General features: G+C 42.0%; 1 protein-coding gene across 5 annotated transcripts; it reads right to left on the bottom strand.

Moving 5' to 3' along the window:
- Window positions 1-48,569: 48,569 nt before the first annotated feature.
- GCH1 (GTP cyclohydrolase 1) lies at window positions 48,570-101,801 on the bottom strand. Of its 5 annotated transcripts, XR_010942862.1 has the most exons (7): window positions 101,166-101,801; window positions 75,433-75,542; window positions 63,749-63,804; window positions 59,340-62,697; window positions 52,627-52,658; window positions 51,503-51,587; window positions 50,704-50,727 (listed from the first exon to the last, which is right to left on the bottom strand). XR_010942862.1 is itself a non-coding variant. In XM_067735121.1 (6 exons), exons 1-6 carry the CDS (start codon window positions 101,503-101,505, stop codon window positions 50,337-50,339), a joined length of 753 nt encoding a protein of 250 aa, XP_067591222.1. In that variant the 5' UTR covers window positions 101,506-101,794; the 3' UTR covers window positions 48,570-50,336. The 5 variants fall into 5 exon arrangements, 3 of the variants coding, with proteins under 3 accessions (XP_067591222.1, XP_067591206.1, XP_067591214.1); XM_067735121.1 differs by lacking the exons at window positions 50,704-50,727; window positions 59,340-62,697 and adding an exon at window positions 48,570-50,466 and having other exon boundaries at window positions 101,166-101,794; XM_067735105.1 differs by lacking the exon at window positions 59,340-62,697 and having other exon boundaries at window positions 50,438-50,727; window positions 101,166-101,769.
- Between the last annotated feature and the right edge of the window lie 16,522 nt (window positions 101,802-118,323).

Raw genomic sequence — 118,323 nt, 5'->3', positions numbered from 1 at the left:
CACCCAGGTGGGTAAGATCCTGGGGTCCTTACCCTGGGGGAATCGGGTCTGGCCAATTCCCAACTGTTGGGGAATTTTATTGTTTTATTGAAGTATAGTTGATGTACAATATTATGTAAGTTACGGGTGTACAACATAGTAGTTCACAAGTTTTAAAGATTCTACTCCATTTATAGGTCTTATAAAATATTGGCTAAATTCCCTGTGTTGTATAATAATACCCTTTCCTCTCCCCACTGGTAACCACTAGTTTGTTTTTTATATCTGTGAGTTTGTTTCTTGTTTGTTATAGTCACTAGTTGGTTGTAGTTTTTAGATTCCACATATAAGTGATATCACACAGCGTCTTTCTCTGACTTATTTCACTTGGTGTAATACCCTCCAAATTCATCCATGTTGTTGCAAACGGCAAAATTTCACTCCTTTTATGGCTGAGTAGTATTCCATTGTGTGTGTGTGTGTATATATATATATATATATATATATATATATATATATATATATATATGCCACATCTTCTTTATCCATTTATCTGTCAGTGGACACTTAGGTTGCTTCCCTGTCTTGACAATTATAAATAATGCTACTATGAACATCAGGATGTGTGTATCTTTTTGAATTATTGTTTTTGTTTTGTTTTTTGGACCTATACCTAAGAGTGGAATTGCTAGAACATATGGCAACTCTATTTTTAGGGTTTTTTTTATAAATTTATTTATTTATTTTTGGCTGCATTGGGTCTTCATTGCTGCAAGCGGGCTTTCTCTAGTTGAGGTGAGCGGGGGTACTCTTCATTGTGACACGCAGGCTTCTCACTGTGGTGGCTTCTCTTGTTGCAGGAACATGGGCTCTACGCGCACGGGCTTCAGTAGTTGTGGCAGGTGGGCTCAGTAGTTGTGGCTGGTGGACTCTAGAGCACAGGCTCAGTAGTTGTGGTGCATGGGCTTAGTTGCTCCACGGTATGTGGTATCTTCCCGAACCAGGGCTCGAACCCATGTCCCCTGCATTGGCAGGCGTATTCTTAACCACTGTGCCACCAAGGAAGTCCCTGTTTTTAGTTTTTTGAGAACCTTCCATACTGTTTTCCACAGTGGCTGCACCAATTTACATTCCCACCAACAGTGTACGAGGGTTCCCTTTTCTCCACATCCTTGCCAACATTTGTTTGTTTTTTGTTCTTTTTATAAATTTATCTATTTTTGGCTGCGTTGGGTCTTCGTTGCTGCATGCGGGCTTTCTCTAGATGTGGCGAGCAGGGGCTACCCTTCGTTGTGGTGTGTGGGCTTCTAATTGTGGTGGTTTCTCTTGTTGCAGAGCACAGGCTCTAGGCATGCGGGCTTCAGTAGTTACGGAATGAGGGCTCAGTAGTTGTGGCTTGTGGGCTCTAGAGCGCAGGCTTAGTAGTTGTGGTGCATGGGCTTAGTTGCTCCACGGTATGTGGTATCTTCCCGAACCAGGGCTCGAACCCATGTCCCCTGCATTGGCAGGCGTATTCTTAACCACTGTGCCACCAAGGAAGTCCCTGTTTTTAGTTTTTTGAGAACCTTCCATACTGTTTTCCACAGTGGCTGCACCAATTTACATTCCCACCAACAGTGTACGAGGGTTCCCTTTTCTCCACATCCTTGCCAACATTTGTTTGTTTTTTGTTCTTTTTATAAATTTATCTATTTTTGGCTGCGTTGGGTCTTCGTTGCTGCATGCGGGCTTTCTCTAGATGTGGCGAGCAGGGGCTACCCTTCGTTGTGGTGTGTGGGCTTCTAATTGTGGTGGTTTCTCTTGTTGCAGAGCACAGGCTCTAGGCATGCGGGCTTCAGTAGTTACGGAATGAGGGCTCAGTAGTTGTGGCTTGTGGGCTCTAGAGCGCAGGCTTAGTAGTTGTGGTGCATGGGCTTAGTTGCTCCGTGGCATTTGGGATCTTCCCAGACCAGGGATTGAACCCATGTCCCCTGCATTGGCAGGTGGATTCTTAACCACTGAGCCACCAGGGAAGTCCCAACGTTTGTTATTTGTGTTCTTTTTGATGATAGCCATTCTGACAGGTGTGAGGTGATATCTCATTGTGATTTTAATTTGCATTTCTCTGATGATTAATGATGTTGAGCATCTTTTCATTTGCCTGTTGGCCATCTGCTTGTCTTCTTTGGAAAAATGTCTACTTAGATCTTTTGTCCATTTTTAATTGGGTTGTTTGTTTTTTGTTGTTGAGTTGTATGAGCTGTTTATGTATTTTGGATGTTAACCCTTTACTGGCCATATCATTTGCAAATATTTTCTCCCATTCAGTAGATTGTCTTTTCGTTTTGTCAATGGTTTCCTTTGCTGTGCAAAAGCTTTTAAGTTTAGTTAGGTCCCATTTGTTTATTTTCACTTTTGTATCGTTCACTTTAGGAGACAGATCCAAAAAAATATAGCTATGATTTATGTCAAAGAGTGTTCTGCCTATGTTTTCATCTAGGAGTTTTATGGTTTCCAGTCTTACATTTAGGTCTTTAATCCATTTGGAGTTTATTTTTGTATATGGTGTTAAGAATGTTCTAATTTCGTTCTTTTACATGTAGCTGGATACTTATTGAAGAGACTATCTTTTCTCCATTGTATATTCTTGCCTCTTTTGTCATAGATTAATTGACCATAAGTGTGTGGGTTTATTTCTGGGCTCTCTATTCTGTTCCAGTGATCTATGTGTCTGTTTTTGTGCCAGTACCACAGTTTTGCTTACTGTATCTTTGTAATATAGTCTGAAGTCAGGGATCATGATTCCTCCACCTCTGTTCTTTCCCAAGATCGTTTTGGCTACTTGGGTTCTTTTGTGTTTTCATACAAATTTTTAAATTATTTGTTCTAGTTCTGTGAAAAATGCCCTTGGTACTTTTCACAGAAATATTATGGTAAATGACCATATTACCCAAGGCAATATCTATAGATTGCCTTGGGTAATATGGTCATTTTAACAATATTAATTCTTCCAATCCAAGAACACAGAATATCTTTCCATCTGATGGTGTTGTCTTCAATTTCTTTCACCAGTGTCTTACAGTTTTCTGGGTACAGGTCTTTTACCTCCTTAGGTAGGTTTATTCCTAGGTGATGGTAAATGGGATTGTTTCCTTAATTTCTCTTTCTAATAGTACCTGTTAGTGTATAGAAAGGCATCAGATTTCTATATATTAATTGGTATCCTGCAACTTTACTGAATTCATTGATGAGCTCTAGTAGTTTTCAAGTGGTGTCTTTAGGATTTTCTATGTATAGTATTATGTCATCTTCAAACAGTGACAGTTTTACTTCTTCCTTTCATTTGGTTTCCTTTTATTTGTTTTTACTCTCAGATTGTTGTGGCTAGGAGCTCCAAAACTATGTTGAATAAAAGTGGTGAGAGTGGGCATCCTTGTCTTGATCTTGATCTTAGAGAGTATACTTTCAGTTTTTCACCATTGAGTACGATGTTTGCTGTGGTTTTGGCATATACGGCCTTAATTTTGTTGAGGTTTGTTCCCTCTATGCCCACTTTCTGAAGAGTTTTTATCATGAATAAATGTTGAATTTTATGAAAAGCTTTTTCTGCATCTATTGAGATGATCATATGATTTTTTTCTTCAGTTTTGTTAATGTGATGTATAACACTGATTGATTTGCAGATATTGAAGAATCCTTGCATCCTTGGATAAATCCCACTTGATCATGTGTATGATCCTTTCAATGTATTGTTGGATTTGATTTGCTAGTATTTTGTTGAGGACTTTTGCATGAATGTTCATCAGTGATATTGGCCTATAATTTTCTTTTTTTGTGATATCTTTGTCTGGGTTTGGTATCAGGGTGATGGTGGCCTCATAGAATACATTCAGAAGTGTTCCTCCCTCTGCAAATTTTTGGAATAGTTTCAAAAGGATAAGTGTTAACTATTCTCTAAATGTTTGGTAAAATTAACCTGTGAAGCAATCTTGTTCTGGACTTCTGTTTGTTGGGAGTTTTTAAATTACTGATTCAATTTCAGTACTTGTAATTGTTCTGTTCATAGTTTCTATTTCTTCCTGGTTCAGTCTTGGGAGATTGTACCTTTCTAGGAATTTGTCCATTTCTTCTAGGTTGTCCATTTTATTGGTGTATAGTTGTTCATAGTAGTGTCTTATGATCCTTTGTATTTCTGTGGCATGGGTTGTAATTTCTCTTTTTTCATTTCTGATTTTATTGATGTGGGCCCTCTTTTTTTCTTGATGAGTCTAGCTAAAGGTTTATCAATTCTGTTTATATTTTCAAAGAACCAGCTCTTAGTTTCATTGATCTTTTCTATTGTTTTTTCAGTCTCTATTTCATTTATTTCTGCTCTGATCCTTATGATTTCTTTCCTTTAATTAACTTTGGGTTTTATTTGTTCCTCTTTCTCTAGTTGCTTTAGGTGTAATGTTAGGTTGTTTATTTGAGATTTTTCTTGTTTCCTGAGGTAGGATTGTAGTGCTACAAACTTCCCTCTTAGAACTGCTTTTGCTGTGTCCCATGGATTTTGGATAGTTGTGTTTTCATTTTCATTTGTCTCCAGGTAATTTTAATTTCCCTTTGATTTCTTCAGTGACCCATTGGTTGTTAAGTAGCATATTGTTAATCCTCCACATATTTGTGCTTTTGCAGTATTTTTCTTTTAGTTGATTTCTAGTCTTATAGCGTTGTGGTTGGAAAAGATGCTTGATATGATTTCAATTTTCATAAATTTACTGAGGCTTGTTTTGTGGCCTAGCACGTGATCTATCCTGGAGAATGTTCCATGTGCACTTGAAAAGAATGTGTATTCTGCTGCTTTCAGATGGAATGTTTTCTATATATCTATTAAGTCCATCTGGTCTAATGTATCATTTAAGGCCAGTGTTTCCTTTTTTTTTTTTGTTAAAAATTTGTTCAGTTTTTTTTTAACATCTTTATTGGAGTATAATTGCTTTACAATGGTGTGTTAGTTTCTCCTTTATAACAAAGTGAATCAGTTATACATATACATATATCCCCATATCTCTTCCCCCTTGCATCTCCCTCCCCTCCACCCTCCATATCCCACCCCTCTAGGTAGTCACAAAACACTGAGCTGATCTCCCTGTGCTATGTGGCTGCTTCCCACTAGCTATGTATTTTACATTTGGTAGTGTATATATGTCCATTCCACTCTCTCACTTTGTCCCAACTTACCCTTCCCCCTCCCCGTATCCTCAAGTCCATTCTCTAGTAGGTCTGCATCTTTATTCCTGTCTTGCCCCTAGGTTCTTCATGACCATTTTGTTGTTTAGATTCCATATATATGTGTTAGCATACTGTATTTGTTTTTCTCTTTCTGACTTACTTCAAGGCCAGTGTTTCCTTATTGATTTTCTGTCCAGATGATCTTTCCATTGATGTAGGTGGGGTCCCCTACTATTATTGTGTTACTGTTGATTTCTCCCCTTATGTCTGTTAATATTTCCTTTATATATTTAGGTACTCCTATGTTGGGTGCATATATACAATTGTTATGTCTTCTTCTTGGATTTTTCCCTTGATCATTAGGTAGTATCCTTCTTTGTCTCCTGTAACAGTCTTTATTTTAAAGTCTATTTTATTTGATAAAGGTATTGCTACCCCAGCTTTCTTTTGATTTTCTTTCCATCCCCTCACTTTCAGTCTGCGTATGTCTTTAGATCTGAAGTGAGTCTCTTGTAGACAGCATATATATGGGTCTTGTTTTTGTATCCATTCAGCCACTCCATGTCTTTTGATTGGAGCATTTAGTCCATTTACATTTAAAGTAATTATTGATATATATGTTCTTATTGCCATTTTGTTAATTGTTTGGGGGTTGTTTTTGTTGGTCTATTTTTGTTTCTTTCTTCTTCCTTTGTTCTCTTCTCTTGTGATTTTATGACTATCTTTAGTGTTATGTTTGGATTCCTTTTTATCTGTGTGCGTGTGTGTGTGTGTGTGTGTGTGTGTGTGTGTGTATCTAGTACAGGTTTTTGGTGTGTGGTTACCATGAGGTTTTAAGTTGCTGATCTCTTAATCTCAAATGCATTTTAACAACCCCACATTTGTACTGTCCTTCCCTCATGATTACTGTTTTTGATATTATATTTTACATCTAATTGTTTTGGGTATCCCTTAACTGCTTATTGTGGATCTAGATGATTTTACTACTTTTGTCTTTTAACCTTTCTACTAGCTTTGTGTGTGGATGATTTCCTAACTTTACTGTATGTTTGCCTTTACCAATGGTCTTTTTCCTTCCATAATTTTTGTGTTTCTAGTTGTGGCCTTTTCTTTTTCACTTAGGGAAGTTCCTTAAACATTTCTTGTAAAGCTGATTTGGTGGTGCTGAAGTTTTAGCTTTTGCTTATCTGTAAAGCTTTTGATCTCTCCATCAAATCTGAATGAGAGCCTTCCCGGGTAGAGTATTCTTGACTGTAGGTGCTTCCCTTTCATCACTTTAAATATATCATGCCACTCCCTTCTAGTCTGCAGAGTTTTGACTGAAAAGTCAGCTGATAGCCTTATGCGAATGCCCTTGTGTGTTATTTGTTGCTTTTCCCTTGTTGCTTTTAATATTCTCTCTTTATCTTTAATATTTGTCATTTTAATTACTGTGTGTCTTGGTGTGTTCTTCTTTGATTAATACTGTGTGGGAATCTCTGGGCTTCCTGGACTTGGATGTCTGTTTCCTTTCCCAAGTTAGGGAAGTTTTCAGCTATTATGTCTTCAAGTATGTTTTCAACCCCTTTCTTTCTCCCTTCTCCTTCTGGAACCCCTATAATGCAAATATTTGTGCACTTGATGTTGTCCCAGAGGTCTCTTAAACTGTTCTCATTTCTTTTCATTCTTTTTTTTTCTGTTCAGCATCAGTGATTTCCACTACTCTGTCTTCCAGCTCACTGATCCATTCCTCTGTATCATTTAGTCTACTGTTGAGTCCTTCTAGTGTATTTTTTCATTTCAGTTATTGTATTCTTCATCTCTGTTTGATTGTTCTTTATATTTTCTAATTCTTTGTTGAAAACTTCTAACTTTTCACTCTGTGCATCCGTTCTTCTCCTGAGTTCTTTAATCATCTTTACAATCACTACCCTAAATTCCTTCTTGGGTAGATTGCCTATCTCCACTTCCCTTAGTTCTTCTTCTGGGATTTTATCTTCTTCCTTCATCTGGAACATGTACCTCTGTCACCTCATTTTGCCTAATTTGCTGTTGTATTTTTATGTATCTTGTAGGTTGGTTATGTTTCCCAACCTTGCAGAAGTGGCCTTTTGTAGGAGGTGTCCTATGTTTCCCAGCAGCACACTCCCCTCGTCACCTGAGTTGTATGCCCTAAGCGTTCCCCCTACAAGGGCTGTGTGTGACCTTCTGTTGTGGCGTGCTGACTATATGGGTGGTCTGGTAGACTTGGCTGGCCCCCATTCCGGTTGGTGGCCAGGTTCTGCCTCCTGTGGAGGCTGCCAGCTGCTGGTGGACAGGACCATGTCATGAGGTGGCTGACTACAGAACTCCAGGAGGTGGCTCCAGGGCTAGTGCTGGCTCAGTGATGGATGGAGTCAGGGTCCAAAAGACTCTGTTGTTGTTGCCTGCCCGCTGGTGGGTAGAGCCAGGTCCTGGGGTTAGTGCTGGCCTAAAGGTGGGCAGAGCCAAGTCCTGGTGTCTGGTTTCAGGGCCCAGGGGTCCCCGAGCTGTTGTCAGATTTCTGGGGGTGGGGTGGGGTTGTTCTTGACACAGTTGGGTACAGTGTCTGGGGTGTCTCAAAGCTTGTGTTGACCTTCTAGTGGGCAGGGTCAAGGCCTAGCTGCTCTCAGGGCAGGTTCTGGCCTGCTGGTGTGTAGACTGGGTTCACAAGTTGTGGGATAGTGATTTTCTTGAGTCTGGTGTCTGCCCCCTGATGGTTGAAGCTGGTAGAGGGGCTAAAGCAGGCTTCCTGGAGGGCTGGATCAGGGCCCAGGAGATTCTGGGGCTGGTGCCTACCCACTGTGGGTGGAGCTGGGTCCTGGGTCCTCTGGTGGACCAGGCCATGTCCAGAGGTGGCTGTGGGTCTGGGGGTCCTAAGGCAGCCTGTCTGCTGATGAGTGGGGCTGTGTGCCCACCAGTTAGTTGCCTGAGGTGTCCCTGCACCAGCACCTACAGGCTGTAGGGCCAAGGCAAGGCTGGGTCCTGGGGTTAATAAGCTAGAGGGAGGATTCTACAATGGTACTTGCCAGCATCAGTGTCCATATGGTAGAAGCTCCCAAAAAGGCTGCCACCAGTGTCTGTGTCCCCAAGGTGAGCTGCAGTTGCCTCCTGCCTCTCCAGGAGACTCTCCAGGATTAGCAGGTAGGTCTGACTCAGGCTCCTATCAAATTTCTTCTGCCCTGGGTCCCAGACCATGTGAGATTTTGTGTGCACCCTTTTAAGAGAGAAGTCTCTATTTTGCCCAGCCCTCTGGGACTCCTGAAAGTAAGCCCTGCTGGCCTTCAAAGCCTAATGCTCTGGGGGCTCATCTTCTCAGTGCAGGACCTCCAGGCTGGGGAACCTGATGCGGGACTCAGACCTCTCACTCCTGTGGGAGAACCTCTGCAATGTAATTATTCTCCAGGTTGTGGATCACCCACAGGGATATGGGAATTGACTATATCGTGAGTCCACCCCTCCGACCTGTCTCATGGTTCCTTCTCTATGTCTTTAGTTGTAGAACATCTTTTCTGGTAGGGTCTGGTCTTTCTCATCAATGGTTGTTCTGCAAATGGTTATGATTTTGGTGTGCCCATGAGAGGAGGTAAGCTCAGGGTCTTTCTACTTTGCCATCTTGACTGATCTCCTGTTGAGGATTTATTTTTCCAAAAATATTTAATGAGGTAGCTGAGATCAAATATCAAATTCACAGCATGCACAAAGGTGGTTAATAAGTTCTCAGGCATTTTAAAATATATTTTTAAATGCAAACTATGACGGTGCCTAATAAATACTCATTCTTCCCAGTTCCTCAAGAGGAATTGCAAAGAGTCCTCTGCAGAATGAGAGCAGCAAGAGTAGGTGAAGCCAGGTGGAGAAAGGAGGGCGCTCTGGGGCATCCAGCTTTGGTGAAATGGAGTGCTCCCTAGGGAACTAAAATACAGTCGGTGCAAGAGAACAAACACGAAGTAGAACGCAGGTACATGATGGGCTGAGAACGGGCCTTGACTCCACGCTGTCAGGGACACTTTCATTAAGATTGAGGCAACACTGGGAACTTCCCTTGTGGTCTAGTGGTTAGGGCTCCGTGCTTCCACTGCAGGGGGCACAGGTTCTACCCCTGGTCAGGGAACTAAGATTCTGTATGCTGCACGGTGCAGCCAAAAAAAAAAAAAAGAGAGAGAGAGATTGAGACAATGGTCAGTGCAGCTCCCAATTCCCAGGGTGCCTGGAACTGCCCTCAGGAGGTAGTCAAGCCTCCTGCGATCTCCGCCTCGAACACTTTGGCCACTGCTCAGCTGCTCAGCCCCAAGTTCTCCTCACTGTCTCCTCACAGGCACAGGAAAGTATAATCCTCCCCTCTGCCCAGGTGGGTGAGGTCCTAGGCTCCCTGATTGGCCAGTGTCCTTACCCCCCTGGGCACATTATCAAGACAAACTCTGGTCACTCTATCTAAGTTCACGGTCTCTCTTCGAGCTCTCAAAGTCTGGAGGAGCTTGAAGTGGCCTCATGGGACCAGGTGGTATCCTGACTGGCCAGTTGACCTCCTGTCCCACCCGTGGCACACGGTGGAATCACCAGACCTCAGAGTCAGACCCAGCCTCAACTGCATTAAACTCTCCTCCTCTGTCAGCTCCCCCTGGGCTCTGAGCAGGCCAAGTTCTTTTATCACACGTCTCCAGCTGGGCTGCAGCCTGTGGATCACTCCAGGTTCAAAGACTCCAAAGCAGAGGAATTTAATGCTATGAAAAGTGCTTTTATGAGCAGCGGTTCTCACCTTCCAGGCGTATTTGAGGCAGCTCTGACTCAGTCTCCCATTCAAAGGTTGGATTCAATGGAGAGCCAGCAGGAAGCCAGCAACCTGACCATTTGAGGGTCTGACCCAAAAAATAAAATAAAAAGGAACAAGTGCTAGAGAGCAGAAGTGCCTGCGGCGGCCTCCTACCCACTGGATATGCCGGGAGTGGAGAGGCTCCAGCTCCACACCTCCCTGCAGCCAGCGGAGCCCCAGGAGGACGAGCTGCTTCCTACTTCCGCTCTGCCGCCGACAGAGGTGTGGGAGGTGCCTGGTGCCCACTGTGGTCTCAGATGTCCCTTCAGAGAAGCTGCCCACAGGACCCTGGCCCTGAGCCGGAAAGGGCCTCCAGCTCCCCCAGATGGGCCCCAAATCCCAACTTGGGCACATTTTCACATATTTTTTCTGAAGGGGGTATTCCTTGACCAGGACTCTGAGAAGATCTTAGGAACGCAGGAACTTTGTGCCCATTTTGGAATCTAGTTTCTCTCACCTTGAAAATGGGATTACTCCCCGTCTGGGTACCTTGAAGAAAGTGCTGCAAGACTGAATAGACTGGCTTCAAATCCGTGGGGCTTCAGAGCCCAATTTCCTGAGTTCAAGTCCCAGCTATGCCTCTTACCAGCTCTGTGTCCTTGGGGAAATTACTCTGCCTCTCTGTGCTTCCGTTTCTTTATCTGTGAAATAGGGGTAATACCCAGTGGGGTTCTAAATACATAGTGAGGTAAATATTTAGTCCTCTGTTCAGAGGAGCAAATGAGTTGATGTGTGCAGAGCACCTAGAACAGTGCCTGTCACATAGGTTGTGCTCTTATTGACTGTTAGTGGCTAACATTATTATCATTATTACAAACCCCAAGTGCGGTCCAGTCCAAGCCTCACCAGCCAATGGCAAGAGTCATAAGCTACAAAGACAGAACTCAGGGCCGTTCCCAGCACTCTTCCCAGCCTAGAAAAACCCACAAACCCAGGCATCCTATGGACTGACCTTCTCTTCATTCTCCTTGGAATCTACAGCCGTGGCTGTAGGCTTAGAGACAGGAGCCGTGAGCTCCCGCAATGATGCCACGCAGGGGCTGCTGAGAGAAAACGTCCTCTAGCCCCCTGTATCTCCTGTGAGCAGGCAGGTGGAGGCAAAGGGCGCTGACACAGCCTATTAAGTGCCCCGGCCAGTAAGGGCTGGGGGACGTCATCCTGCAGAGGGAAGAACATTTGGAGTATGATGAACCTGGGACATGGCATTTCCTTGGGGATTCCTTCCTTCTACTGTCTGGGCAGAGGTTGTTGACAAAGCCACAGGGAGGTAAGAAATGAGGGAGACTCAGAGCCAGGGAGAGGTCGCAGTCCAGGGTGGGATGGTGGGATCTGGGAACGTAAGGCATTCTGACTGCTGGAGGCAGAGAGGCGTGGGGAGGCTTGGTTGTTTCCAGGCAGACTCAACCCTCAGGCAGATGCTAACTGACCTGGAACTCACAACCCAGGGTCCTGCGCACACACACACACACGTCATACACCTTGCAAGCTCATGCATGCACACACACACACACACACACACACACACACGTCATACACCTTGCGAGCCCATGCATGCACACACACACACCCATCCCCAGGGGTGTTACTCCAGTTCCTGCAGCACCTTGGTGACTAGAATCCCCCAGGCCTAAGTGAAACCAATCAGCGTATTCAGTGGACGTAAAAAGGAAGAAAAGCTCACCTTAAATCTTTTCCCTGGCAAACCTCCTGTCACATTCTGGCGGCTGAAGAAGTGGTTCCAGAAACGGGAGGGGAGGCAGCGCGGCAGCTGATGCCCTCTGGTGGACAGTCTTGGCTCAGCTGCCTGTACATGTGCTCGGGAACAGCACAGCGCAAATCAACAGCACAACTCAAGTCAGCACACCTTTCTGTGCCTGATGGGGGCGCTGCAGAGAAGGCGAGGGTGAGAAAGAGGCGATGCTTGCTTCTGAGGTGCCCACAGCCTCCCCCATCATGTCTCTCCTAGCCTGACTTGTTCTCCCCGCCCCCGGGAATCCGGATGGTAACAACTTAAACATAACCAGTAAACAATCATGGAAGCTCCTCTCACTGAATCCCCATTATGTCCACATCCTGCACAAGGCTCTTCTCATCCACCAGTTCTCACTGTGACTTTAATCTTATCTGATTTTACAGATGAGGCTCAGAGCATGTAAGCAACTTGCCCAGAGTCACACAGCCAGCCCATAAATACCAGAGAAATGCCAGAGATTTTATTTACGTGTATTTATTTAAAATGCATACACATGGTGCAGAACTCAAATCTTACAAAGGAGTTCACAGTAAAAACACATCTCCCCCACCACTGTCCCCCGGGTCACCACGCCAGAGACAACCCCCGTTTTTAGTTTCTTGCAACTTGCCCACAAATATTCTATGCGTATCAAAGGAGTCCTTTTTAAAAAGCACAAAAGGTAGCATGCTATACGCTCTTTTCAACCTTGCCTTCTTCACTCAACAATATCACTGAAGGTCCTTCTGTAGCAGTAAATGTATAGAGCTGACTCATTCTTTTCAAGAGTCTATTGTATGGAATAACCACAGGTCATTTAATTGCCCATGGATGGGCATTTTGATGTTGCCATTCTCCTGCTATTACAAATACACCACAATGGGGACTTCCCTTGTGGCGCAGTGGTTGAGAATCCGCCTGCCAATGCAGGGGACACAGGTTCGAGCCCTGGTCCTGGAAGATCCCACATGCCGTGGAGCAACTAAGTGCCCCACAACTACTGAGCCTGCGCTCTAGAGCCCCTGAGTCACAACTACCGAGCACGGGTGCCACAGCTACTGAAGCCCGCGTGCCTAGAGCCAGTGCTCTGCAACAAGAGAAACCATCGCCATGAGAAGCCTGCGCACTGCAATGAAGAGTAGCCCCCACTCACCGCAACTAGAGAAAGCCCGTGCACAACAGCGAAGACCCAACGCAGCCAAAAATAAAATAAATTTATGAGTGCATCCATTCTTTAAAAAAAAAAAAATACACCACAATGAACTTCCTTGCACGTATGCCCCTTTCACACAAGTGGAATTGCTGCGTCAAAGGATATGTGCATTTGTGATTTTGAGAGATGTCATCATCTTCCCTCCAATCTGGCTGTACCACCTGACCCCAGGCTCCACCACTGGCAGGGAATGGAACCCAGGGCCTCCTGACTCCACAGCCAAGGCTGTCTCTCCTATAGCATGCCCCTCCTCAACAAACCCTCAAAGTCACAACTCGGACCTGCTGGACAGGCCCTAAACACCTTTGCCAGAGCTGTGCCAGGAGGCTCTCGTGAACCACCTTGGAAGCACGGGGTTCATGGAGGAGGGGAGCCTTCCCCGCTCTAAAGGTAGAATGTCCCTCCAGCCATAGCTCCTGGACAGACATGGCCCTTTGGGGACGCACCTTGGTCTCCCCAAGCATCTAAAAAGAGGCAGAGAAGTGACCTCTATCCCCGGACTTCAGAGTCACCAGCCCCTCCCTCGGCCGCTCTCCAAGGATCTGCACACACTCTGGCTCCTGCGGAGAGGAAGAGGCTCTGTTACCAGGGCACCTTTGAGACTTTGGCCTCACTGCACCGTCTTCCACACCGACGAGCCCGTCTTGCTGGAGGCCTCTACCACCAAGCAGCATGCGCCTGTGAGGGGAGACAGCAAGAGAAGGCCCTGGCGACGCGCTGCCCCCTCATGCAGCCTCCTTCACCAGCAGAGCTCCCTCTCCTCTCTCCCGGTCCCCCACTGGAATCCAGGGACACCTGGTGAGTCAAGGCCAAAGCAGTCTTACTGCTGAGGGGACCAGGAGGTGTGGGCAAGGACACCTTCACCAGCACAGAAGACAGTCAACTAAGGAGATCCACACCATACGCTTGGAGGGTTCCAGAAGGTGGGGAGGTGAAGCAAGAGTCCCAGCAGGGCCTGTGCAGCCCACCAGCCTTGGGGGCTCCGGGTGTCCGGGAAGCCCAGCTGGCTCCCACTCAGCACCTGGAAGAAGCCATGACTGGAGATCTGGGAGTGGAGGAGAGGCCTGGACGGGCTCCAGGCTCTGGGGCAGGCGGTGAGCACAGCCACGCAGGGGAGCACTCTCCCGGCACGCTTCCCTGGCACAGCAGCCACTGTCATGACTTCAAGTGCACACCACTGCCTGCTGACTGGGGCAATGCTGTCATCCGTGTAACACAGACAAGGAAACCACCCAGCACTTCATACGGCAGAGCCACAAATCAAATCCCGGTTTTCTGACTGGACATTTGAAACCTAGGGTCATGTCAGGGAGCCCGCAGAGTGACATCAGACCAGTAGCCCTCAAGAGGCTATCCCCGATGGAACCCAGCATCAGCTGCCCTTTAGGTTAAAATACAAAATTTGTCTGAAAAATAACTAGAAGTCTTCGACTACAAGAGGACAAGATTCCTGGGCCTAATACTCAGGGACCCTTGTGCGGTGCAAGTCGTCAGCCTGACTTTGTTCTATTTTCTCTTGTGAGTGTGGATTTTTAGAAGTCAGGCTCCTGCCAGCCTCCTCTAAAAATGCCAAGCTTCCTCTACCACGTCAGGCGTGCCTCCTGCCACCAGAGGATGCGATCTCCCAGTTGGCCTGTGGTCCTCACCCTTGACTCTGCATTAGAAACACCCAGAAACCATTGCTCATTTTTTAAGACGTAATAATGATCCTATGGTTATGCCTTTAAAAAAAAAAAGTTATCTCTTAGCCATACATACTGAGCTGTCTACGGATGAAATAATCGGATGTCTGCGGCTTGATTCAAAATAACTTGGAGGGGCATGAGTCGGGGTAGAGATGAAACAAGATTGTCATATTGGTAACTGCTGAAGCTGGGCTGTGGGTAGATGGGGTTCATGATACGATTCTATCTACTTTTGTACATGTTTAAATGTTTCCATAATAGAAAGTAGAAGGAGGAGGAGGGAGTGTGCAGAGAGCTTGGTGAAATGCAGCATCTCAGGCCCCTGCCCGGGGTGGCTGAGTGAAGCTGAGGGCGCCCTGAGAAAGCTCAGGGTTGGAGCCCTGGAGCACCCCTGCAAAGGCCCGTCTGCTGTCAGCCGCCACTCAGGCTGCGCTCGGCGTCAGTGCCAGGAATGTGAACCGCCTCGGGCCCAGCCTTTGCCTGCTTGTCCCACGTCACTGTCAAGATCACAATAAGAAGAGTGGCAGCATCTACGCACGGAGCCAGTTTAATCTTTATTAAAATCTTTTTTGCGCACGATGTTCCCAATTTGTTTCTTTGTTCCCGGTGTCTGGAGTCGCACAGCCTCTGATGTTTGTCTAGGAGATGCAGCTAGTTTAAGGGACACAGCGTGGTGGTGGAAAGACCAATGCCAACCAGCAGGAAACATCCCCACAGCCGGGCTGCTGTGCCTGGTCACCTCCAGGGGGCCTCGGCTCTGCCGCCAGCTTGGAGGGCCCCGAGGAGAGCTCTGGGCACGGCAGGCAGAGATGTGGGCAGCCCAGGCCTGGCCAGTATCACTGCTCCTGTGGTCGACTCAGAACTCAACTGAAAGTTAAATCTGATGAAAGCTGACTCAAACCTGTACCTAGAGTGGGGTCATCACTCTGGGCTCCCCTGGGCCCCGGAGCAAACAGAGGCTTTCAGGCTCCATGCATCTCCCTAACCCTTCAGCCAAATTTCTATCTCCTCATCTGCTTTATTTATTGAGGGTGTAGGTATGACCTTTTTTATTTTTTAAGGTTCTGCTTCTTAAAAATATATATATATCTACTTTTTAAAGTTTGGAAGAACTGACTTTGATATATGAGGAAGACCAGAAAATGTGGCCAAAGCGACTATAAGACCGAACAGGTGGGGACATCGAATGGGACAACCAGGCTGGAAAACAGCTGGCGGTTTCTTACAAAGTTAAGCACACATCTACCCCGTAATCCTTCCATTCTACTCCTATGTATTTGCCCAGCAAGATGAGCCAGCGATGAGGAAGATTTGAGTCTGGACACCTCAAAAAATCCTCAGAAGTCCCTATCATCCAATAGGAACCATGCGCCATTCCCCGTTTCTGACCCGTGCAGAGGCAAGATGACTTGGTCCCAGCCCTTGTGCAACCAGGTGGGAAGTACCTTCTCCCCATCTTCACATGCACAAGCACCAGGCTCAGAGGGTCAGGTCCAGCCAAGGTGGGGGAACTCCCCTGAGTGTTAACATCTTTCAAGGTGAGAGAGAGGACCATCATAGGACAATCCCTGTCGTGAAAGTAACCAGTTTCCAACTTGTCAACTGTAAGCTGTCAAGTAGCTTATAATAATAAGCATTTATAATAAACACGACAACATACATGAAAACTGGCTTTTATTGAGCCCTCAGCAGGTTCCAAGAACTCTACAGATATCATCTGATTTAGTAATTCCAGCAATTCTGTAACGTATTATTCCTATTTTACAAATGAAGAAACTGAATCTCAGAGAGGTTAAGTAACTGGCCCAAGGTCACACAGCTGATAAGTAGCAGAGCCAAGAGTTTGAGGACAGCATCTGCTTTTTCAATTCTTGGGGTCCCTTGTGAGAAGTCACTTCTCTGCTGCCTTCAGTGTAGTTGGAGAGATTAATGAAATTCTCAAGGTCAAGTTTCCCATTTGACCTTTTATTTCGTGAATTCACAGGCTTGATTATTTTTCCATCAGCCCCTTCCAGAAGTAGATAGAACCATAGCCCTTTCCCCTTAGGCTCTTGACCATGTCCCTGGCAAGGCCATGAAGGTGTAAAATAAGTATTGGTTGGAACCCTGCTTGGAGACAGGGACACTGTCTAAGGATCCTAGGCTGCCTCCATCTGTGAAATCTAATATTCACGGTCATCATCCTTGTCATTATAATTGTTAATATGCATTGAGTGCAAACTCCCTGTGCTAACTGCTCTTTTTTTTAAGGTATTAACTCAGTTAATCTTCACACAATTCCTTGAGATGGATACTATAATTATCTCATTTTACAAATGAGAACTAAGGGCTGGAGAGTTTAAATAACCTGCCAGAAACAGCAAAGACAACAGCTCTCAGGTGAAAGGATCTCTATTCTAGTTACATATACATCCTGGGGCAGAAAACAAGGTCTCAATGCCTACAAGGCGGAGGGAAGCTAAGCCTCCAATGGCATCTACTGTGGTCTGACTCTGTGATCCTCACCCTGCCGTACGCAGCCCCCATCAGGACTGGGGGTCCATGCCTGACTCCTCAAACATGCTCTGTCATGGCTTGGAAAACACACATAGCTTCCTCAACACGCCTGTTATAAAACTGCCCATCCCATGAGGCTGAGCAGTTGGTCAAATACCGACTGAAAAACTGAAATTAAATAACCCTGTGGAAAATATTCTATATTAGGAAGATCAAACCAGATCTACTAGAAAGCCCTATGAAAAACACAAAGCAGTTTCATGGTGATTAATAATAAATACTGGCACAGTGCTAAGTTTGACCAAATGCCTTCCAGGAGGCAGTTTTCCTCTCCACGGCAGCCAACTGTGTGTGCCACCCATCCTCCCAAAACCTCTCCTCTGTGCACTCAACACCAAAAGACCCCCAAGTCCCTTCCCAGCAAGGAGGGCTGATGTACATGCCCGTCACGATGTTCTGATATTCTTAGGCTCATCCCCTTTGTGATGTGGGCCCGTTGGTGTGAGGTGGTTCCTGCTGGGTTCCTCAACCCCTGGCCCCTAAAGAACTATGGGGAGTCCAGGATTATCACCTCAGAAGAGTTCAGAGCTTACCTATGCCAAACCTGCTTTTTCCATGGTGAAAAGTCTTCATCCCCATGGCATTATGTCACCTTGCAGGGCCCTTTATGTCAGCCGACTATAGTTAGCTTTGGCCAAGTTACTTGAGTGTCATAACCCAACGTGAAAGATGCAATTTGAATTCCTCTCAGTTTCCAGCGCCTCAGAAACGAGAGGCATTCGTGTTTAGTTCTCCTACAGGTTGCCTCTCCGAGCTTATTTATGACTATATTGGATTCTGATGACAGGAAATTATACATAAAACCTCCATCCTCTCTCCCACATTCCGGGTAATGATGCAGTTTCTCTCACACCTCGGCTGCTCTTCTGGGAGCACTTGCCGGTTTGGGATGATGGAGGGGCCATTCTAGCCCAGGCTTCACGGGCGTGGCTCACACCACCTGCTTCGGCTGGAGGGAAACCAGTGTCCCCTCAGACTTCCCTGCCTCTCAGGCCTTGGCCACAGCCATTGCTTTTCTCCTCATAAACTCAGTTATTGGAACTGAGGGGCCAAAACACCTTGTGATTTTGCCATCCAGATCCATCCCTGGACCTTCTAACTAGAATGAGTTGCACTAAAGTCATTTTTGTATCATGGAACGAGCACAGAGTATCTACTTTTCCTCAAAGCCCAGCCACACCACCCCAGGACTGCTAGTTCTCCCCACACATTACATATTATAGGTCTGAGTCAGAGAGGATCCCATGCCCATCACCTGGGCCTGAGGACCTGCATACATAGAAACACCAGAAGCCTGGCATCCATACACAGCTGGTCCTAAACTACCTACTCAACAGATTATCCACCCATCTCAGACTCGAAATATCAACCCTGGCCCCAAACATTCTATGTACCCCATCATCAAGGAAACAGACACCACAAAACACAATGAAAAATTTTTGACATATGATTTTCTGCATGAATGAGGGGAAGAAAAGGGGGAAGGACTGGAGCTGTAGAAAATCAGTCTATTAGTTAGCTAGGCACCCTGCCTGCATCCCAAAGCCACCCCAAGCCTCTTGCATCCCATATCATGCTCCATCCAGCCCTGCCCTCAGATTAGAAGGCCCACTCAGGGATGACTGAAAACAGACACTTAGGAAGATTGGTTTTAGGCTCTGAAGGCTACTAGCGACTACTTTAACTGCCCTCAGCTCCCTGGCAGCTCGCCCCAATTTCATCTTGCTAAGTGATAACTAATGACACTTAAATTCCATCGTCTGGAAGCAAGGGAGCACAAGATATCTCTGCCAGCCAATTAACCGCAAGGAGAATGTTTAACCTCGTGGTGTTAGACCTGCGCGGTCTCCTAGGAGTTTCGACTCGCCCAGGAAACAACAAGAGTCGGAAGTCGATGCAAAACGCAAGAGGTTTACTGAAGGCCGGTGCACCGGGGTTCCTTGGTCCTCACGCAGGAGGTCGAAGAAGGAACCCTTTTGGGCGCGAATATGTCACTTTTATAGGTTCCCACTTCCCCGTATGTAAATTATAGATTTGGTTGTGTTCTCCTGCTGATTGGTCCCGGCTTAGGCTCGGACCAGAGAGGGAACTTGTCCCCAGCTGCCTGATTGGTCTTTGACAGACACCTTTTTTACATTTTGTTATCTCCCTCCTTCTCCCCAGCTGTCTGATTGGTCTTTGACAGACACCTTTTTTACATTTTGTTATCTCCCCTCCTTCTCGGAAGGGGGCCGGACATCCTGGAAATTCACCCATTGTCTAAGAAGCCCCTATTGTCTGGAGAGTTCTTAATCATTAGCTGGAACAATGTCCCTCGAGTCCCACAGTGGAATCCAAGATTTTTCACCTATAAAATTGACAAGTATATTTTATTTTCTTATTTAAAAATTTTTTTTTAACTTTATAAATTTATTTATTTATTTTTGGCTGTGTTGGGTCTTCGTTGCTGCACACAGGCTTTCTCTAGTTGCGGCGAGCAGGGGCTGCTCTTCATTGCAGTGTGCGGGCTTCTCTTTGAGGTAGCTTCTCTTGTTGCAGAGCACAGGCTCTAGGCGCGCAGGCTCAGTAGTTGTGGCTCGCAGGCTCCAGAGTGCAGGCTTAGTAGTTGTGGCACATGGGCTTAGTTGCTCCGCGGCATGTGGGATCTTCCTGGACCAGGGCTCGAACCTGTGTCTCCTGCATTGCACAGGTAGATTCCTAACCACTGCGCCACCAGGGAAGTCCCGACAAGTATATTTTAAATTGCAATAAAAAGCGTCTATACACAGCTGGTCAGGAATATGCACTTTCAGAATAATTTAGGAACATCAATCAAAGTCTTTTAAAATGTGCTTAACTTTGACATAAAGAGGAAACCTCAAGGATGTTCATTACAGCAGTGATTATAATGGCAAAAATATATATATTGGAATCAACCTAAAGTTCACCTAACAGGGAACTGGTTAAATAAATCAGAACATGTTCATATCATGAACATTAAGCAATCAAAATGATGATGTAGTGTAATCTGATGACATGGCAGAATGTTTATAGTACAATGTTAAATGGGAAAAGCAGGTGCAAAATAGTATGATCCCATTTTTAAAAATTATATATATACCTATGTAAATATGAGTATATGTAGATATATATATTCTGAGATAAATGTTTCAAAATGTTATTAGTGGTTATCTATGGGTTAACATTGGGTTATGGGGGATTTTTACATCTTTATAGTGTTTTTCTATTTTTTCAGCATTTTTCCACCATGAACGTGCAACAGTTTATGATCTGAATTTTGTAAAAGGTTTTCACTGTTAAAGGTGCATGACCATCTCTAGGGTTCTTACCAGTCTTCACTTTGAAGGAAAGGAAGGAAGGGTGGGTACCCTAGACTCGGCCAGGATATTCCAACAGCAGTAGTGATGGAAACACCTCTAAATGCGGTGGGACCGTCTCAAGAATGAAAGGCCACTCCACGCAGGAGCTGCTATCCACAGGCGAGAGTGATGCCTTGAGGGCCCTCAGAAGATCAGGATGCCCTGAAGCTGCTCTTGTCCAGGCCTGGGACCCTGCCAGGGTGGGCAGGGCCTCTGGTCCCATCCCTTTACCAGCCCAGGGAATTCAGCTGCAGTTGACAATCTTGGAAATGGGCAAGTACATAGACAGGCAGATGTATGTGCTTAGCAACTCACCAGAAGGTCAGCAGAGCCGTGGAGACACTCAGCTTAGAGCCAGCTCACACTTTGGAAGTTTTTCCAGCAGCAGGACAAACAGAAGTCATAAAGGAACCACCCAGGGAAACACATCTTTTCAACCCAGCAAGTGTCTGCTCTCCAGAGAAATAAAATGGGCACTGTTTAAATATAGCCAGCATTTTCTTCCATGGAAATAGTGGAAGAGGAGATAGAAAACATGCGGCCCTTTAACTTATTAAGTAGCCAATTAGTAGTGAAAACAGTTAGCAAAAATAGTTATATTAGAACTAACCAAAGAGACCCAAGCACCAAGGCACATTCCTATGAAACAAATCACAGTGCACAGCTACACAAGGTTTGCAAAGCACTACTAAATGGGATGTTAGCAGTTAAGGATTGAATGTCAATATCTAAACTCAATTATTTGTTAAAACAAAAGGCTGAACTGAAATCTGACCCCTGCTTGGTGAAGTGCTTCCTGGTGTGATATGTGAGGGTGGAACAGGGGGATGTCAGGAAAACCTTCAGAGCACTGACCAGCCCAGGTAGCCCCCCAGGGCAGTCTGGTTCAAGCAAGGACAGCTCTTCCCCAGGGAGATGGCTCCGAGCCTGCAGCTGGCCAAAAAAGTGGAAAGAATGCATCCTCATGGAAGGTTTGATTGGGAGACATCCCCAGCCTCAAAGTCTTTGTCCCCTCTGGGCACAGCCAAGTCTCACATCATACAACAAATGCCAGAAGGAATTCCCTTCCCCTTTCTTCTGTTTGGCAAGATGGGGACTGGCTAGGCCAGATTCTCAAGAGCTCAGATCAGGCCGCATCCTCTGTGCTGCAGGAATCTCCCTCCAGGGTGCCTACGAGCCCCACCCTCTTCTGTCTCAGTAACCAGAAGTCCTGTGAGGCCCAGCCTATCTGAAGGAGTCTTGAAGAATAATCCTCAGCATTGTGGAGAAGATGTGATTTAAAATACAAATTAAGGAGGAGGAATTTCACCCTCCTGCCCCATCCCAGGAGTCCAAATCAGAGAAGATGGAGGGAGTCCTCCCAGAGAGGGGAGCTGGGGAGGGCTCCAGATGCCCCAAACCTCTGACCACATGGCCCCAAATCGTTGGACAACTTCCCTGCCCAGTGTAACTAATGGGGTTGCAGAAGAGCTACGTGGGGTGGGTGAAGATACTAAGATGCTAAGTCCCTACCTGCCTGAACTAAGGTGGCCGTGGAGCTACTGCCTGACTCGGGAGCTGTGCCCTCAAGCTCTAAACTTGGTGGATCCAGGAGGAGCAGAACCCTGAAATGGACACAGATGGTTTGACCGGAGAGAAATGAGGAAAGGAAACCACTGGACCAGCTCAGCTGCCCAAGCATCCCATGGGCCAGGATCCCCACTCTGGGCTCAAGGGCTCTGCTGTAGAAAGAGAAAAGCCCCCTAAAGAAAAAACTGCCCTGAGGGAGAAATTGCCAGGAATGCTCCCGTCACCTAGTGCCACACCCACTGAGAAGTATCCCCAGGAAGAAGGAAGCCAACAGCCACTCTGCAAACACCTCCAGAGGGCCAGGTGCCAGACACAGAGGTAGATTTGACCAGGCTCTCATGGCCCAGGGCAGAGGGGCCCTGATGGCAAGATGGCTGTCTCTGATCTCCCCCCACCCCCGCCCTCCGCCTCCATCAGCCATGAGCTAATATCTCCAGCACGCGCGCGCACACACACACACACACACACACACACACACACACCCCTAGCATCTAGGAAGGGAAATTCTATCTCTTGCTTATAACCAAGTTACCCCATTTTCTGACCTTAAAAAAGAACAGCAGGTTTCCTTTGAAGGTTTCAAACCTTATTAGCCACAGTAGGAAATGATGCTTTAATGGGGCTGTGATGGTCTGAGCCTCGGGTGTCTGTGTATGCAGCCATATTACTTAGCAACACCATAGCCGCTTAGGTTTAATTTCCTAGCTTGCCCGATAAGGAGGCTGCAAATGTAATTTGTGATGCCGCAAGCTGGGCAAACTCATGGGGCTATTAGATGAGTCACCGGGTGATTGAGGCCACTGTGCTGAGCTCTGCAGAAGAAGGGAAATGAACCTTGATCTGTGGGGCCAATGGCGCTCGGGCAGTCACGGTTTTCTAAAGTGTCTGGGAGCTGTGCTGCCTCCTCTCTTGCTTTCTGGTTTGGTGCCATCGTTTATTAAGGGAAGCTTCACTCACCTCTCAGCCCCTGTCAGAATCCTCTTCCAGCTTTCTGAAATCCTCATTGCTAGCATTACAAACTCAGAGACCTGTAAGAACAGACAGCTAATAATCACAACAATAGTCATGACAGTAATAAGAGCAAATATTTTTGAACAATTAATAGACACCGTTCTAGTTGTTTTACGTGAATCATCTCCGTTAATTTTCCTAACAACCCCAAGAGGTAGGTAGGTACTACTGTTATTCCCATTTTCCAATGAGAAGACTGGGCACTGAAAGGGTAGCCTCAGTTGTAAGATAATAGGGAGTAGGGGCGTGACTGCCCACTAAACAGGGCGCGCCCTGCCGGAGGGAACAGCTGTCATTCAGGGCCAATCAGCTCTTACCTGGTTGCCAGATCTGCCACTTTTCTAAAAGAGCAGGAAATCCAGATTTTTATATAAAATGCCATGAGTTTTAAACCTCACCAGCTAATTCAGCTGTTTAATAAATACCTTGAGAACCAAACCAAGGACGTCTGCCCTCCAGATTTGGCCCATGGGCCACCAGTTTGCAACTTCTTCCTCATTAGAACAAGTACACTTGTACATCAATAAGTACACTCCAACAGGGATAAGCAACAAGGACTTACTGTATAGCACAGGGAACTCTGCTCAATATTCTGTAACAACCTAGCCGGGAAAAGAATTTGAAAAAGAAGAGATACGTGCATACGTAAAAAATAAATAAGTAAATAGGTACACTCCAGTTTTTCAGCCTTGCTTCCATGTGCCTCTGGCCCCCCAGCCCTTGGATCAGCCTCGTTTAGCTGTGTCCCTTCTAGAGCCTCAGCTCCATTCTTCCAGTAGCTCAGGATAACGGTCTTAGTGTCACCCTTGGAACCTTCTCTTTTCTCACATCTCACAGGCAATCTGTCAACAGGTCCTGTGGGCTCTCCCTTAAAATTTATCCAGAATCTTCCACTTTTCTCACCCCCACCAAAACCACCCTGGTCCAAGTCACCATCATCTCTCTTTTTTTTTTAAAGGGACTTTTATTTATTTATTTTACATTTTTTATTTATTTATTTATTTATTTTTGGCTGTGTTGGGTCTTTGTTGCTGCGCGCGGGCTTTCTCTAGTTGCAGTGAGCGGGGGCTACTCTTCATTGCGGTGTGCGGGCTTCTCATTGCAGTGGCTTCTCTTGTTGCAGAGCACAGGCTCTAGGCGTGCAGGCTTAATAGTTGTGGCACATGGGCTCAGTAGTTGTGGCTCGCAGGCTCTAGAGCTCAGGCTCAGTAGTTGTGGTGCACGGGCTTAGTTGCTCCGCAGCATGTGGGACCTTCCCGGACCAGGGTTCGAACCCGTGTCCCCTGCATTGGCAGGCGGATTCTTAACCACTGTGCCACCAGGGAAGCCCACCATCATCTCTTACTTGGAAATCATGAGCCAATAAGCCACCAACTACGCCCAGCTTCCCCCCTTACTCCATTCTCCCCAGAACAGCTACCCCGCCCCTGTAAAACCTGTCAGACCTGGCCACTTTTCTGATCGCCCCCCTCCAGCGGCTCCATCTCACTCAGTGAAAGTCCTAAACGGCCTTCAGACTGGCCCCACCTCCCACCTCTCTCTCCCTGGACTGCAGATACACTGCTTCCTCCTTGCTGTAGCTCAAATATACCAAATTCAAATGCGCTCCCACCTCAGGCCCTGGCACTCCTACTCCCTAGGAGTCTCTCACCACAGGTATCCTCTTATCTCTCATCCTCTCTTCACTCTGTTCAATTGCCACCTATTTGGAAAGATCTTCCTGGACACTTACCCCAAATAGCAATCTCCCCATCACTCTCCCTCCCCTTGTCCTTCTCACTCAGCCCTAGGACATGCCATATATCCTCTGTTCCTGTTTTCTCTCTTCCCACTAGAAGGCACCCTTCATAAAAGGTGGAAATTTGTTTTCTTCTCTGCTCTACCCCTGGTGTCTGGTATATAGTAGACATTCATTAAAGATTTCTTGAATGAATGAAGAAATGAACACAGTGGGCGCTTATGAGAAACGCTCCCTTCTCAGATCGCTATACATGCCTTGGTCCCATCTTCTCTACACTCTGCGTGCACCTGGGGGACTGTTGTCTCCACCGTGGCTGCTGCTTAACAATCCCAGCTCAGTAGGGTGCCAGATTGATTGACCAGGAGACAGTCCTCGCTCTCGCCCACCTCCCATGTGGAATAGGAGCTGGTGATCTGGGAGCATCTTGCCCTGGATGGAAGGAGCCACGGCTCAGTCACGATGATGATGAATTTTATAATTACTCTGGATGAGACATGGCAGGTTTTGCGTGAGAGTAGAACATTTTAATCCTTAATTACAAGACTAGATAAAAGCTCTTTACTCATTTATCGGCAGAATGTGTGTATGTGCTTGTTGGCCTTCATTTCATTTCATATTTATTGGAAAGCACATATATTCTAGGAAGGTAGATATGATTCAGTCCTTCATATTTCTTTCACATAGACAGAAACAGAGAATTATAGGCTGAATGATTCCAACTCCATCCAAATCCTCCGGAAAGCCTGGACAGAGCTGCAGTTATTCAACACGTGCTCCCTCCATGGACCTCCGTGAACCCAGCACGGCATGGTCAGCCCTCCACAGGATCCCTAGAGGGCAGGGCCCGCCCTGACTAGCCATAGGTGATGTCTTGGATATTCATCCTTCCTTGGCCACTAAATGCTCCAGCTCAACAAGAAGGTAAGCCAGGACATCAGGATGACCGGCCCCAAATCTCAAGTTTACTTGGGAAGGGAGCATAGCCAAGAGGCCCAATAAGACATACCCATGTGTGGCAGGGAAAGGCTTCATCTAGCAGCACCAACTCTAAAGCTGATGGAGGAGGATCTAGGAAGGTGTACAGACGTGTAGCTTAGTCCTAAGCTATGGGTGGGGGATGCACTGGACCATTTGTCATTTTGCTGAGGGACCCAGCATGTTAAAAAAGCGTCTCCATTTGACTACCTTTTCTGTATCCCACAGTGTTGCTCTCTCAACATCTTTTCATCATTGTCTCAGAACTTGCAAGTCAATGTTTTTTCCTTGAATGTTTGTTGAAAAGGTCCCACTTTGGGCATGTATGCCCCACCCATCATCACTACCCTCTCACTCCCAGCTGCTCTTCTAAGGATATGATAAGATCTTATTATGAAAGTGTCCACAGCCTTGCCTCCTCTGCCAGCCTGCAAATGCCAAGAGACTTTGCCTCTGCCTCCCCGTCCCAAACAGGGAGGGTCCTTTCTCCTGGAGGAATGGGTGAGAGGAGGGAGAGGGGAGCAGTACTTGGGAAGAGTTTGAATTACAGTGAGGGATGTTCTTGGGCAGCTGGAAACACTGCGCACGTGGTACATGAAGGCAAGAGGTTTTATCATTGTTTCTGTGATTTATGATTTATTATGTGATTTATGGAATCCTCTGGACAGTTTTATTTTTTTAATTTATTTTATTGAAGTATAATTGACTTACAATGTTGTGTTAATTTCTGCTGTACAGCAAAGTGATTCAGTTATACACATATATATATTCTTTTCTATTATGGTTTATTACAGGATATTGAATATAGTTCCCTGTGCTATACAGTAGGACCTTGCTGTTTATCCATTCTATATATAATTGTTTGCATCTGCTAATCCCAAGTTCCCAATCCATCCCTCCTCCCAGCCCCCAGCCCCCTGGGCAACCACAAGTCTGTTCGCTATGTCTGTGAGTCTGTTTCTGTTTCGTAGATAAGTTCATTTGTGTCATATTTTTGATTCCACATATAAGTGATATCATATAGTATTTGTCTTTCTTCTTCTGACTTACCGCACTTAGTATGATAATCTCTAGGTCCATCCATGTTGTTGCAAATGGCATTATTTCATTCGTTTTTATGGCTGAGTAGTATTCCATTGTATATATGTACCACATCTTCTTTATCCATTCATTCATCGATGGACATTTAGGTTGTTTCCATGTCTTGGCTACTGTGAATAGTGCTGCTACGCATAGGGGTGCATGTATCTTTTTGGATTATAGTTTTGTCTGGGTGTATGCCCGGGAGTGGGATTGCTGGATCATATGGCAACTCTATTTTTAGTTTTTTGAGGTACATCCATAGTATTTTCCATAGTAGCTGCACCAATTTACATTCCCACCAATAGTGTAGGAGGGTTCCCTTTTCTCCCCACCCTCTCCCTCATTTGTTATTTGTAGACTTTTTTTAGGATGGTCATTCTGACTGGTATGAGGTGATATCTCATTATAGTTTTGATTTGCGTTTCTCTAATAATTAGAAATGCTGAGCATCTTTTCATGTGCCTGTTGGCCATCTGTATGTCATTCTAGGTGTTCTGCCCATTTTTCGATTGGGTTGTTTGTTTTTTGTTTTGCTTTGTATTTTTGTTATTGAGTCATATGAGTTGTTTGTATATTTTGGAAATTAAACCCTTGTTGGTCGCATCATTTGCAAATATTTTCTTCCATTCAGTAGGTTGTCTTTTCGTTTTGTTTATGGTTTCCTTTCCTGTGCAAAAGCTTATGTTTGATTAGGTTCCATTTGTTTATTCTTGCTTTTATTTCTATTGCCCGGGGTAACTGACCTAAGAAAACATTGATATAATTTATGTCAGAGAATGTTTTGGCTATGTTCCCTTCTAGGAGTTTTATGATGTCATGTCTTATATTTAAGTCTTTAAGCCATTTTGAATTTATTTTTGTGTATGGTGAGAGGGTGTGTTCTAACTTCATTGATTTACACAGGGCTGTCCAGCTATCCCAAAACCACTTGCTGAAGAGATTGTCTTTTCTCCATTGTATATTCTTGCCTCACTTATTGAAGCTTAATTGACTGTAGGTGTGTGGGTTTATTTCTGGGCTCTCTATTCTGTTCCACTGATCCATATGTCTGTTTTTGTGCCATTACCACGCTGTTGTGATTACTGTAGCTTTGTAGTATTGCTCTTGACAGTTGTAAAGAAGGCTAAGCAATGGACTTGAGCTGTTTTTAAGTTGCCTTGGGATCCTGGACACTGTTTCTTTTACCATATCACTCTTCACTTGGGCCCAGGGTTTGAAAGGATTACAAACAGATTTACTCACTCTGGGATGTTCAAGGAGAAAAGTTTGTCATCAAACCTGCCACTAACAGTTGTGTGACCTGGGACAAGTCAGTCAAGCTCCCCCAGTTTCTTCATCTACAAAATGAGTGATCTGAAAGGAATGAGCTCTGAGGTGTCGGCCCTAAAACTTTATGACTCTTGAAAGTTCTATTCTATGCAGTCAGGGAATGATGGTGATGAGGTAGCATTCACTGAACGTTCATTCTGTGCCAAAATCTTTAAAAGCATCATCTCAAGAAAAAAAGGTCTAAAGTTTTTATTCTGGGTACTATAATTACATGAGAAGATGAGTTTCTAAGAATGATGCCCGGCTGCTGGGACGGAGAATTGGACACCTGAGCAAAGCACAAAAGTGATAATTCTTCCCCAAATTATCATTCTACTGTGATTTCAAGCCCACAGACCCCTCGGCCCACAGAACCTCTGGACAGCATAATACAGGGGTGGGGGGTGGTAAAAGGGGGCTCAAGCGGAGCCACAGCCCACTGTTTACTGCATGTTTCGATGCTATTGGCCCAAGATTACCTGGGGGTTCTGCATTCAAGATTCCCTTCTGTTTTAAGGTGTCTAGTTTGGCCACTGAGCCCTTGCTTCAGAAACAGCCAGTCATTTGTAGCAGGAACTTGCCCTGGGCCCCTTCCTGCCCAGAGGGGCTGGGACAAGAATGAGGCAGCCAGGAAGCTGAAGTATCTACTGTCTGGGATGTGGGGGTAGGCAAATGGAAACAGTTGGGTTAATAGCCACAGGTAGGAGTTGGATCAGACTCTGCAGCTATCCTCGGGTAAGAAGACTGCTTTTTAAATATTTAATTTTGGAACGTTTTGAAAGTTCACAAAAGTATTTAGGACTATATGGTCAACCGTCATTACCCAGCTTCAACGATTATCACTAATTTGCTAATCTTGTCTCATCTATCCCAACCCCCCATCCAGACCCCACCCCCAACAGAGTATTTAAAAGCAAATCCCAGACATGAAATCTTCTCACCCAGAAATGCTTCAGTAGGCACCCGGCTCCACCCTTGCTCCCCACACTCATACACCATCAAATGTCTTTGCATTCTTTCCATCCTCTTTCCCATATCCTGCCCACAAGTCATCCCTAAAACAAGTTCTAGACCCTTCTTCCTTCCTTCTCCTTGAGCCCCTAGCCCATCAATAATCCTGTCTCATACCTGTACCCCTCAACATCTCCCTAGAGACTAATTCTTTTCTCTAACCTATGAACCTGGTCAAGACTCTCCTACCTGAATAAGTAGTTCCCCAACTCCTCATCCACTCTAGATATGGCCCCTTTATCTCCCTCTCCCTTTAGAACCGACCCTCTTCAAAAAGGAATCTACACTTGCAGCCTCTACCTCCTCTGTTCCCATCCGCTCCTCGAGCAGCGTTGGTGCTACCAGGTTAATGATTTCCCCGGTACTAGACCCAAACAGCACTTCTGCAGTGTGGCCCTGCCTACTTACATGGGTGTGCTTATCAATGCAATACAAGTTCATGGTATATAATTTGAAAAAGAGAAGAGGCAAATAGGAAAACTTGTATGAGTACTAAATAAATAATAAAAGAGAATTTTCTATTACTCACTTTGGTATATTTGCTCTGAGGTTTTACATATACATTTTCATATTTTAACAGCTGCCTGGTAGTCTACCATAGGGTCATGCCATGATTTAGTTCCTGTTGTTAGATATTTAAGCAATGTCAGCTTTTCAATATTAGGAGCAACTCCAGAATAAACATCCTCACAGACACATATCTATGCACACATCCATCTTGATTCCCTCACATTCACTCTTTTTGGAAACCCCATCCTTGGCATTGGGCACACCCATCTCTCAGGGTTCCCTGAGTCCCTTTGTGGATGGTCACTGGCGAGTTCTCACGTCTCCAGTCTCCCTACTCTGTATCCTCTCCCTGGCTGACCTCGGCTCCACTGGTCTGCACTTGACTTTCACATCTCTGCCTCCAGCCCAGACCTCACTCCTAAGCTTTATTTACTAAACATCTGCCCTTGGATGTCCCATCTCAACGGTCATGTCTAAGCGAAGGCTCCATAGCCACCTTTCTCCTCACTCCCAGTACCCTCCGAAGCCCATTTCTCTTACTATCATTACTTCAGTGATCAGTGATGCTGTGATTCCCAGACACTCAAGCCCCCCAAACTGGGGGTTGTCCCACACTAATTGTCTTCAGCTGTTTGCAGACACGCTCTTCCATGTTCTACCTCCTAAATCTGTCTGCTATCCCCTTCTCAGCCTCCACTGCCACTGATCTAGTTGAAGTCTCATTATCCTCTCTGAATGAATTAAATAGCTCACCTCACTGTCCTCCAACTCTGATGACAACCCACACTTCTGCCAGCTTTCCACAGCTTCCAGATCAGTTCCTGGGCAGGACATAGGCAGGGACCTCTGTGACTGGACCTCTGCCTACCTCTTCCACCTTCTTTTTTCACTCTCCCCTCTCCATTGTGGGTTCCACATATATTGGAGGTCTTTATGTTCTTCAAATATTTCTTGACATGCATCCTTCACTAGGTTTGAGGACAGGGCAGTCTCACTCATCTTTATATTCCAACACAAAACACAGACCGAAGGGAACAAAGCCATGTAGGGAAGATCTGTGTCCTCCCCATTGATGGCAACTATGGTGACAAGGCAGGGGGCTATGTGCTGTCTCTAGGGAGGTCTTCTCAGGGCAGGCAGGACCTCACTCCCAGGACTCACCTGGGCTGGTCACGTGTGGGTGGAGACAGAGCCTGACATCCATGAAGCCTCCTTTCTGCCCAACCCTTCAGAAGCTGCTGGAGCCAAGGTGGCCCAATCCAGCTCTCCTGGAGCAAAGGGAACTCAGGGCTCTATGTCTATGACCACCTTATTATTCCTATCTCTGGTAATGAAATTTCCAGCAATGATGAACTCACTGAAATATAGCTTCATTCACAGAGATGTTTCTATAATTAGACATTAAAAATAAATGAGAATAATGGAGGAGGAGACAAGAAACAGAGTTTAACTCTTTACAACCAGTGAGGAATTTAAAGATCATTTCCATAGCTATGAATGCTGGGGAACGGATGCTGACCTATTCCATGCCAATTCCTCCTTGAAGTCCAGATGGCCACAGCTCTTTGCTATGCTTGGGGGGAACAACACAATTGTTTTACAGCTAGAGCAGAGGTCAGCAAATTACGGCCTGCTGGCCAAATCCTGCCCACCACCTGCTTTTGTAAGGTCCAGGAGCTAAGAATGATTTTCACATTTTTTAATGATAAAGAAGAAAAACCAAAAGAACACTAAGTTATATGTGAATATTAGATATTCACAGAAAAATGATATGAGATTCAAATTTCAGTGTCCATAGATAAAGTTATACTGAAACACAACCACACTCATTCACTTATGTATTGTCTAGGGTATCTTTCATACTATAATGAGTGGCCGCAACAGAAACCATGTAACCTGCCAAACCTGAAATATTTACTATTAGGCCCTCTGCAGAAAAAGTTTGCCAAGCTGTGTTCTCGAACACAGAAGGCCCATGAATTACAGAGAAATAAAGATGCGAAAATTCAGGCCAACTAAGGTTAGATGAAAGCAATGACTCCTTTATTTCATCCAAGAATTCACATACTTCACTTCTATCATTTTTCCCCCAAAACTTTACTTTAGTTGTAACATTCAAAGGTATTTCAAATAATCATTACAGACACTATAGTCACCCTATTCTCTTGGCTCTATATATGTAGATAAAGATATAGATATAGGGCTTCCCTGGTGGCGCAGTGGTCGAGAGTCCGCCTGCCGATACAGGGGACACGGGTTCGTGCCCCGGTCCGGGAAGATCCCACATGCCGTGGAGCGGCTGGGCCCGTGAGCCATGGCCGCTGAGCCTGCACGTCCGGAGCCTGTGCTCCGCAACGGGAGAGCCTACAACAGTGATAGGCCCACGTACAGCAAAAAAAAAAAAAAAAAAAAAAAAATAGATATATTTTTAACTTTTAATTAAGTACAGGCATATGATTTTTTAAAAAGTCAAATAGCGACAGAAGGCTTATAATTCAAGCAAAAGTCCTCCCCACCGCCCCAGTTAAACAGACAACTCCTTAAAAGTCGCTGTTAAATCTTAATAGCTGAAAAGTTAGCTGTTTCTCCTGTATTTACTTACCTAAAAATTGAGCATAATTGCTCTTTCTTGATTGTTCAGTTTAGATGTTTTCTAAGCTGCGTCATGACAGATGAGGATTTAACTCATATTCCTTCCTCTAAGAGAGTTTTTCTCACAATTTTTAGATACCTCAGTAATCAGTGTTTACATGATGAGTATGTAAATATTTCTCACCACAGAGACAAGTAGTATTCCATGGTTATATTTCTAAGTTATACCTCATTTTGTTTTGTTGCATGTATTTAAAATCTAAGAAGGGGAACGCTGTGTCCCAATACTATCAGAAGTTCTAGACCTCCAACAATGATCTTCCCCAAACTCAGGACACTGCAAATTATGAGAGCAATTACATGTCTTTAAAACAGACTGTGAAACACAGATGTTGCTTAAAAAAATAAACAGTCTGTTCAAAAATTACAGGAACTCAGGCCTGAACTTCCCTTCCAAATTGTAATATCTCATGTGGCATTTATATAAGGTAGATTTTGGCCTTTTGCTTCTGATCCTGAGGGAAAAGAGTAAGAAGGAAATGATGATGAAGACAGTTCTGCATCCCTCACTTCCTCTGCTTACAGAACATTTAATCAAAGAACAAATTCCCCCAAACCTCCCTGCTCGAATCTCTAGTGTAAAATACAGTTGAGAACGCCACAGCTCCCGGCCACATGCTACACTTATAATGAAAAGCTAACTGACTCCTTGAAGGGTTCTCAAAAAGAACCAACCAAGAGTCCTGCCCAACCTCAGAACTTTGTTACATGGGAGCCCAAGGGATAAAAATGGACAGTGGAAAAAAAAAAAAAAGGACAGTGGATCAAACTCTGATCTATCTCTGGGTAGAAGGATGCTAAAAATCACAACCCAAACTTCATGAGATCATTTCACATATTTTGGGTTCAGAGCTGACTTATAAATAAGAGATTTCTTATTACAAACAATGCTGCAACAAATAACCTTGTACACAAATGTCACTTTCACATGTGTACAAATACATGTAGAGGATAAATTCCCGAAAGTAGAATTGTTGAGGCAAGGGATATATGCATTTAATGTTTTAAATTTAAATATGTCTATATGGAGAGAGAGAGAGAGAGAGAGTCTTTCAGAATCAGATCTTCTTTGCTTATATTCCATACATGATTTCTAAATCTAAAATGTGCACGACTACATGGCTAAAATTAAATTGTATCTTCTATGCACTGTATGTGTTCATTTTTCCAGGCTAACTGGGGAATGATTTATCCTAAATTGCCTTTCTGGCCCACATAACTCCCCATGATATATTTGTTTGAGGACAGTCCCTTCTAATTCCACCTATCCCCCCCTACACTGTTCTTTAGATCCCTTCTAGTCCAAGTTCATCCCTATATTGTTGTTTATGATCGCCTCAATTCCAAGTTCAGCTATGCTCTGCCTTTAGGAGAAATGATAGCTTATAATACAAGGTAGATCCCCACTGATTCACTCTAGACCAGTAAGAATTCTGACCCCACAAAAGGAGCCTGCTGCCGTGATGACTTGGATTACCCTGACCAGTAACAAGCAGAAAGAATATGCTCATTTCTCAGAGACAGAGACTGTGAGGGGCCCTCCTCCCAGAGATTACCTCCCACTCGAAGAAAATAAAATTATTTTTCATTAAGGTGTACTTAGAAAGGGTAAATGTTCTTTGATTTAGATCAAATCCCTGTTAGAAATAATTTTAGCAGTCTTCCAGTCTGTCCTTAGCCAGAAAACCTCACTAAGCAAAATACTATTGTCTCAACTCCATGAAAAGAGTTTCTATAAAGTTAGTACCAGGTTTGTTGAAGGTCGAAGTCTGTATGCGTATTGCATTTGGCAGCTTCAGTGATTTGATTTTTGCTGAAAATAATGTTTCAAAGTATTGGATAACCAGAGAAATGAAAGAAACGGCTGTCCCATGTTCTCTAGGAGAGGATTTGTAATACTCTTTGAGACCCAATTTGATAATAAATGCACTAAAAGACTGTTAAAGTCTTTTATGTTAAATAAAGGTAGGACAGTGAAAATATTGTCCCCCTAGTAATATATTACATTTTTAAATGATACCCAATTCTGGTAATACCTTGCCAGGAAGTAATTTGGAATATTTATCAAGAGTCTTTTTAAAATGTGAAGGGAGGGGGTGTGATTACAATAAGGGAATACAAAGGATTTTTTAAAAAATTCTTATTGGGGTATAGTTGATTTACAACGCTGTGTTAGTTTCAGGTGCACAGCAAAGTGAATCTGTTATACATGTACATATATCCAATCTTTTTTAGATTCTTTTCCCATATAAGCCACCACAGAGCATTGAGTAGAGCTCTCCGTGCTATACAGGAGGCCCTCATTAGTTATCTATTTTATATATAGTAGTGTGTATTTGTCAATCCCAATCTTCCAATTTATCCCTCCCCCTTTACCCGCTGGTAACCATAAATTTATTTTCTACATCTGTAACTCTATTTTTGTTTTGTAGATAAGTTCATTTGTAGCCTTTTTTAAGATTCCACATCTAAGCGATATCATGATATTTGCCTTTCTCTGACTTACTTCACTCAGTATGACAATCTCTAGGTCCATCCATGTTGCTGCAGATGGCATTATTTCATTCTTTTTTATGGCTGAGTAATATTCCATTGTATATATGTACCACATATTCTTTATCCATTCCTCTGTTGATGGACATTTAGGTTGCTTCCATGTCCTGGCTATTGTAAATAGTGCTGCAATGAACATTGGGGTGCATGTATCTTTTCGAATTATGGTTTTCTCTGGATATATGCCCAGGAGTAGGATTGCTGGATCGTATGTTAGCTCTATGTTTAGTTTTTTAAGGAACCTCCATATTGTTCTCCATAGTGGCTGTACCAGTTCACATTCCCACCAATAGTGCAAGAGGGTTCCCTTTTCTCCACACCCTCTCCAGCATTTATTGTTTGTAGATTTTTTGATGATGGCCATTCTGACCGGTGTGAGCTGATACCTCATTGTAGTTTTGATTTACATTTCTCTAATAATTAGTGATGTTGAGCATCTTTTCATGTGCGTTTTAACCATCTGTGTGTCTTCTTTGGAGAAATGTCTATTTAGATCTTCCACCCATTTTTTTTTTTTTTTTTTTTTTTTGCGGTATGTGGGCCTCTCACTGTTGTGGCCTCTCCCGTTGCAGAGCACAGGCTCCGGACGTGCAGGCTCAGCGGTCATGGCTCACAGGCCCAGCCACTCCGCAGCATGTGGGATCCTCCCGGATCAGGGCACAAACCCGTGTCCCCTGCATCATCAGGCGGACTCTCAACCACTGCACCACCAGGGAAGCCCCTGGGGTCTTTTTTTTGATACTGAGCTGCACGAACTGTTTGTATATTTTGGAGATTAATCCCTTGTTAGTTGCTTCATTTGCAAATATTTTCTCCCATTCTGAGGGTTGTCTTTTCGTTTTGTTTATGGTTCACTTTGCTGTGCAAAAGCCTTTAAGTTTAGTTAGGTCCCATTTGTTTATTTTTGTTTTTATTTTCATTACTCTAGGAGGTGGATCAAAAAAGATCTTGCTGCGATTTATGTCAGACAGTGTTCCGCCTATGTTTTCTTCTAAGAGTTTTAGAGTATACAGCCTTACCTTTAGGTCTTTAATCCATTTTGAGTTTATTTTTCTGTAAGGTGTTAGGGAGTATCCTAATTTCATTCTTTTACATGTGGCTGTCCAGTTTTCCCAGCACCACTTATTGAAGAGACTGTCTTTTCTCCATTTATATTCTTTCCTCCTTTATCATAGATTAGGTGACCATAGGTGCGTGGCTTTATCTCTGGACTTGCAGCATTGGAACCATTCAATATCGACTATGGTGGTGGATACACCAACCCATAAGTGTGATAAAATTGCACAAAGCTTGGGCTTCCCTGGTGGCCCAGTGGTTAAGAATCTGCCTGCCAGTGCAGGGGATGTGGGTTTGAGCCCTGGTCCGGGAAGATCCCACATGCTGCGGAGCAGCTAAGCCCATGCGCCACAACTACTGAGCCTGCGCTCTAGAGCCCATGAGCCACAACTACTGAGCCTGTGTGCCTAGAGCCCGTGCTCTGCAACAAGAGAAGCCACCGCAATGAGGAGCCCGCGCACCACAACGAAGAGTAGCCCCTGCTCACCGCAACTAGAAAAAGCCCGCGTACAGCAATGAAGACCCAACACAGCCATAAATAAATAAATAAAATAAATAAATTTATTTTAAAATATATAAATAAAAAATAAAATTGTATTAAACTTAATACACACATGTGTCAGTACAAGTATAAGTAGAGAAAACTGAATAAGACTGGTGAATTCTATCAATGTCAACATCTTGGTTGTGAGAGACTGTATGATAGTTTTGCTAAATTTAGTACTGGGGAAAGAAAACCTGGCAAAGTATACAAGGGATCTCTGCATAGTGTTTCTTACAACTGTATGTAAATCTACAATCGTTTTGATAAAATGTTCCATTTAAAAATCTGAACCTGGGCTTCCCTGGTGGCGCAGTGGTTGAGAGTCCGCCTGCCGATGCGGGGGACACGGGTTCGTGCCCTAGTCCGGGAAGATCCCACGTGCCGCGGAGCGGCTGGGCCTGTGAGCCATGGCCGCTGAGCCTGCGCGTCCGGAGCCTGTGCTCCGCAACGGGAGAGGCCACAACAGTGAGAGGCCCGCACACCGTAAAAAAACAAACAAACAAACAAAAAAAAACAAAACAAAAAAATGTGAACCTGCCAAGATAAATGAGGTATAAAGTACCCCTAGGTAAAGAAAGAAATTAATTTGTGTGCTATAAAAATTTTAGCTATAAGACAGAGGATAGCTATACATTGCAGGGGATGAGCAGCGAATAGCTCACCCTAAGCCGTCTATTCTTGTCACTTAGGGGAGGGGAAGAGAGAAAAGGTGGTGACTTCTTTGTCCCAGTAAATCCATATCTAGAGCCTTATTCTTGAGAAAGAGATGTTTACTGTAGCATTATTTGTAGTAATAAAAAAACAGAGACAACCTAAAAGTCCATCATTATGAAATTGATTGCGACATTAGGACATTTCTGCCATGGAATGTCATGTAACCATTTAAACAAATCTACAATATAAGATACCAAGATAAGAGAGGGAAAGGCTATGTGTACTTTACAGTATCCAAGTATTGTACAGTTATATGGGGAGAAGCAGGAGGCAAAGACTGGCAGAGTAGCTATCAAAGTGTTAATAATGAACACTAAAAGGAAATTTGAGACAATCCAGGGGGTCAATGCATTATGGGTATGATAAGTAGTAATCATGGCAGATTTTTGTTGGGTGTAATAATGTGTGTGTGTGTGTGTGTGTGTGTGTGTGTGTTTTAAATCCTTCCTTACACTTTATCCATTAGTGTTACATACTGAAGCACATACAGGTAATGTCTGGATAGATTTGCTTCAATACTCCTGAAGTGTCCATATATTATTTGAACAATTTAAGAAGTAAGTAAAATAAAACAAATGTTAACAGTAGTTCTTTCTGGGCTATGTAATTATGGGTACCTCATCTTTTTCTATATGCCTTACTATATTTTCTATGTTTTGTATGATGAACAACTAAAAATCAGAGGAAGAAAAGTAGGATATGTTTAGAAAAATCAGGCCAGAGAACTAAGTGATTTATACACAGGTAATTGCAGCACTGATCATATTAATCTGGAGACAGTCCCTTTTAAGGGGCAATTTACCTTTAGACTTATCAACTGAGTGGTTGCAGATGCCCTTAACCCTGGGTGGTGGAACCGATCTCTCACAGAGTGATCCACACAGCTGTTCTCCTGCCCAAATCGCCTGGGTATGGGCCCAGTAGCTTTCTGGTGGGTTCCACAGGTCTGAATGGTTGTATCTTAGGCTGGTGGTTCACAACTGGGGGAGCCCACCAGAATAATCAAGGGCAATTTTTAATAAATTTATTTATTTACTTTTGGCTGCATTGGGTCTTCGTTGCTGCGCACAGGCTTTCTCTAGTTGCGGAGAGCGGGGGTTACTCTTCGTTGCGGTGCGTGGGCTTCTCATCGCGGTGGCTTCTCTTGTAGCAGAGCATGAGCTCTAGGTGTGCAGCCTTCAGTAGTTGTGGCACGTGGGCTCAGTAGTTGTGCCTCTCGGGCTCTAGAGCACAGGCTCAGTAGTTGTGGCACACGGGCTTAGTTGCTCCGTGTCATGTGGGGTCTTCCCAGACCAGGGCTCGAACCCATGTCCCCTGCATTGGCAGGTGGATTCTTAACCACTGTGCACCAGGGAAGTCCTGTGATTTATTTTAAAATAACAATTACAAATAGTGAATAAGTCCTCCTAGGGTGCAGGCACATGGATTATCTGAAAGTTCCCCATGTGATTTTGATGGACACACATGGTCAAGCACCCCTGATTTAAATAAGCAAACAGATATGTAATATATATATAATATAGAAATAATTTTGTGTGTATGACTTTGCTTACATGTGCCTTAAATATTTTTGGAAGTATATTTAAGAAGGTGATACAAAAATAGTGGTTTTGGGTGTCCACAGCAGTGGCTGGGAAAAGAGAGAGACTTTTCACTGTCTATCCTTTTGTGAGTTCACATTTTATGCAAACGAATGTATTGCCTATTCCCAAAAAAAGGGTGAAAAGTGAAAGAAAAACAAATTTTAAAAGAGTCTCTGCTTTAGACACTCGGTTCACCAGAAGCATTTTTCTTTTGCTAAGATAGTCAAAGTTCTGTAAAATGAACACATTTTGGGGGCAGAAGTTTCTGCTAAACAATTTTTTGAGAAAGCACCTAACATTGACTTAAAAAGAACACTAGAAATAATCACTGTAGTGGATCTTACATTCTGACAGTTACGGAGACCACTCACCACTTTAGAGGCACGCAGCCTACCATTGGGAAGAACATACAGTCAGCTGGCTGGAGAAGGGAAGGGTTCTCATTGTTCAGTAACAGTAAAGCATTTCATAAAATATCCCTGGTGATAGCAGTTGCCTGGCTCACTCAAGGGTGGAGGTGGGTAAGCTTCTCCTTAACACCCTTTTGTGCTGTTTGAATTTTGTGCTAAGTACACATATTACCAGTTTAAAATCTCTACACAGTATTTTAAAAATATGAACATTTGAGACTGTGTGATCAGATGGAACTACAGGTGGCCAGTTCACAGCCCTATCTTAAAGTTACTCCCAGCAGCACTTTTGAGTTCAAAGGGCAAAGCCAATTGCATACATCTTCAAAAATCTGATTCCACAGATCGAGGCCAATACATTCTGTGGGCAGGAAATTCAGTTTTAGCAAATACCGCACAATAATTAAATGTGGCTGCGCCATGATCATAAAATCTAAAATTTAAAAGCAAATCTGATTCCAATTCAAAAAAGTGGGGCCTCAGAGTTACAGAGGTCAACTGGAAAAGATTAACCAGCTACAATGGTGAGCTAGAGGTGACCTCATGGTTTAGGCCCATTGGTTAACAAGATGACCAACAGATGGAGAGTCAAGACAGGAACCTCCACTCTTTAACCCAGTGGCAGGAACGCAAGTCATTTAATCCTCCCTGAGGCCCAATTTGCTCACAGATAAAATGAAATAAATATTCTTAAGAAAGCTGTTGAGGAAATACTACTTGTGGAAAGTACTATTAAAAGTTTAATACACCCCATAAAAGAAGTAGCACTTTATAACAATTTTTCCAGATTTAATGTAGGGTACAAACACACACGTACACATGTACACACATACACACATAATACACACGTGTACACACATACACACACACACACAACATTAAATCTGGAAGATTTCTCTTCCATCCTCAAAAAAACTAAAATGCAGGAAACGTAAATTATCAGTTCTCAGGATTCAGGGTTTCACCTTGATTTTATTTCTTTTTAAATTAATTAATTTATTTATTTTTGGCTGCGTTGGGTCTTTGTTGCTGCACGCGGGCTTTCTCTAGTTGCAGCAAGTGGGGGCCACTCTTCGTTGCCGTGCGTGGGGTTTCTCATTGAGCCTGGAGCATGGGCTCTAGGTGCAGGGGCCTCAGCAGTTGTGGCACACAGGCTCAGCAGCTTTGGCTCGTGGGCTCCAGAGCACAGGCTCAGCAGTTGTGGTACACGGGCCCAGTTGCTCCGTGGCATGTGGGATCCTCTCAGACCAGGGCTCGAACCCATGTCCCCTGCATTGGCAGGCGGATTCTTAACCACTGTGCCATCAGGGAAGTCCCTTGATTTTAATTTAACACTCTTTTACAGTGTTCTAGTTAAAAAGGCCATGAGAATTCTTTTTTTAAAAAATTTTATTTATGTATTTATTTATTTATTTTTGGCTGCATTGGGTCTTCATTGCTACGCGCAGGCTTTCTCTAGTTGTGGCGAGCAGGGGCTACTCTTCATTGCGGTGCATGGGCTTCTCATTGCGGTGTCTTCTCTTGTTGTGGAGCACGGGCTGTAGGCACGCAGGCTTCAGTAGTTGTGGCACGCAGGCTCAGTAGTTGTGGCTTACGGGCTCTAGAGCACAGGCTCAGTAGTTGTGGTGCATGGGCATGTTGCTCCGCAGCATGTGGGATCTTCCCGGACCAGGGATTGAACCTGTGTCCCCTGCACTGGCAGGTGGATTCTTAACCACTGAGCCACCAGGGAAGTCCCGAGAATTCATTGTTGACCTATCGATACTTTAAGTGCACCAGATACTTTTAATGTTCTAATTATTTTCTAACTACTAAATTTATATGGAAATTCTGTTAAAATAATCAAGCATTGACATAAGAAGTCTCTCTTTCCTACTCCTTCATTAGGAGGTGATTTTGACAACTGTTAAGCAAGAGAAGGTCAGATAAGATTTGGATGAGAACTTCAAGCTCACATGTTCCATGCTCACAGATGAATCAGCTTTCAGAAGGACCCAGAAATGAGAAATTTTTCTCTGAGATTAGCTGTCCTTAGTTAAAGGTACTTTCCAAATGGCCACTATGAAATAATTCTGTGGTCCCTGATCGTTTTAAACTGATTTTTATCTACTAGCTTTTCTGTTTCCTATTCAGTTTATCTCTGGGTTTTAGAAGTGAAATGGCCCTGCAAAAAAGAAAAATCCCCATAAAGAAATTTACCAGTCAAGATCAAATATGACTTTAAAGATTAGTGTCATCACATGGGTGACATTGGAAACCCCTCGAAAAGACAAATTAGAAAGAAAAGTATCTCATTTGTCTATTGATTTGGCACATTTTCAAACATGAAAAGATCCAGGAAAAGGAGAAAGAAGAAGAAACTCATTCTAAAATCAGGAGGAAATCAACAAAGCCTAAGTGTGACAGCCTCAGAGGAAGTTTTCATACACACCCTGGCATTTCATCACAGCTCTCCCTCAACACAGCCTTCTCAACACTGATCGACAGCCAAACCATGGCTCTCTGGGCAGCACGGTCAGTTCCTGAAGTTCAAGGATTTCTCAAAAGGTCAAAGTTGTGGACACATTGCTTAAACCAAACAGGAGAATGTAGAAATAAGAGGAAAAGCAGATGGACGCATTAGGGCTGTGTACTGCATGTGCTAGGAGTCATCCCAACAGGATTTGTAAGCAAGTCATAACTACACTGTTATGCAGAGCATAAAAGAAGCTACTTAAATACAAGACTGGGTGTGTCACTTCTCTCCCCACCCCAGTCAGCCAGAGCCTGGTATTCTTACTCAGAGGGCCATGGACATATAACTGAAGTCAGGCACCCAAACACTCTGACCGTCACCCAAACCTTGGAATTCCCCAGGAATAGGCCCACAAAGTGATGTCCAGTCTTGTGGGATTCACCAATTCCAGTCCTACAATAACACTTCCTCCTTAACCCAAATCTTGACAGCCAAGGAACACACCACAATGAAGCCAAGGAAGTCACGTGGTACACGTTTTAAAACTGAAGTGTATGATCCAGAAAGGACAGACCCTCCCAAAAAAGGAGAGAACTCTGTTCCATACCTCGGAGGGTGACTCTGAGTTACAAAACAAAGGAGAGCTGTGTCTAAGGTAAAGGCTGAGCAGGACCAGCCTGAGGGGGGCTGCCTCGGGAGTAGGAATACAAGGTCATGGAGGAGTATTGTAGAAGAGAACAACCCTTTGTCTTCTGGTCAGCTGAAGTTTCACTTAGTTGGACAGCCATGGACATTCCAGCATTTGACATTCCTTGGGGTAAACATAGGGCTTCTCAAAAGCAAATGACCAAATAAATTGTAAAGGAGAATATGGGACTGAGGGAGCAAGAGGTGAATCTACAGCTTTAAAAAAGGCTTTGAGGAACTTCCCTGGTGGTCCAGTGGTTAAGAATCCACCTTCCAATGCAGAGGACGCGGGTTTGATCCCTGGTAGGGGAACTAAGATCCCACATGCCACGGGGCAACTAAGCCCTCGTGCTGCAACTACTGAGCCCGTGTGCTCTAGAGCCTGTGCGCCACGACTAGAGAGCCCGCGTGCCGCAACTACTGAGCCTGCGCACCCTGGAGCCCACACCACAACTAGGGAGAAGCCTGTGCACCGCAACGAAAAGATCCTGCATGCTGCAACAAAGATCCCACGTGCCACAACTAAGACCCAACATAGCCAAATAAACAAATAAATTAATTAATTAAATATTTTTTAAAGGCTTTGAAAACACATCAACCAATGAACAATCTACAGAGGAAATTAACCTCTCACAGTATACACAACAAAAAGTGGCATTTTTGACATCTATATGAATGGCAACTGCAAATGAATGTCCTTGAATTTGCTATGAATAAATAGCAAATTAATAGCAGTTAACTCATAAAAAAATAAAGAGGAAATTAAGAAAATACTTTCATTTACAATAGCATCAGCAAGAATAAAATAGGTGATAATTGCGGAACATGAATGATTTTTAGGGCAGTGAAACTACTTTGTGTGACACTATAATGGTGGATACATATCATTATACATTTGTCTGAATCCACAGAATGTACAACACCAAGAGTGAAACCTAATGTAAACTATGGACTTTGAGTGATTATGATGTGTCAGTGCAGGTTCATCAGTTGTAACAAATGTATCACTGTGGTGTGGAATGTTGATACCGGGAGGCTGGGCATGTGGGGGCGGGTAAGAGGTATATGGGAAATCTCTGTACCTTCCACTCAATTCTACTGTGAATCTAAAACTGCTTTAGAAAATAAAGTCTGCTAATAAAAAAGAATAGAATACTTAGGAATAAACTTAACTAAGGAGGTGAAAGACTTGTACACTGAAAAACTATAAAACATTGATAAAAGAAATTAAAGACGACATTAATAAATTGAAAGATACCCCATGTTCATGAATCAAAAGACTTAATATGGCTAAAAGGTCCAGCAAGCTACATATTTACTGCAATCCGTATCAAAACCCCAATGGCTTTTTTTTTTTTTGCAGAAATAGAAAAAAAATCCTAAAATTCATATGAAATCTCTGAGACCCCAAATAGCCAAAACAATCTTGAGAAAGAAAAACAAAGCTGGAGGTCTCAATTGGTTTCCAAACATATTATAAAGCTACAGTAATCAGGGCTTCCCTGGTGGCGCAGTGGTTGAGAGTCCGCCTGCCGATGCAGAGGACACGGGTTCGTGCCCCGGTCTGGGAGGATCCCACGTGCCGCGGAGCGGCTTGGCCCGTGAGCCATGGCCGCTGGGCCTGTGCATCCGGAGCCTGTGCTCCGCGGCGGGAGAGGCCACAGCAGTGAGAGGCCGGCGTACCGCAAAAAAAAAAAAAAAAAAGCTACAGTAATCAAAATAATGTAGTACTGGCATAAGCACAGACATATAAACCAATGGAACAGAATCAAACAGTCCAGAACAAATCCTCAAGTGTATGATCAAATGACCTTTGACAAAGGTACAAGTGCTACACAATGGGGGAAAGATAGTCTGTTCAACAAATGTGCTGGGAAAACTGGACAGCTACATACAAAAGAATGAAGTTGGACCCTTACCTTACATCATATGCAAAAGTTAACTAAAAATGGATTAAAAACCTAAACCTAAGAACTGAAACTGTAAAATTCCCAGGAGAAAACAGAGGCGGAAACTTCATGACATTAGAATGGGCAATGATTTCTTGGATATGACACCAAAAGTATAGGCAAAAAGACAAATGGGACTACACCAAACCTAAAAACTTCTGTGCAGCAAAGGAAACAATCAACATAGTAAAAAGGAAACCTACAAAATTGGAGAAAATATTTGCAAACTATTTATCTGATAAGGGATTAATATATAAAGAACTCCTACAACTCAACAACAAAAACATCATATAACCCGATTTATAAAAAGTACTTGAATAGACATTTCTCCAAAGAAGATACACAAGTAGTCATATGCACATGAAAAGATGCTGAACATCACTAATCATCAGGGAAATGCAAATCAAAACCACAATGAAATACTACTTCACACCCATTCCGATGGCCATCACAAAACTGGAAAATATCAAGTTTTAGCAAGAAGGTGGAGAAATTGGAACTCTCGTGCATTGTTGGTGGGAATATAAAATGGTACAGCAGCTATGGAAAACAGTATGGCGTTACCTCAAAAAATTTTAAAGAATTACTATATGATCTAGCAATTCTACTTCTGGGGTATATATCCAAAATAATTGAAAACAGGATATTGAGATATTTGCATAGTTATGTTCATTGCAGTATTATTCACAATAGCCAAGAGGTGGAAACAATCTAAATGTCCATCAGCAAATGAATGGATAAAGAAAATATAGTATATATGTATATAGTGGAATATTATTCAATTTTTAAAAAGAAGGAAATTCTTAAAAAAAAAAAAAAAGGAAATCCTTATACTACAAAATGGATGACTCTTGAGGACATTATGCTAACCGAAATAAACCTGTCACAAAAAAGACAAATACTGCTAATTCTACTTATATGAGGAATCTGAAGCAAACTCTTAGAAAGTAGAATAACAGTTACCAGGGTCTGGAGGAGGGGAAAAGTGAGGGAGTTGTTCAATGGGTAGAGGGTTTCAATTTTGCAACATGAAAAATTCTAGAGATCTATTGTACAATGTGCATATAGTTACTACTGTACCATACACTTAAAAATGGTTAAGATGGTAAATTTTATGTGTTTTTAACACAGTTTAAAAAACCCAGATCAAGCAATTGCCGTGTATAGACCTCATTTGTACTTTGATGCCGGGTCTTAGTTATGCCACACGGGATCTTCATTGCGGCACATGGGACCTTTTAGTTGCGGTGTGCAGGCTTCTTAGTTGCAGCATGCAAACTCTTAGTTGTGGCATGCATGCGGGATCTAGTTCCCAACCAGGAATCAAACCCGGGCCCCCTGCATTGGGAGCACGGGGTCTTACCCACTGAAACACCAGGGAAGTCTCTCCTCTTTTTTTAGTTAATCTGAAATATTTATGCGTGAAAGGATGTCTGTGATTTGTTTTGAAATCCGGATGGAGGAATCATGATGACCATGAGTTGAGACTTACTGAAGCTGGATGATGGGTACGCGAGGCTCATGTACTCATGTACTGTCTACCGTTGTACGTTTTTTCCATAATAAAGACTAAAACACAAAGCAAGTGCCCCTGGAAGGGTTGGGGCTGTCAGGCATTTACACTGTGCCCTTGAGCTCATCTACTGAGACCTTCCTCTTCACCATCAGCAGGACCAGGCCCATCATGGTGAATCTTGGTGTTCTGTGTTGATGGACCGCCTTCTCTAAAACCTTTGGTGTCTGCAACTGCTTTTCCATTAAGTGATAAAACAAGGAACTCACCCAATTTAATCTTAAAAAAAATTTTTTTTATTGTAGTTGATTTACAATATTTTGTTAGTTTCAGGTGTACAGCAAAGTGATCCATATATATATATTTCAGATTCTTTTCCATTATAGTTTATTACAAGATATTGAATATAGTTCCCTGTGCTATACAGTAAATCCTTGTTATTTTATATATAGTAGTGTGTATAGGTTAATCCTAAACTCCTAATTTATCTCTCCCTCCTCCTTTCCCATTTGGTAACCATAAGTTGGTTTTCTATGTCTGTGAGTCTATTTCTGTTTTGTAAATAAGTTCATCTGTATCATTTTTTTTAGATTCCACATATAAGTGATATATATTTGTCTTTCTCTGTCTGACTTACTTCACTTCGTATAATAATCTCTACGTCCATTCATGTTGTTGCAAATGGCATCATCTCATTCTTTTTTATGGCTTAGTAATATTCATATATATATATACCACATCTTCCTTATCCATTCATCTGTCCATGGACATTTAGGTTGTTTCCATGTCTTGGCTATTGTAAATAGTGCTGCTATGAACATAGGAGTGCATGTATCTTTCTGAATTAGAGTTTTCGTATTTTCTGGATATATATGCCCAGAAGTGTGATTGCTGGATTACATGGTAACTCTATTTTTATTTTTTGAGGAACTTCCATATTGTTCTCCATAGTGGTTACACCAATTTACATTGCCACCAACAGTGTAAGAGGGTTCCCTTTTCCCCACACCCTCTCCAGAATTTATCATTTGCAGAGTTTTTGATGATGGCCATTCTGACTGGTGTGAGGTGATACCTCATTGCGGTTTTGATTTGCATTTTTCTAATAATTATCAATATTGAGCATCTTTTCATATGTCTGTTGGCCATCTGTATGTCTTTTGGAAAAATGTCTATTTAGGTCTTCTGCCCAGTTTTTTATTTTTATTTTTTTGATATTGAGCTGTATGAGCTGCTTGTATATTTTAGAAATTAATCCCTTTTCAGTTGCATGGTTTGCAAATATTTTCTCCCATTCCATAGGTTGTCTTTTCATGTTGTTTATAGTTTCCTTTGCCGTGCAAAAGCTTTTAAGTTAATCAGGTCCCATTTGTTCATTTTTGCTTTTACTTCTATTACTCTAGGAGACAGATCCAAAAAAAATATGCTGCGATTTATGTCAAAGAGTGTTCTGCCTATGTTTTCCTCTAGGAGTTTTATAGTATCCAGTCTTACATTTAGGTCTTTAATCCATTTTGAGTTTATTTTTGTGTATGGTGTTACAGAATGGTCTAATTTCATTCTTTTACATGTAGCTGTCCAGTTTTCCCAGCACCACTTATTGAACAGATTGTCTTTTCTCTACTGTATATTCTTGCCTCCTTTGTCATAAATTAATTGAACATAAGTGCATGGGTTTATTTCTGGGCTCTCTATTCTGTTCCACTGATCTATTTCTGTTTTTGTGCCAGTAACATACTGTTTTGATTACTGTAGCTTTGTAGTATAGTCCAAAGTCAGGGAGTGTGATTTCTCCAGCTCTGTTCTTTTTTCAGCCAATTCAATCTTTAGTGAAAAAACTCAGGAGCAGCAACTTGGGCTTATTGAGCAGCTCATTGTTTTATTGACACATGTGAGTTGTGGTTTCAGGAATGTTTCAGGAATTCCCTGGTGGTCCAGTGGCTAGGACTCTGCACTTTCACTGCTGAAAGCATGGGTTCGATCCCTGGTTGAGGAACTAAGATCCCACAAGCTGCATGGTGGGGCAAAAAAAAAAAAAAAAAAAAAGGAATGTTTCTTGCATTCCTAGTTTAGGTGATTAGGTTCACTACCTACAGGCTACAGGGTCCTTCAAAGAGCAGCAGGCCACTCCATTGGCCCCAGCACCCGGACAGGCTGACAATCAGTGACGGCTGGGGCCTCTGCCTAGGTGGAGCAGGGAATGGGAAGTCCACCCAATAGAGGGAATGATGTGATCACCAGGCATGGACAGAAAAGAGGCAGCAAAACCTTTGCTACTACTTGGAAGTTTTGCCCAGGCAGGCTCTTCCCTATAAAAGGGAGGGAAACTCTTCCACTCCCTGCATTGCCCAGCTCCCTGCCCCAGCCAGCTCTTCCCTCCTCAGCTGCTCCCACACAGAAAGCAGTGGAGTTCTCAGTAGCTGCAGTTATGCAAAGTTAGGCTTAGAACAAGGACATGTGGGCCATTCAGATTCCTTACTCTTAACCCAGATCTGTCCTTCCCATAACTGCAATAGGGCGAGAACAGTAATACCCAAACTGAATACCAAAGGGAAACAGAGAGCCTGGGGTAAATTTATGTCTGGGATTTATATTCTAATAGCTTGATGGCTGAGAGAAGCCCTTACGAAGGGTATCTTTGCTAAAACAGAATGCAGTAAAAATAATTGAATTTATTGATTTATCTATAGCAGTGGTTCAAAAAGAAACTACTTTCACAAGAACAGCCATAACACTTTAATAATTTGAATAAAACCAACTTCAGGAACAATATACATACAATTTGAACAATTAAACTGAACAGTGTATTTAAATGCATCGAATTCTTAAAAATCCTCCAAATGAGTTCAAGCCCACGGATATGAAAAAGTAATTTTGAAGTACTACAGACCAGAGTAAAACAGACAAGGTAATTACTTTGCATTTATCAATACTCTAGACCAATACTGTGGATACTGTAGACTTTTATGAGAACACTTCTAAGGAATGTTAGAATAAACAGTCATTAAAAAGGAATACAATTGATCTCAGAAAGATGAATTAACAGCTAACAATTTCTTTGGTCCTCCAAGTCACAGGTGTAAAAACTTTAAAATACCAAATGTGAGCTGAATGTTTAATTCTATCTCTAAATGTTAAGCAGGATAATGTTTATATCAGGTTAGATTTTAAAAGGAACTCAGAATCAACCACCACTCTACTTTAGAAACTCCAAGTGAAAAATATATATATATAGGAACTAGAAGTAGGGAAGATTTAAAATTAAAACAAACAAACAAACAAAAAACCTGCCATCTGGCCCTAGCATAAGCCAAATGGCAGCAGAGTGGCAGAGACAGGGCTACCAGAGTTACAGCAAGCATTGTAGTTAATCCTTGTTGGTAACAGGATAAATTTGAAGAGCACAGTGTCAACCAAATAAGAGACTTCTCCATGGAATAACTGTGTTTGTTTTTGCAGAGAGTTGGGGTTTTTTTCGTTTGTTTGTTTTAATTTGGCCCACACTGCCCCAGTGGAGGAAATTTTAAGATAATCATTAATAAGGCAGCAGCTTCCTGCACTAAAAGACCTATCCCACTTGAACAGTTACACAGAAGACAAGATCCACGTGGACCACAAGGGAAACCAGAACACTGGCTTCCAGTAGCTTCCAATCACTCCAGAGAATGACGGTGCATTTTTACAGACACCAACAATACAGCTTTCATTAGACATGGGACATAGTTCAAAGCAGTCCACAGTGCAATTCTGCATTCTCTCATATTCACGGAAGCTATGGTTCTGCAGACCTGAAAATGATGGACACTTTCAAAAGTTTCTGTAAATACTTAGAAAAATATTTGATAAGTTAAAAAAAAAAAAGTTTTGAGGCATCTACAAGGAACTCACAAAGTAAGCTCCCAAGAAACGTGTAAAGGTAGAACTGTGAGAGCTAGTTATTTGCAAGGTCAGTACTAAGTCTTATAAAATAATGGCTTTTAAAAAAAAGGCAAAGGTATCTACACTCTAAATGGTGTGATATTCTCATCAAGGCACAGAGAGTTAAATGTCTAAATCCCTGTATATTGACATGAGAATACACTCGTAAACAACTCCAGGAACTAATTCCCTGTACTTGAATTTTAAAAAGAATAGAAGGTAGAAATTGCTTTTTTAACTCACAGTGAAATTAAAAAACATAGATATTCCACCACCTTCCCTTGGTGACATATGTTACAACTGGATAGTTAAAAAATAAATATATAAAAAATAAAGTATCACTGGCAGTTAAATAAACATGATTAAAATGGAGCTGTTGGACTTTGAATTTGCAGAGCAATGCTGCACAGTGTACATAAATTATTTTAAGCACTATGCCATTTTTGTTTGGGGAGGATAAAATAAATATATTGGTCATAGTTTTCTCCCATTCCCAACACACCTGTGCTTCTGAATCAAATTACCATACTCTGAACAAAACACATGAATTCTTCTCCCTTCCCAGCACCCTCAGGTTACCTGAAAGGCAGTGGTTTTATGCAAGTAACTTACACTATTGGCAGTTTGCTTGAATGTTGCCACTAAAAGGTGGCAAGAAGAAAGTAGATTAATTACCCCTTTATTAATTATCTTTATTTGACTTGCTTTAAATAATTATTAAATACAATTAGTGACAAGGGATAAGCAACAACTGGCAATGGAATGTACAAACAATTAAGACCAAATGATGCTACTAGCTGCACAATCTGTAAACCATGTGGCACATGCTGAGGTTCAGCTCTTAATGAGAGTCAGAAACTCTTCCCGGGTCTTCGGGTCCTCGCGGAACACCCCCAGCATCGTGCTGGTCACGGTTCTGCTGTTCATTTTCTGTACCCCTCGCATTACCATACACATGTGTCTACAAAACAAGGCAACAAATGTGGCTTCAAGGAGTAGACAGTTGCTGGTTTGGTTTTTAAAATAAAAGCAGCCCGAAAGATTAAATCTGATTCAACTGAGTTCACAGTTACCAAGTATATCAAAATGTCGCTTCTTAGACAAATTTGGTCTAAAACTTTTTTTTTTTTTAAGTTCCTAAGACTTACAGCTCTTATTCTTATCAGTGGTTGAGTCCTTAAGGCATCCAGTCGGAGGGGGAAAAATAGGATTTTCTTCCTGGGTGAAACTAATACAAAGTGTCTACAGAGATACACAACTTCTAGATAAAAAGAAATTCAGGATTCTCACTTGATCCATCTTCAGGACCGAGACAGCACTAAGCTAGCTTAGGTGTTCCGAGAAATACTGAGGCACGGTGGTCTCACCAGGCAGAATCCAGAGAACAGTGACCACAGTGGGTGAAGCTGGACGGCACCCACAGTGCACAGTTCACGCCATGACAAAAGAATGGGTGAAAACTGCCCACAGATGTTCGCAATTCTCCTAATTCATTCTAACTTAAAGAAGTGTCTTCAGTTGCCCTTTGTACCTATTCTTAAGTACAACTCTTTATTTTTCAAATGTGTCGCAAAATATTGGGAAAACTCTGCTCTTAGCAACAAAGAGCTAAAGAAGAAATCAAGAGAAGACTGATTTGCACTGTTGTGCAAATTCACTACACCTAAGTCTATGACTCTCTACACCTCCAGCCCAAAACACCACTGGGACATTATTAAAGGCAAACATGGACTTACGTCGCTTCAACCACTACCCCCACTCCAGCAGGTCGCAAGGCCTCTGTGATTGCTACAGCAATTTGTTTCGTAAGGCGCTCTTGAACTGTGGATGTGACAAGGAGCTCAGTTTAAGAGTCTGACACGAACAGAGACCTGGAAGCTTTTGTTGTCTCTAGAATATTTGAAATCTTAAAAAGCAAGACTTTGGTGAGGTTTAAGAGCCAAGACGCACCACTTTTTACCAGTTTGCTTGCTCTGCTGTCTGGGCCACAGGATGCCCCTGTTCAGTCCCCTCACCTGCAGTACAGGTGCCAAGGGGAACTAAGGAACCCCCAGTGCCCACCAGCACCACTGGAGGGAACAGATCAGAATGACGACTGTCTCTTTAGGTGTGCAGAAAGACTGACCAGATATTGATAACAAGCACCCCGTGGAGGCAAAGTAAAGTAAATGAATAAATAGCTTGAAGCAGGGTTAGCAAAGGAGCTACAGTCCAATTATTGAATTGTACTTAGAGCAATGTTGAAAATCAACGATTTAGCCTAAATAACGTAGTTCCTGGGCTGAATAAACAACATCTTTGAAAACATTAAGTGTTCAGCACTGCCTCTATTTGAAAACCGACAAAATCCCCAAATATCAGAGCAGGAACTGGTTAAATCAAGCCACAGCGTAGCTGTACAATGGAATGCTGAACAGCCAGCAAAATGAATGAGATGGTTACATGTATGTGAAAAAATGTTTAAGACCTGGTAAGTGAAAAAGTAGGGGAAAAAGAAAATACTATAATAAAAGTAGATTGATTTTTTAAATGTTGGTATATGCAATAAAATGTGAAGGAATGTGCAAATACAATGATTTGTTCTGGAGGCTTGAAACACAGCAGACTTTCTGTTTTATATTCCTATAAAGTTTTCTTTTTTTTTTTTGGTCACACCACACGGCTTGGGGGAATCTTATTTCCCTGAACAGGTATTAAACCCTGGCCACCGCAGTGAATGCACCGAGTCCTAACCACTGGACCGCCAGGGAATTCCCTTGATTTTTATAAGCCATATGTATTACACTTGTAATAAGAACAAAAAAGACTTTTTCCTTAATAAAAAATGTTTTTCTGTAAATAAAGTAGTTTCAAAGTTTACCTTGTAATCTTCTACTATAGATTTCTACAATCCTAGAAAAGAAAGAATTGTTTTAGTTAATTATAAATTGTTTGAAGTGAAATTGGCAAGGCTTCCCCATAAGTCTAAAGAATAATTGCTTTATTGAAGTAATTGTAGGGTCTGGGCAGGAGATAAATGCTTATAGGAGGAGGATAGAAAGATACAAAAACTACAAGGAAATGAGAAGAGGGAGGGTCAAAAGGAGACCACCAACCATGACACAGTGGTACTTCCGTAAGTCCCCAAAGACAGAGAGAATTAAGTGTAACATTCACTTAGGAAAAACAATTAGAGGTGAGTAATTTTCAAGCTCCCATGTCATCAATTTTAGGTCACATCTCACATGTTCTAATTAATCATATTGTTTAATAAGAGCTTAAAGCTCAAGTTAAAAATAAAGACTATTTGTTAATTAATAGCAGACAAATATCAACTATGTACCAACTAAACCTATTAGGATAATCAGATGAGAGCTAAACAGACCTCTTCAGACATCTCTTTATAATATAGGTCTACATAAGCACTCAGTAGGATTAACCACCCCCTCCAAATAAAAGCCCCTGATCTTAGCTCATAACACAATCTGTCAAGTGATGAATTTCCCCTTTCAACATCTTTTACTCTGGCTGTAAAATGGCTACAGAATTACACATTTGAGGATTGCAATTCACGTGAAGGGTCTTTTCTTTAAAATTTGGCCTTTTAGTCATGAATTTGGACTCAATTTAAGGATCAGCTTACCTATGAGGTATGTTATGGCTCTTTCCCCCACTGTGCCACTCAGACAGAACTGATGACTTGCTTCTTTATACCTGCGACAGCCAATGAAGTCAGTCACAGGGGGGCTGCCTACCCTAACAGGAATGCCTCTAACATTTCACTGCCAGCCCGGGTGCCTGCCTGTTGCTGGCGACTGTGCCGGACGAGGGTCATTCGTTATTGAGTGCCTACTGTGTATATGATTATGTGGCGAACAGAGCCCCTATGCTCAGAGTTTATCATTTCTTATTCCTAGTTTTTCTTTTTCAAGTAAAGAATAGGTGTCGGATTTCTGTCTTCTCAGCATTAAAGATAATCACATAGTGTATGAAGGCCATTCAAGATGGCTGCTGTCTTGCTCTCTCTACATCTCCTGCTTGATGAGTCCCTGCTTCACTCACATGACTATCCAATCCTCTTCATTATAGGGCTTAATCAGTAACTGCCTCCATGCTTGCCCCCTGCCCCAGCCGCTGGTTTCCCTGGTAACTGATGAACCAACCTGATGTCAATTCCCCCTATAAATGGTAGCCTCCTTCTCCCCCGGGTAGTGAAGGTTGTTGCTGCGCACGGTGAGGTGTTGCTCCAGGACCTGGCTTTGGACTAGTAAGATCCTTTTCTCCACTAAACCGCTGATGTCTCTGTCACTGTTTCGGGGCTCGCTCTTCAGTCTTGAGGCTGGGCTATCAATCATAAGGCTTGCAGGCCTTCGAGGCGCAGCCCAATAATTGCTGAGCCAGCCAGGAGGCCGAGGAAACTCCCGTGAATGCAGAGATGTCGGGAAATACTGGTGAGGAACGGAAAGTTGGGGGGGGGCGGGAATCGCGAGGTGGCTGTCCACTAGCCATGTGGGGCCCTGTGGCAGCTGACTGCCATGAGAGATGCCTTCTTCTTCCATTATACTGATGATAGCCTGTTATTCTCACAATCTCTTTCCAATTTAAAAGTAGCAGCCCCGGGCTTCTGTGGTGGCGCAGTGGTTGAGAGTCCGCCTGCCGATGCAGAGAACACGGGTTCGTGCCCCGGTCTGGGAAGATCCCACATGCCGCGGAGCGGCTGGGCCTGTGAGCCATGGCCGCTGAGCCTGCGCGTCCGGAGCGTGTGCTCCGCAACGGGAGAGGCCACAACAGTGAGACGCCCGCGTACCGCAAAAAAAAAAAAAAAAAAAAAAAAGTACCAGCCCCGCACTCATAGCTCATCTGACTGCACTGGGCTGGCTGGTGAACACAGACAAAACTCAAGGACCTGGAATATCTAGAATATGTAAGCATACCCCAACTCACCATCCCTAAACAATTACAGACACAGGTTTTAGGGATACTAACTCAGGGGCAGGCTTGTGAATTGGACGTGGCCAGTTACCTGGGAGGATTTGGTTGGGGTCTGTGGCAACGGCAAACTAACACGAGTACCCATGGGCTTCTGGTCCCAGCTGTGGAAGGGGGCGGAGCAACCATATAGTGTCATGGAACAACAGCCATACGCAGTCTACCGTGCATTACAGTAGGTGGAAGACGCTACAAAAGGCCTTCCCGAGTCGAGCAATGCACAAAACCATGATTTGGGGTCTAGAACAGCTGCTTGTGACACACAGGACCCTCGTGGACATCGACAGTGACCAAGGAATCCACTTTGCCAGCTACGAAGTTCAGGAATGGGCTGACAGAAATGACACACTGGCATTTTCACCTGCCCTACAACCTCACTGCTGCCGGCTAATCGAAAGGCTGAATGGACTACTTAACAACTGAGATGGGAAACCAGCTCTCAATGCATGGGCCAGGAGGCTAACTCAAGCCCTACAAACTATAACTATAACCAGTGTCTACGTCATGTTCACCCAGAGGTAACTCGTCAACACCATCTGAGTTCAGCTGTTGACCACAGAAGGACAATAACTTGTTTTTGCCCTTATCATAGGATCTAACCCCAAGGGGAACACATTATAAAATGGCCCTGGAACTGACAGTAAGTCCCAGGTGGTTTGGGTTTGCCACCCCATTGGGAAATAGGATTAGAAAGGGACTTAGCGATTTCACCTGTGTCCTACCCAGCCCCACCGAAGACTGCTGAGGTAATCAATCTGGGCCCCTACTGGAGAAAGGCGGCGTTATATTAACCCTGTGGTCGGTTGTTACACCACCTCTCCAATACTAGGCATGGCTGTGGGGACTGAGGGTGGACAGGCGATGTGGTCCTGCGGGCCAGGACAAAACCCGCGTTATCTCAGGATGCTATTACTGCTTATGTTTTGCTTAATGGTCATGACCTCCCCTGTATTGTGCCTGCTAAACATCTTATATATTTTGTCCCTTGCCTGAGGGGAGGGAATCTGTTCCAGGGCTGGGTGGCAACAGTGGGCTCGCCGCAAAATGAGTCTGATTGCTGAGTCTACGGTGAGATGCTGTTGTCCTCCTCCTCTGGGCTTCCATGGTAAATGGACCTGCTAAGCGCCCTGCTTTCTCTTGCTACTCTTTAGCTGCTGCTGTCTGTACTGCATTTGTGGTATCTGGTTGCAGTGCCCCTCGACATACCTGACCCCAGGGACACTGCGCAAGAGGGGTGGACCAAGATTGTAAGGGTCGTGCAGGGTATGTAAGGATAGAGGGTATGGTCAGGCCACTCAAGATGTCTGTCCTCTTGCTTGATCAGTCCCTGCTTCACTCACATGACTATCCAATCCTCCTAGTTATAGGGCTTCATCAGTTACCGCCTTTGTGCTTGCCCCCTGCCCTAGCCGCTAGTTTCCCTGGTAACTCATGAGCCAACCTGACATCAATTTCCCCTATAAGTGGTAGCCTTCTACCCCGAGTAGAGAAGGTTGTTGCTGAGCACGGTGAGATGTCGCTCCAGGACCTTTCTTCGGACTAGGAAGATCCCTCTGTCCACTAAACTGTTGATGTTTCTAGGTTCTTTCTTCAGTTTTGAGGCTGGGCAACTACAAGGCTTGCAGGCCTGTAAGGTGCAGCCCAACACATAGCTTCACTGAATTAAAAAAAAAACAAACTTTATTTTGCCCTCATCTGTCAATTTGCTGAGAGGTAATTATTGGGAAAAGAATTCTAGTTTGACACCGACATTTATCTGCCTTTCAATACTGCCACAGGCAAATCAACGGTCAGTCTAGTTGCTGTTACCTTGTAGGTAACACTTTTCTGTGTGGCTGCCTTTATTATGGTATTTGAGTATGTGCACTCTTGCCTATGCTGTGTCTAGATGGGGGTTTAATTTCATTTTTCCTATTTGGGATCCATTAGGCTTCCTGAATCTGAAGACTGATAGGATGCATATGCTCTAGAAACGTCTCAGCTGTTAACTTCTCTAATAGTACACCTACCCCATTGCCTCTTACCCCCAGGAATTTCAATGAACGGCATATTACACCTTCTTATTCTTCCATGTCTTACACTCTCATTCATACTTTCCACCTGTCTGTGTTGTATTCCATGTAGTTTCTTCAGACCTTTCTTTGGGTTAACTCATTTTCAGCTGTGCCAAATCTGTTTGATATGAGTGTACTGGACTTGGGATTCCATTACCTCATCTCTTTTTCCTACAAGTTATATTTGGTTCCTTTTCCAATCTGCCTAGTTAATTCTGAAAGTTTCTTGCCCCTTTGTCAAACTTTCAGTATTTTTTTTAGGAGTTTATTAACTTATTGATTTTTGCTGTGTTGGGTCTTCGTTTCTGTGCCAGGCTATCTCTAGTTGTGGGAAGTGGGGGCCACTCTTCATCACGGTGCGCAGGCCTCTCACTATCACGGCCTCTCTTGCTGTGGAGCACAGGCTCCAGACGCGCAGGCTCAGTAGTTGTGGCTCACAGGCCTAGTTGCTCCGTGGCATGTGGGATCCTCCCAGACCAGGGCTCGAACCCATGTCCCCTGCACTAGCAGGCAGATTCTCAACCACTGTGCCACCAGGGAAGCCCCCTCAGTACTCTTATTTTTCTAACACACTTGTATATTCTGTATCTGATAACTCTGGAATCTGCCCTATTTGACCAATTGTTTTAAGCTGAATCTGGCTCATGGTGACTTTCTTTTACTTTCAGTGAACACATGCTCTTAGGAACATTTGTGGGAATTCTTTGAAGCCTGGATAAAAGTATCCAAACATGCACTTGTTTCTGCTAGGTGCTAGAAGGCTACCTCCTTAGTGACATCTTACATAATTGCCTTGGGTTTTTTGAGGACCACACAGGTAATCTGAATTCTGACCCCACACCTAAGTGACTATGTGCCTAGGGGTGGTTCTTCCTGCTCTCCCCAGAATATTTAGGGGAAAATAGGGAGGACAAAACCCTGACTTTGGCCCCAGTGCTGGGTAATTCCTGTGGATTCTTACAATAACTGCTTCATATTTCCCCCAATGTGTGAAATGTTAATACACATTATATCTTAGTATGCTACACCAAGATATCATTACAATCTAGTTTACCATACTCTTGGAATCAGTACTCAAATTTTAATGTAACCTATTTTTGTATTCTTGAAGTAAAGCTCCTTGGATGATGAAAACAGTACTTGTAGCCTACTGAAGTAGGTTTTTTGATATTTAGGATTTTTATGACTACTCATAATTGAGGGTAGTCTATAATTAACAGCTTTATCAGGCTTTGTTATCAGGGACAGACAGCTTCATCTAATTAATTGTATAGCTTTTCAGGTTCTTCCATGCTCTTGAATTACTTACACAACATGAAAACTAGTGGTTACTTAGAAGTTTGAAAGAATGCCTAGTAAATTGACTGGGTCCAGCCCCTTCCCCTCCACTGCTCTCCCAACATTAATTTTACTTTTTCTAATGGTTACTAGCTGATCCAGGTTTTCTAATGCTTGCTTCATTCCTGTCCATCTTTTTCTTTAACCTGTTTTTTAAAGTTTTTAAAGCATATTCTTAGTTACATAACCCCTCATTTCTAAATAGAATTATTCTCTCAGACTTATAAGCAACTTATGATAGATTTTCATACTTTAAGCTTGTCACCATTGAGTAAGATGTTAGCTGTGGGCTTGTCATATATAGCCTTTATTACACAGGCAATGAGGTAGGTTGTCTTTCTAATCTGAGTTTTTATCATGAATGGATATTGAATTTTGTCAAATGCTTTTCTACATCTAATGAGATGATTTTATCATTCATTTTGTTAGTATGGTGTATCACATTGATTGGTTTGCAAATGTTGAACCATCCTTGCACCCCTGGAATAAATCCCACTTGATCATAGTGTGTGATCCTCTTAATGAATTACTGATTTCAGTTTGCTAATATATTGTGGATTTTTGCATCTATATTAATCAGGGGTATTGGCTTGTAATTTTCTTCTTGTAGTGGCCTTGTCTGGTTTGGTATCAGGATAATGTCTTGAACTGAGTTTGGAAGGGTTCCTCTTAAATCTTTTGGAAGAGTTTGGGGAGGGTTGGTGTTAGTTCCAAAGAATGGCTTTGCAGTAAATACTGTATACAATTTATGTAGTGTTAGCATCATGATTTTTTATCATGTCTAAGGAATTTAAACAATTTTTGACTTCTAAATAGTTGGGTTTTTAATCTTGAATTTCTAGTTTTCTTGTTACACAACAGCCTTTTCAATTTTTTTAAGTTTAAGCTTACCTTTTGGCCAAAATTCTATTACTCTGCTGTGTATATCTTTTTTTGTCCACTTCATAGACTGAGAGGTAATTAGTGTTCCTACTCCTTTCAGGTTTGTCAGTTTCTCTATGCATTTTAGCCAGTTCATGTTTTGTTTTGAACCCATTTGATGAAGATTCATGACCACTTTTATTATACAACCTTCTCAAAATAAGAGGACTCACTTTATCCCCTTTGATAAATTTTGCCTTGATTTTTATTAACATTTTATTATTTTAAAAGTGGGACATGGTTGGATACTAGATTTAACCCAGTGGACAGCTTATTTAAATAGCCTACTTACTGGTCTTATAACATCTGTGCTCGATCCTCTGTTTTCTCTTGCATTATTATGCTTTCTCTCCTCTTCCTCCTCTGGCAACTGGGAAAGTAATCTGGTGATACTTTTGCAGGAAGAACCCATGGATGGTATAATTTAACCCTTGCAAACCTTCGAAGTGTTTCTGATGCCTTCATATAACTTGACAAGCTAGACTTGACACTGGGCTGCAAATTCTCAAGTGTGGCTAGAGCAAAAAGTGAAAGAAGAGCAAGAATACAGCCAGATCACAGTGGGACTTGTCAGCTAAGGTAAGAAGCCTGAACTTTATTAATGCTGCCCCTTCGCAGCTCCATAGCTTTTGTCAAATCCACACTTGCGAAAGAACATCCTAGCAGCATATGAGAGCAGATTTAGGGATCCTAAGAGATGAGAGGACAGGAGTTAGGAGTTTAACACATGACCCAGGAGGAACATGAAGGCCCAGAGAGTGGCAGCGAGGATAGCAAGAAGGCAGCGTGGTGATGATGTGAGGGAAGTGGAGGTGTTACAGGGGGTCAGTGAGCATACAACAGCAATGGATGGATTCCCCCTTACTCCTTGCCCCAAAATACATTTCCAGATGAAGCAAAGATCTAAATATAAAAATAAAGCCATAAAAATAACCCAAAAATACATGAGTTTATGGTTACATAGGTTTTAAACTTCATGAAAAATACTACTAGAAAACAGACAAATGACAAGCCTGGACAAATTATTTGTAGCTTTAATATTCAGAGAGCTCATACAGATCAGTAATAAAAAGACAACCCAATGGAAAAATTAGCAAAGACTAAGAGCAGGAAGTCCCTGAAAAAAATCAGCCTCACACAATTAAATGCAAATTAAAACAACAGGTACCGTTTTTTACTTACCTGTTTGGGTTTCACACTCTTCAATGTTTGCCAGTGTTGGCAAAAGGGTAGAGAAACACACACCTTTAATCTATTATTAGAGTATAGTTCAGTATGATCTTTTCTGGAGAGCAATTTGGTAATATCAAAAAGTTAGCTAACCTTAACCCAGCAAATCCGACTCCAATCTTACAGACTCAAGAGTAAGGAAATAGATAAGGACGTGTTCACCAAAGTTCTTCTTTTTCCCATTTTTGACAGTAGTCTCAAACTGTAGGCTATACTTATATCAAAGACTGGTTAAATGAATTATATTAAAGAAATACTATGTAGCCATTAAAAGGAACTTTTTTTAGACTAAAAGACGTCCAAGGAATTTCAAGGTACTTTAAGTTTTTAAAAAAAGTAGTATAGAATATAGGATATGATCCCCTTTCGCCTTGTTTAGCTAGTAGTTTTAAGGCTACATGTTTGTGTTTGCACTGAAATCTTCCAGAAGGATAGTGAAAGATCTCTAGTGGGGAATGGAAATAGGAAAGAAAAGTTTTCCCTCCACTCACTCACTTGTATTTAAGTTTAACTGGTATGTTACTTTTATAGCATAGAGAAACAAGAAAATGTTCCCTTTGTAATCTAATGTTCCCTTTGTGATCTAATCTACCCTTGTTCACTATCTCCCAGTCACCTCTGCCTAAATCTCTTGTATCAATCAACCTGCTCCCCATCCACTGGGAGATGCCTTGCTCCTACCCTCTGATTTGCCTTTGTTTAGGCATTAACTACACGTACAGGAATTTCTCTTCTGTTCAGAATTCTGTTCAGCCCTCTACCTCTGGGTCTCCTCAGTCCTGCCTGGCCACAGCCATCTTGGCTTCTCTGAACTCAGACCTCCTAACCAGGCACGTCTGGCACCTGCTGCCAAGTACTGTCCACTCTCCTTGAGGACAGTGGCTCTGTCCTACTTCCCTCTAGCAGCCATGATAACTGGCACATTGCCCTTTCACAGGTGCCCAACAGTTGAACCATGGCTACCTGAGGCACTACAAGTCTATATTCAAGATTTAATTGTGTTCACTCAATTTTCTAATTCAAGAAAATGAATACATGTTCAATGGATTTTCAGCAACAGAAGGAATTTCTATTCAAACTAAATTTACTCTAGAATTCTACTAGAGTTAAACCAGATCAACTCACTTTTGGCATTTTCTTGTTACTTAAAGCTTTACTGTTTGATATTTGACTTCCCTGGCACTGAAAGGTCATTCGTTTAAAGGCAAGCATATAACAAACTTCACATACAAGATTAAAATGAGCAGTGAAGTTTTGCTAAGACATTTAGCCTTATTTATTCCTCTTCATTCCCTAAATATTCCAACTTCTTATAAGGAATAAGCAGTTGGATAATATCTTAGTCTCCTGTTTCATTTAATAGACCCTTTATTCAAAATTTTTACAAAATATCTGAGTTCAGTTCTTTGGTTTACTGCTCCATTTTTTTTCCTTACATTTTAATCCTATTAGTGTAAGGACAAATCCCCATGCTAATAATTAACTCCTTTGTTCATAAAAGCTTAATTATTGGAGAGCTTTTCCTTTCACTAGGAAAGGAAATAACCAAAGGTTATTCCCTTCTACCCCCAAGTCACCACTTTTTCCAACATCTCACTAGATTACTCTCGAATCCATTTCTATAAAGTGTTACCCACGGCCTACATAGTGTGGTCTTCTAGAGAAGACTGCTTACATTAAGACCATGGCCGAGTGTGGTCTGCCAAGTTTTTATAACAGGAAGACTGTCTATGCGACACCTTTCACACGTGGGCAGTCTGATACAGGCAGGAGCAGTGCCAGGATTTCTATATAAGGTGGAGGATTAGCCATCTTGCTGGAAGAGGGGGAACCAGGGGAGTGAGCCTACAGCTGTGTTTGCACAGCAAGCCTGCTGATCTTAGACTATGTATTATAAAACAGTAAGAATAACCAATTATAATAAAGACACTTGTATTCAGCTGATATAACTTTATAGCTTGGGAGTAAGTTATTGGAGAGGAGGTTGCTAATAGAAATTATAATAAGGTTGATGACCCCCATCACCACCAATACTATTTTTCAGCCACTCCTTGGCACTGCCATTGGGTACAGATCACTGAAAGGCACCAACATGTTTGCGTTTGTATTAAGAGCCTGATTGCAGTGAAGCAATTATATTTATGATGTAAGAACATCCTTTCATGCTACCAAGTAGTCCTGTCTGGTAGTGAGATTGCCAAGTAGGAATGAAACTAGGGAAACTAGTCAGAAACTAGGGAAGTTAAATTTCTCTCTTCTACCTACTTTCTCCTTAATCCCTAGAAGAAATGAGTAAGAAAGTAGAAGTGAAAACAACGTAAAACGAACAGCTGTGGAGAGCAGGCATCAGATTGCAGGGGCGGTGTTTACAGAGTCCAACACAGAATTGAAAAAGATCTGGACCACCATTTCAGGATTGTCTAAGTGGAGAAGAAGCAGGAACATATCAGAGCCACAGATGTCAGTTGGTCACAAAGGTATGTTTATTCCAATTTTGATATGGTCACTTTCACCTCAATCAAGTTATCCAAACTTAGCCTGGTTTATTTTTAGAAGGAGGGGGACTCTTGATGTCATTTCATTACCTGCTCCTTCATTTTAACTCTCCTTTAACACATACACCTCCCAATATTTCCCCATCACCCACAACTCGCTAACTCTATACAAGGAAACTACACAAAAGGGTATTTAGGTCTATTCCCCAATATTTTATTGTCCCTATCAGAGATATATGAACACCGACCCTCAATTTGACTTCTAGTTAAACCCAGGAGACCATGCTTGTATATATCACCACTCTTTCCTAAAACTAAAAAATGGTAGCAAAGGCCAGAACCCACAGGATAAAGAATGAAAAAAGACTGTAGCAGAAAGAGAAATAGAGAGTTAGTATTGTCTCAGAATAGAGCTGGGGGGGGGGGGGAATCTGAAAAAGCCAAGGAAGGCATGGTCTTGGGTCTGTAGAAGCAACGGAGCCAGACGTAAACCAACTGGCCCTACAGGATGCAGAGATGTGTGGAGGTACCCAAGTGGAAGGCAGGGTTAAGGCCCCCACTTCAAAGAGCAGTGCAGTTAGACCTCTGTGCCGGTTTCCTCTCCCCCGCAGTTAGCTAAACCACCCTTAAAGAATGGGGGCGGAACTGAATGCACCCTCAGGTCCTCTCCAGTCAGCGAAGGCTCTACTGAGAGAAGTGTGAGGTAAGGCTTCAAGGATGTGCAGGTGGGAGGTGGAGAAGGCAGGCAGGCAATAGGGGAGCGAGAAGGAAAGGGCATTTGTGTTTTCAGGTCCTCTTAGTCTGTCTTAGACCATACTTAGTGTCTATATATTGTCTCTGCAACTATAAAGTAAGTTGGAATGTACCTTCCAAGTTAGATCCACATTGATCAAGAGACAAAGCCTGATAAGATTCTCACCATGTAGGGGCAGGTCCTATAAACCTGTCATCTTATTCACTACACAGTCATACTTACCTAGCAAGTTTGCTGAGGCCAAGAACTTGCTTGTTAGGAAGATAACCGATATGGACCTTCAGAGAAGAGACAGAAATCATGAGCTAAGTGAAAACACAGTACTTCTTTGTGACGAAAGGAAACATAATACAGTATACTTACAGTGCGGTTCAACACAATGAAAACATATTTTTAAAACATCTAGAAGCTTTAAGACATAGAAAATGAAGCACTTACATAAGCAGTTAAAAAATCACATAAATTAAGTAAAAGGAAAATAAGAATGACTATTAATAAAATGACAAATTTGAAGTATAGGTGTGGTATTTCCTGGTGAAGTTAAGCTCTTGATACAATTCTTAAAATCTTTCCTCTGTTGAGGGGAAACTTTCTCAGGAAAATGCTAATTATCCCACAGCAACATTAAAATGTAGCTAAGAAAACCTCCTTTAAATGGCTGAAACTGTAAGTATAAATATTGCCATTCTACACATCATGGTGGCCTTAAAAACCTTGCCCTGTTGCACAGAAAGAGGGTCTCTGTGCTCTTTGTCATCCTGGGCAGCCCCATTTCTAAGCTGCTAGAGAACACCATCCTCCTGACAGGAAGAAAAGGACACGGCTACAAGTTGTGACTCAGAAGAAATCTGGATCCTAAGGCCTAAGTTCTTGTAGGACTTACTATAAGGCAAAGCCATTTCTATGGCTTAAAAAGCACTGATTAATATCTAATATGAAAAAGTTACATATCTTTCAGCCAAGTGTTAAGTATGAGAGAATATTAGTTCTCCAAAAAGATTAATAAATGGTCACTTATAGGCAATCAATTTAAGTAATATAAAATTTTCAACTCATTTGCATCATGGTTTGCCAGCATTTGTTGCATTTGTTCACCTAATATTTACTGTACACTTGAATAATCCAGGAGTAATTAGTGGTTTTTTTTCATCTATTAGGCACTATGCTTTGGGAGTCTGAGAATACCAATTCATTGCCTTCCTGCTCAGCAGAAGGAGAAAGTTAAATAGCATCTGAACATTGGGTATGTCAAAGAAAAATTAGAGTTGAAACTTTCCCATAGAACCAAGGTACAGAAGTACCACTTGACATTTATACACTTATATACAGAGCTATAATTTATTTGTTTATAATATTTTTAGTCTTCCCAAAGATCCTGTCATTTAAATGGTCACTTTTTACTTTTTTTGGCCATGCCGTGTGGCTTGTGTGATCTTTGCTCCTTGACCAGGGATCGAACCTGGGCCCTTTGCAGTGAAAGCGTGGAGTCCTAACCACTGGACCACCAGGGAATTCCTGTAAATGGCCACTTTAGGCAATCATCACTGAACAGTATGTTTAAAAACCGAGTTAGTAAGAACACAGACACAGAAGTAATCAGAGCAGAAGGTAGGAGGATATAGTGGAGAGAGGCTGAGTACAGGCTCAAGTTCCTGGGTCTGACCCCAGCCAAGTCACTAACTCCCTATGTCCTCTTGGACAATTCACAGCTTCCTGGGCCTGGTATTCTCACTTAAAATAAAAGGTAGCCATGAGCTCAAAGGTTCCCTCATTTCTGAAAATACATAGCCCTGCTGTCACGGCCCAGCATCATTAGTTGTGTGACTACCAGACCATATACGCCTCCTCATGTGATGGAATACAGAATCCTCAGCACCCTGATGAACTACTCTTGTCAAATATGTTTAATCTTAAACTTAGGAAGTTTTAGATCTAATCCAGTTTATAGAAAAATGCAGAGATTGAATGGAGCAAATCCAGAAACGGAGACACGCTACAGAGCAACTGGCCTAGTTTCTCAGGTAAAGAACGTCACTGGGGTGGGGATGGAGGTGGGGCTGGCAGAGGAGACTATTGTAGATTAAGAGACTTAAGATGCATAACAACCAAATGCAATGTGAGTGCAAATGTGTAACCCTTATTTGGATTCTGGTTTAAACCAACAAGCCAGCTGAGACACCTGGAAACATGTAAATATCAGTTATTAGATGCTATTTAGGAATTACTGTTACTTTTGTCTATGGCAGTGCTACTGAGGATAAGTAAGAATATTTTAGAGATAGGTATTAATGATTAGTAATGAAGAGTCGTGTTGTCTATAACATACTTCAATATATTGAAGGATTTACTGCCAACTTTTTAGGTTGATAATCAAATCAGTTATGTTTCTTAAAAAAAATCCTTATCTTTTAGAGAAATATGCTGGAAGAAATTATAGAAAAAAACAATGTTATCTAGGATTTGCTTCAAAATAGTCCAGTGGGGACGTATATAGAAAAAGATTGGTCCTTTACTGATAACTGTTGAAACTGGTTGATGGGAACATGGAACGTTATATACTAATATACCTATTCTTAGATATGTTTGAAATTTTCTGTAATAAAAGGTTTTAAAAAGAGATACCACTACATACACATCAGAATACTAAACTTAAAAAGACTGAAAGTGCCAAGTGTTGATGAGGATGTGAAGTGACTAGGTCTCATGAGAGTATATGAAATGTAAACTGGGACAACCAATTTGGAAAACTAAAAGTCTGTATTTAATAAGTTGAACACAGGTATACCCTGTATCCCTGTACATCCACTCCTAGGTATATTCCAATGGAAATGCATGCAAGAGGAGGATCAAGGTGGCGGAGCAGAAGGACGTACAGCTCATCTCCCCCAACAGGCACATCAAAAATCCATCTACACCTGGAACAATTCATGCAGAAAACCAACTGGAAACTGGCAGATTTCTTATAACTTTGGTTATATAAGAAAGTTCTCTGTGTAACCAGGTAGGATGAGAAAAAAATAAAGGCATCAGGACAGGACCAGTGCCCCTGGGAGGGATCTGTGAAGGAGGGAAGGTCCACAGGGGCAGGCCCAAGCCCTGAGGGGCCCCCTTGCCTGCTGGGAGGTTTGCTGGAATAGACAGAAGGGCTAGAGGGGCCTGGACTCTGCTTGTAAGGAGTGAGCGAGCCGGCTGGCCAGCAATCAGGAGAGAGGGCACTGCTGGCTTCCACCTGGCCACACTTCCAGTCCAAAACGCTTGCCAGGGCTGGGAGGGGTGCTGCTAGTATACACAGGGCTTAGGCACTGAATCCCGGATGGACAAGTCCTGAGAGAGGACCCAGCCTAGCTGCAAAGAGATAGTCCAGAGGGCCTGGGGTGTGGTCTGGGCCAAAACTCAAAGTCCACTGTCAGCATTCACATGGTAGGGGCAGTCCAGCCATGGCAGACTTGGTCAGCACACACACTGGGTGGCACCACAGAAACGTCTTGGGTGGACAGCCTCTGGGGAGGAGTAAACAGTGGCTCACTACCTGCCAGGAGCACTCCAGGTCCGCCCACCCCCACACTACAGCTCGGTGCCAGATCTGGGGCAGCTAGGTCCTGGAAGAGGTCCACCACAGAGGCAGCCCAGGTCCCAGGCACCTGGATTCCTGCGGTCATCACACCCTGGCCCCCTGCACCAGCCCACTCCACATCACAGCCTAGAGATAGGCCTGGGACGAACACAACGGAGAAAGGGTCATGGCCTTGGGCTGCTGCTGAGCAGAGGTGTGGACATCTGTGTGGGCGGTGCCTGGGTTCACTGTGACCATGTGGGCTTCACCTGCTTAAGCAGCCACATGCTTTGAGACAGGGCATGCATTCAAGGAACGTGGAGCCTTACTGAACCTGACCCTCTGGGCTTCTGCTCCAACAACTGGGGAGCACACCCCACCCCGTGTGTGACAGCCACGGAGCAAAGACAAGGCCCCACCCGACATCCAGCTCAGGCTCTGGACACACCACCAATCACATCCGCTATCAGGAGGATGATGGCCAGTATACTTTGAGGAAAGGCGCGGTTGGCATGCATACCAAAAACAGCCCTTGCATCAAAAATACTGGACTCACACAGTCTACGCAGGGACACTCCCACATTAAAACACCCCTTCAAGACCACAGCAGATTAACTTTATGAATTTAGGAGAAACAGTTAAGTAAAATGAAAAAGCAGAGGAACTATTCCCAATTAAAAGGACAAGAGAAATCCCCTGAAAGAACTAATAATGAAACAGGCTTTACCAGCCAACTAGACCCCAAGTTTAAAATATAGGTAATAAAAATGCTAAAGGATTATAGATAGAAATGCAGATCACTATAATGGAACTAGAAACTATAGAGGAACCAATCAAAATTAGGTAACTCAATTCCCAAGATAAAAAACAATCTAGAAGCAATAAAACAGAACAAATAAGTGATCTGAGAGATAGAATAATGGCACTCATCCAATCAGAACAGCAGATGGAAAGACAAACAAAAAAGAAAGCACCATATGAGAACTATGGGATAATATAAAGGGTGCCAACCAACTCGTAACGGGTTTCAGATGGAGAAAAGAGAGAAGATCAAAAATGTATCAGAAATTATGGCTTAAAACTTTCCATACCTAAAGAATGAAATACATTCAGGTACAGGAAGGATAGAGGGTTCCAAACAAGATGAACACAAACAGACCCCAGACCAAGATATATCATAATTAAAGTGGCAAAAGTTAATGTAAGGATTCTAAAGGCAACAAGAGAAAAAGTCAGTTACAAGGGAACCCCCATAAGGCTAGCAGCAGATTTCTCTGCAGAAACTTTGCACGCCAGAAGGGAGTGGCATGATCTATTCAAGGTCCTGAAAGGGAAAACCCTGCAACTCTACCCAGCAAGAATATAATTTAGAATAGGAGAGATAAAGAATTTCCCGGACAAGCAAACACTAAAAGAATTCAGCAATACTAAACCTACCCTTAAAGAAATATTGAAAGGTTTTCTCTAAATAGCAGAGAAGCAAGAATCTATAGGGGGACTTCCCTGGTGGCACAGTGGTTAAGAATCCACCTGCCAGTGCAGGGGACACGGATTCGAGCCCTGGTCTGGGAAAATCCCACATGCCGCGGAGCAGCTAAGCCCGTGCGTCACAACTACTGAGTCTGTGCTCTAGAGCCCATGAGCCACAACTACTGAAGCCTGCGCGCCTAGAGCCCGTGCTCTGCAACAAAGAGAAGCCACCGCAATGAGAACCCTGCACACTGCAACGAGGAGTAACCCCCGCTCTCCGCAACTAGAGAAAGCCTGTGTGCAGCAATGAAGACCCAATGCAGCCAAAATTAAATTAATTTTTAAAAATGTTCTCAATTTAAAATAAAAGAATCTATAGGATAGGGAAAAATCACAATAGGAAAAGCAAATATATGGAACTTCCCTGGTGGTCCAGTGGTTAAGAATCCACCTTCCAATGCAAGGGATGTGGGTTCGATCCCTGGTCAGGGAACTAAGATCCCACATGCCACAGGGCAACTGAGCCCATGCTCCACAACTAATGAGCCTGTGTGCTGTAGCTACAGAGCCTATGCGCTCTGGAGACTGTGTGCCACAACTACAGAGAAGCCCAAGAGCCGCAATGAAGAGCCTGCATGCCGCAATGAAAGATCCCACATGCTACAACTAACACCTGATGCAGCCAAAAATAAAATATAAAAAAAAAAGAAAAGCAAATATATAAAAGGACTGCAGATCACTTAAATAAGCCAGTACATAGATTAAAAAACAATAGCTGAATCACTGTGGTGTACACCTGAAACTAAGATGACATTGTAAATAAGGTTTACACTATTTACACTGCAAAAAAAAAAAATCAAAACAATTTGAAATGCAATTATAACTACAATTAACAGCAAAAGAATAAACATTAAGATGTAAAATGGTATATCAAAGCCATAAAATATGGGAAAGGAGAGTATAAAAATGTAGATCTTTTAGAACATGTTCAAACTTAGATGATATGACTATCAGTTTAAAGCAAGTAGATATAGTTATGGGTCAACATACTTGAAAACCAGGATAACCACAAATCAAAAACACATGACAGATTCACAACAACCAAAAAGAAAGGAACTCAAGCATAATATAAAAAAGAACCATCAAACCACAAAAGGAAAAACATAAAGAGAGGAACAAAGAAGAACTACAAAATCAACTGGAAAACAAGGTTTCAAATGGCAATAAGTACATACCGATCAATAATTACTTTAAATGTCAATGGACTAAATGCTCCCATCAAAAGACATAGAGTGGCAGACTGAATAAAAAGAAACTAAAATGCACTGCCTACAAGAGATTTACTTCAGGGCAAGATACACACACAGATTGAAAGTGAAGGGATGAAAAGAGATATTTCATCCAAATAGAAATGACAAGAAAACAGAGGTAGCAATATTCATATTGGACAAAATAGACTTTAAAACAGAGTCCATAAAGAAAGACAAGGACATTATATAATAAAGGAATCAATACAAGAGGAGGATATTATACTCATTAACATATATGCACCCATTTTGGAATACCTAAATATATAAAAATACTAACAAAGGGAGAAAGTGACAGGAAAACAATAATAGTAGGAGACTTTTAACACCTCACTGACATCAATGTATAGATCCTCCAGACAGAAAATCAATAAGGCAACAGAGGTCCTAAAATGACACTAGACCAGTTGGCCTTAACTGATATCTATTAGAAAAAAAATTCTTTTCAAGCACACATGGAACATTCCCTAGAATAGACCATATACTAGGTCATAAAACAAACCTCAACAAATTTAAGAGGACAGAAATTATTTCAAGCATCTTTTTTGACCACAATGATATGACATGAGAAATCAACCACAAAGAAAAACAGGAAAAAACAACAACAAAAAAAAACACATGGAGACTAAATAATATGCTACTAAAAACCCAATAGGTCAATGATGAAATCAAAGAAGAAATCAGAAAATACCTTGTGACAAACAACAATAAAAACACAACCTTACAAAAATCTATGGAATGCAGCAAAAGCAGTTCTAAGAGAGAAGTTCATAGCAATACAGGATTTCCTCAAATAAGAAAAATCTCAAACAACCTAACCTATCACCTAAAGAATTAGAAAAAGAAGAACAAACAAAACCCAAAGTAAGCAGAAGGAAGGAAATCATAAAGATCAGGAAAAAAATAAATAAAATAGAGATTTTTAAAAAATAGAAAAGATCAATAAAACCAAGAGCTGGTTTTTTGAAAAGATAAAATAGACAAACTTCTAGCCAGGCTCACCAAGAAGAAAAGAGATAGGACCCAAATATACAAGAAGTGAAAGAGGAGAAATAACAACCAATACTGCAGAAATACCAAAAATAAAAAATAAAAAAAACGTAAGACAATACTATAAACAGTTGTATACCAACAAATTGGACAACTGGAAGAAAAGAACAAGTTTCTAGAAACCAATGGCCTGCCAAAACTGAGTCAAGAAGAAAGATAATTTGAACAGACCAATTACTAGAAGTGAAACAGAATCTGTAATAAAAAAATTTAAAAACAAAACCTCCTGGGCTTCCCTGGTGGCGCAGTGGTTGCGAGTCCGCCTGCCGATGCAGGGGACGCGGGTTCGTGCCCCAGTCCAGGAAGATCCCACATGCCGGGGAGCAGCTGGGCCCGTGAGCCATGGCCGCTGAGCCTGCGCGTCTGGAGCCTGTGCTCCGCAACAGGAGAGATCTCAACAGTGAGAGGCCCGCATACTGCAAAAAAAACCAAAACAAAACAAGACAAAAACAAAACCTCCCTGCAAACAAAAGTCCAGGACTTGATGGCTTCACTGGGGAAATTCTACCAAACATACAAAGAACTTACACCTATCCTTCCCAAACTATTCCAAAAGACTGAAGAGGAGGAAACACTCTCAAATTCATTCTAGGAAGCCACCATCACCCTAATACCAAAACCAAAGACACTACAAATAAAAGAAAATTACAGGCTAATATCTTTGATGAATATAGATGCAAAAATCCTCAACAAAATGTTGGCAAACTGAATCCAATAATACATAAAAAGGATCACACACCATGATCAAGTTGGATTCATTCCAGAGTTGCAAGGATGGTTCAACATACAAATCAATGTGATACACCAGGTTAAGAAAAGGAAAGACAAAAACCACATGATTATCTCAATAGATGCACAAAAATTATTTGATAAAATTCAACATCCACTCATGACAAAAACTCTCACCAAAGTGGATATAGAGGGAACATATCTCAACATAATAAAAGCCATTTACGACAAACCCACAGCCAATATAATACTCAACAGTGTAAAGCTTAAAGCCTTCCTATTAAATTCAGGAACAAGACAATGATGCCCACTCTCACCACTCCTATTCAACATAGTATCGGAAGTCCGAGCCACAGCAATCAGATAAGAAAAAGAGAAGGTACCCAAATTGGAAGTAAAGAGGTAAACTGTCACTATTTTCAGATGACACAGTTCTCTATATAGAGAACCCTAATGACTCCACACAAAAACTATCAGAATAAAAGAAATCAGCAAGGTAGCAGGATACAAGACTAATATACAGAAATCTGTTGCATTTATTTACACTAACAATGAAATATCAGAAAGAGAAAGTTTAAAAATTCTGTTTAAAATCAAATCCAATTAAAAAAAAAAACAACCTAGGAATAAATTTAACCAAGGAGGTGAAAGACCTATACGCTAAAAACTATAAAACATTAATAAACTAAGTAAATTGAAGATGAGTCAAAGAAATGGAAAGATATCTCATCCTCTTGGATTAGAAGAATTTATATTGTTAAAATGGCCATACTACTCCACAAGCAATCTACAGATTTAATGCAATCCCTATCAAAACACCCATGACATTTTCCACAGAACTGGAACAAGTAATACTAAAATTTATATGGAGCCACAGAAGACCTAGAATTGCCAAAGCAATCCTGAGGGAAAAGAGCAAAGCTGGAGGCATAACTCTCCCAGACTTCAGACAATACTACAAAGCTACAGTAATCAAAACAGCATAGTATTGGCACAAAAACAGACACAAAGGTCAATGCAACAGGATAGAAAGCCCAGAAATAAACCCATGTACTTATGGTCAATTAATCTATGACAAAGGAGGCAAGAATATACAATGGAGAAAAGACAATCTCTTCAAAAAGTGGTGTTGGGAAAGCTGGACAGCTACATGTATATCAATGAAATTAGAACACTCCCTCACACTGTACACAAAAATAAACTCAAAATAGTTTAAACACCTAAATATAAGACACAACACCATAAAACTCCTAGAAGAGAACATAGGCAAAACATTCCCTGACATAAGTCATAGCAATATTTTCTTAGATCAGTCTCCCAATGCAAAAGAAATAAAAGCAAAAATAAACAAATGGGACCTAATCAAACTTACAAGCTTTTGCACAGCAAAGAATACCATCGACAAAACAAAAAGACAACCTACCTAATGGGAGAAAATGTTTGCAAACGATGTGACCGACAAGGGGTTAATATCCAAAATATACAAGCAAGTCATACAACTCAATACTGAAAAAAGAAACCCAATCAAAAAATGGGCAGAAGGTCTAAACAGATGTTTCTCCAAAGAAGACACACAGATGGCTAACGGGCACATGAACAATGTTCAACATATTAATTATTAGAGAAATGCAAATCAAAACCACAATAGGTATCACTTCACATTGATCAGAATGACCATCATCAAAAAGTCTACAAATAATAAACGCTGGAGAGGGTGTGGGGAAAAGGGAACCCTCTTACATTGTTGGTGGGAATGTAAATTGGTGCAACCACTATGGAGGTTCCTTCAAAAATTAGAGTTACCATATGATCCAGCAGTCCCACTCCTGGGCATATATCCAGAAAAGATTAAAACTCTAACTCAAAAAAATACATGCACCACAATGTTCAGAGCAGCACTATTTACAATAGCCAAGACACAGAAACAACCCAAGTGTCTATCAACAGACAATTGGTTTAAGAAGATATGGTGTATGTATACAATGGACTACGACTAAACCATAAAAAAGAATAAAGTATTGCCATTTGCAGCAACGTGGGGTGACCTAGAGAATACAATACTAAGTGAATTAAGTCAGACAGAGAGAGACAAATATCATATGATATCACTTATATGTGGAACCTTAAAAATAATACACATGAATGTATAGACAAAACAGAAACAGGCTAATAGACATAGAAAACAAACTTATGGTTACCAAAGGGGAAAGGGATAAATTAGGATACAAACTACTATACATAAAATACATAGGTAATAAGGATTTAATGTATAGCACAGGGAACTATATTCTATATCTTATAATAATCTAGAATGGAAAATAACCTGAAAAAAAATACACACACACACATACAGCTGAATCACTTTACTGTACACCTGAGGCTAATACAATATTGTAAATCAACTAAAATTCAAAAATAAATTAGTGAGTTCCCTGGTGGCCTAGTGATTAGGATTCTGGGCTTTCACTGCCGTGGCCCAGGTTCAATCCCTGGTCAGGGAACTGAGATCCCACATGCTGTGTGGCTCGGTAAATAAATAAATAATAAATAAATAAATTCTTTCAGAAAATTAAAAAATAAATAAAAATTTAAAAAAGAAGTATATGCATCTGTGCACCAAAAGAATGCTGATAGCAGTACTGTTTGCAATAGCCAAAAACAAAAAAACCACCACCAACAACAACCAAAAAACCCAAACAGAGAGAGAGAGAGGAAACAATACAAATGTCCTCCAAGAACAGAATAAATTGTGGTATGTTTGTACAATGGAATTATATATAGCAATGAAAATATAATGACGGGCAATAACATAACATCAATGACTCTTTCAATATGGAACAAAAGAAGCTAAACACAAAAGAGTACGTTCTGTAGACCCCACCTATTTATATATAGTAATTGAAAAACCAGCAAAACTAATCAATCTATAATGTTACAAATCCATATACTAGTTACCTGTGGGGACAAGATGGGTTAGGGATTAACAAGGGGCACAAGGTGAGCTTCTAGGACACTGATAATGTTCTAGTTCTTGATCTGTGAGGTAGTAGGAAGTACCCTAATGATTTGTGCATTTTTCTACGTTTCACTTCTATAAAAAATGAAAAAATACTTTAACAAAAAAATATGAAGCAAATGTTAACACATTAAATTTAGGTGATGGGTGTTTAGATATTCATACCACTATTTCCTATAAGTCTTCCATTTGAAAATTATTAATAAAAAGTCAAAATAAAATAAAATTATATGGGGGGAGGGAAGAGAAAAGGACAACTCTTGGTAACCCACATGTTCTCAAAAGTATGTTTAACTACAGCAAACTAGATAACATTATCTAGCTCACAGATTCATTTTTCCTAAAATAGAAAGGGTTGGAAACAAATTAAACCCACTAATACTATAACCTCTGCCACAAGACATTCTGCAATCATTACTGCTCATGTCATATTATACAAAAGTATATCTTGGATCAAGTCAAAATAAAGGGCAAAGGTTTTCAGAGCCTGCAGCAGCTACCTAAAAAAAAAAAGATGGTCTTTAATCTCATTATTTTAACCTATTAACATGGTATTTACTGTGAAATGCTTGCCCAGAGGGCCTTCTGCTACTTTGTTTTTATTTTGTTAATTTCCAGCTATTAGATTAGTAGGGTTGATAAAGAGTAACTGTTTATGTGTAATTCTAAATATCTGGGATATTAGGAATTAGCAGGTGACAATTTAAAATATAATTATCCTAACTTTAAAACTGTCATTGTGCTTTTAAACACTGTTAGGAGACAACATAGAAAAACTTACCCTTCCAACAAATGGAACTAGATGATGTTCACACATGGAAAACATGTCTATGTCCTTCACAATCACCATCTCATCATGATCTTCATCAAATATAGCATCATTTAGGACATCTGAAATCAGAGGCTTGCTTTAGTAACATTTCCAGTTTTACAGTAAGATAAAGAATAGAAAAGCTAACACCCTGTAGGTACGTGTAAATTGACAGTCAACATAAGAATGTTAATCCTAACTAAAATATTAATGGCATGCAAATTAAAACTAGTTATTTTTCTCCCACCACATTAGCAAAGTCTTTTTCTTTAAATGGTGGGGAAAATCCTTATGATGTGGTATTACATAAAAAATGCAGGATTACCAATGTATTTGTAGCATAGGAGAGGAAGGGAAAAAGAGAGAGGGAAGAAAGGAGATAGATTATGCAAAACAAAAGAGTGGGTATTTCTAGTGATAGGAATGGTCTACTTTCACTTCCTGCCTTACATTTTCCTGTACCTAACACTTTCTCTATAACAAATGTGTAGAAAACTATATCTGAGAAAAAAACAATTCTTACCTCTCTGATTGCTGAAGCTAGATCCAGATACCCATAAACTTGACCTCTGTTATGACCACCCCAAATAATTTTCTATTCTTATAAAATTTTCTAGTTATTGTATGCAAGCATCAGACTCATTCTAAACAGTTGCCTTCCTCCTCCCTTCCTAAGGAAATCAATTCTATAGTTTTTATGTGTGTGCCTGTCCAGGTTGGCTTTGGCTGATGAACAGTGTCTTGTTTAACCTGTGGACTCTGTCATATAGGGCCAGGCTTACAACAGACATTTAGAAACAAAAACTTTATTTTTAAAAACTGCACTCATATCTGAACAGCTTGGCAGACTAGATACATTCAAGTCATCTAGCTATGTGATTTCAAGGATTTGGGGATACCCAATCTACACAGCATGAGACAGAAGGGAAGAGATGAACAGAGCTTTGTAGCCACATACTGCTATTTCCCCTTGGAAAGGCAGGCTGCTGAGTGAGTCACAGGGAAGATGTGCAAATGTCCACCCACACAGCCTGACCTTCAGTGGCTCCGTTGCTACCAGAAGAGAGGCTCACTGATATTGAGTTATCAGTTAACCACAGTTGTCATCCCCCGATTTAGGCTATTCAGAGACATATTTGTGTGATACCGCAGTTATTAGTGTGGTAAACAAAAGTGAACATGTGGGGTTTGGACACAGAGATAAACATGACACCCTGGTTAAGAGAGGCTAAAAAAATCCAGGGAGGAAAAGGCTCAGGGCCATTCTTTAAGTAAATACTCCTCCAAAAGCAGTTTTCTCTTCTGAATACTCTGTCCTAACCTTCAGTCCTATTTTTGAAAGAAGTCCAAAAATAGATCCTCAGTGCTCCCCAAAGTATCTTGGAGTTCTCCATGATTTTAATGTAATGTTACTGCCATGCATAGCTGACTAAATAAAATCTTTAGTCACACAAGGAATCTTCCTGAAAGTAAAAACGAAAAAATTTTTCTTAAAGAACAAAAGAGAATTGTCAAATATAGGAAGTGTTCGTTTGTTTTCTCTGGCAAAAAATGAGAGCATCCCCATTCTAAGCTCTGACAACAACCATATGGCACGTGTTAAATGCTGGCCCTCAAGTTAGGCTTATGTTAGCATCTGGCTCCATTGCTAACTGCAGAACCTTGGGCAAGGCACTCTGTGCCTCAATCTGCTCAGCTATAAAATGGGCATGAAAAAAGTATCTACTTCAGAGAGGTATCCTGAGGATTAAATGAGATAATCCACTTGTGTTTAGAAATATGCAGGTGGGGTATGCGATAGATAATATTATTACTATTACTATAATTAAGATTAAGAGAGTTGCTAAGCTATGTTCCCATACACATTGATGTACACCAGAATTTAAAAAGCAATAATTTGCTTCTAAGGAACACACTGCAGAAAAGGAAAAGTAATAAATTTACTATGGAGAAACCTGGCAGACACTACTTTAATCAAATAATTAAGGTTAACTTTACCAGTAATAAGACATACTGATATCATGTAGCTCCTGACATAAGACCATGAGAAGGGCACATCACCTCTGTGGAATTCTTCCCCAAAATCTGTAACTGCGGTCTAATCACCACACAAACTGAGGGACATTCTACAAAATATCTAAAGAAGAACTCTTTTTAAAAAGACATGGAGGGAATTTCCTGGTGGTCCAGTGACTAGGACTCCACATTCTCACTGCTGTGGGCCTGGGTTCAATCCCTGGTCGGGGAGCTCAGATCCCACAGGCCACGCGGTGTGGCCAAAAAAATAAATAAATGATTTAAAAATAGACATGGAAAGACTAAGGAACTGTCCACGCTAGAGGAGACTAAAGACACATGACAAGTAAAAGCAACAGAAAAACTAAAATCCAAATAAAGCCTGTAGTTTCGTTCATAGTGTTGATGATTGCACCATGGCCATGGGAGATGTTAGCATTAGAGGAAGCTTGGGAAAGGGTATATAGAGAATCTCTCTTACTATTTTTATCATTATTCTGTAAGTCTAAAATTATTTCAGAATAAAAACTTCTAAAAAACACAACAGAGGGACTTCCCTGGTGGTGCAGTGGTTAAGAATCCGCCTGCCATGGGCTTCCCTGGTGGCGCAGTGGTTGAGAGTCCGCCTGCCGATATAGGGGACACGGGTTCGTGCCCTGGTCCGGGAAGATCCCACATGCCGTGGAGCGGCTGGGCCCGTGAGCCATGGCCGCTGAGCCTGCGCGTCCGGAGCCTGTGCTCCGCAACGGGAGAGGCCACAACAGTGAGAGGCCCGTGTACCACACACACAAAAAAGAATCCGCCTGTCAATGTGCGGGACACGGGTTCAAGCCCTGGTCCAGGAGGATCCCACGTGCCGCGGAACAACTAAGCCCGTGCGCCACAACTACTGAGCCTGCGCTCTAGAGCCCATGAGCCACAACTACTGAAGCCCGTGCACCTAGAGCCCATGCTCCACAACAAGAGAAGCCACCACAATGAGAAGCCCACACAGCGCAACAAAGAGTAGCCCCCGCTCGCCGCAACTAGAGAAAGCCTGTGCACAGCAACAAAGACCCAATGCAGCCAATAAATAAATAAATTTTTAAAAATAAATTAAAAAAAACACACAACAGAACAATGCCCATCAACTGGAATATATAAGCAGTGAAGCACTACTCAGCAATAAGATGGGATAAAATAATGATTCATGTACTAAGATGGTTGAACCTCCGAAGAATTATACTAAGTAAAAGAAGTCAAAGACCTGCACACACAAAAAACTATGTGAGATTCTAGGAAAAGCAAATATAGTGATAGAAAGCAGACAGAAAGTTTACCAGAGACCACAGAGGATTGGCTGCAAAAAGATATGAAGACATTTTTTTTTGGTTGATGGAAACCATCTAAACCTTCGTTGTACTGGTGGCTATGAGTTTGTCAAAATTAAAATTGTGCACATAAAGTTGGTAAATTTTATTGAATATAACTTACACCTTAATAGAGCTAACTTAAAAAAAAAACTGTGGCATAAGGGACTTCCCTGGCAGTCCAGTGGTTAAGACTCCACACTTCCACTGCCAGGGCCACTGGTTCTATCCCTGGTTGGAGAAGTAAGATCCTGTGTGCCACGCAGTGTGGCCAAAAAATAAAAAAAAACAAAAACAAAAAAACAAGAAAAGTTTAAAAGCTGTGGTATATTATGAAATCTTTTGTGTAAAAGTCGAAAGGAGATACGAACATATATACACATATATATGCTTATCTTCAAAAGGAAACACTAGAAGAATAAATCAAAAAGCAAATAAAAATGATTACCCATAAAGGACTAAAAGAACAGGCAAAAAGGGATATGATAAAATGAGACATCTTTGAATAAAATTTGTTACATAATTTTGACTTTGAAATCATGTAAATGTTTTACATACTCAAAACTAAACTAAAAAGAAAACAACTAGCGACCCCATACATTGTGATGCTTTGTGCGATAATGGAGCGTTGATGCTTTGCCTCTATCCTATTTCATTAAAATGGATCCAGACTATAAACTTGACCCAGCCTAATCATTTTCCTTCAGTAGTGAAGTCTCCCTGCTATATTTATTTATGTTTTGCTCCAACATTATCTGAAAGCTACCATCTGTGGCTAATAAGAACAAAACACTATCATGGATTGTTTTAATTTCCTGTCTGTTATCAGCAGCAAGGAGGTAACCCTGGAAACAAGGATTTATGGTATTCTATTTCCCACTGTTGGTCATAACCAACAAAAGAAACCAAAGCCACCTCCAAAAGTTGAAGGCCTATCTATAACAACACCACACACAGAAAGTATAAAAGTATACCTTTCTCATGTCATTAATGACTAAGCAATGACAACAAACAACACTGCTGGGCAGCCACCCCTCAAGCATTTTGTCCCTTCCTGAAAGTGCATTAAGGCAGGCCCACGAATGACCCAAAGTATTTAAGCACCCTCTGAAGCAGAAGTTCTGACTCCCCCAGTGAGCTTGTTAAAACACAAATCCCTGGACCCCACCCCCAGAGCATCCGATTTAGGAGGTTTGGGTGAGCCTGAGAATTTGCATTTTTAACAAGTTTCCAGAAGATGCTAATGCTCCCGGTCTGGGAACCACACTTTGAGAGCCGCTGTTTTGAGGTATTCCATGTTCTGTGCTGCTACATAGAATCTTTACAACTTGAAAATGCTCCTACTGATACATCATATATATGAAGGAACACAGACTTGTTTCTGCTGGGGTAAAAGGAAACTCCTAGGGGAAATTCCACACAAAAGGAAAATTATATCTAAGGAACTTTCTTTTGCATGAGTGTTAACAGTAATTAGCACTATCCTGGATGTTTTGTGATCAGCACCAAAAATTAGAGATCTCTGAGGAAGTCAGAATCGCACAGATGATCCATCTTCCTGGAGGACAGCATTTAGACAATGGAAGAAGACCTGGAATGCTGAACATGCGTCCATCCTAAGGGACAGGAAAGAGAGAATGGGGTCTGCTTACTGGTTTTCGAATTAAGAGAGAACAAGACGCAGAGAGTGAGACCTAACAAGGCATCAGGCCTCTTCGCTCTTGGCTGGAATTAAACCAACTCAAGGGGCTAACAAAGATAAGCCCACCTGATTTAGTGGAGAAAGATCTGAATCACTGGCCCAAACCCTCTAACATTAGAGCTGCCTCAACCAGCATAGAGTACTTACTTCATTGTACTTCCTGGTACCACTTATCTGTGTTGATTTCTCCCAACCTTGGAGGTAAGTGTTGTAGCTGAAGGCTTTGGAGTTTCCACACAATACCCTACACACCATGCACAGAGCCAGAGCTAAACAGAGATCTTCCATTTTATCTAATTAATATCTCAGTCTTTACCCTGTGATTTACTTCCTTAAACTAGAAGACTCCAAAGAAACTCATGTGGCCAAGGGAACATAAGAATTCTCATTGCAACATTATTGGTAATAACAAATATTAGGAATTTAAATGTGCATCAGAAGAACAATTATACATCTTACTTAGAAAAGCACTAAAACCATTAACTAAGGTATCTCTTCCCTGTGAGTAGCAGTAACCTTCGACCAAGATGTGTGCTTGATTATCCCTTGTCAAAATCACATATGTACTGACCTCCCCGCTTACCACTTCAGAACAGTTCTCAAAGTTCTCTGAGAGACTGTCTCTCAGGTTATAATCCTCAGGTTGGCTCAAATAAAATTTTCCATTTCTTACTTAGATTGACTATTGATTAATTTTTTTCATTGACAAGAGTATGTCCATTTAAATGAAGTAGAAACAATACTACCTGTTGTTTGTGGACACACTCATAAAATGAAAGTAAAAACATAGGCATGAGAGTAAGAGATCAAATTCAGGATAGTGGTTAACTGCACAGGGAGGCTAGCAGGATCAGAAAGAGATAACTAAGAGCTTTATCTGTATTTTTTAAAGCAATTATAGCAAAATATTGAGGTTTGCTAAAATCGGATGAATGTTGGCTAAATTAGTTCTTTATACCTTTTCTTGTATATTTGAGATATTTCATTAATAAAAAAAAGATTTTTTAAACTGAGGAGTTCATACACATGCTGGTGTTTTGTTTTTTTCCTGAAAGAAAAGCAAGCAACTGAGGTTACCCTTGCACAAGACTGGGGCTAGAGAAGGATTCCACAGGAAAGACACAGCCTGCTTCATGCAACGCTGCAAACGCCTTCAGAAACCTCCCTAAATCACACTCTGCAATTAAAACAAAGGCTTCTGCCCTGAGTGTGGCACTGAAACTTTTTGCTTTCTACCTCCTGTTTGAAAAGTTTGTCCTATGAGTACGAGCAACATTAAAACAAATTAAAAGAGAAAAGAAAATCACTATCTCTGCTTTCATTTCCATCATGGTAATACACCTCTTGTTAGTATTCCAACAGGCACAGCTTTTTGCACTTAACAAGACAGAGCTAACATTTGTAAACTGGCCAAAATAAGCATGAACCCGAATATTCCACAGACTGACATAATGACAGAAACTAAGATGACTTTAGACAACCATTCGCACCATCTGCTGAAGTAGGCAGAGCTGCTGCACAGCTCTGATATGCTCCATGAACGTACTTCATAAACTGCAAGTTTGTCAGCAGGAAAGATCCAGTGCATTGCAAAGAAAGTCAAAGTTTGTTAATTTGGGAAATTTTCCTTCCTGCCATCCTTGGCAGAGATAAATTCCCATGTTGCATCTAAGCAACTAAAATATAGCTAAGACAACATGAATGGACCTTGAGGGCATCATGCTAAGTGAAATAAGTCAGACGGAGAAAGACAAACAGTGTACGATCTCACATGTGGAATCTAAAAAAGCCGAACCTGTAGAAACAGAGTATAATGGTTACAAGAAGCTGGGAGGGTGGAGGAAAAGGGAAGAGGTTAGTCAAAGAGTACAAACTTCAAGTTAGAAGATGAATAAACTCTAGGGATTTAACACATAGCTTTTTAATTATAATTAACAATACTGTATTAAATATTTGAAAGTTGCTAAGAGAGTAGATCTTAAAAGGGTGGTAATCATATTGCAACATATAAGTGTATCAAATCAATACATTGCACATCTTAAATTTATACAATGTTACATATCAATTATATCTTAATAAAGCTGGGGAAAAAATACATAACCAAGGCTATGGAAATAAATGTGCTAGCTGCCCTCAACAGAGTATTGATATGCATGTTTCAGCAAATACAGTAGCAGTATGCTCTTCCCATCCTCTCAGCAGCCGTTTTTATGAACACAACATCTCTCCCTGAGAGACAAGTTTCATATGTGAAGTTAATTAAGACCTTTTCCTTGATCACAACAGTAATGTTTGTTACAGTTTATCTATAAGACATTAAAACACTGAAATGAGAAAATGGAAGCACATAAAATCTCTCTACCCACAATTACTTAACTGGCTCTTAGGGAACCACAGGCACAGTAGTTCAAGAAGTATAGTATGGTAAAGTAGAAGGAATGAGTTAAAAGAGTCCAGAGACCCGAGTTCTCTTTCAAGCTCTGTGCCGACTGTGCCCTGGGTGGCAGGGTCCTCACAAGTAAGGTTTTGAAAAAGGAATTCAACATGACTCCCAGGTTCCTGGTTTGCACAAGTCTGCGAGTGTTGGAGATCAATGCCAAATTACAACAGGATTACCCTCACGCTCCACTGGTCAGCTTCTGAGACGTGCACAGCAACGGCTAGTGGCTTTCTGTACTGAGGAAGACAAAAGCACCTGTTTTAAACTATTCAGATTTATTCATGGATAAAACTGAAGGCTCCCAATCATATACACTATTAACTCTCAAAGTTACCTCAGCCAAAGAACTCTCATTCTGGTCACAGCTTAACTACTCTGAAAATCTGTGGTAAAAGTTTCTTATTTGTGGAAAATAAGATCCTTAAAAAGGCTGTTTAAAGAAAGAAACACAGTGTATTCAAGGAATCATTAAAAAAAATACACACCTGTCAAATTTAGGGTTTTTTTGTTGTTTTTTTTTTTTTGCGGTACGCGGGCCTCTCACTGTTGTGGCCTCTCCCGTTGCGGAGCACAGGCTCCGGACGCGCAGGCTCAGCGGCCATGGCTCACGGGCCCAGCCGCTCCACGGCATGTGGGATCTTCCCGGACCGGGGCACGAACCCGTGTCCCCTGCATCGGCAGGTGGACTCTCAACCACTGCGCCACCAGGGAAGCCCAAATTTAGTTTTTTAATTGGATAATTCTGTATACCTTTCACAATCCAGCTGTTTAACTGAAAATGGAATTTACAAAACAGATGGTAACACGGTCTGGTGTGCAGCAGTTCTAGAGAAAGAGCACACCAATCTGATAAACTATCCATTTGCTTCAAAGCCTTTAGTAGGCTCATCCCTTATCATCCTACTTTCACTTATGCCGTGAGATTTCACACTGACGGATGTCATGGAACCATTTGTAATGCTATCCGACAAATAAGTACCAGCAGGGTGTGCAAGTCTCTATCATTCATGACAAATGATTAAGGGACAAGGGATCATCTTTTAGAACAGTGGCTCCCAAATACAGCCAATCATAGGGAGCCTTGGAAAACACAGCTTCCCAAGCCACCCTGATAAAGTCTGATTCACTGGGTGTCGGGGTGATCCCAGGATTACGTCTTTTAAAAAGCCAAATGATTCCGATAACCAGTCAAGCTGGGAGCGTAGGATTTTAAGGGGTGAAAGAGGATGAAGGTTGAAAATGGACCCACTACTGGCTCTAACTTGCTGTTCAGCAAGGCCAAACAGTGGGCAGTATAATTCTTCACCATAAACCCTCACTACAGTCCCCAAGTCACAGGGTGACAACTTGCACGGAACACTGTGAGCTCTGCCCAGGAGGCCTGGAAGAGAGACTGAGGTTGGAGGTGGTGGGGTGAGTAACCAGGAGAGACAAAGGGAAGAAGCTGGAGCCACCTTCAGAGCGGGTGGCAGAGAGGGCCACATGGCCCAGCAAAACACAGAGGAAGGAAGACCTCACACAAGAAAGTTGTACCCATCTCCCAGGAAAAATATCAGCCATTTAAGACACCAATTGGCCCCCACAGCCAATGCACCAGAAACCAGTTTCAAAGGTAACATGATCATGTTTTCATAGAAATCCTGTACTAATTTCCAAGCTGGACGCAAATATATCAGACTGTGACCTCAAGAACCTTAAGATCTGAGGAAATAAGAAGTCTATGTGTAAAAATATTTGGATAATGACTATAGCTAAACTACAAAAGCAACAGTTTACAAAAAGGGAAAATTATGGGCCAGGAGAAGAAATACGGCTGAACTGGATAAAGATTTGAGCCAGGCCTTAAGGATGGATACGAGGAAAGGAAGAGAGGGTTTTCTAGAGGACGTGAAGAAGGGAGGTTCTATATGAGATGAAATACAGAGGTGAGAAACAATAAAAGCAGAGGTACACTGCCTGAATGGGTCATGCACTGGGCAGAAACCAAATTCCCTTCTGTTTTAGAGCATTTTTCAAGTTAAAATTTACATTTATTCATAACCTCTTTCAAGTCCTGCCACACTCTGCATTGGTCAGAAGTTATTATCCTCATTTGACAGATGAGGAAACTGATGCTCTATCTGGAAACACTAAGTGCCTGCTGAAGAAGAGCCAACTGCTGGTCTGAGGGCTGGATTTTGACGCCTGTCCTCTGACTGCCAGGTGAGAGCCTGATCACCAGCCACCGGAAGTCTGAACCTGGTGAGCCCAGTGGCTGGAAAGCCAAACCAGGAGTTGCTGCAGCCATGAGGTGACAAGGCCTAGAACAGCAAAGGAAATGAAGAGAGCAAATCCGATTCTTTAAAAGAAAAATAAAATATCAATAGTTATGTATACGGAGGCTGAAGGAGAAGAGAGGGTCAAGCTAACCGCCAGCCCAGGAGAGCAGCTAGGAAGAGTGGCCTGATCACAACCATCTGCTAGAGCCCAGAGCTGGTGCACCTCAGTCACAAAATACTGTTTAGCCAACTATTTATTTGGTTTATATGCAGGAAAATTCAGTAATTTAATGCTACTTTGACCTTTACTTTCCGAAATCAAACTGGAACAGTTTCAGGGGAAAAGGAGAATCACATTAAATCTTCAAACTAATAAAAAGACTTTTTTTTAAAAAAAGGAACTTCTCTATGGAAGTTTATCCTAGGAAACCAGTAAAAGATAGCTTTTCAAACCAACTAGTCTTACAATCTTCAAGATCCAAATATTGTGTCTCTCCTGATTGTGATATTGCATGAAGAAAACAGCATTCCTAATAAAAAGGTTTTCCCTGAATTTAATCAAGTCTTTAGACCTAACTTCCAGTTTCCAGGAATATGAGGGATAGAGAAACAAATTAAATGAAAACAAGAAGAAAAGAATCACACAAATCTCAAAGGTGGAGTATCTTACAGGATAGCTGACAATCTCTGATAAATCGGGGGGAGGAGGGTAGTAGGAACTTTTCTAGATTTAAACCTAACTATCAAATGCAAACATATGGATACTGAGTGGGTCCTAGTTTGAACAAATCATGAGTGAAAGACATTTGGGACAACTGGGGAAATCTGAATGTAGATCAGGTACTAAATGATAAGAAGGAATTACTAGTTAGTATAGGATAGTTTAAACGGTTAAGAAGAAAAACACCTTCAAGGGTGACATTTCACCTCTAAATACACATCTCTGATTTGCTCTCAGTACAAGAACAGACCATACCAATATGACAAAATGTTAATTTTGAATCTAGGTAGTAAGTATACAGCTGTCCCTCATACAATTTTGTCTACTTTTGTGTTTGGAAATTTTACATAATAAAAAGTAAAATAAAATGTCATGATTCTAACAGAATATCAGTTTTATTGGCATTACTGTTTAACCAACGAATCCAACAACTCCTCTTCTAATTGATAAAAAGCTTTATTAATAGACTGAAACCTCAAGTGCTAGTATGACTAGCAACTACTTACTCTTCTTGGAGAAGTGTCTACAATACTCCTGAGGGGAAAGTCTTTAAATAAATGTTTTGTCCAAGCAAAGGGGCTATAGGTTAGAAGATCACCAACCCTAAAGAGCATATCGATGAAGAACCTTTTAAAAAATCTGCGTCACAAGAAAAATAAGAGAGACCTGTTACCGTAGAAACCATCTGTGTGGCTTGAATGTTTCAAAGAAAAACAGCACCTCTAGCAACAAAAGAAGCCTAAGGTCCTTGCTAGGACCTCACCTGTCAGCTGCTGGAAGTCAACAGAGTGAGCAAAGAGAGAATGCCAACAAGCGTGCCCATACTACAGAGACCTTGGCGAGACAATCCAACTCTAGTCTAACTGCCTTTCCCCGCAGACCAGATCCACAATAGTCTTGAAAGTGACTTGTGCAGGGTCATAAACTCGTTAGTGCAGATGCTGTGACTAGTCCAGAGTAGTTGTTCTTCCCATTATATCAGGATGAGTCTTTGCTAACACTAAAATGGTTTGAGAAACACCCAACGGACCCTTAGCATCAATATTATATCAGTGAACATTTCTAACATGCTAAATATGTAGCTAAAAGACTTGTCACCCTCTTATAAACTACTTCACTTGTAAAGGGCCACCCTTGAAAAGGCTCCGTTTATTGTGCTGGAGGGGTATAGAAAGAAAGAGTTAGATACTAAAATGAGAGAAAAAAACAGCATGGGCTAAGCTTGGCCTCCACTGAGGCAAATCCTGAAGGCGCTGGAGGCTGTCAGCTAACTGCACCTTACCCTTATGGCTGAAAGGCAAATTGTTTTTGATGGGCAGCCAGAGTGGCACTCCTCCACAGTTGCCTGTGCATTAACAGAAGCACTTATATCTTGAAGGGGTGGTCAGCTAGAGAGGTGTGATCTACAGCAGCTCTACCTGAAAGCGGTCTGGAGTTCTGCAGAGCCCTCGCCGAGTCTGCAGCCTCTCAGTTGAACTCCAGCACCCAGTACCTTCATCACTGCTCATGAACAGCTTACTGCGAGTGCATAAACTATACCATCGATGTAATTGTGTTTTAAGCTATTTTAGTGACAAATTCCTTGTTTGGGACATTTGTCAATGGCCTCTGTTGAACTGGGCTCTGATTCCTAGTTAGAATAAAAACTAATACATGTATGATCATGCCTCACATCAGTATCCATGAACTTCACTGAAACAGCATCTGGACCAACCAGATCTCAAAACATGTCAACCCAGAACTCAGCAACTGCCAATCTCCTCACCTAAACCTGGATGTTTGTTCACAGAACTCCAGAGAGGCAAAAGGTGTTGACTGGTGGAGGTGGCAGGGGGGAGGATTCTCATGGTTAGCAGCCAAAACAAAAACAAACAAAAAAAAGAGGAACAGTTAGAGGAAGAGAGCAGGCATAAGGGCTAAATATTGCAGAACAAGCCTCATGTAGGACTTCTGCCTCAGTCTCCAGCTCCAGTGTGAGAAGGAGACAGAGTGGATTTTCAAAACAGCCTATGCACTAAGCTATGCACTAAACTAAAATGCTCACTTGCCCTCGTGAGGAGGTGGTGATGGAAGAGAATTTAAAAATGCAGGCAAGAGGCTGGAACACAACGAAACATTACAGCCGTGGTGAGGAAAGACAGGAGGAAATAAGTCAAGTGTTTCTGGAAGGAAGAGATCTATCTACTCGATGTCTGTAAAATCACTCTGGCACTGATGGATGGGAGCAGGACAAGCTAGGAGGCAAGACAGGCAGTAAAGAAGTGAGAGATGACTAAGAGTCAGAGCAAGAGAAGGTAAGAGAGTCTAGAGATATTCAGGAAGTGTAAGAGTCAGGACCTGGGGCACGAGTAACCAAGGGGATTAATGAGAAGGAAGAACTGCAAGAGGAAATGAACGACCAGATTCTAAAGCCTGGACAAGCAACATGTGTTCAGGTAAAGTTGTTCATTAGAAGGGCTGACTGGTCAAAATGGACTTTAGAAACATCAGAGAAAGAAGCCAGCCCTAATGCCTTCCCATGCTGATCTTTAAAAAGTTTAAAATAAACCTGCTTTGAAAGCTTCATTTAATTTTAACTCTATGGTACAGAAAACTATGAATATTAGTGTATTCCTTTTATTCCAGAACACCTAAGAGAGTAATCTTCTCTTAACTATCATGGACTATTTGTTTAAAAAAAAAAATTCAAAATGAATTTCCTTCTAGGTTCAGCTCAAAATCTACCTCCTCCATAGTCATCTGTGGTTTCAAGTCTCTCTGCCATAAGAACCCACCTTCCTTCTGACCACTCAGGACCCCACTTGCTCCTCTCTGCAGGAACTTAGTGCTGGTCCCGGCTAGCACAGACCAGAGGCTCCCTGAGGGCCAAGCCGATGCCAACCAGTTTTGCTTCCCTTTTAACCGTTAGCTCAGGGTCATTCACAGGCCTGATGTTTGATAAATAAATATGCACACAGTTAATATATCTTCAATTCTAAAGATTTCTTAAAATAAGAAAATAAAATACTTATAAATTTAAGAACATACAGCATTCTACAGATGAGTTACTGGCTCAAACAAGGACCAAACGGTTCTTTTCTAACTTTAAAACGATGCTCTTAACACAGACGAACCCTGAAGACATTATGCTAAGTGAAATAAGCCAGACACAAAGGACAAAATGATATGATTCCACTCATATGAGGTCCCTAGAATACTCAAATGCAGAAAGTAAAACAGAGGTTACCAAGGGCTGAGAGAAAAGGGGACCAGGGAGTTATTGGTTGATGAATATGGTTTCAGTTTGGGATAACGAAAATGTTCTAGAAATAGACTGTGGTGATGGTCGCACAGCAATGCGAATGTACTTAATGCCACTGAACTATATACTTAAAAATGGTAAACTTTATGTCGTGTATGCTTTAAAGCAAACAAATAAAAAAAAGAATATACAACATTCAACTGTATGCACTTCAACACAGTTGCAAACATGCTGTAGGAAACACAACTGGGTAAGTGGTAGAGATACAACATAATTATGTTGTATTATTTTGCCTAATTATTCAAAGAGAAGATAAAATAAATTGTATCTCAAACTTACATACCATTGTAGTTACAGAAAAAATTACTTTAAATAAAAGGAAAGATTAAGAATTTATAACTGCATTTAAGAAAAAGTACAAACCCTAAAAACAAAGATTTAAAACAGAACTGAAGTTTCCAAATAGTAAAACCATTAAAACAGACTCACATTTGTAAAGTATAAATGATCAAAATATAATTAAATGTGCTTTAGACAAAATGTATAAAATTTTGGTTTTCAAATATCTCCCTCAAAAGATTAAGTGGGGAGGGCTTCCCTGGTGGCGCAGTGGTTGAGAGTCTGCCTGCTGATGCAGGGGACACGGGTTCGTGCCCCGGTCCGGGAAGATCCCACATGCCGCAGAGCGGCTGGGCCCGTGAGCCATGGCCGCTGAGCCTGCGCATCCGGAGCCTGTGCTCCGCAGCGGGAGAGGCCACAGCAGTGAGAGGCCCGTGTACCGCAACAACAACAAGAAAAGATTAAGTGGGGAAAAGTTTGTTAGTTATTAATCCACCTTTGAACTGAATGTAATTTAGCTAAGTTTTTTTGCAATTATTTACAAATTCCCCTGATTTAAAATTTCATGAACTATCTTAAAGTCAGGATGTTAAGAAATGCCTCAAACTAAAACTACTTGGCTTTCTGTTTGCTAGAATTCAAGAAGAAAAACAGAATGCCGATGAATTACACTGCTCACATCTTAAATGGATCTTCATATGAAAATGTAACATAGGCACTTAAAACCTGAGGGGGCACGGTGTCCACTGGAACATGAGCACGGTCATCACACACACCTGGGTTTTGCTCTGTGCCCTCTGGCAAGTGACTTGACCAGAGGCCTCTCAGTTTCCAACTCTTTATAATGAGTACAGCCTCCAAGTTGACAGGAGGATCATATGAGATCACACGCATACAACCTGGCCCACTTCCCAGGGTTTGGGTGCCCATACTCTTCTCTTCAACACCTAACACTTTCATTCACCAACAACCAGCACATTGCTGCCTTGATACACACCAAGGGGAAGCTCACATGATCCTACCAGTCAGGAAAAAATACCCTCAAAAAATTTCTTATTTTCTGTAATTTGTTATATTACTCCCTAAAGTCCTACAGTCTGGCTTCCGAGCACATTAAGCTATTGAAACTATGAACAACGCCTTCAAATAAAATCTCAGTACTCACTGCTAATACAGACAAAATGTCTATAGCACTTCATACATGCTGGGCATTTCTCTCAGCACTTTATATGTACTAACTCACTTAATCCTCACAATAACCCTATAAGATGGATGATTACTATTAACTGCCCCATTTTACAGATGAAGCAATTAAGGCACAGCTGGTCAGTAACAGGATTTGAAGCCAGGCAATCTGACTCAAGTCTACTATGTCTCGGGACCTTTTCCTTCTGTTCCACATTCCTTTTAAAACCATTTTCTGCCAACACTTACACTCCTGGATCTCCTGCCTCTCACATCTCCCTTTCGGGCAGTCTCTGCTGGTTCTTCTCTCATTCTCCTTAGTGTCGGAATGCTGACATCTCCTCTTCTCACTCCTTTGAGGAGCTCAGGCACTCCCCAAGCTTAACTCTCAGATTTATACCGATAATTCACAAATTTGAATTTCTAGCCTTAAACCACCATGCCATCTCTTGGCCTGTTTAAGTCACTCCCTTTTCCTCTGCACAAATGCAAATTCTAACTACCCTCATCTCAAAATCTGGTCCAGTTGCTTTTGGTGCATAACAAAACATCCCAGAATTTAGTGGTGTACAACTATTTTATTATGTCCTGGGATTCCGTGGGTCAGGAATTCAGACAAGGCACAGGAGAGATGACTGGCCTCTGGTCCACAATGTCTGGGGCTCAGTGGGGATGACTAGTTGGCTGGGGACTGGAATCACCTGGAGGAGTCTTTACTCACAGTTCTAGCGTTTGGTGCTAGCTGTTGGGTGGGACCCCAGCTAAAGCCATCAGCCGGAACACCCAGTTGTGGCCTTGCCATGTGGCAGAGCTTCCTCACAGCATGGCAGCCTCAGAGTAACTGGACTTTTTACATGGTGGCTCAGGGCTCCAGAGTATCCCACATTCTTAGAACACTTTCCAATTAATCCAACCCCATAGTTCTTCCTCATCACAAAAGAAGGAATATATTAAGCATCAGGTGCTTTTCGCATACCTTCTTAATTCTTGTAAGAGCCCAGGCAAAGCAAGTATTACCATTCTTTATAAAAAGAGAAAGATGAAAATTACGTTTGGAGACATGCCAGGAATTATACAGATAGTTAAGGGACAAGGTCACATTCAAACTCAGTCTCTTTCTTTACACTACATGGATCACAATGAAGATCAGGCTTGCAAATATATACATCTAACTATTTTTCTCTAATTCCAGGGTAAAGGTTTTCAGTAACTAGATTTTTCTTATTAGCTAGCCCTTAAAAAGTTGTATTTCCTTTGCTCCTAGATTTGAAACAACTTTGTCACAATGTTTTTAATTTATCTATCTGAAAATACATGTACATACTTCAAAAATAACAAACTGAAAATATAGTGAAAAGTCTTGCTTCTACTCTGGTCTGCCATCTGCCCAGTTCATATCCCTGATTAACATATAACCACTTGTGTATCCTCCAATTCTTAATGTCAATATAAACATTTTATTGTCCCCCCCAACATAACTCCTCTGCATCATTTAGCCATTCTAAGGGACTAGACATATAGGATGGTTCTTTTCATGGCTGCAGTGACTAACCTTGAGCATATGTCATTTCGTGTATGCAATTCCCAGAGGCAGGATTTTCAAATAGGATATGTGTATTTGAATTTAATAGATGTTGCCAAATTATCCTCCATAAAGATAGCTTACACTCTCAACAGTAATATTTGTTTCCCTATAACTTCCATAATGTAATGCAGTATCAAGTTTCTAGACTTTGGCCAATCAAACAAGGAAAAAGTATATCTTTGGGTGGTCTGTGTGCATTTCTCTTATTGAAGGTGAGGTCAAGCATCTTTCCATGTATTTAAAAGTCATTTGTATTTCCTTTCCTGTGAATTGTCTGCTTACATGTCTTGCCAATTTTTCAATTGTGTTTTTGGCCTTTCTCTCAAATTAATTTCTAGCATCTCTTTTATATTAGTATGATTATCCTGTTGTCTACAATATGAATTGTAAATATTTCTTCCCAGTTTGTCATTTCTGTTGGTATTTGACCTGTAAAAGTTCTTAGTTTTTATATAAAGTAACAATTATTTTCTTTTATGGCTTCTAGATTGAGGCATAATTAGGTCAATCTCCAGTGCAGAATTAAAGAAATATATCAGAGAAATTAACAACCTTATATATCTTTAAGCTTTATTTAAAATACTTTTAAACTTACTGAATAGTTGCAAAGATGGCCTAAAGAGTTCCCATATATCTTCTTTATAGACGAACTCCAGTTAATAAATTCAGAAGGAATTAAAGAACCAAACATCATTATTTTTCAACTTCTAAAAAATACTGGATCTAGGCAATCACCAATGGCTTCTAAAGTCAAGTGAAATGCTGGTGAAAAGCTCTGTAATGGACAACTTTGGCTGATAACACTTAAAGCTAATCGATTATAACATCACAAAAAGACAACTAGATATTTAACTGCTTACCGATGGAAGCACATGCCACCACCTATGAAGTATTCTTGACTACATTTAAGAGTTATTTGGTGGGGGTGGGAGTGGGGAGAAGCAGGAAGGCAAGCGTCTAAATCTAACTGCTAGTATATAAGCAACACAGGAGCTAAAGGAACATGTTAAATTAAATCGTGAGAAAAATAACGAACAGAACCCAGAATGTGGGAAATTCTATAGGACAAATGACCCTGTTTCTTCAACAAATTGTTACGGGATAAAAATGAATACCAAACTAACAAATTTTTTAAAAACTTGAAGACATTTATCAAATATAATACGTGAATCTTGTCTGAATCCTTATTCAAACAAACCAATTTGTAAAGAGATACCTGTGAGAAAAATCAAAGAAATGTAAATATTGGTTAGATATTTTCTATTAAGGAATTACTGTTGATTTCAAGTATGATAATATTTTTAAGTCTCTATTTTCAAGATATAGTAAAGTATTTATCAATGAAGTGACATATCTAGGATTTGCTTTAAAATAATTCAGTGGGGGAAGGTGTGTGACAAGAGGAACAAAGCAAACCTATGTTTATGTTAAAGGTTGGGTGATGGGCACATAGAAACTCATTATACTATTCTAATTTTGTGTACATTTGAACACTTCTACAATAATTTAAAAACTGCAGTCCTGACAGATTTTCTAGAGATTCTTCCCCATGAGAATTTTGATGTGCCAGGGAAACACCCCAGTTGCTTCAATTGATACCTTGGAATAATATGTTGACTGGATATAGAAGAAGCCACCTCGCCAAACAGGTGAGTTTCTACAGGCACAGGACTCTATGAAGGACACAAAGATGTCTAAAGGATGACCTCTGGCCTAGAAGAGAAGTGTTCAGGAGATCCAGTAGAAATAACTTCCATGGCTTTTCCATAAAGCTAATCCCCTACGTTTTTCTTTAGTGTATAAAAAAGCCAGCATTTATTGAGCACCTATGCACAGAGCACTGTGGTAGAAGAAAGACAAGTGTTAAGAAAGGGTCCTTGTCTTTTTTTCTTTTCAATATTTATTTATTTGTCTGCGCCAGGTCTTAGTTGCTGCATATGGAATCTTAGTTGCGGCCTGCGGGATCTTTAGCTGCAGCATGCAGGCTCTTAGCTGCGGCATGCGGGATCTAGTGCCCTGACCAGGGATCAAACCCGGGCACCCTGCATTGGGAGCACAGAGTCTTAACCACTGGACCACCAGGGAAGTCCCAAGAAGGTATCCTTGTCTTTAAGAAATTAATTCAAACATTCATCAAGTCATCTACATGTGCTGGGCAATTTGCTAGGCATTCAAAGGTGAGTACAGACAGTCCTTCTTCTAAAAAACTGTGACTGAGGCTATAATAGAACCAAATTCTAGTGAGTAAATGTCCTCTCAATCTTGAGTATAACAAATTTACCTTGATTCAGACAATCTTTGATTAACCCCAATCTAAATTATCCCTCCATCTAATTGCCCTAAATTCAGTAGAGAATGTATAACCATAGGGAACATATTCATTACATAAGCTGGACTTATGAATTGTTCATATAATCTAGGATTCATAACCTAGGATTCATCAAAGATTAGATAGTTGCCCTCTCCTGGCAAATTTTATTACTGCAGCCTGACTCAACCAAATACTGGACTCAAATAGAGGTATACTGCAAATGAGTCAGTGGGGGAATGCCCAGGCATAGAAGAGTTTCTAGAGCTGGACAAAGAAAACAGCAGAGGGCTTCCCTGCTGGCGCAGCGGTTAAGAATCCGCCTGCCAATGCAGGGGACACGGGTTCAAGCCCTGGTCCGGGAAGATCCCACATGCCGCGGAGCAACTAAGCCCATATGCGCCACAACTACTGAGCCTGCTCTCTAGAACCCCCGAGCCACAACTACTGAGCCCACGTGCCACAACTACCGAAGCCCATGTGCCCAGAGCCTGTGCTCCACAACAAGGGAAGCCGCCGCAATGAGAAGCCCATGCACTGCAATGAAGAGTAGCCCCCGCTCCCTGCAACGAGAGAAAAGCCTGCATGCAGCAACAATGACCCAAAGCAGCCAAAAATAAAGAAAAGAAAAGAAAAGAAAACAGCAGAGAAGATACAAAAAGGGAAGGGGAGGGGAGTTGATTCAAATAAATCAGTAAAATATTATGATTAAAATTAAATAGACTATGAGAGATTATGATGATTCTCATTCTCTATCATTCTCCCAGTGCTGCTACTTTTCAGATATGATCTTGTGCAAGTTCTCTCTGTGCCCCAGTTTCCTTATCCCTAAAAACACGGCTAATATTACCTACCCCGTAGGGTTATTGTGAGGATCAGTGAGGCAATACATGTAAAGAACTCACAACTGTGCTCAGCACACAGTAATCAGGAGTGTTCGTTGTTATTCAGATGTCAGCTCAAGCATCCACACTTCCCATCTCCTAGCATAGATCAAGTTCCTTTGGTAAATGCTCTCACTGAGCTGTGTTCTTTTTATCACTAGATTTCTCCATCTATAATCACACTCATTCATGTGATTCTGATGAATATCTGTTTTAGTCTAATAGACTGTCTGTTCCATGAGGGAAGGAACCATATCTGGTTTTGCTGAGCCTGTTTCCCAGCATTCAGCACAGTGGTTGGCACTCAGTGAATAAATTAAATGAAATTATAAAGTTCCCAGTCAGTCTTATGAATAATAGCATTTAACATTGGTATAGGTTAAACTGTGTTGAAGGTTAAGTTGAAGTCCTAAAGCTCAGTACCTTGGAAAGTGACCTTGGAAATAGAGTAATGTAATTAGCTAAATTAAGATAAGGCATACAGGTGTAAAGTGGATTCACTCCTATGTGACTGATGTCCTTAAAAGAGGGAAATTTGGACACGGACAGAAGCAGAGATGGGAGTAATGCAGCTGCAAGCTAAGGAACACCAAGGATTGACAGCTACCACCTGAAGCTGGGAAGAGGCAAGGAAGGACCGCACTCCCCTCCCCATTCCCTGTGATTTTCAGAGGGAGTATGGTTCCACCAATACCTTGATTTCAGACTTCTAGTCTCCAGAACTGTGAGACAATAGATTTCTGTTGTTTAAACAGTCCAGTCTGTGGTACTTTCTTTTTTTTGTTGTTGCGGTACGCGGGCCTCTCACTGTTGTGGCCTCTCCCGTTGCGGAGCACAGGCTCCGGACGCGCAGGCTCAGCGGCCATAGCTCACGGGCCCAGCAGCTCCGCGGCATGCGGGATCCTCCCAGACCGGGGCACGAACCCGTGTCCCCTGCATCGGCAGGCGGACTCTCAACCACTGCGCCACCAGGGAAGCCCCTGATAATACATTTTTAAAAGAAACTAGTAAGACTAGATTTTCTCCTCCATTCTCAATGACTCTTAACAGCTTTAATCAACTTTGACTACTCCCAAGTTCCAGTCATAAACTTCAATGGTCTTGTTATTTTTTCTTCTTTATTCATAGTACCTTTTCTGGCAATACACAGAACTAAGTCCTATGTAAGAAGTATTCATTAACAAAATGAAAATGAAGCTTATTAGTGAATCAAGATTTAAATGAACTATACACCTCTAAAATAGCACCTCTCAATAATGAGATTAACTTTTCTACAACCTACTTTAAAACATGGGACATAAACTTACCTTTTGCCCACAATATGGGAGGCTATGATAAATAAGTATTATCACATCTTAGAAGTTGTTACAATTCTTAGTTCATCATGGCAGTCTGATTTGGTAAATCACAGACGTCCATGATTCAAAAAGAAAAACCTTTTGTGAGTGCTGGCACGTTTCAGTATGAAGTGGCTAAGACTCATTTTTGTGTAAATAAACTATCTAATTGCCTCGCTTTAGCTTTAGAGAATAGTTGTCATCTTGTAGTGAACATGGTTGAGGCAGGGTGGGGAAACAGTCATGAAGTCCATCACTGGCACTTCCCATGTGGCGCAGTGGTTAAGAATCCGCCTGCCAATGCAGGGGACATGGGTTCGATCCCTGGTTTAGGAAGATCCCACATGCCGCAGAGCAACTAAGCCCGTGTGCCACAACTACTGAGCCCGTGTGACACAACTACCGAAGCCCACGTGCGTAGAGCCCGTGCTCCGCAACAAGAGAAGCCACCGCAATGAAGCCTGCGCACTGCAATGAAGAGTAGCTCGCCGCAACTAAAGCCCGCACACGGCAACGAAGACCCAACACAGCGAAAAATAAATTTAAAAAATAAAATAAATAAATTTATAAGAAGTCCATCACCTGTGATACCATCTCCTCTTCCTGCATTATATACAGGCTCACAGGCTTCCCAAATTTGGGACACTGTCAACTTGATTTATGAAAACTGCCTTGGCATCCTGGATAAGACAAGCTAAAACCTACTTCAACTAGAAATGTGACAGAAGACTCAAGACTCTTGTGTACTCCCATAAACTTATAAAAAGGACAACTGATGAGACAAGTTACATTCACTTAACCTTTGATGGATAATACTATCTAAGAGGTTGTTCCTATTTATACCCAGGAGAGGACAGGGAAAGAGAAGGGTCAGACACAAGAACATGAAGATCAAAGACCTCAGGCAACAGCAGACCCTCCAATTTAATTAGGATTCTGAATTTAAAAAATAGTGGAAATACAGGAAATATATAGAAAAGAAGATCTCATCAAAGGTTCTCTGAATATGTAAGAGAACTAGGATATGGTTAAATTGAAATGGGATAGCAACAGATAAAGATGAGCTGGTCCAAGGATTACCCTGTGATGCTATTCAAAGGACAGCCATTCCTGGGAGAGGTGATCGTGTCTTCTTCCAGCCCTCCCTCCACTACAAGCTACAGCCCAGTGGTGAACAATAACCAGGAGACTTGCACAACCTTGACAGAGCCCCATTACAGGTGACCACAGATGCACCCATAATGAGGTACATACTGGAAAGTAAAGAAAGTTGTACCACGCAAGGGTCATGAAAATACACTGCAGTGCAGGGAGAACTGACAAATTCCCCAAACATCAGAAATTAGCATCAATTCACTCAAGAGGAGCTAAAAAAAATAATTTGGGGAATGTAAAGTACCAACTTATTTTATTTATTTTATGTTTTAAAAAACTTAAGTCAACACTAGTAACAAGTAATTAATATACAGAGATATAAAAGATGTTAACTATCTTATCTACAAGCATAGAAAAGTGACAGTTTCAAAGAAGTTTGCTTCTATCCAAAATAATCTATAGTGGTCATTGACTTATACTCTCTAAAGAAATAAAAATTAGGGATTGGGTAGGAGTGTTTTCTCTATTACTTACTTCTGTATTTTCTATAGATTTAAAGTATCCTTCCTTCTCCCACCCAGGTTGGTCCAAGGCCTGGACCACCACCATTTCAGGTTCATTCCTTTAAGTTCAGCATCATCCTTGTCACCCTCTCCTGTCTGTCTTCTATTTATGTACCTCTAAGAAATCAATATTAAGTCCTTAAGTGTGATCCTCTAGACAGAGGCTTTCAAACTTTTGACCACAACAAATACAAGAAATACTACATTCTACAACCGGAGCCAGTACATACCAGAAAAAATCATACCTATAAAACCTACTTGTAAGCTTCTCAAAACATTTACCCTTACTACATATGATAGACTGATTTTCTCCATTCTACTCCACCTTATTTTAATGCTGGTGACCCAAGTATTAGGTCCAAACTCAGTGTGAAATGCTTAGTAGAGAAGATACACTGACGTATCTCACCAAGTAGCAACATAAGGAAGCAGGTAAGAGTTCTGCATTCAGGCTGCCTAGATTCCAACACCAGCTCTACCACCTGAAGCTGTCAACCTCTCTGCCTCAGGTTCCTTATCATGGGGTAAAAGAACAGTGTTTACCTCAAAAATGAGGCTTAACCAAAGACCATCCACAAAAAGCACTTAGAGCATAAAAAGTATTCAATTAATGGCTATTAATTCTTAAATGGTCTGTGACATTTTCACTGTCGTAAAATATATATAACAATCATCTTAACCATTTTAAAATGTGCAATTCAGTGGCGTTTAGCACATTCACAATGTGTGCAGCCATCACCACTCTCTAGTCCTAGAACATCTGCATCATCCCAAGAGGAAACCTGGAACCCATTGAGCAGTCACTCCCCATTCCACCCTCTCCCCCAGGTCCTCTTGGGTAGGGAGATGATTAGAGTCCCCCTCATCTGATTTCTGTTCCTAGGTCCATGGACTTTTTAAATAATAAATTAACACTTGACTAGAACTGTCTTCTAAGGTAGAATGAAGTGTTCTTTGCAGTCATTAGTCCTATGGCTCATGAGACAAACTTCTGCTAATCATTTCTTAAGTAAACCTTTTGAGACACTTTCGGTCTCAAAAGTCAGGAGGACCTCCCCTACTCTCGAGGTCAGAAATCCCTCTCTCCTGTGAATTCTATTAGGGCGATTCCCAAAGCCTGACCAAGTGCGGCGGACACTTTCAGTGTCCACAAGAGGCAGACTGAGCAAGGTCCTAAGAAGATGTTTCTTCATTACATTCGTGGAATATCACCAAATGGTAGAATATTCACCAAATGAAGAATGTGTATTCTTCAGTCTTCGCATTTTGAAATTCTGTATTTGAGGCTCCAAACTTTTACCAACAAAGGTTTAAAAAGTAAACTTGGACAAAGAACTAGATATCCATTTCTTGGCTTTAAAATGTAGTGTCATTTCCTTTATGTGCCTCACCCCTCTCACACTGATTTCTCACCCTTCCTTTGGGGTGGGGGAGACTGGGCAAAAATAACTGTTTTCCCCAGAATCTATTCAGGAAGTCTCCAGAAACTTGATTGGGGAAATAATCTGAGCAGGGAGGTTACCTTGCAAAGCAGCACTGTTATTCTTTGAGAAATGGTGAAGGCAGAAGGCTTCTTAGACCAAAGGAATAAATGTCACCAAGAGGTACAGAAGATGTGGACTGGAAAACAACGCCCTTGGTCCGAGCTGTGCAAGTCAGATCTTTTTTAACTTTTTTTTTTTTTAATTAGTGACCAACATCGCTCACCCAGCAATTAGGCAGCGAAGTTCTCAATCATTTTCCACCGCCACCCCGCGCCCCTACTTCCCGGCCTCCTGGGCAAAAGCCTGACCCTCCTCAGGCGCCGAAAGCACTGGGCCAACCCGGCTCCTTTGGGATGCGTGGGTGGGAAGTGCGTGATAGAGAGACTCCGGATCCCACAGCCCAGCGAACCTCCCAGACTTCCAGGAAGTCGCTTTCCTGCTTTGGGGTTTGGGGAGTGGGGGAGAAAAGGCGGAGAACGCTTTAAGCAGCAAACTAACCCCCCAAAAACCTCACACTTCAAACTCCAGGAAAGCCCATGCCCAGAACTATGCAAAATTCTGGCCAAGTCCTGAGCTGGAGTGAACTGGATGTGAACAAAAGAGAATTACGACCTTCGGAACACCCGGGTACCCTGGCAAGCCAGCAAGAGTGAGGGTCCCCGAGTTTGCAGCAAAGAATCACCCCCGGCTTCAGACACACAAAGCCAAGGCTTCACCCCAGACCTACCAAAAATGAGACCTCCAGAGCAGAGATGACCTAGGAAGCCGTCACTTCCACGAGCCCAGGTGCACGTTCCTCGGGCATCCGGCCCTGGGCGTTCAGGCGACAAGGGCTCCAGGCTCCCACCCGGGGGCGGGGGTAAGGGACGTGGGGAGGCTCTGTGACTGCGGTCCCGCCAACCCGAGGCTGGAGGAGAGGGCCGCGTGCAGCGAGCGGGGAGGACCCCGCGAGGGCCGCTTCAACTAGTCCCCGGGTGGAGAGGCCGCTGACTCCCACCGCGGCCGAAATGCGTCCCACGCAGGGCCCTCTCCTTGGCCGGACGGCTGGGCCAGGGCCGAGGGCGGGGTTCGGAAAAGTGACAGCACTCGGCTTCCTCCGCCAAGAGTGAGCAACTCCGGGAACTAACTGGAACCGGCGCGCGCTTCCTGCAGCCACCTCCCCAGTGACCAGCACGCCGGCCGGCGGGCGCACTGACCTGAGATGGTCTCCTGGTAGCCCTTGGTGAAGAACTGCATGGCCGTGGCCGCCCTCCAGGGCGTCTTGAGCAGCCCCTGCCGCTGGGGGTCCTCGCCCAGCGAGCGCAGGATGGACGAGTAGGCGGCCGCCAGGTTGGGGAGGTTCAGCTCGTTATCCTCCTCGCTGCGGGGCCGCTCGCCCTTCCAGCCGTCCGCCGGCTGGACGCTCTTGCTCTCCGGCCGCGGCTGCTTCTCGGTGGGCGTACTGGGCCTGGGCCGCGGCGGCTCCCCCTCGGTGAACCCATTGCTGCACCGGGCGTCCCGCGGCTTCGCCTGCACCCGCCCCGGGCCCTTCTCCATAGACCTGCCGCTGCCGCCCCGGAGGGACCCTCGTACGCGTTAGGGGCTGCAACTGAACTTCGCCGGCGGGCAATGGACTGTGACCGCAATCACCTGAATAACGTAGGCCTCGGGCCAGGGGTAGCCTCCGAGCCCGGAACAGAAGAGACTGAGGAGTGCCGGAGCGCCTCCTTTTTATGGGCTGGCGGCTCGGCCGGCGCCGCGGGGCGTTTCCATTGGCCGAGGCTCCTGGCGTCATGGAGCTCACTCCGCCCCTTCGCCCCGCCCCCCGCCGGGTCCTTTGGAAGCCGGCCCCTGTGGCGCGTACTTTGTCCGAGTCCGTGGCGCGGACCTTGTCCGAGTCCGTGGCGCGGATCTTGTCCGAGTCCCTCCCGCGGACCTTGTCCGAGTCCCTCCCGCGCCAGGCGGGAGGATTGGGTTGGACCCCTCTGGCTATTGCCGGATGAACTGAATCCTAAAGGGGGCAGGTGTTCGGAGCTGGAACCTCGGCGAGGGGAGGCAAGGTCTGGGTGCCCCGTCAGCCCTCTCCTCTTAGGGCAAAGAGTACGCTGCATCAGAAGTGTTCTGGTCGCCTCGCCCTGTGAAAGATGAGCAAACAGGTGGCCTCGCCGGGGAAGAGACTGGGTTAAAATGTAGGTATGGAAACCAACTCATACTTTTAGGGCAACAGAATAATATGAATTGAAACGATTGCGTTCGTTAGTTAAAAACATGTCCAACGCACCTGCCTCCAGCCGCTGTCAGGAGGAATGTTACACCAAGTGGTCCTTAAGTGAGTCCCTATATCTAGGAGGACGGTATCTGTGGTGGCCAGAACTTTGACCCTGCAGAAATGGGTTTGCGAGCGAAGAAAAATTAGGGGTCTCATTAAAAACCCATTTGCGTTTTGTGGAAACGCAACTGTGGAAATTTGGTGCTGATCGTTTTAAGAGTGACATGCTAAGTGCCTTTCTCCTGATGCTGATAGAGATTGTGAAACGTTATTGATCAACTGGACTCTTAACCAGTGACATCTGCTTTGACTGTTTAAGATTTTTTAAATGGACTTTTTTTTTCTCACTAGAGGGATTATTTCATAACACCAAAGGTGAGTTTTAAAACATGTATCAAATTAATATTTTATGATTTGCCCCAGAGAGTTTCTAATGCTGATTTTCTGACATATAAACACATATTTAAAGGCTTAGGATCAGACAAACCAGGAGGGAAGCCCCTGGAATTATTCTATGCTAATAAAGTAGCTCAGTCATTATTATTAGTAATTTGTATTTATTGGATGTCTGCTCCAGGCATATTCCTGTTCTAAACATTAAGGAAAGAAATATGGGAAAGACCTAGCCTCCTAGGTACCTTTAATCTAAAGTAGAAGAATTATTGGTGTAAGTGGGGTTTTTCAAAATAGTTATTGGATTTCTGTATACAGTAAATATCAAATTACATAGATCAAGAAATATGAACATCCCTTGGAAAGCCTCTTTGTCACTCTCCTACTATTTATTGTCAGTGTTCCAACCCGTCCCCCTCGTCAAGTTCCTATAATATTTTTTCCCTGTAACTGCTCTGCCCACTGTCCAAGGATACTTCCTGGTCAGAATTATCCACTGGGTCTCAAACTATTTCAAGCTGGAGACAACATTAAAGGATGGCCTTGTATTTAACAAATGAAAATAAAGATACCAAGTGAAGTATTTTTAAAACAGAGGGATTCAATGGAGATGCTTTCCATGAGATTTTTTTTTTTAGAGGCAATCATTTGCCTTCCTTTAAAAACACTTGTAAACATTAACTAATATATTTCCCAAAGCAATTTCTAATGAAATTTTACCCTAAAAATTAACATTTTCTTATAAACACTGCCACTAAGTCATTAGCATTTTTATTGCCAGTTACCAGTACAAGGTCTCTGGATTTGTTCTACATTTACTTGTAAATTGGAGGCAGTGTATTTCAGCCAAATGCCCAAAGGCAATACAAGGAAGCTTTAAAATCATGAACACTAGGCAAACAGTTTAACAGTGAAATGTAGGTAGTTGGCAGGGATGGTTATAAGTAGAAATGGGAGAAGAAGAGGGAATAAATTAAAAGAGGAGGGATATATCCCACAGAATTAATTAGCATAAAATGGTTCAGCAGTGAAACTATGAGCATTCACAACCAGGAATTACAACAGCATTCATGTTTTTAACCCAGTAAGGGGACTCATTTTCACCTTGGACTCAACCTGCGAGTTGCTTTCTATCAAAAAGCCAAGGAATTTTTTTTTTAAGTTCTCCCATTTCTAGGGCAGTAGCGAAACAGAGAAGCAGATGAGTGAGATACACAGCACCAAAGACTGAAAATACTGCAGGGCTACAGACATATGTAGTCACTTGCCAAGGGTAACAGGTAAACTAACATTAAGCATTTGGCAATAGTAATTGGAAAAAAGCAAATTTCTCCAAGTGTGCTTGATGAAGGTTCTTTATTTGAAATCCAAACTTTGGAGGAGATTCTGGATCAAGATTGGACATAGGGCTTCCCTGGTGGCATAGTGGTTAAGAATCTGCCTGCCAATGCAGGGGACATGGGTTTGAGCCCTGGTCTGGGAAGATCCCACATGCCGCGGAGCAACTAAGCCCATGTGCCACAACTACTGAGCCTGTGCTCCAGAGCCCGCAAGCCACAGCTACTGAAGCCTGCGTGCCTAGAGCCTGTGCTCCGCAACAGGAGAAGCCACCGCAATGAGAAGCCCACGCACTGCAACAAAGGGTAGCCCCCATTCTCAGCAACTACAAAAAACCGGCGTGCAGCAGCAAAGACCTAATGCAGCCAAAAATTAAATAAATGAATAAATAAATGTATAAAAATAAAAATAATTTAAAGATTGGACATAGATAATAACAAGGTGGACGCAGGAAAAGTGTCCTTGTTCCACTCCTAACTTCCAGAAGCTAGCCTGTGGAGTCAATGCAATCCTGAGATGTCTCACTAAATCCCCCAAATGTAGGGAGAAGCAAAGTGAATGGAAGCCCTTACGTTTCTTCTCTTCTGAATGAGGAGGAATGGAACAAGAGAGAAAATGGGAGAATGTGAACACTGAGCTGACTCTGAGATGGAAGGGAAAGCTCGAGGGCACCTCACTGAGTTGAGAAAACTATCCATAGCCCAAAGGTACCTCACAAGGGAAGAACAGACATACGCCAGGTAGTCACCTGTCCCTGGTAGAGGATCTTTAATACCATCTCGGAAGAAAGGGCAGATGCTGAAAAGGGGACGTTAATGGAGAGTCCAGCCACCACAGCTGAATTCTGTCCTAATCGTCACGATCCCTCAGGGAAAACAAGATACAACACAACCTCCTCCAGCCGCAGACTGTAGCAGAGTGAGGGAAACAAACAGGCTTCCACTGTAATAGGAAACACAAAGAAGTCACCCTCAATAATATGAGGCAGGGACAGGAGGCAGAGAAGCAGCATGGCAACCGTGCAAACATACTGTACAATGGCCAGATGGAACAAAACTAAACAAAGAAAGATAATAATGTATCATATAAAAAGCACAACATCAAAAAATGCAACTGAAAACAAACTCACAGAATAGAAGAAAATTCTTCACAAATGTTTTGTTTGTTTGCTTGGTGTTGGACACCCGTTTAATGTGGACACTCAAGGCCTGGGCAGACTAGGGAGCATGCAGGAGTTGGGCAGGTGGGCAAGGTGGGTGGGTCACTGGCCCACACCTGGCCCCAAGAGGAGGTGCTAGAGGTGGGGGCTGACCCAGGCACGCCAAGGGAAGTACCAGAGGGTGGCCTAGGCAGGCAGACCCCCAGGAGACCCATAGGCCAGCCCTGGAGAAGGTGTCTAAGCCAGAGGATGAGTGCTCAGGCCAGAGCCTGGCCCAGGGAGGTAGGGCTGGGGCATGGCTGGGGGCTCCCGAGCTTAGGGGCTGGCATCACTGGGGGCCTCCCCAGTTGGATTCAAGCAGCTCCTGGAGGCGGGCGTGGAGGTTGTCATTCTTCTCCTCCAGGTGGTCCAGACAGGAGTTGATCTGGTCCAACATGGAGTTAATGGCAGCGTATTCTGCTTCCCTGAAGTCATTGTCCCCACCTTCCACGCTTGCCTCCACCGGCATGCCCGGGTCCCCACTGGGGCCCAACATTGCAGGCTGGGGTGCTGCAAGGGCAGAACGATGATGGAACGTGGCTATGGTCGCACTGACAGCTGGCGCAGGGTGGAAGATGGAGGCTCATAAATGTTTTCTGCTACAGAAAAACTTAATAAAAACATTGAGTTCAATAAGACAAAAACCAAGGGCTTCCCTAGTGGCGCAGTGGTTGAGAGTCCGCCTGCCGATGCAGGGGACACGGATTCGTGCCCCGGTCCGGGAAGATCCCACATGCCGTGGAGCGGCTGGGCCCGTGAGCCATGGCCGCTGAGCCTGCGCGTCCGGAGGCTGTGCTCTGCAACGGGAGAGGCCACAGCAGTGAGAGGCCCACGTACCGCAAAAAAAAAAAAAAAAAAAAATTACACAAAAACCAAGATAATAAAATGATAGAATTGAAAAAGGAGTTACAGATCTAAGAAAATAGAGGACCATCATTATTATGGGATTAATTAGAACCATGTACAAAATAGACACTGTTGAAAATGTAATTATTGACATGAAGAAAGGCAAGGGAATGAATGCAGAATAAAAGACAAAGATGAAAGTTGTTAGAGAAGACAAGGATGATCTAGCATAAGAAAAATCAGTGTTTCTGAGGTAGAGAACCCAACAAATGAGAGAATGTAGTCAAAGATATAAGCATATTTCTCTACCAGAAATAAATGTTTATATTTATGTTCAACTGATATTTTCTTTTTTTTGAATTTTATTTTATTTATCTTCTTATACAGCAGGTCCTTATTAGTCATCCATTTTATACACATCAGTGTATACATGTCAATCCCAATCGCCCAATTCATCACACCACCACCCCCATGCCCCCGCAGCTTTCCCCCTTGGTGTCCATACATTTGTTCTCTACATCTGTGTCTCAATTTCTGCCCTGCAAACCGGTTCATCTGTACCATTTTTCTAGGTTCCACATATATGCCTTAATATATAATATTTGTTTTTCTCATTCTGACTTACTTCACTCTGTATGACAGGCTCTAGATCCATCCACATCTTTACAAATGACCCAATTTAGTTCCTTTTTATGGCTGAGTAAGATTCCATTGTATATAGGTAACACATCTTCTTTACGCATTCGTCTGCTGATGGGCATTTAGGTTGCTTCCATGACCTGGCTGTTGTAAATAGTGCTGCAATGAACATTGGGGTGCATGTGTCTTTTTGAATTATGGTTTTCTCTGGGTATATGCCCAGTAGTGGGATTGCTGGATCATATGGTAATTCTATTTTTAGTTTTTTAAGGAACCTGCATACTGTTCTCCATAGTGGCTGTATCAATTTACATTCCCACCAACAGCGCAAGAGGGTTCCCTTTTCTACCACCCTCTCCAGCATTTGTTGTTTGTAGATTTTCTGATGATGCCCATTCTAACCTGTCTGAGGTGATACATCATTGTAGTTTTGATTTGCATTTATCTAATAATTAGTGATGTTGAGCAGCTTTTCATGTGCTTCTTGGCCATCTGTATGTCTTCTTTGGAGAAATGTCTATTTAGGTCTTCTGCCCATTTTTGGATTGGGTTATTTGTTGTTTTAATATTGAGCTGCATAAGCTGTTTACATATTTTGGAGATTAATCCTTTGTCCGTTGATTCATTTGCAAATATTTTCTCCCATTCTGAGGGTTGTCTTTTCATCTTGTTTATGTTATCCTTTGCTGTGCAAAAGCTTTTAAGTTTCATTAGGTCCCATTTGTTTATTTTTGTTTTTATTTCCATTACTCTAGGAGGTGGAACAAAAAAGATCTTGCTGTGATTTATGTCAAAGAGTGCTCTTCCTATGTTTTCCTCTAAGAGTTTTATAGTGTCCGGTCTTACATTTAGGTCTCGAATCCATTTTGAGTTTATTTTTGTGTATGGTGTTAGGAAGTGTTCTAATTTCATTCTTTTACATGTAGCTGTCCAGTTTTCCCAGCACGACTAATTGAAGAGGCTGTCTTTTCTCCATTGTATATGCTAGCCTCCTTTGTCATAGATTAGTTGACCATAGGTGCCTGGATTTATCTCTGGGCTTTCTATCTTGTTCCATTGATCTATGTTCCTGTTTTTGTGCCAGTACCGTATTCTCTTGATTACTGTACCTTTGTCGTATAGTCTGAAGTCAGGGAGCCTGATTCCTCCAGCTCTGTTTTTCGTTCTCAAGATTGCTTTGGCTATTCGGGGTCTTTTGTGTCTCCATACAAATTTAAGATTTTTTGTTCTAGTTCTGTAAAAAATGCCATTGGTAATTTGATAGGGATTGCATTGAATCTGTAGATTGCTTTGGGTAGTATAGTCATTTTCACAATATTGATTGTTCCAACCCAAGAACATGGTATACCTCTCCATCTGTAGCTATCATCTTTAATTTCTTTCATCAATGTCTTATACTTTTCTGCATACAGGTCTTTTGTCTCCCTAGGTAAGTTTATTCCTAGGTATTTTATTCTTTTTGTTGCAATGGTAAATGGGAGTGTTTCCTTAATTTCTCTCTCAGATTTTTCATCATTAGTGTATAGGAATGCAAGAGATTTCTGTGCATTAATTTTGTATCCTGCAACTTCACCAAATTCATTGATTACCTCTAGTAGTTTTCTGATGGCATCTTTAGGATTCTTTATGTATAGTATCATGTCATCTGCAAAAGTGACACTTTTACTTCTTCTTTTCCAATTTGTATTCCTTTTATTTCTTTTTCTTCTCTGATTGCCATGGCTAGGACTTCCAAAACTATGTTGAATGATAGAGGTGAGAGTGGACATCCTTGTCTTGCTCCTGATCTTAGAGAAAATGCTTTCAGTTTTTCACCATTGAGAATGATGTTTGCTGTGGGTTTCTCATATATGGCCTTTATTATGTTGAGGTAGTTTCCCTTTCTGCCCATTTTCTGGAGAGGTTTTATCATAAATGGGTGTTGAATTTTGTCAAAAGCTTTTTCTGCATCTATTGAGATGATCATATGGTTTTTATTCTTCAATTTGTTAATATGATTTATCACATTGACTGATTTACATATATTGAAGAATCCTTGCATCCCTGGGATAAATCCCACTTGATCATGTTGTGTGATCCTTTTAATGTGTTGTTGAATTCTGTTTGCTAGTATTTTGTTGAGGATTTTTGCATCTATATTCATCAGGGATATTGGTCTGTAATTTTCTTTTTTTTGTAGTATCTTTGTCTGGTTTTGGTATCAGGGTGATGGTGGCCTAATAGAATGAGTTTGGGAGTGTTCCTTCCTCTGCAATTTTTAGGAAGAGTTTGAGAAGGATGGGTATTAGCTCTTCTCTAAATATTTGATAGAATTCACCTGTGAAGCCATCTGGTCCTGGACTTTTGTTTGTTGGAAGATTTTTAATCACAGTTTCAATTTCATTACTTGTGATTGGTCTGTTCATATTTTCTATTTCTTCCTGGTTCAGTCTTGGAAACCTATACCTTTCTAAGTATTTGTTCATTTCTTCCAGGTTGTCCATTTTATTGGCATAGAGTTGCTTGTAGTAGTCTCTTAGGATGCTTTGTATTTCTGTGGTGTCTATTGTAACTTCTCCTTTTTCATTTCTAATTTTATTGATTTGAGTCCTCTCCCTCTTTTTCTTTTCTTTTTTTTTTTTTTTGTGTGGTATGTGGGCCTCTCACTGTTGTGGCCTCTCCCGTTGTGGAGCACAGCCTCCGGACGTGCAGGCTGAGCGGCCATGGCTCACGGGCCCAGCCACTCCGCGGCATGTGGGATCTTCCCAGACCAGGGCACAAACCTGTGTCCCCTGCATTGGCAGGCGGACTCTCAACCACTGCGCCACAAGGGAAGCCCTTCCTCTTTTTCTTGATGAGTCGGGCTAATGGTTTATCAATTTTGTTTATCTTCTCAAAGAACCAGCTTTTAGTTTTATTGATCTTTGCTATTGTTTTCTTTGTTTCTGTTTCATTTATTTCTGCTCTGATCTTTATGAATTCTTTCCTTCTGCTAACTTTCGGTTTTATTTTTTCTTCTTTCTCTAGTTCCTTTAGGTGTAAGGTCAGATTGTTTATTTGAGATTTTTCTTGTTTCTTGAGGTAGGCTTGTATAGCTATAAGCTTCCCTCTTAGAACTGCTTTTGCCGCATCCCATAGGTTTTGGATCATCGTGTTTTCATTGTCATTTGTCTCTAGGTATTTTTTGATTTCCTCTTTGATTTCTTCAGTGATCTCTTGGTTACTTAGTAATGTATTTTTTAGCCTCCATGTGTTTGTGTTTTTTTACGTTTTTTTCCCTGTAATTCATTTCTAATTTCATAGTGTTGTGGTCAGAAAAGATGTTTGATATGATTTCAATTTTCTTAAATTAACTGTGGCTTGATTTGTGACCCAAGATGTGATCTATGCTGGAGAATGTTCCATGCGCACTTGAGAAGAAAGTGTAATCTGCTGTTTCTGGATGGAATGTCCTATAAATATCAATTAAATCTATCTGGTCTATTGTGTCATTTAAAGCTTGTGTTTCCTTATTTATTTTCATTTTGGATGATCTGTCCATTGGTGTAAGTGAGGTGTTAAAGTCCCCCACTATTACTGTGTTACTGTTGATTTCCTCTTTTATAGCTCTTAGCTGTTGCCTTATGTATTGAGGTGCTCCTATGTTGGGTGCATATATATTTATAATTGTTATATCTTCTTCTTGGATTGATCCCTTGATCATTATGTAGTGTCCTTCCTTGTCTCTTGTAACATTCTTTATTTTAAAGTCTATTTTATCTGAAACGAGTATTGCTACTCCAGCTTTCTTTTGATTTCCATTTGCATGGAATATCTTCTTCCATCCCCTCACTTTCAGTCTGTATGTGTCCCTAGGTCTGAAGTGGGTCTCTTGTAGACAGCATATAGATAGGTCTTGTTTTTGTATCCATTCAGCAAGCCTGTGTCTTTTGGTTGGAGCATTTAATCCATTCACGTTTAAGGTAATTATCGATATGTATGTTCCTGTGACCATTTTCTTAATTGTTTTGGGTTTGTTTTTGTAGGTCCTTTTCTTCTCTTGTGTTTCCCACTTTGAGAAGTTCCTTTAGCATTTGTTGTAGAGCTGCTTTGGTGGTGCTGAATTCTCTTAGCTTTGGCTTGTCTGTAAAGCTTTTGATTTCTTCATCAAATCTGAATGAGATCCTTGCCGGGTAGAGTAATCTTGGTTGTAGGTTCTTCCCTTTCATCACTTTAAGTACATCATGCCACTCCCTTCTGGCTTGTAGAGTTTCTGCTGAGAAATCAGTTGTTAACCTTATGGGAGTTCCTTTGTATGTTATTTGTCGTTTTTCCCTTGCTGCTTTCAATAATTTTTCTTTGTCTTTAATTTTTGCCAATTTGATTACTATGTGTCTCGGCGTGTTTCTCCTTGGGTTTATCCTGTATGGGATGTGCTTCCTGGACTTGGGTGGCTATTTCCTTTCCCATGTTAGGGAAGTTTTTGACTGTAATCTCTTCAAATATTTGCTTGGGTCCTTTCTCTCTCTCTTCTCCTTCTGGGACCCCTATAATGTGAATGTTGTTCCATTTAATGTTGTCCCAGAGGTCTCTTAGGCTGTCTTCATTTCTTTTCATTCTTTTTTCTTTATTCTGTTCCACATCAGTGAATTCCACCATTCTGTCTTCCAGGGCACTTATCCACACTCTGCCTCAGTTATTCTGCTATTGATTCCTTCTAGTGTAGTTTTCATTTCAGTTATTGTATTGGTCATCTCCGTTTGTTTGTCCTTTAATTCTTGTAGGTCTTTGTTAAACATTTCTTGCATCTTCTTGATCTTTGCCTCCATTCTTTATCCGAGGTCCTGGATCATCTTCACAATCATTATTCTGAATTCTTTTTCTGGAAGGTTGCCTATCTCCACTTCATTTAGTTGTTTTTCTGGGGTTTTATCTTGTTCCTTCATCTGTACATAGCCCTCTACCTTTTCATGTTGTCTATCTTTCTGTGAATGTGGTTTTTGTTCCACAAACTGCAGGATTGTAGTTCTTCTTGCTTTGCCGTCTGCCCTCTGGTGGATGAGGCTATCTAAGAGGCTTGTGCAAGTTTCCTGATGGGAGGGACTGGTGGTGGGTAGAGCTGACTGTTGCTCTGGTGGGCAGAGCTCAGTAAAACTTTAATCTGTTTAACTGCTGATGGGTGGGGCTGGGTTCCCTCCCTGTTGGCTGTTTGGCCTGAGGCAACCCAACACTGGAGCCTACCTGGGCTCTTTGATGGGGCTAATGGCAAACTCTGGGAGGGCTCACGCCAAGGAGTACTTCCCAGAACTTCTGCTGCCAGTGTCCTAGTCCCCACTGTGAGCCACAGCCACAGTCTGCCTCTGCAGGAGACCCTCCAACACTAGCAGGTTGGTCTGGTTCAATCTCCCCTCGGGTCACTGCTCCTTCCCCTGGGTCCCGATGCACACACCACTTTGTGTGTGCCCTCCAAGCGTGAAGTCTCTGTTTCCCCCAGTCCTGTCGAAGTCCTGCAGTCAAATCCCACTAGCCTTCAAAGTCTGATTCTCTAGGAATTCCTCCTCCCATTGCCAGACGCCCAGGTTGGGAACCTGACGTGGGGCTCAGAACCTTCACTCCAGTGAGTGGACTTCTGTGGTATAAGTGTTCTCCAGTCTGTAAGTCACCCACCCAGCAGTTACGGGATTTGATTTTACTGTGTTTGCGCCCCTCCTGCCATCTCATTGTGGCTTTTCCTTTGTCTTTGGCTGTGGGGTATCTTTTTTGGTGAGTTCCAGTGTCTTCCGGTCGATGATTGTCCAGCTAGTTGTGATTCTGGTGTTCTCACAAGAGGGAGTGAGAGCACATCCTTCTACTCCACCATCTTGGTTCCTAATCTCAACTGATTTTCAAGAAGGGTGCCAAGACAATTCAATGGGGTAAAGAAGAGCCTTTTCAACAAATGGTACTGGGACAATTGTATATCCTTTTGCATGTAGCAAAAGAAATAAGTTGGGACTTCCATGGTGGCACAGTGGTTAAGAATCCACCTGCCAATGCAGGGGACATGGGTTCGAGCCCTGGTCCAGGAAGATCCCACATGCTGCAGAGCAACTAAGCCTGTGCACCACAACTACTGAGCCTGTGCTCTAGAGCCCACAAGCCACAATTACTGAAGCCCACATGCCACAACTACTGACGCCCGTGGGCCTAGATTCTGCACAACACAACGAAGAGTAGCCCCCACTCACCACAACTAGAGAAAGCCCGCACGCAGCAACAAAGACCCAACGCAGCCTAAAATAAGTAAATTAATTAATTAAATTAAAAAAGGGAAAGAACTAAGTTGGATCTCTATCTCATGCTATATACAAAAAATCTGCTCAAAATAGATCAAAGACTAAATCTAAGAACAAAAATTACAAACCTTTTAGAAGAAAACATAGGCATTAATCTTCATAACCTTGGATTAGGCAATTAGATTTACTAGAAATGACACCAAAAGTGGAAGCAACAAAAGAAAAAAAAAAAGATAAATTAGACTTCACCAAATTAAAAATTGTTATGTTTCAAAGGACACTATCAAGAGAGGAAAAAACAACCTACAGTTGGGAGAAAATATTTGCAAATCATATATCTAATATGGGACTAGTATCTAGAATATATAAGAACTCGTACTACTTAATAATAAAAGGACCAATAATCTAATTTTAAAATGGGCAAAGGATTTGGATAGACGTCTCTCCAGAGAAGACATACACATGGCCAATAAGCATGAGAAGAGATGCGCAACATCATTAACCATCAAGGAAATGTAAATTAGGGTATGACTGAATACCACCTCATACCCACTAGGATGGCTATATTCAAAAAGATAGGTAATAACAAGTGTTTCTGAGAACTAAAGAAATTAGTATCCTTATACACTTCTGGTAGAAATATAAAATAGTCCAGCTACTTTAAAAAACAGTCTGGCAGTTCCTTAAATCGTTAAACATAGAGTTCCCATATAACCCAGCAATTCTACAGCAGGTATAAACCCAAGAGTAATAAAAACATATATCTATACAAAAACTTATACATGAATGCTTATAGCACCAGTATTCATAATATCCAAAAAGTGGAAACAACCCAAATGTTCATCAACTGATGAATGGATAAACAAAGTGTGATATATACATGCATTGGCATACTATTCAGCCATAAAAATGAAGTACTGAATACTAACATAGCCTATAACATGGATAAATCTCTTTTTAATGTATTTATTTGCTTATTTGGCTGCGTTGCGTCTTTGTTGCTGCATGCTGGCAGCAACTCTTCATTGCAGTGTGCGGGCTTCTCATTGCAGTGGCTTCTCCTGTTGTGGAGCACAGACTCTAGGTGCACGGGCTCAGTAGTTGTGGCTCGCGGGCTCTAGAGAACAGGTTCAGTAGTTGTGGTGCACAGGCTTAGTTGCTCCGCGGCATGTGGGATCTTCCTGGACCAGGGATTGAACCCGTGTCCCCTGCACTGGCAAGCGGATTCTTAACCACTGTGCCACCAGGGAAGTTCCACATGAATGAATCTTGAAGACATTATCCCAAGTGAAAAAAGTCAGGTGCAAATCGTCACATACTGTGTGATACTATTACATGAAATGTTCAGAATAAGCAAATGCATAAAGATAGAAAGTAAATTAGTGGTTGCCATGGCCTGGGCAGAATGGGGAATAGGGAGTGACCACTAACAGGTATGGGGTTTCTTTTGGGGTCATAAACATTCTTTGGAATTAGATAGTGGTGACGGTTGCATAATTTTGTGAATATACTAAAAATCACTGAACTGTACACTTGAAAAGGATGAACTTTATGGTGTGTGAATTATATCTCAATAAAAAAAAGTCAGTTCTCTTAAAAATACAGTTGGCAAAAAATATATATATTTGATTGGCAAAAAGAAATTCATTCGGGTTTTTGCATGTTTCAGAAAAACCCGAATGAACTTTTTGGCCAACCCAATAGCTTTCTAGAAAACATTGAGACAGAAGGCTTAACTCCAAGCTAGATAAAATTTTGAATTTGAAAGACAGCTTCAAGAATAGAGTGTTTTAAGCATCCAGGCAAAAACCAAGCCAAACCAAAACAACAAATCGCCTAAAAGAAAGGGGTTGGGAGTAAGGACATAGGCTACTCTCCAAATTTTCCACAGCAACGTCCATTGCCAAAAAACAAACAAACAAAAATTTGGAGGAGGCAGCTTTATAGCTTTAAGGAAAGTAAGCTATACTCAATGAAGAAAGCATTCAAGTTATAAGGGTGCACCATCTCAAAGATGTATGAACTCAGAAAGCACAACTCCTATAAGTTCCTTATTGAGAAAACCACTTGACTTGAGATCTCGCTAATTGAGATAATCAAAATAAAGAACTCAAGAGTGAAGAAATTATGGTAAACATTTAAGTATAAAACCAATTTAAAATATTTAAATATGAAAACAGTGCTAAGTATAAAGCCAATACTAGATAACTTTGATAATCATCATTACAAACAGAAGAACAGGAACAGTGTGAACCTGGACAACATGAGAATAAGAATACAACCAACCAAAACTAAGAATTGGAGAAAAGGAGATAGGCACAGTCTTCACCCTTCAGAAAAAGAAGTCAATAATATTCTTTAAACTGAAACATAGTAGTAAAAAAATCTTCATGGAGTTTATAATTTCTTTTTTTTTTTTTAACTTCAGAGAGATTGTTAAAGAAATATTACTGGGGGAGTGAAGAAATTTTGTGTCAACTTGACTGGGCTAAGGGATGCCCAAATATCTGGTCAAACATTCCTAGGCATGTCTGGGAGGGTGTTTCCAGAAGAGATTAGCCTTTGAATTAGTGAACTGAGTAAAGAAGATTGCCCTCCCCAATGCAAGTGGGCATCATTCAACTCCTTGAGAGCCCAAATAGAACAAAAAGGCAGGGGAAAAGCAAATTTACTCTCTCAGCTTGAGCTGAGAGATCCGTCTTCTCCTGCCCTGGGCCTCAATCATCAGTGAGTGCTTCTGGTTCCCCGGCTTTCCAACTCAGATCATGGCTTACACCATCAGCGCCCCCTCACTCCACCCCTGTTCCCAGGCCTTTGGACTCAGGCTGAATTACAGCACTGGCTTTCCTGGCCTTCCAGCTTGTAGATGGTAGATCATGGGACTTCTCATCCACCATGACCATGTGAGCCAATTCCTATAATAAATCTCCTCTTATATATATATTTATATCCTATTGGCTTTGTTTCTCTGGAGAATCCTTACTAATACAGATTTTTCAAAATAGATTCCTTCAGATTTGCTTCAGATCCCTTTTCTTCTATTAAATTCAAATAAAATGAATTTAAGTGTTTCTATTAAAAATAGTATTTCTGGTAGGATGCCATTTGGCAAAGGGTTTCAACCAGTTTGTAGTGAAGAATTAGAAATTCACACTGGGATGCCACTGCATGGTATTCATAGTTACTGATCCAATAAACTGTATTTGGTTCTCAGCCTGCTGGGTAGGTTCGGTTATAAATCACTTTAAAGTCCCAAGTACGTCGGAATTCCCTGGTGGTCCAGTGGTTAGGACTTTGCGCTTGGCCCGGTTCAATCCCTGGTTGGGGAACTAAGATCCCCCAAGCCGCAGCAGGACCGAAAAATAAAAAAAGTCCCAAGTACAGAATAAGCCATGTGGAACCCCAACCGAAGATTGGATCCTGATGCCCACAGTGAGCAATCAGGTAAATGCCACTGATTTAAAACACTGAAGGTGGGCTTACCTGGTGCGCAGTGGTTGAGAGTCCGCCTGCCGATGCAGGGGACACGGGTTCGTGCCCCGGTCCGGGAAGATCCCACATGCCACGGAGCGGCTGGGCCCGTGAACCATGGCCGCGCGCAGGCGCGCGTCCGGAGCCTGTGCTCCGCAATGGGAGAGGCCACAACAGTGAGAGGCCCGCGTACCGCCAAAAAAAAAAAACACACTGAAGGCTGTTTTAGCAATGATTCTTCTCTGGGTGTACCACATGTTAATTGCAGCACAGGAAATATGGTCAGAGAGGACAAAATCCCAGCTTCTGTTTCCTGATGAGCTATAAAAAAAAGGTCAGGCAACACAAGCTGTCACACTCTGAGGTGCCTTAGGTTGAATTCATAGGGAGAGCTGAATGTGAAGCATTCTTTAGTCTGCTTGATGATGGGGCTGGGAGTGGAGCTTCAGTCCTGGGATCCCCTCCTCCACTTACTGCCCTGGTTCAGGACCACCTGCCCACCCACAGGTGTATTACAATACAACAAGCCTCTTTCCATCCATATGCCATCTAACCTTGTCCATATCAGTAGGCACAGATAGAAGACTCCCTGGAGACAGTTTCCCCTATTCTATACTGGATCCCAAACCAGATGAAAACATTGAGATTGAGAATCCAAGCCAAGGAGGAGATATTTTAAATTTCATATAATTGTCCAAATGTTTTCACTTTGAGCCAAGTCACTCAGGATTTCAGTCAGTTCCAGAATCAGGTATTTGTCCTTTTTGGTCTATCACCTGCAATGTGCAAAATATTTGTGGTTTTAAAGATTAACAAAAATTAAGCTTGTAATCTACTCTGGCAGAGTTAAATTTCAGAGAGGGGCTCTACTGACATGGAGAAAGATTGCCCTCATGATGCCATCAGGATTAGGTGTCATTCAACAAATATTCAGTGACCATCTGCTACATGCCAGGGTGTGTATAAGGCATAAAGGAGTACAACAGTGAACAAAAGAAACAAAAACTCCCTGCCTTCAAGGAGCTTCCATTCATTCATTCAACAAGTTCTTTGATGTTGTTACCTCTAAGGCATATGTGATTTTTTTTTCATTGCTTTTGGAAGAATTCTAGAGACTTTATTGCCACTTAAAAAGTAAAACTGGGGACTTCCCTAGTGGCACGTGGTTAAGAATCCTCCTGCCAATGCAGGGGACACAGGTTCGATCGCTGGTCCGGGAAGATCCCACATGCCACGGAGCAGCTAAGCCCGTGGGCCACAACTACTGAGGCTACGTTTTAGAGCCCATGAGCCACAACTACTGAGCCAGCACACCAGAGCCCATGCTCCACAACAAGAGAAGCCACCACAATGAGAAGCCCGCACACTGCAATGAAGAGTAACCCCGGCTCGCCACAACTAGAGAAAGTCCAGGTACAGCAACGAAGGCCCAATGCAGCCAAAAATAAATAAATAAGTAAATAAATTTATTAAGAAAAAAAAGTAAAACCGGGTAAGCTCACAAATTAGAAAAAATAAGGGCCATGTCATGTAGTGGTTAAGAAACAATTTGAGGTGTCACCCTCCCTGAGTTCGTGCCCTCGCCTCCATCGGTTATCAGCTTGTTGACCACGGGCACATTTCTTAACTTCTTTAAGCCTCAGATTCCTCATCTGTAAAATGAGTATACTAATAATAGAATATTCTTCACAGGCTTGTTGTGGGAGTTTGAGATAATCTATGTAGAGAATTTAGCAACAGTACTAGAGACAGAATAATTGAGTGATAAATGTTAGCCATTGTTAATGGCAAGAGTGTTTAAAATACAAAAAGAATATTCTGATTATAGAAAGATCCCTTGGAAAATGAGTATTTAACTGCTAATTTACTTAAGGGAACCTAAGTACAGACCAGAAAAAACTTAGTGTTATCTCTTATTAACTGAAAACTAATCAGAAGTTGAAATAAAATATTTCTGAAATTATAATGTAAATCCATAAGAATATGAT

The sequence above is a fragment of the Pseudorca crassidens genome, chromosome 1 (genome assembly GCF_039906515.1).
Source record: "Pseudorca crassidens isolate mPseCra1 chromosome 1, mPseCra1.hap1, whole genome shotgun sequence".
In the NCBI taxonomy this organism is placed as follows: Eukaryota; Metazoa; Chordata; class Mammalia; order Artiodactyla; family Delphinidae; genus Pseudorca; species Pseudorca crassidens.
Note: the sequence above shows the minus strand (reverse complement) of the source record. Positions and strands in the feature narration are given on the sequence as shown.

Coding starts and splice junctions, on each gene's coding strand:
- GCH1 (XM_067735121.1), bottom strand. CDS start 101,505: ATGGAGAAGGGCCCGGGGCGGGTGCAGGCGAAGCCGCGGGACGCCCGG. Junction 63,805..75,432: donor TAGTTCCATTTGTTGGAAGG/GTAAGTTTTTCT, acceptor TCTTCTCTGAAG/GTCCATATCGGTTATCTTCC. Junction 51,588..52,626: donor CTATAGTAGAAGATTACAAG/GTAAACTTTGAA, acceptor TCACATCCACAG/TTCAAGAGCGCCTTACGAAA.